The following is a 144,179-nucleotide window of genomic DNA, read 5'->3' as shown; positions in this document are numbered from 1 at the left end:
GATCAATAGCAGAATAACTGAGGCAGAAGAACGGATAAGTGAGGTGGAAGATAAAATAGTGGAAATAACTGCTGCACAGCAAAATAAAGAAAAAAGAATGAAAAGAACAGAGGACAGTCTCAGAGACCTCTGGGACAACATTAAACGCACCAACATTCGAATTATAGGGGTTCCAGAAGAAGAAGAAAAAAAGAAAGGGACTGAGAAAATATTTGAAGAGATTATAGTTGAAAACTTCCCTAATATGGGAAAGGAAATAGTTAATCAAGTCCAGGAGGCACAGAGAGTCCCATACAGAATAAATCCAAGGAGAAATACACCAAGACACATATTAATCAAACTGTCAAAAATTAAACACAAAGAAATCATATTAAAAGCAGCAAGGCAAAAACAACAAATAACACACAAGGGAATCCCCATCAGGATAACAGCTGATCTCTCAGCAGAAACTCTACAAGCCAGAAGGGAGTGGCAGGACATAATTAAAGTGATGAAGGAGAAAAACCTGCAACCAAGATTACTCTACCCAGCAAGGATCTCATTCAGATTTGATGGAGAAATTAAAACCTTTACAGACAAGCAAAAGCTGAGAGAGTTCAGCACCACCAAACCAGCTTTACAACAAATGCTAAAGGAACTTCTCTAGGCAAGAAACACAACAGAAGGAAAAGAACTACAATAATGAACCCAAAACAATTAAGAAAATGGGAATAGGAACATACATATCAATAATTACCTTAAATGTAAATGGACTAAATGCTCCCACCAAAAGACACAGACTGGCTGAATGGATACAAAAACAAGACCCATATATATGCTGTCTACAAGAGACCCACTTCAGACCTAGAGACACATACAGACTGAAAGTAAGGGGATGGAAAAAGATATTCCATGCAAATGGAAACCAAAAGAAAGCTGGAGTAGCAATTCTCATATCAGACAAAATAGACTTTAAAATAAAGACTACTAGAAGAGACAAAGAAGGACACTACATAATGATCAAGGGATCGATCCAAGAAGAAGGTATAACAAATGTAAATATTTATGCACCAAACATAGGAGCACCCCAATACATAAGGGAAATATTAACAGCCATAAAAGGAGAAATCGACAGTAACACAATCATAGTAGGGGACTTTAACACCCCACTTTCACCAATGGACAGGTCATCCAAAATGAAAATAAATAAGGAAACACAAGCTTTAAATGATACATTAAACAAGATGGACTTAATTGATATTTATAGGACATTCCATCCAAAAACAACAGAATACACATTTTTCTCAAGTGCTCATGGAACATTCTCCAGGATAGATCATATCTTGGGTCACAAATCAAGCCTTGGTAAATTTAAGAAAATTGAAATTGTATCAAGTATCTTTTCCGACCACAATGCTATGAGACTAGACATCAATTACAGGAAAAGATCTGTAAAAAATACAAACACATGGAGGCTAAACAATACACTACTCAATAACGAAGTGATCACTGAAGAAATCAGAGAGGAAATTAAAAAATACCTAGAAACAAATGACAATGGAGACACGACAACCCAAAACCTATGGGATGCAGCAAAAGCAGTTCTAAGGGGGAAGTTTATAGCAATACAATCCCACCTTAAGAAACAGGAAACATTTCGAGTAAACAACCTGACCCTGCACCTAAAGCAATTAGAGAAAGAAGAACAAAAACATCCCAAAGTTAGCAGAAGGAAAGAAATCATAAAAATCAGATCAGAAATAAATGAAAAAGAAATGAAGGAAACGATAGCAAAGATCAATAAAACTGAAAGCTGGTTCTTTGAGAAGATAAACAAAATTGATAAACCATTAGCCAGACTCATCAAGAAAAAAAGGGAGAAGACTCAAATCAATAGAATTAGAAATGAAAAAGGAGAAGTAACAACTGACACTGCAGAAATACAAAAGATCATGAGAGATTACTATAAGCAACTCTATGCCAATAAAATGGACAACCTGGAAGAAATGGACAAATTCTTAGAAATGCACAACCTGCCAAGACTGAATCAGGAAGAAATAGAAAATATGAACAGACCAATCACAAGCACTGAAATTGAAACTGTGATAAAAAATCTTCCAACAAACAAAAGCCCAGGACCAGATGGCTTCACAGGGGAATTCTATCAAGCATTTAGAGAAGAGCTAACACCTATCCTTCTGAAACTCTTCCAAAATATAGCAGAGGGAGGAACACTCCCAAACTCATTCTATGAGGCCACCATCACCTTGATACCAAAACCAGACAAGGATGTCACAAAGAAAGAAAACTACAGGCCAATATCACTGATGAACATAGATGCAAAAATCCTCAACAAAATACTAGCAAACAGAATCCAACAGCACATTAAAAGAATCATACACCATGATCAAGTGGGGTTTATTCCAGGAATGCAAGGATTCTTCAATATACGCAAATCAATCAACGTGATACACCATATTAACAAACTGAAGGAGAAAAACCATATGATCATCTCAATAGATGCAGAGAAAGCTTTTGACAAAATTCAACACCCATTTATGATTAAAACCCTGCAGAAAGTAGGCATAGAGGGAACTTTCCTCAACATAATAAAGGCCATATATGACAAACCCACAGCCAGCATCGTCCTCAATGGTGAAAAACTGAAACCATTTCCACTAAGATCAGGAACAAGACAAGGTTGCCCACTCTCACCACTCTTATTCAACATAGTTTTGGAAGTTTTAGCCACAGCAATCAGAGAAGAAAAGGAAATAAAAGGAATCCAAATGGGAAAAGAAGAAGTAAAGCTGTCACTGTTTGCAGATGACATGATACTATACATAGAGAATCCTAAAGATGCTACCACAAAACTACTAGAGCTAATCAATGAATTTGGTAAAGTTGCAGGATACAAAATTAATGCACAGAAATCTCTGGCATTCCTATATACTAATGATGAAAAATCTGAAAGTGAAATCAAGGAAACACTCCCATTTACCACTGCAACAAAAAGAATAAAATATCTAGGAATAAACCTACCTAAGGAGACAAAAGACCTGTATGCAGAAAATTATAAGACACTGATGAAAGAAATTAAAGATGATACAAATAGATGGAGAGATGTACCATGTTCTTGGATTGGAAGAATCAACATTGTGAAAATGACTCTACTACCCAAAGCAATCTACAGATTCAATGCAATACCTATCAAACTACCAATGGCATTTTTCACAGAACTAGAACAAAAAATTTCACAATTTGTATGGAAACACAAAAGACCCCGAATAGCCAAAGCAATCTTGAGAACGAAAAACGGAGCTGGAGGAATCAGGCTCCCTGACTTCAGACTATACTACAAAGCTACAGTAATCAAGACAGTATGGTACTGGCACAAAAACAGAAAGATAGATCAATGGAACAGGATAGAAAGCCCAGAGATAAACCCACGGACATATGGTCACCTTATCTTTGATAAAGGAGGCAGGAATGTACAGTGGAGAAAGGACAGTCTCTTCAATAAGTGGTGCTGGGAAAACTGGACAGGGACATGTAAAAGTATGAGATTAGATCACTCCCTAACACCATACACAAAAATTAGCTCAAAATGGATTAAAGACCTAAATGTAAGGCCAGACACTATCAAACTCCTAGAGGAAAACATAGGCAGAACACTCTATGACATAAATCACAGCAAGATCCTTTTTGACCCACCTCCTAGAGAAATGGAAATAAAGACAAAAATAAACACATGGGATCTAATGAAACTTCAAAGCTTTTGCACAGCAAAGGAAACCATAAACAAGACGAAAAGACAACCCTCAGAATGGGAGAAAATATTTGCAAATGAAGCAACTGACAAAGGATTAATCTCCAAAATTTATAAGCAGCTCATGCAGCTCAATATCAAAAAAACAAACAACCCAATCCAAAAATGGGCAGAAGACCTAAATAGACATTTCTCCACAGAAGATATACAGACAGCCAACAAACACATGAAAGGATGCTCAACATCTTTACTCATTAGAGAAATGCAAATCAAAACTACAATGAGATATCATCTCACACCAGTCAGAATGGCCATCATCAAAAAATCTAGAAACAATAAATGCTGGAGAGGGTGTGGAAAAAAGGGAACACTCTTGCACTGCTGGTGGGAATGTGAATTGGTACAGCCACTATGGAGAACGGTATGGAGGTTCCTTAAAAAACTACAAATAGAACTACCATATGACCCAGCAATCCCACTACTGGGCATATACCCTGAGAAAACCATAATTCAAAAAGAGGCATGTACCAAAATGTTCATAGCAGCCCTATTTACAATAGCCCGGAGATGGAAACAACCTAAGTGTCCATCATCGGATGAATGGATAAAGAAGATGTGGCACATATATACAATGGAATATTACTCAGCCATAAAAAGAAATGAAATTGAGCTATTTGTAATGAGGTGGATGGACCTAGAGTCTGTCATACAGAGTGAAGTAAGTCAGAAAGAGAAAGACAAATACTGTATGCTGACACATATATATGGAATTTAAGAAAAAAATGTCATCAAGAACATAGGGGTAAGACAGGAATAAAGACACAGACCTACTAGAGCATGGACTTGAGGATATGGGGAGGGGGAAGGGTAAGCTGTGACAAAGTGAAAGAGCGGCATGGACATATATACACTACCAAACGTAAGGTAGATAGCTAGTGGGAAGCAGCCGCATAGCACAGGGAGATCAGCTCGGTTCTTTTTGACCGCCTGGAGTGGTGGGATAGGGAGGGTGGGAGGGAGACGCAAAAGGGAGGGGATATGGGAACATATGTATATGTATAACTGATTAAATTTGTAAAATTAAAAAAAATTAAAAAAAATTAAAAAAAAAATTACAAAATCAACCATGAGGAGATCCTATAGAATAAAATCAAGGATGGCACCATAGAAATTGTGAAGAGAACAATTTTAATGTCATAATAGGTTGTTAAACTTTACTGAAAGGAAAAAGAAAAAGAAAACTATATAATTCAATAGCAAATTGAAAGATTGTTCAGGATTCAGCACACTTTTTATCCACGTACGGGGGGGATGCCCAAGCTGCTTTAGCTTCTATAAAGCGCTAAAGTGTCTCTGATATTTTAAGTAAGATTTTATTGCCTGGTATGTATCTATACTCTTATTTCTTTGTTCGTTTACTCTCTCAAGACTGCAGGCTTCACAGAAGGAGTCTAGGATAAAAATATATCTTAAGGCAAGTTGTCGATATTAAGTGAAATCTAACATTTCCTTTTATTGTGATGCATGATTTCTCCTAGTATAATGAGTGTCCTCAAATTTGTGCCAAGTGAAGCATTCCTTTTAGCATATCTATCTGGAGATGAGGATAAGCTACACACTGCTATGATATTTGCTGAGTTTCCAAGGAAAAAATATCCACTGCTGGAAGACACACTCACCACCCACCTACTGGAACATCTGGAATGGGAATTTAGAAGCTGCCAAGAGGTCATTAAAACTGGATTGCAGCACTTCTTGTGTTGCCAAATTCTCTTACAAATGCATCTTCCCACAAAAAGCCTATGCCACTGCAGACTTAGGTTCCATAGTAAGGGAATTATTTATTTTATTGTTGTTGTACCATACAGATAGTGAAATGTGACACTGTTTCTTTTCCTAGGAACTGACAACAGGGACCAGACCTTAAATCATTTCACTTTGAAGGTAACTTGACTTCCACTTCTCATGGGACACAGTGATAAGAGGCAGCCAGAGTGTGAAGCTTAAGCTGATTAAATGGACAACAGTGAAAGATCTTTGTGTCCTGGAGTCAAGGAGGTTTCAGCCATTCCAAAGGTATTCATGTGGAAATGATTTTTGTCTTTACTTCTTTGGTCTGGGTCATAATTCTGTTGGTTTCTGTCAGTTCAATAAACATTGAATATTTATTTTGCTCCAAACATGGCAACAGATACTGGGAGTATAAAGATTAATATTAACTCAGGGCCCTGCCATTGCAGTGTTAACAAGGACCTCAGATTCACTCATTATTAAATTCATTACAACATGGTAAAAGGTAGGAAAAGTTGAGAAAAGGGGTGCTTAGGTTAGGATGGAGTTGTGAAGCAGGAGGTTGTCTGCTTATTTTTAAGAAGCACTGTAGGAAAGGCTGAAGCTGGGTGTTAAGATCTGTGATTTTTCTTCAGAGAACACATTCACTCGTACCCTTGATATTTACTGAATGACTAGTCTGTGTTCAAATTATCTTGAAGTCTATTTGTGAAGAAAAACAAGTAAACTACTATTACACAATAAGAGAAGTATTGTGATAGAAATGTAAGTAGTTGTTATGGGTTGAACAGGCTCCTCAAAATTCATGTGTTAAAGTCCTAACCTAGTACATCAGAATGTGACCTTCTGTGGAGATAAAGTCTTTACAGAGATAATTAAATTAAAATTAGATTATTAGCGGTTGACGAAGATGGTGGAAGACTAAGACGCGGAGATCACCTTCCTCCCCACAGATACATCAGAAATACATCTACATGTGGAACAACTCCTACAGAACACCTACTGAACACTGGCAGAAGACCTCAGACTTCCCAAAAGGCAAGAAACTCCCCACGTACCTGGGTAGGGCAAAAGAAAAAAGAATAAACAGAGACAAAAGGATAGGGATGGAACCTGCACCAGTGGGAGGGAGCCGTGAAGGAGGAAAGGTTTCCACTCACTAGAAGCCCCTTCGCAGGTGGAGACTGCGGGTAGCGGAGAGGGGAAGCTTCGGAGCCATGGAGGAGAGCACAGCAACAGGGGTGCGGAGGGCAAAGCGGAGAGATTCCCGCACAGAGGATCAGTGCCGATCGGCACTCACCAGCCCGAGAGGCTTGTCTGCTCACCCGCCAGGGCGGGCGGTCCTGGGAGCTGAGGCTTGGGCTTCGGTCGGAGGGCAGGGAGCGGACTGGGGTTGGTGGCATGAACACAGCCTGAAGGGGTTAATGCACCACGGATAGCCGGGAGGGAGTCCGGGAAAAGGCTTGGACCTGCCGAAGAGGCAAGAGACTTTCTTGCCTCTTTGTTTCCTGGTGCGTGAGGAGAGGGGATTAAGAGCATCCCTTAAAGGAGCTCCAGAGACGGGCGTGAGCCGCCTCTAACAGCGCGGACCCCAGAGACGGGCATGAGACGCTAAGGTTGCTGCTGCCGCCACCAAGTAGCCTGTGTGCGAGCAAAGGTCACTGTCCACGCCCCTCTTCCGGGGAGCCAGTGCAGCCCGCCACTGCCAGGGTCCCTTGATCCAGGGACCACTTCGCGGGAGAACGCATGGCGTGCCTCAGGCTGGTGCAACATCACACTGGCCTCTGCCGACGTAGGCTCGCCCCGCACTCCGTACCCCTCCCTCCCCCAGGCCTGAGGGAACCAGAGCCCCCGAATCAGCTGCTTGTTTAACCCCGTCCTGTCTGAGCGAAGAACAGACGCCCTCCGGCGACATACAGGCAGAGGCGGGGCCAAATCCAAAGCTGAGACCCGGGAGCTGTGAGAACAAAGAAGAGAAAGGGAAATCTCTCCCAGAAGCCTCAGGAGCAGTGGATTAAATCTCCACAAGCAACTTGATGTACCCTGCATGTGTGGAATACCTGAAGAGAAAACGAATCATCCCAAAATTGAGGAGATGGACTTTGCGAGCAAGATTTATTATTTTTTCCCCTTTTCCTTTTTTGTGAGTGTGTATGTGTATGCTTCTGTGTGAAATTTTGTCTGTATAGCTTTGCTTTCACCATTTGTCCTAGGGTTCTGTCCGCCCATTTTTTTTTTTTTTTTTACTTAAAAAATGTTTTTTTCTTAATAATTTTTTTAATTTTAATTATTTTATTTTATCTTACTTTATTTTATTTTATCCTCTTTCTTTCTTTGTTTCTATTTCTTCTCCCATTTACTTGGAGCCGTGTGGATGAAAGGCTCTTGGTGCTCCAGGCAGGAGTCAGTGTTGTGCCTCTGAGGTGGGAGAGCCAACTTCAGGACACTGGTCCACAAGAGACTTCCCAGTTCCATGTAATATCAAATGATGAAAATGTCCCAGAGATCTCCATCTCAACACCAAGACCCAGCTTCATTCAATGACCAGCAAGTTATAGTACTGGACACGCTATGCCAAACAACTAGCAAGAGAGAAACACAACCCCACCCATTAGCAGAGAGGCTGCCTAAAATCATAATAAGGCCACAGACACCCCAAAACACACCACCAGGCGTGGACTTGCCCACCAGAAAGACAAGATCCAGCCTCATCCACCAGAACACAGGCACTAGTCCCCTCCACCAGGAAGCCTACACAATGCACTGAACCAACTTTAGCCACTGGAGACAGACACCAAAAAACAATGGGAACTACAAACCTTCAGCCTGCAAAAAGGAGACCCCAAACACAGTAAGGTATGCAAAATGAGAAGACACAAAAACACAAAGCAGATGAAGGAGCAAGGTAAAAACCCAACAGACCTAACAACTGAAGAGAAAATAGGCAGTCTACCTGAAAAAGAGTTCAGAATAATGATAGTAAAGATGATCCAAAATCTTGGAAATAGAATAGAGAAAATGAAAGAAACATTTAACAAGGACCTAGAAGAACTAAAGAGGAAACAAGCAATGATGAAATACACAATAAATGAAATTAAAAATACTCTAGATGGGATCAATAGCAGAATAACTGAGGCAGAAGAACGGATAAGTGACCTGGAAGATAAAGTAGTGGAAATAACTGCTGCAGAGCAGAATAAAGAAAAAAGAATGAAAAGAACTGAGGACAGTCTCAGAGACCTCTGGGACAACATTAAATGCACCAACATTCGAATTATAGGGGTCCCAGAAGAAGAAGAGAAAACGAAAGGGACTGAGAATATATTTGAAGAGATTATAGTTGAACACTTCCCTAATATGGGAAAGGAAATAGTTAATCAAGTCCAGAAAGCACAGAGAGTCCCATACAGGATAAATCTAAGGAGAAACACACCAAGACACATAATAATCAAACTATCAAAATTTAAATACAAAGAAAACATATTAAAAGAAGCAAAGGAAATAAAACAAATAACACACAAGAGAATCCCCATAAGGTTAACAGCTGATCTTTCAGCAGAAACTCTGCAAGCTAGAAGGGAGTGGCAGGACATATTTAAAGTGATGAAGGAGAAAAACCTACAACCAACATTACTCTACCCAGAAAGGATCTCATTCACATTTGATGGAGAAATTAAAACCTTTACATACAAGCAAAAGCTGAGAGAGTTCAGCTCCACCAAACCAGCTTTACAACAAATGCTAAAGGAACTTCTCTAGGCAAGAAACACAACAGAAGGAAAAGACCTACAATAACAAACCCAAAACAATTAAGAAAATGGGAATAGGAACATACATATCGATAATTACCTTAAATGTAAACGGACTAAATGCTCCCACCAAAAGACACAGACTGGCTGATGGATACAAAAACAAGACCCATATATATGCTGTATACAAGAGACCCACTTCAGACCTAGGGACTCATACAGACTGAAAGTGAGGGGATGGAAAAAGATATTCCATGCAAATGGAAATCAAAAGAAAACTGGAGTAGCAATTCTCATATCAGACAAAATAGACTTTAAAATAAAGACTATTAGAAGAGACAAAGAAGGACACTACATAATGATCAAGGGATTGATCCAAGAAGAAGATAAAACAATTGTAAATATTTATGCACGCAACATAGAAGCACCTCAATACATAAGGCAATTACTAACAGCCAAAAAGGGGAAATCGACAGTAACACATTCATAGTAGGGGACTTTAACACGCCACTTTCACCAATGGACAGATCATCAAAAATGAAAATAAATAAGGAAACACAAGCTTTAAATGATACATTAAACAAGATGGACTTAGTTGATATTTATAGGACATTCCATCCAAAAACAACAGAATACACATTTTTCTCAAGTGCTCATGGAATATTCTCCAGGATAGATCATATCTTGGGTCACAAATCAAGTCTTGGTAAATTTAAGAAAATTGAAATTGAATCAAGCATCTTTTCCGACCACAACGCTATGAGACTAGGTACTAGATACAACTACCACTGGCTTTTTTCACAGAACTAGATAAAAAAATTTCACAGTTTGCATGGAAACACAAAAGACACTGGATAGCCAAAGCAATCTTGAGAAAGAAAGTTGGAGCTGGAGGAATCAGGTTCCCTGACTTCAGACTATACTACAAAGGTACAGTAATCAAGACAGTATGGCACTGGCACAAAAACAGAAATATAGATCAATGGAACAGGATAGAAAGCCCAGAGATAAACCCACGCATGTACGGTCACCTTATCTTTGATAAAGGAGGCAAGAATATACAGTGGAGAAAAGACAACCTCTTCAATAAGTGGTGCTGGGAAAACTGGACAGCTACACATAAAGTATGAGATTAGAACACTCCCTAACACCATACACAAAAATAAGCTCAAAATGGATTAAAGACCTAAATGTAAGGCCAGAAACTATCAAACTCTTAGAGGAAAACATAGGCAGGACACTCTATGACATACATCACAGCAAGCTCCTTTTTGACCCACCTCCTAGAGAAATGGAAATAAAAACAAAGGTAAACAAATGGGACCTAATGAAAGTTAAAAGCTTTTGCACAGCAAAGGAAACCATAAACAAGACCAAAAGACAACCCTCAGAATGGGAGAAAATATTTGCAAATGAAGCAACTGACAAAGGATTAATCTCCAAAATTTACAAGCAGTTCATGCAGTTCAATATCAAAAAAACAAACAACCCAATCCAAAAATGGGCAGGAGATATAAATAGGCATTTCTCCAAAGAAGATATACAGATTGCCAACAAACACATGAAAGAATGCTCAACATCATTAATCATTAGAGAAATGCAAATCAAAACGGCAATGAGATATCATCTCACACTAGTCAGAATGGCCATCATCAAAAAATCTAGAAACGATAAATGCTGGAGAGGGTGTGGAGAAAAGGGAACGCTCTTGCACTGCTGGTGGGAATGTGAATTGGTACAGCCACTATGGAGAACAGTATGGATGTTCCTTAAAAAACTACAAATAGAACTATTATACGACCCAGCAATCCCACTACTGGGCATATGCCCAGAGAAAACCATAATTCAAAAAGAATCATGTACCAAAGTGTTCATTGCAGCTGTATTTACAGTAGCCAGGACATGGAAGCAACCTAAGTGTCCATGATGAGATGAATGGATAAAGAAGATGTGGCACACATATACAATGGAATATTACTCAGCCATAAAAAGAAGTGAAATTGATTTATTTGTAGTGATGTGGATGGACCTCGAGCCTGTCATACAGAGTGAAGTAAGTCAGAAAGAGAAAAACAAGTATCATATGCTAACACATATATATGGAATTTAAGAAAAAAAAAAAGGTCATGAAGAACCTAGAGGTAAGATGGAAATGAAGACTCAGACTTACTAGAGAATGGAATTGAGGAAATGGGGAGAGGGAAGGGTAAGCTGCGACAAAGTGAGAGAGTGGCATGGACATATATACACTACCAAACGTAAAATGGATGGCTAGTGGGAAGCAGCCATATAGCACAGGGAGATCAGCTCGGTGTTTTGTGACCACCTAGAGGGGTGGGATAGGGAGGGTGGGAGGGAGGGAGAGGCAAGAGGGAAGAGATATGGGAACATATGTATATGTATAACTGATTCACTTTGTTATAAAGCAGAAACTAACACACCATTGTAAAGCAATTATACTCCAATAAAAATATATAAAACTAAAAATAATTAATTAATTAATTAATTAAAATAAAATTAGATTATTGGAGTGGACACTAATCCAATATGACTGGTTTATAAAAAGGAAAAATTTGGAAACAGAGACATGCATAGAAAGAGAAATGTTATGTGAACATGAAGATGACCATCTTTGTAGCCAGAGAAAGGCCTAGAGTAGATTCTTTCTTCACAAATTGCCCTCAGAAACTAACAACTTTGTAAAGCAATTTTACTACAATTCAAAAAAAAGAAAAGAAAAGGAAAGAACCAATACTACCAACACCTTCATTTTGGACATCTAGCCTCCAGAACAATTAGACAATAAATTTCTGTTGTTGAAGCCACTCAGTTTGTGGTACTTGTAACTACAGCTCCAACAAGCTAATACAGGGATTTATTGTGAACACCAAGAAAAGTATAAGGAAGTTCCAACAGTGACCTTTTATATGTCTTGTTTGAAATCCAGTAACTCAATAAGGTCATTTAATTCCCAAATAAGAGTTGTTCATCTATTTAAAAAATATTCATTAAGTATCTACTATGTAAGATATATTTGCTAGGCATTGTGAGTAAAACACAGAGTGATAAGGACCCTCAGGGAGTTTACAACCTGATGGAGAGAGACAAGCAATAAACAAAATTTAAAATTAAGATTATTTCTGATTGAGATAAAGCAATGAAAGAATAAAAAGGATAATATTATAAAACATAGCCAAGGAGACATGCCTAGATAAGCTTGTCAGGAAAAGATCATACAAAGAGATAAAAAAAAGTTTATTTGGTATTTACTTTTCAAATCAACAAAGTAAAGTTTAAAGGAGTTTCTTCCAGATGGTTACTGGTTTTATTTCAAATTCATGTGCTGAACAATTTATTTGAATGCATCATTGGGAATTGCCCTTGTAATACCAGGGAATGCCCTTCTTCATAATACTTCTGGGGATTGTAATGTTTATAAAAATATTTGACGCACATGATGGTGAACTACAAAGGATTCTGGTCCTTTTAGATTTTGGGACATGTCTCACAAGAAACAGAGGGGCAGGTAGACATTAGAATCAATTTTAGCAAGTAACATAAAAAAGTAAAAAACCTTTAGGAAAGCTAAAGATTTGGGGCCCCAGAGTGTATGTTCGGTGTTAGGGAACCTATAGCGAGGTCACATAATTAGTTGGGTGAAAGCTTTCTCTTTACACCCTTGTCTGTTATCCACATAACCTGGGTAGACCATCACTGCACCTGCACCATCACTCCCAAGGGTCAGGAAAACTACTGATCCAGACCAGGGCTAACAATTGTATAAACGTATATCAGTGCAGCCCAAGAATTGGGTGAACCAATTATTACAGTGATCTCAGACTGTTCAGCACAGCCTGGAGCTTCCTCTGCCTCCAAAGTCACCGAGCCAGATAATAATGTAAAAAAGGCATTATGGCTTCTCAGAAAAAAGCAGTGCCTAATGTAAAGTATGTCACATTTTTTGGGTAAGTTAGGGGATGGAAGAGGTGGAAAAATAACGCAGTAGGTAACTTGGAATACAGCACTAGAATGCAACATTTTGCCTTGATACCACTTCCTCCCAAAACTCACCTAGAGGAGGACAAGCTAAAATCTAGACTTTTGTCTACTTCAGAAGCATTAAGAGTTATGCCATTTGATAATTACATAGCCCTCAAAGAGATGTGTTAGTATGAATAAGAACTAATTGGAAATATTGAGTATGAAGATATAATTTTAACATAAAAAAACTCAAAAGATCTCCTTTGCCTCTGTTCATTTTGTAGTTTAGGCTGAGGGGAAGCAGTAATCAGGGGAAGATCTTTTTATGATAATGGCCGGGTGGCAAAAGGGAAAGTAGAAACCCAGGAGGTCTCTTAAGTCTTATTTTCAGAACTGGCACTCTATCATTTCAATTACATTATATTGACTAGAATCAGTCATGTGGCCAAATCCAAATTTAAGGAGATGGAGAGTACTCTAGGCCTGTTTTTGAGGAACTGTGATATTACATGCAAAGGACATGGATAGAGAGATAAGTAAAAAATTGGAGCCAGTATTTCAATATACCTGAGATTGTCACTAAATTTCTCAATGGAGTCACTAGATTTGAGAAGACAGTGGAAAATTATGTTTGAAGTGGTGAAGGAGAGAATATTAGACTAGAATTTTATACCACATTGAATTAATATTGACATACATGTATAAACTAAAGATACTTCTGAGAATAAAGAGTTCATAAGATTGAATATACAAAATTCTTCTTGGAAAATACTCTCTGAAGAAGTATACAGAAAGAGAAGAAATTAACTAAGGAAAACAATGAGGGACCTAGGGGAAATACATTTACTAATACATTAGTAAATTATATTATTGTCTAAGTAAGTAAGGATCAAGTATAAAACTTGTGTCTATAATCATCTAGAATTAAAGTTTAGTCCAGTGGTTTAGTTGGTCCAATCAACCTGTCTACAATGATGGAAATATACTATCCAATTTGCAGGCCACTAGTAACATGGAACAATTGATCACTTGAAATGTGACCAGTGGAACAAAGAAACTAAATTTTAAATTTTCCTTTATTAAAGAATTTAAATATTTATATGTGGTTAGTGGTTACTGCTTTGGACAGCACAACAATTATAGGGTAGTTAGAAGTGGAGGTTACACCAAGAGAATACACTGAGGTGAGAACATGGTAAGTTACTTGTCTTAATCCAGGAAGTGATATAAGTATTGATAGGTTTAATATATTGAGACATGAATAGAAATATATGCATAGGATTTAATAAGCAACCAAAAAAAATGGAAGAGAATGTGTTAAATATAAATCCATAGAGGAAAAATCTCCAATGAAAGGAAAAAGAAGTAGCCAAATAATTTTGACAAATAGAAAACAATAACTAAGATGCAGAAATAAGTATAATTATAATAGTTAATACAATAGCTCTAAGAGGTCAAATGAACTAAAACACTCAGATTGGAAATTAATCAGCATATGCTGTCCTCAAAATAAAGGAAACATAACTATTGACAAAAAGAGAGTAGAAAAAAAATTAACAGTACCGTAGTCCTTTCATTCAAATAAATATTTTTATCATCAAAAAAAAGATTTCAGGAACAATTTTAACTTCAGCCCTAATAAAGAAATACTCCTGATATTCTGGAATTTCAATGAATATTTGTCATCCTTCTGGATTCCCAGCCTCTGGGTTCTCTCCCTATGTTTGACTAATCACCTATTGTATGGCACAGAGCCACCCTAATATAAAGGCATAAAATGCCAGACACATATTCTTCAATCTTCCTTGGAGTTCTGCTTAGGCATGCACTTTCATTAGCCTTTGACAGAGAAGGTAATGATAACAAAGAAGCAGGCCTGGGGGATGCATTCTGGAGATGGGTAGCAGAGGTCCTATCAGGTCATAAGAGGCAATCCTGGCAGCAGTCCCTGTGGCAGATTCTACTCTGTCCAGCATTGACTGCATGGTCAAGATCTGTTTCAAGATGCAATGGTGTTTTGGGGAATTTTTCTTAATTCTGTATCCCCAAACCTGGTTCTCTGCCTTCCCTTTTCCCTTTCCTTTCATCCACTCCCATCACTCCCACATTAAGATTCTGTGAACTATTTAATATTCTCTAAATAAAATATTTTTATGCTTAAATTAGTCATGGTTGGCTTCTGTTTCTTGCAACCAAAAACTCCATCTGATATAACAGTGATTAACAGTAACCAGATCAAATTCACTTTGCTATTTCAAGTGGCAGATATGGACTCAGTGAGAGAAGTATCTGTGTTTTATGTCTTGCGTCTGAGTGAGAGGCAATGGAAGATTTCATGACCATCACATCTATTGTTCTAAATTGGGCCTCTTCTCCAGCTGCTAAATGCTCATTTCTTTCAGAGAAGTGGATATTCACATAAGCCCCATTATTGCAGATAGCAAAGAAAGTTCAGTTTGAGAGGAAACCTCTTTATAACTTAGAAAAGTCTGCTTATTCAACAAGGATATTTTGATGAGCATTTTGTAACCCCTTCCAAATCAATGGAAAATTGTTACATTTATACCACATTCTTTGATTACATAATAAAGCTCAGTGATGGTAACTGTCCTCAGTCAAGTAGTTACTTGACTATTTACCTGTGGTACTTTAAAATACCATAATAGATATTGCCTACTATTACATATCATTATCTACCTACTTACCTAAAGATTATCTATGTTTAAACCTGCTGTTTCATTCATTTATTTTCTAAATGGTAAAAGTATCATTTGGAGAGGCTGTTCATAGGACATCAATGAAAATTAAATAACAGCATTTTAATCACACTGGCTTCTTCCTATACCTGTTTAGTAAAGAAAGGAATTGCATAAATCACTTCACTTTACCAGGCCTCCTCAAATGAAAAAAAAAAACAAACCACAAAACCAAAAATGGAATAAGATTGAATTGAATAATGGCTCAATTTATTGTTAATCTAACCATTGTATACTTATCATATTGACACTAACAAAAGCTACTGATATTGTCCAATGTTGGTGAAAGTGTGGGGAAATAGTGCCTCCTGTCTGGCACAGGTGAAAGGGCTGTTTTTCTATTGTTTGGATAGTGAATGTTATTAAAAATTAATTTGAGATATTTAGAATTTCTGGCCAGTAATCCCTTCTCTGGGATTTTATCTTACAGAAACTTTGCCATAGGTACGTAAACTTAAATGTATGAACATGTTCATTACAGCATAAAATATTGATAAAACAAAATGTGCAAAATAGTTGACCAATTAAATACATTCTAGTAGAGCTCTACAACATAATATTATAGAGCTTTTATAAAGAATAAAGTAACCAAACGTAAGGTAGATAGATAGTGGGAAGCAGCCGCATAGCACAGGGAGATCAGCTCAGTGCTTTGTGACCTCCTGGAGGGGTGGGATAGGGAGGGTGGGAGGGAGGGAGATGCAAGAGGGAAGGGATGTGGGAACAGATGTATATGTATGACTGATTCACTTTGTTATAAAGCAGAAACTAATTTAAAAAAAGAATAAAGTAGATCCATAGGGACTGAATAATAAAGATATTCATGATACAGTGTTTAAACAAGAATGCAGGTGCAAAAGCCTATATGTGGTGATCTAATTTTTTATGATATTTAATAAATTAGGTTTCTGCCTGTTTTTCATCAGGTAAAAATGACTTGAATGGAGTTTTGCTAAATTCTGGGGACATGGTCAATATGATATCTTAAAAATCTGTTCAGGGCTATGATATTATCTTTAAGGAGATTGTTGGTGGCAGAGAACACTTCAGAGAGAGAAGCATGCAGCAGAACAGATGCCAGTGTTGACTGACACAGTGTGATTGATTGCATAACGTTATTCATAATAACCAGAAATTTTAAACAACTCAAATGTCCATCTACTGACAAATGGATAAACAAAATATCCATACAGTGAAATATTATTTGGGAATAAAACTAATTAACTACTGAATATATGCTTCAACATGAATGAACTTTGAAAAAACATTATGCTATGTGAAAGAAGCCAGTTACATAAGATCACATATTGTATGATTCCATTTATGTGAAATTCCCAGAATAAGTAAGAAACGGAGATAGTCAAGCTGATGGATCAGCGACAAGGGAGGAACATGATAATGGGGTCTAGGAAGAGGTATATGGATGGAATTATGGGAGGAGTACAAAATACATGAATCATTGTCTCTCTCATGATGGGGGAGACGTCCAGTACAATTTCACAGGATAACCTATCCTCTGGAAATCTGCTAGCTTGTGTCTTTGGCCATTTCAGTGTTTTCCCAATTGGCCAAAATGACCATAGTGGCCATTAAAATAAGGAAGTGGGCTGTGCCTGTATCTAGAAATGAGTTCCTTTTCAATGAGGCTACATCTGCTGAGTACCTAACCTGTCAGCAAGAGAGAGCAACACTAAACTTCTAGTGCTGACAAACCAGCTACCTAATGAATCAGTTTGAAAGGGGAAACAATTTGGCCTTCATAGAGCAATACACGTTTTAGATTTAGGCTTGCTTTCTCTGCCAGTGATGGATTTCAAAATTCCTTACTCATTTTCACATTATTCTGTGCAACGTTGTCTTGATCAAGCAACCAACTGTATAGCAAAGAAGTATGACAATACTATCATGACCATGAGATTCAATGGTTTATCACATACTGCAATGTTCAGAAACAGCCAGTCTAATAGAACAGTGGAATGGCCCATGAAGTCTCAGATATGGCACAAGCTCTCAAACAATATCCCATGGAATTGTGGATCTCTCCTCCAATATGTTGTATATGCATTTGATGAACAGCTGCTCTATGGTATATACTTGGTATTATGGTATTCTAGAGAGTTAGACTGCATTTTTTTCTTTTCCATTGTTACTTATTGAGTACTTTGAGATGTATAACATAGTATTTAGGCACTGTGGAGTAAGCACTCAAAGAACTCTCTTCCAAATGAGCATGGGAGAGGGCATTTACCTGTCTTCATTTTCCATTGAACTTCATCTCTACTTTAGCTATTAAATAACAATGCCTTGGCCTTGTCATTAATAAGAGCTGCACAACCTCCAAAACATTGAATTTAAAAGTGTTTTCTCTTTGACCAGTTTTCTTACCTTCAGCCTTTTCTACCACTGTATTTCTTTCCAACTTTTCTTCTCTCAATTTTTCCGAGCTCTATTTCTTCATTTTTTCCGATTATTTAGTGCCTTTCTAATTTGCTTATCTCATTCCCCAGTGTATACTTTATGGTCTGCTTCTTCCACATTGATTTTGCTATCACCTATAGGATTTATCACTGGATGTTTTGTGCTATATACCATTCTGGTCTCTATACCCCAGGGCTCACTTTATTTGATTTATCTGCTTCTAGTACTGTTAGAAGAAAAAAAAATAAGTAAAGATGCTGTATCTATAGCAGCTTAAATTTTGTTTCATTGGATATCTATAAGTATTTAACAGTCTTCTTATTGACTTCTTGTTGATTTCCAATTGAACCTCCACAGTGGAATCTTTTTCATTAGTATTTAGTATCTAATTATGGCTTGCTCCCTTCTTCATAGAAAAAGGTCTCGCTTCTTCAACAGTTTTAGTGACTTCACCTACACAGACATACCTCAGAGATATTGCAGGTCCAGTTCCAGACCACTGCAAAAAAGTGAATATCACAATAAAAGAAGCCACATGATTTTTTGGTTTCCCAGTGCATATAAAATTAATGTTTACACTATACTGTAGTCTATTAAGGGTGCAACAGCATTATGTCTAAAAAAGGAGTGTACATACCTTAATTAGAAAATACTTTATTGCTAAAAAATGCTAACCATCATCTGAGTCTTCAGAGTGGGTCATAGTAGTAACAAGAACAATAAAAAAGTTTTAAATATTATAGGAATTACCAAAATGCCACACAGAGACAGCAAGCAAATGCTGTTAGAGAAACGGCACCGATAGACTTGCTCACGCATGGTTGCCACAAACCTTCAATTTGTAAAAAAATCACAGTGTCTGCAAAACACAATACAATGAAGTGCAATAAAATGAAGCATGCCTGTACTTTCTTTCTCTGCTTTGCATATTTTGAAGAAAAAATATATTCTCACTCTTTCATGAAGTTAACAGTACACCTGTATACTTGACTACATGATGTTTCCTTTGAGTGTGTGACCTTACCTTCAAGTTCCAGCAGCCTCCACCATCTTCATGGATTCAGCTAAAACTTCTCTGTAGATGACGCTTCCTCCTTCCCCCAATCTTTATCTCTTTTTATATTTAGCTTTAGTCCTACATTCTTTCCTTTTGGATTTTGGCAGTTGGATATCTCCCTGGAACTCAACGTCAACATGGGTAAGACTGAGCTTATAATCTTGCATCACCCCCAAACCCATCTCTTGAGTTTTTCTTTCTGTTAATGACAGCATTATTCTCTGAGCCATTGAGTTTTGAAAATTGAGAGCCCTTTTAGGTGATAACTTATAATCTGCCAAACCTGGGGACTCTTTTTTCTTTTTTATATAGAATCACTAACTTATATCTCTCCCCTCACTTTATCTTATTATTTCCCCAGCTTTAGTGAGATATAATTGATATATAACTTTGTGTCCATTTCAGGTGTATATTGTGATGAGTTGATATACATATGCATTGGGAAATGATTACCACGATAATGTTAGTTAACACATCTATCACCTCACATAGTTAAAATTTCTTTTTGGGGGAGGTGAAAACTTTTAGGATCTACTCTTCTGGCAACCTTCAAATATACAATAGAGTATTATTCACTACAGTACCCATACATTACAGTATAGCCCCAGAACTTATTAATCTTGTAACTGGAAGTTTGTACTTTTGTCTACCTTCTTCCAGTTTCCCCACCCCACCCCTTCCTCCTGTCCCTGGCAACCATGAATCTACTCTTTGTTTTTGTGAGGTTTTTTGGGTTTTTTTAGATTCCACGTGTAATGGAAATCATACAGCATTTTTCTTTCTCTGTCTGACTTATTTCACTTAGCATAATTCCCTCAAGGTCCATCCATGTTCTTGTAAATAGTGGGATTTTCTTCTTTTTATACTTGCATAATCCATTGAATATTTGAACATTGAATATTCCATTGAACATTTTCTTAATTCATTCATCTATTGATGGACACATATGTTGTTTCCATGTCTTGGCTATTGTAAATAAAGCTGCAGTGAACATGGGAGTGTAGACATCTTTTTGAGATAGATATTTCATTTCCTTTGGTTATATATCCAAAAGTGGAATTACTGGATTGTATGGTAGTTTTATGTTAAATTTTTGGAGGATCATCCATAATGTTTTACATAGTGGTTGCACCAATTTACATCACTGTCACTTGTTATCTCTTGTCTTTTTGACTATAGCCACTCTAATAGGTGTGAAGTGATATCTCATTGTGGTTTTGATTTGCATTTCCCTGATGATTAGTGATGTTGAGCACATTTTCATGTACCTGTTAACCAGGTGAATATCTTCTTTGGGAAAAAGGTCTATTCAGGTTCTTTGCCTATTTTTAAATTAGGTTATTTGGGGTTTTTTGCTATTGAAGTTGTATGAGTTTCTTATATATTTTGAATATTAACCCCTTATTAGATATGTAGTTTGCAAAAATAATTTCTCTCTTACTGTGGGTTGCTTTTCCTTTTTTTTTTTTTTGATGGTTTCCTTTGCTGTGCAGAAGCTTTTTAGCTTGATGTAGTCCCACTTGTTTATTTTTGCTTTTGTTTTCTGAACTTTTGGTGTCATACCAGAAAGAAAAGAAAAAGAAAAAAAAATCACTGCCAAGGCCAATGTCAAGGAGGTTTTTCTCTATGTTTTCTTCCAGAAGTTTATGGTTTCAGGTTTTAGATTTAGGTCTTTAATCTATTTTGAGTTAATTTTTGTGAGTAGTGTAATGTAGGGTCCAATTTTATTCTTTTACATTTGAATATCCAGTTTTCCTATCACCATTTATTGAAGAGACTGTCTTCTCCTACTGAGTATTCTTGGCTCTATTATAAAATATTAATTGTACATATACACATGGGTTTACTTCTAGGCTTTCAATTCTGTTCTATTGGTTTATGTATCTCTTTTTATGCCAATACCATATAATTTTGATTACTATAACTTTGTAATATAGCTTGAAATCAAAGAGTGTGATGCTTCCACTTTGTTCTTCTTTCTGAGGATTGCTTTGTTTATTCAGGACCTTTTGTTGTTGTATAGGAATTTTAGGATTGCTTTCTCTATTTCTGTAAAAAGTGCCATTGGCCTCCAGCTGTATCCAGAAGTTGAGTGAGGCTGGAGACTATGCTATGCAATTGGCCGGGGTCACTGACCAGGCTCCCTGCTTGGAGTAAGCCACAGGCTGTGTTGGGCAGGGTGGTAGGCTGGATTCCTCTTCTGGGCAGGGTTGAAGTCTGAGCTCTGCAGCTTTGTGGTCCAGTAGGTTGGGCCACGAGGCTGCCCAGGGTCAATATTAAGTCTCCCTAGTTATGTGGGTCCAGAACCTATGCTCAAGAGTTGGGCAAGGCTGCTGGCTTGGCTCCCTGAACAGGGCTGTAGGATGAACTTCATTGCTGTCAGGTTCCCTGGCCAGGTTTCCTAGTTGGGTGGGACTCAGCAATTGGGCAGAGCTGTGGATTTGCTTCCCTGCCTGAGCAAGCCAGTAGGATAGGCTCCATGACCAAAATGGCCCTTTGACTGGGGACTTTGTAATAATTTGAATACAAGTTAAAAATCTTTCAAGTGTAAGAAGTATAAAAAGTGAAAATTAAAAGTTTTAAAGAAATGGAAGTGTTCTCTAATAGAAAATTAATTCCATCATACTTTAGCTTTTAATTTTCTCTTCCCTCATTGTGAAATAGAATAAAAAAACCCAAAAGTGTACAAAACATGTTATCGTACTTTCTAGATAAGCTTTTAGCCTTCTTCCGGGTCATAAAAATTTAATCATCATTTGCTGCTTTTTAGCTTTTGTTCTTTTCTCCATAGATTCATTTGTAAATGTTAAACATTGATTTATAAAATATTCTTATACTGGTCTAATGATCATTTTCTGATCATAAGTTTTACCTGTTGCCAAGAATAGTGATGGAAATGAAAATTAACTTATAAGGCTCTTTCTCACCTCTGCAATACCATTAACAAATTTGCAACAGAAAGCATATAGGAATCAAGAAAACATACACTGACCAGCTGAACAATCACTCTTTTCTCCTGAATTTGAAATTGACTGTGGTGTTGAGCAGAGCTGGAGTGATCAGTGTCACATGCAAACGTGGGCACCCAAGTCATTTAGGTGGTAGTAGAAGGTGATTATTTCAATCCAAGGCCCAGAGTCAGCAGGTCAGAAAGTCATTTGTTCTGTAACTAAGGAGAACAGACAGGTGACTGAAAGGGCAAGGACATCCCATAAATGTTTCACATGAAGTTGTACCTGTAAGGGCTGAGAAAGAGCCCAGTATTGGCCTTTGGCCACCTCCAGAATATACTGCATATAAGTGAGGCCAGAGTGGAAATTGTTTATGGGAGGGAGTAACCAGGATTTCAACACTGAAACTTCTCTAAGAAAACTAAACTCAACAGATATTCATTTTCTTTTTTTATTCACTAATTTTACTTCAGATTATTTACTATTTTTATTTTACAATGAAATCCCCTCACTTTTTAGTTTCTCCTCATGTGTGTTCAGATGTGTCTTCCAAGCAGACCAGGCAGGAGCTACTTATGTGGCCAAGTGACTGAGTTTCTTCTCATGAGGCAGGGACTATTTATACCTCTGAGTGGTGTAGAATTTATTTTGACATTCTGAATAATTAAGGGCAAGATGGAGACCCTTGAATGCCAAATGTCTTTTTCATAGAGTAATTTCTTTTATGTGGAACATACTGGGTACCATGGACATGGTGATCATCTGTCTTAATTTGCCTGGCCTGCTCTCCAGTTATAATTATAAATGGCCTTCCTTTCACTCATAAAAGTATTCTTGTTTGGAAACTAAGTTATGTGGCCTCTCTAGCCATGGTGAATAGAAAGCAGAGGTGTTTGAAAGCAGAGGTTCCACCCTCAAGAAGCAAACAAGTCAGTTGAGGATAATACAACTTGTATAATTACAGTGGCTTTTCAGGCTCATCTTCACAGACACTGAGCAGGATCTACTTCTGAGGTAGTGTTTTGGAGAATAAGGTGGAAATACAGGTGTTCCCCTGAACTTGAAAAAAACAAACAACAAAAAAACACTTGTTTGGAGTCAGGGCTCCATGTCTTCCATAAAATTCCTATATGGAGCTGGGCTTGAAAAAAATCACCTAATTTATCTGTGCTTGAATATTTTCACTTCTAAAACAGGGGACAGGGCTAAGTTAACAGTATTTACCCTGTTTTCTGAGAGACCTGGGTAACAGAGGGGGCCTTAAGTGTGGGGATCAGAGGTCTCTAGTCAACAAGCTTTACTTCAAAAAGAACATCAGGGTTTCTCTGTTTACATATTGAGTTTGTGCCTGAAGTTTCATCTGAACACAAGTTTCTGGTTATATAGATAAATAAACATAATTCTTGATGTTTGAAATTCTCTAACAAATGATCCAGTGACTCTAACTGAGTAACAGGAACATTACTGCAGGGTGACTGCTTGTTAGTCCAGGGTGCTATAAGCCCTAAGCAACTAGAACATGATTCCAGTATATAGAAAGCCTGCTTACCTTACTTCCATATCTAGTAAAGATAGTAGGTGATAATGTTGCTTGTGCCTTTATAGGCTGCATGTAGAAAATTGAACCTATAAATTTCCTTTTCAGAAGTTCTCAGTTAACAGTCCAGAGGCTGCTTTCCAGTCCCAGGCCTATGTCTAACTATCTCTGCAGCAAAACAAGCCTTTTTGACTCTCTGGATCTCAATCCCATTGTGTCTGTGTATAAAATTGGGATAACATTTTCTGACCTTCTAGTCTCACTTGTTTATTATCATTATCAAAGAAAGCAAGAGATAAAAACAACACTCTGAAATGCTCTAAACATGTGCATTCCATTATTATTTATTAGAATTATTTCTTGGGATCATTTTTATATAAGTTTTGTGGTTGTTTTAGGTTACTCTTGAATGTGAATCAACTTAACTTGCTGATTATAAAATTTTCTAAAAATATTATTTCTCAAGAGACAGCATATTGTAGTATAGGTCAAAGATACTTGTTGCAAGCAAAGAAAACAAATCCTGCCTCAGGCAGAATGGAATTGAATGCCCACAGGACATGTAGAAATCTAGATGATAAGATATATATGACAAGGCTTAAGAAGTAGATCTAGGGGACTTCTAGAGACAAAGAGACAGGAAAAACTCAGTACACATTTGGAGTAGTCTGACAGCAGGCATTACTATTTCTGTAAAGGATTCGCTTTAACTAGGGGTGGGTGGATTTCAAAATACACATCTCTTTGTACAGCGAGGGTACCAATCCATCAAGTTGGTGTTTAGCTAAAAAACCCAGTAGGGCCATACTGGTGCACATCTGTTGTAAATCAGATCTTGCCTCAAATTATTCCTCATGTCTGGCATCTCTAACTGAAGATAAAAACTCCATCTACTACCATTTCTGTAGATGAGCGTGGGCCACTCTTAGTTGCATGATGGTAAGGGGTTCAGAGAGTGTGTAGCCAGGAGCTTCTGTAGCACCAGAATGACACTAACTTGACCAAAATTTAGACAGCATACAAAAGGAATTTGGGTGCCAATAATGAAGGGATTGCATTCTGCACAGCCAAAAGGACAGCGTTCACAAAAAAAATGTGGTATTTAATTGCTGTCTTGTTTTTCTCATGCATATTTTGGTAATTTAATTATCTGTTATTTCTCTAAAGCACAGAAAAGTAAGGCTGAGGTAACAGATAATATATGCAAGTCATGGAATTTTAGATGCTGATATTTATTTGTGCTGATTTATTCAATATTATTTCACTGAGCAATCAAACATTAAAATTTAATGACAAGGTACAGAAATATATGTGACAGTTAATATTTAGCATGTCTATTTCAGAGATAGGGACATCCTTTAATTTGAGTAAAGAAATGAGATTTCACAGGGAGGCCTACACATTTGTAAGTGTAGATTCTTACGTGGAATTTTTATATAGAAAGATAAAATTTCTTCCTTTCTAAGATAAAGTTATTTCCTTTCTCTTGTTTCCATGGTGATAATGGATTGGTTTTAACTTGTCTGACCCTCCAGCTATAGTTGAAATCTGAGCTATTTTGCCACATGCCAGCTTAGTCTCCAAGGTTAAGAACAGGCTCACAAGTGGCCACAACTGACCCTCACTACCCAAGCCATCAGGGAAGTTAGCAACAATAGAGATGGATCAAGCAATCTGAGATCAAAACGTTTTGTGCTGGTCTCAGCCTATCAATAACCAATGCTGTGGCTGACATGGCCTGTGTGATTTTTATTAGGATTGCAAGATGCCCTCAAGTAATAACCATCAGGAAATTCTGAAGAAAAAAAATTATTGCTTTCAAGTCCTGGAAATTACATGGCACACCTGAGGGCACACAGTAAGGTTACAGGTAGAAAGAGAGGAAATGCAGGCCTGGGGTTCTACTTTTATTGAGGTTGAAGGTGCAGGCCTAGGGTTTTGTGGGTTCGCTGTATTATAGATGAATTTAAAACATAAGAGGGAGAATTTAAAACATGGGAAAAGAAAAAACAAGCCACCCAATGGTCAGTTATTGAAATCAAACAATAAAACAAAGGAAGCTGATAGGGAAGGGGGGCATGGCCTTGCTCCTTGTCTAGCCCTGTGGCTGGCACTGTGCTTATTCAAGACAGCCAACTTGAAGTGAAGTGGATACCTCTTGGGAGTAGAGGCCTCAGTAATCAAAGGTCAAGTCAGGCACTTGTATTACAAAAAAGAAAAAAAAAACAACATTCAGGTCTACATATAAAAAGCTGAAGACCAAACAGTGGAGAGTGCTCAAAGTTCATTTACAAGCCAGAGGTGGGGAATTAAGATGGGGTATAGAGAACCAAGAGTTAACAACAAAATAGAGGTGGAATTTGAATGAAACAATGGGGAAACAAAACAAGAGAAATCCTGGAAATGTATCTGTTATACCAACAGGTACATTTCCAGGCCTGGAAATCAGCATGTTTAGGTCTGCTGGCTAATTTTAAAGGTCAGCATCAGGGAAAATGGATCTGTTCACATTCTTTTACACTTCCAGTCCTCTGGCCTGTTTCTAATATTTGAAAGGCCCAGGGCCTGAAAACAAAGAGAGACCCACATGTAAGATGTTTAAACGTTTGAAAGCTGTATATCCAAACCACCAATGTGTTAAATAAAATACATTCTATCTGCTCATTGAACAGTATACTTTCATGGTAAAACATGAAAAAAATATGTAAAGCTATGGTTTTATAAGATTAAAAGTAGGCAAGATATAAATTTTAATTGAATTTAATTTTTATTGTGCCAATCTAACTATTCTGTTAATGGAACTACAATGTTTAAATGAATAATAAACAGTGACACCCATGACTTATAAATTACTTTGTATTTATTTTGCTTTTTCTTGTCTGATCATGGTTTCATAATAGATACTTTTAGAAACATATTCTTTTGACAGTGATGATATAAAAGAATTTAACTTTGTTCAAAGTATGTAAACTTTGAATATAATATATAAAAATATAAATTGAAGTGAATGTAAAGAATACAATGCTATTCTTGTATTTTTAAGTTCATTTCTTCTCAAATATCCAAACTTTTCTGTTGAATGTAGAAGTAAATACAATTTATAATTAACAAGTATAAATTTTAAAATTCATTTATATAAATACAAATTTAGAGTTTTTTGGAAAATTTTATTAAATCTTATCACATACTTTTACCAAAATAGTGCTCACAATTCTAGTTTCCAATATCCAATATCATTGCCAATGTAAAGAATCAATGTCAGGCTTTCTTTATGTTATGTGATATATATAAATGTCATAAATATAAATACAACCAGCCCTCCAATCTGCAAGTTTTATATCCATGGATACAACCAAACTCGGATCAAAATACTTTTAAAAAAAATTCCAGAAAGTTTCACAAAGCAAAACTTGAATTTGCTGCACATTGGCAACTCTTTACATAGCATTTACTTGTTTTAGGTATTATAAGTAATATAGAGATAATTTAAAGTATACACGAGGATGTGCATAGGTTATATGCAAATACCACATCATTTTATATAAAGGACTTGAGCATCTATGGATTTTGGTATCCATGGGGGTCCTGGAACTAACCCCTGTGGATACTGAGGGATGACTACCTATATATAAATTTGAGAGAAATATACATTGATATTGCCAATGTTTCTGTTGTCAAACCTAAGTTTGTGTGCCCAATACACACAGTGAGGCCAAACAAACTGATACGTTGGAGTTTGGAGCAGGGAAAGGTTTATTGCAAGGTCCAAGAAAGGATAATGGGCAGCTCATGCTAAAAAAAACCCCTGAACTCCCTGATGGGTTTGAGGGAAGAGTTTTCAAAGGCAAATTTGGTGGTGGTAGTGGTGGGGACTGCAGGGTGTGGGACTTTCTTCTGATTGGTTGATGGTGAGGTAACAAGATGGTGTTCCAGGAATCTGTTATCAGCCTCTGTTTCCACCATCCAGAGTCCATGTGCTATGCTCAGCCTGAAGTTACCATTCTCCACCTGAGTGGGGCCCTAGGTCCTATAGAAAAAAATTGGAGATACGTATCAGTTTACTATGCACATCCCCTGGGGAGTAACCAGGATCTTGTGCTATTATTTCTTGACCTCTTTTCCTTCTTTCTGCATTCCCTCACTTCCCTCATTAGTAACTGTTTGAGTCTGCCCTTTGGAACTCAGAGAAGGTCTAGGAGACTGAAGCCTTTTTCCTACAAACAAGAAAAAGGAGATACAGAATGGCTTTTGTACCTCGGAGTGCCCAGTCGGGTTCTGTTTGGTTTCATTTCTAGGCCATCTTGTATAACTGTTGCAAAGACTTTGCTAATTCCCAGATATATTTGGAATCATGAATTGGAATACAAATGAAGGGAAGAAAATGAATGCTCTGCATACTGAGATTCATGCCCTGTAAGAGGAAGAATTTGTCAAGGTTTCCCCTCTTATCTAAGACTTTCTAATATTCAAATCCTCTCTGCATTTTGTTCAGGGACATAGGGCAAGAGATGAACCAATAATTTTCTGGGCCTGGCTGGTGTGAGTCAAGGCAGTGATTTTAGGTGTCAGGGTTGCACTATGTCAACTTTGAGCCCCAGATCCTAATGACATGACTATGTACTTTGTAATCATTTAATTTGATTCTTTGTGATAAATATCCTCTAAAGCATGGGGTCCTGGGTAGGGACCTTTTTTGTGGATCTAAGGGTCCTAATATCAGTTAAGAATATTACATCTATTTCAGATCACTAACAAAAGGGCTAGGATAGAGGTGCAGGCATAAAAAGAGAAAATAAATTATCCAAAGTTGATAAAACTTCCACTTTGTAGGTGGGGGAAAAAGAACACTTAATATGTTGATAAAGGTTAATGTATTGAGGTTTTAATTCATAGTGGTACTTTCTTATTCTTCCTTGATTGTCATGACCAAGCATGACCAAGCATATTAGTAGACCTTTTGTATTTCTGTGTTTTAAGTGCTTTTGCAAAGACAAAAACTCACATGCACTGATGAAGTTATGCTGGGCTCTTGAGACAGCAAGGGAAATGGGTAGAGAGGGAGTATCTTTGAGAACTGCAAAGGTTAAGGAGATATCTCCTATAGACTGGCAGGATTATAGAGGTTGGCAGTTTCTACATATGGTATTCATTCATGCCCTGCTTTATTGCAGCACACACAGATGATAACAAGACTTTGGAGAATATAGCTTCCAAGTGTATATATGGCCCTGAGACAAGTCCATAGCTTTAGAAAAAGGCCCAAATATGGCATAGAAAAAGACTCATCAAACTTCAAGAATTCAGTAGACAGGGGTGACAATATTTCAGTAGTAATCAGCAGACTAACCACAACAGAGGCTTTTCTGAATATTCTGCTCTGCATAAGGGGAAAGCAGTAGAGGAATTCAAGAGAGTAATAATGCCTGATATTACCAAGTCCAAGCTCATACTGCTCAGCACACAACAGGCCAATAAATAGAGAGACGAGGTGTTGGGGGCAAGAATAGCAGTTTTATTCAGAAAGCCAGCATACCAGGAAAGTGGTGGACTAGTGCCCCAAAGAACCATCTTCCCTTAGTTAGAATTCAGACTTCTTTTAGACTAAAAGGGGAGGGAATGTGGCTGGTTTTTGCAGACTTCTTGGTGATAATCCTTTGTTCTTGCAGCTGTCCATGTAGATCTGGTCATGATGTTCCTATAAATCTTCAACAAGAAAAATGTTATTTTCTGTTCTGCAACTTTTAATCTCTATATGAATGAAAAGTGTTACGGCATTAAAGGTCAAGCCTGGGAGGCAGAGCCTTGAGAAAGTGCTATTATGTATATTTCAGGCTTTAGGAACATTCTTTTACTTACTGAGAAGACAAAAGTGCAGAGTCAGCATGACTAAGCATAGGCAATCGAGCACCACATGGAGTCAGGTTTGTCCTTCTCTGTTACAATATTGACTTTTCTGATTTAAAGGCAGATTTAATTTTATTTATTAAAAATGAAAAAAATGTGACTTTGCATGCATACTTGAGTTGGAGCTACAAATTTATTGTCATTGCATGTCATCATTTTTGTTCAGCTATGCATATTTTATATTTAAATATTCGTCACAATCATGTAGATACTTGGCATCAAGAAATACTTCAACAGTATTTAACACTCTGGTCACCAATATTGAATCCTAATTTTACCATATTTTAGCAACTAAATTATTTCATGAATGGACATTAATTTTATCTGTATTTGATTGGTTGTATAGTTTGGAAAAATAAGATTCCTACACACGCACACACACACACACACACACACACACACACACACACATATATATATATATATATATATATGTATATATCTTCATCTGGGGGTTGTATGATCTGAAGATTCACTTTTAAGGATATATTCACTGTCCTTTTAAAGCTATATTTTAAAAGTAGAAATTAACCTTTAAAAGGTAACATAAGCCATTACCATATGAACAGGAAGCTTTAGATTTTAGAAAGAATCTGCTGTGCCATGAAGATAGTGGGCTTTCTGGGAACAGAAGAGAAATAGGATACATAAAGTTGCAAAAGGCTATTATTACACAATGGGCTGATGATTTTATCTGAGTCCAGGCTTGCATCTATAGCTCCAGTTTAACAAGGTTTTCAGTAACTTTAACAAACCCAAAGATACAATAAAACTGAGAACAATGGCAGAGCTCTACAATCTTTTAAAAGCTTCCCACTGGTACACCCAACCAGAAAAATGTTAGCCCAGTTTGAGGAAACAGTCTTTGGGATAAATGAAAGTTTCTTCCTCTCCCCTCTCTGCTCACTAATCATTGTCTCCATCTCTCCTCCTGTCCCTCTGCTCAGAGAGGCTACGTACTGATACAGATATTACACATAGTACTTGATACAGATGTTATTTGTCTCATGCATCAAAAAAAAAGCAACATGAGAGTTGTGAATTTAATTCAAGGTCTTGCTGAAGGCTATAGCCTGGGAGACAACCACTCAGTAGCTCTGAGTTAACTAACTCCTAGGAGGTAGGGGAGAAGCCAGTATACCTATGATTTGGGGTGGCGGGGTTGCTGGGAAATACATGTAGTCAAGCATACATCTTGGTTAAAGATTACTGCTAATCACAAGGAACAGATATCTCAAGTTAATCATTTTTGTGCTGTTCTATGGATGGGAAGATGCAAGAATATGGGGTCACTGAAATTCTTCCTGAGGTATGCATCTTAAGTTTCTAGGGGCCATTTATTCAAAACACAGAATGCTTCATCCTGTGTTTTTCATCCTGAATTCCCCTCAGGGTGTACTGTCAGTGGGTGACTGTAGTGGGTTGTGATTTAACCCTTGTATAACTGGATAATGAGGGACACTCTTTGTTCTTTGTTATCCTCACATGGTTGACTTTTTTGACTTAGCCAGATCCATGCCTGTTCGGAAATGTATATAAGGTCAAACAAGTGGGGTGTATATGAGAAGAAATGATTTGCACAAGAATGTAATGTTTGCAAATAAAAGCTCTTTTGACATATACCATGTTGAGCTACTTTTTCAAACAGAAGAGAAGATCAGTCATGATTTTCTTAGGCACTGTTTGTAAATATAAATTATTCACCTTCTTTGGATTACTGTGAGATCAGTATTGGTTTCTTGAAAATGTCAAAAGGCTAACCTCAAAATATTACTGATTGAATACTGTTGCAGATTGGTAGCCATGCTTTTTTTTTCTTTCATGTTCCCATCCTTAAGATCATCTTCAAAATGACAGATTATGAGACTGTAGTTAAAGTCGCAGTCGGATGTTTGCCATTTGGGTAAGCTTGTAATGACCAATATAATGTCAATCAAGCCTTATACCTTATACCAATCAAACCTTATATATGGTTTTCTATGTTTTCAAACACATTTTCTCATTCTATCTTTACTCTGCCCTATGAAGTCAATTTGGAAGGTGTTGGGGAGGAAAAAATTTTCCTCTACCCTTCCAGATTTTTCTGGCTCATATAAGAATTAAATTGACATGAGACAGATTAACAGGAGAACATCAAACAAAAGTTTGATAACACATTTAGATGAGAGAGACCCAGGAAAACTGAATAACTTGTCAAAATGGCCAAAATCCTCACCTTAAATACCATCTTCAAGACAAAAGAGGATGTTGGGGGGTAGTAGTTTGGGGCTTCAAAAGGGAAGAAGGCAATTTACATGGAGGTGGAAAAACAAATATTTGTTAAACAAATGTTTGCTGGGCCATCAGAGACCATAAGACATAAAGAAGAATTTTAACAAACAGACTTGCTAGGTTCCTCCTTGTCTACACATCTAGTTCATACTACAGTGATCTATGGATAGCTCCCTTCCTGGAACAGGTCCTCTATATACATTATTTTAGGTGGTTAGGGGAAAGGTAAAAGTTCCTTCCTGACCTTTGGGCCTTGATTGTTGTCAGTTTGAAATAATCCTCGTGCCAAAGAAACATTTTGAGATGGCAAATTTTGTTCCCCTACAAAGGTATGGTTATTACTACTTAAGGGTAGGAAAACAGCCTCAGAGTGGAGTGGTTTGTCTAAGGGTGTACAGTTAGTAAAGAACAGTACCTGAATAGCAATCCAGAGACTTTAAGTTTTATACCTTTCCATAACAATAACTGATATTGCAAGTACATCTTACAAAAGTATTTTTCCCTGATATGGTATTTGTACTTTTTATTTGCTAAACGTTCTTTAAAAAATGAACATTCTTTTGTTGAATCAAATTCAGTTCAGATGTACAGAATTCAGAGTTACATCATCTTTTCTCCTAAGATTTGATACCTGGGATGTGATGGGTGGGCCCAGGCAAGTTCCACTGGTTTTACTGTTTTAATCTAAATTGCTAAGCATTTTCTCATTGAAGTAAAAATTTTGGCTAACTTATTTTGTCTCTAAATATTAAATATCAAGAAGATTCAAAATCAATGTTATTAATTTGCTTCATTTTTCCATTAGTTTGTAATCCCCTCCCTCCCTTTGCTCATAGAGTTTTCTTCTCTTTATCCTAGAAGGTTCTCAATAAAAAAAATGACAGGGAGGCTAAAAGCTGAAACTGGGACAGTGCTGGATCCATATGAAGTACGTCAATTATGAAGTGCTTCAATCACTTAGTTTCATACAGCCTCTTGGATAGAACATTGCAATCGCATTTTGATGTTCTAAAGGCTTCAAAGTAAGTCAGTTTGTACTACACCAAGGGAAAAAAAATTAAGATACTAAAATTGCCTCTGATTGTAACTTTTAAGGCTCTTCTTCATTTCTATTCAATCTTTTTTACAACACAAAAATACCTGGATGGAGAAAAAATTAATTCAATTAAAAATTTTAATCTACTTATCTATCTATTTGTGAGGAATAAATAGTCCTTGTAAGCACTACAGGGCACAGCTAATTTGCTGTCTGTATAGTTATAGAAGGAGGCTGGGCTATTATGGATAACTAACATTATTTTAACAATAATGCTATATTTTATGTCTTAATTTTAAAGCAAAGCATTAAAAAGCAAGTGAGTATCTTCACCTTCCACGAACTTATGTTAAGTTCCATCTGGGTGCAAAACCCTTTCCTGAATCTATGTGGACATACATGTGTCAATCAAAAGTTATGATAAAGCCCTGGGTCCATCAGAGTTAATCATATATCCAGATAAAAACAGCAGAGTTTTTATTCTGAGAGGGACTGCATCTAGGCCTTTGAAAGTCATAAAAATTGGGAATTGTACAAAAAATCTGGAAGGCAAGATATTCCCATCAAATCTAAATAGAAGATAAAAAAGTCTGAATATTTCACTTTGGCACTATGTTATCCACTCTGATGGCTGATGACACTTCAGCTAAGAGTAGGGGAATCAGTCTGTCCAAGCTGATGAGAAGGTTGAGATAACCAGAAGGTTTGTAAGGGAAATTATATTTTCTTTAAAGCCTGAAGAACAGTTTGTAGACCTAAATCTAGCTAAGCATATGCTTTGTCTTTATTAACCATTTTAGAGAAGAAACTTCTCTCATTAAATCATTCAAGATATTTATGGAGGAAGGCATGTCTCAATTTATATTTCCCTCACAACCGCCTACTAATTGTTATAGCCATGTTAAAATGTAACGTTCTTGATTTTTGTGTGTGTGTGTGGTACACGGGCCTCTCACTGTTGTGTCCTCTCCCGTTGAGGAGCACAGGCTCCGGACGCCCAGGCTCAGTAGTTGTGGCTCACGGGCCCAGCCACTCCGCGGCATGTGGGATCTTCCCGGACTGGGGCACGAACCCATGTCTCCTGAATTGGCAAGCGGACTCTCAACCACTGCGCCACCAGGGAAGCCCACGTTCTTGAATTTTTGTTCCATAATGTCTCCAAAATATTGTCACCAATTAATTCTTTTCTCCTAATACACAGCCGGTGCCACTGTTCTCCCATCTCCCTTTGTTTCTCCTTCATGCTTTCTCTTAATGTCATCCATAATACAAACTCATATATCCATACTAACCACTTTCATAAGGTTGCTGTTTAGTAATTGAACTAGCAACTTCTTCTACTAATTAATCATACTATAATAGAATTTTCTGTTTGTCATCGTTCTGTTTCTGGGTCTATAACATTTGCAACATTTGTCAAGGTGTATTATAAAAGGATGCACTTAGGTTTCTCTATTGTATATGTCATCTATCGAATCAGGCACTGTGGAAAATTCTAAGATTCCTGGTAAACATGGATGCATGCATAAGAATTGATTTTCTTTGTGTCTGAAGGTGCTGCTGCTAATTATGTTGCTCCGTATCTCTGAGTGTGGTTCAAGAAATAAATCAATGTGGGACTATTGGACTTTCTTATATTCTCTATGTGAGTAAATCATAGTTTGCTGTAGACAATGTTTGTGAGGCCTGAATATTAATATAAAATTTGTTTTCCATTGTAATAAACTATTCCCACATCTCTATTGAAATTCTTCTGGTATTATATTGGATATACAACTCAGAAATAAGAATCTGTTCCCACTCTTTAGAAAACTGAATTGAGATTGATTTTTACCCACACGTACACACACACACACACACACAGATTTTCATTTAGATTATAGGTCAGGCATATCAAATGTTTTTCAACTTGCTCCTTAATCCAACTGATTGATAATTACTGGTTTGCCCTTCTGAAGCCACCTTCAAGGTCAGCAAGAAAGGGTGCTGAGATCAATTAGCAATGCCTCCTACACATGCAGCCGTGTAAGGTAGCCTGCTCTGTACGTGTCATCTCGACCATTGTTCTTTCAGGAATTGTTAACTTCACGTTTTGCACAATGCCTGAAAAGTGTTTGGCATCAAGTGTTGAATGAATAAATCTAAGATCTCTCAGTCAAACTAAGGAAAACACATTTAATCCACAGGAAACAGAGAACAATTAAATACTAGCCTATATGCTACTAACACTTGCTGCAGAAAAGAGAGACAATGGTGTGGGCTGAAATTAGAGAAAGACTTCATAAGGGAATTTGGTATTAAAGAAATAGAAGAATGAGAATAATGGTTAAACAGAAAACTTAGAGGAGAAGATAGAGGAAACAAAGTGAAAAAATATATGGAGATATGAATATACAAATAAATATTGTGCATTGAAATAAAGAAGAGATCTAAGATGAAAAATAACATAGTATAGGGGAATACTGGTAAAGAAGAGGTGTATGTTTGTGTATGGTGTGTGTGTGTGTGTGTGTGTTGTAACAAAGTAGGGACAGATTATGGTGGGCTTCCAAACTAAGCAAAGGAATTTGAAATTGATGGAGAAGAAAATCATTTCTGTGTTTTAATAGAAAAGTGAAAGATTGAATGTGATAGTGTAGAAGATTTCATTTAGTAGCAGTCCATAAACAGGTGAAATGGATGCAGGAAAAACTTGATGAAAGAAGACCAAGTGGGATCGCTGGTAACACAGACTTGGGCTGTTGAGTTTTGCCCAGTTTGGAACTGAGAGGAAATGTAAAGAGTGTAAGGTATTTTGAAGGTTTAAGAATTATATTTTTGTTAACTTTGACATAAAGACAGAGAAGGAAGAAAGAAACATTATTCAAAGTTTTTAACCTAATGTTATCAAGTTTCTTGAAATCTCCAGAACATACTATTGGAGACACTAGAAATTCTGGCATGGTTGGAGACCATGACTTGATTTTATGTGAGGTAGGCTTTGGATGTCAGAGGCAACTGATAAATATGAAAAGCAAAGACCAAAAATTTTCTTTCCTCTTGCATATATGGATATGGGGTTTTTGTTTTGTTTGTTTGTTTTGTTTTGTTTTTCTGTTTTGGCGATTGAAGGATAGCGAAGCAGAAAGATCAGAGAAGACACTGTAATATGTAGCCTACAAATCTTTGTGAAGATATGTGTCTTGAGTCATATTTGGAAAGACATATATAGTCCATTGTCAAGAGATCCTGTTGGGTATAACGAGATTATAAATCTTCTAAGATTCCATGATCTAGATAAGTGACCATATTCTTGCCATGACTCTTGAACCATAAAGGGCTGCAGTAAATGCATGGGTTAATGTTAGGATTTGAAATCAACAGCGTCAGGAAGGGGGAAATTTTCCCCCAACCCTCTTAAGTTCTTTTTGCTGCTCTAGTAACTGGTCTAGTTAAAATTAAATTAAGTTGACAGAAGACACATTAACAAGAGGAAAAAAAAAACAATTTAATGCATATGAACAAAGGTCTCATAGGAATGGAACCCCCAAAGTGACCAAAGCAATTTGTTTGTATATCATTTTTAGACAAAGAAACAATTATTTGTGAAAGTTTAACAAAACAAAAGGGCTTGTGCTTGGAGTAGCAGACTAATAAATAAGTAACAAAATTTGTTTACACAGCTTTCTTTAACCTTGAATTCCCTAACCCTCGTAATAAGGATGCTTTCTATCCTCCTGGCATAGGGAGGATATCTTCACATGGGAGATTTATTTCCCACTTTCAGGAAGAAAGAGGGAGGTCAGAGTATGTTTATTTTGTTGTTTTTTTGTTTGTTTGTTTTTAATATATCACCCCCCACCCCAAACTGGCTGTTTCTCAAGTAACTTTAATTCAAAACAATCAATAGGTCATTGAGGCTTATTCTGGAGCAGCTCGATCTGGGTCCCAACCACAGGATATTCAATAATAAGAGGGTTTGAAATTGAATAAGAAGAAAGAATTTCCCTAGGAGAATGAGGTTGAGAAGAATGAGTGTCATAGAAGGTTATTTATATAAGAATGTCTCCAGCATGTATCTTTTCACCCAATGTATGAACTCCCTAAATTCTGTGATGTGGCTGTTTCTTTGGCAGGTCTTATTTTTCCCCTGTTTTATGTTTCTTTTTCAAGATAATTGTCAAAAAAAAGGGACTAAAACAATTAAAAAACAAAACAAAACATTATGCAACGTTCCTCTCTGAAAGCAAATTTCCTAAGATGGCCACAAGGGCACAGGAGACCAAGGGGTCTGTCGTAAGATATTGTAACCATCTGAATCTTCTCCTGAGCTTGATTCATATGGCACCTGAGAGTTTAAAGGTGAATGTAAAACTTCTCTTTGATAAACGAAAGGCAAAAAAAGGTATATTCAGTGTAATGAGGTTATAGTCCCAGTGTTACTAAGATTAAAAGCAGATTATTTGCATATCTTAAGGAATCTGCTTTTATTCTTGGGGCCACTGGGGTATGCTATGAAGGCAGCTGCATCAGTTTCACAGTGAGTTCAAACTTGGTAAAACAAAGTTTCCCAGTGAAACGGAAGTTGCTACTGTGAAAAACACTTATTGACCCTCTGCAGGTTCTATGCCAATCTCAAGGTAGGTGCTCAGTAAATATATTTTGAATACATGAATGAACCTAGTGTATGGGATTTGGTAGCCATCCCTGCCGGAATCCAGCAAGTACAGTCTGTGTAGTGAGCAACTTTGGCACAAGTGTACAATTTTTTTGAGCAATAAACCAAATACTTTTTAACAACAAAATAATGGTAAAGTAGAGCTACAAGCAAATTACAGGAATGAGAGAAATTGAGGAAGTAACAAGATTCAATCAGAGATATTTTTACAGTTTTAAGTGTTTGATAGAGGGTAAGTTGGCAGCAGCTGGTAGGAAGGAATCTCCTCTAGAGAAGAATAGAACTTCTAAAGAAGAGGAGTCATTGTGGAAATGAGTTACCACAGAATGTAAGGAAAGATGCCAAGCCTGAGTCATCCTGTTTTTGTTTACTAAATCTTGGTTTATCCCATGTGCAACAACAGACATGTTACAGGGACAAGTAGTGGTGTGTCTGTGGAAAGGGAACTTGAAGAGTACCAATCTTTCTTTCCCATTCTTATGTTTCCCACATAGAAGAGAAAAGATGTTTTTGGGTAAAATAGTAAAGTATAGTACCTTCTTGACCATGAAAGCATTTTTTTCTTGCCACCAAAGTATGGTAAGAATGAAGGGAAATTGTAGGTAACTATTTTCAGAAATGAAAGTATTATGCATGATTATCTTTGATATAGTACCATGGTTCTTTATCTTACCTTATGGAGAAGCCAGTGTACTTTGGTATTTTTTGACCCTGAAGTAGGGAATTTCTGATTATGGCTATGACTTGATTAGACTTCTTCTCTACCATAACTGCTTCTCCTCAATCAGAGTTTTTAATGGGAGCACGTTTATCACTCCCTCATGTCCTGTCAGAGACAACTGCTCTTTCCCAGACTGCAACCAAATGGAACTGAGAGCCAGAGAAGTAAGCTATCCCCAGTAATGCTAGCTCACCTGGTTTCTCTAAAAGATACAGTCAATTTGGCCTCCAGAAATTTCTGTTCCAGTTAAAATATTTGTCACACTTGAAATAATTTTTGAATTTTAACAAACTGTGCTCCGGTAAAGTACTAGTATAGAAAATTAGATGTATTCCTGGTCATTTGAATATAGCTTATCCTAGTAGCGTTTTCTCACAGGGAAAAAAAATCTGGATATTCTCACAAAATTCCAAAAAAATTAAAATGTTCAGTTACATTAGACTCACCTCCTTTTTTCACCTGTTTTAGCATAATGTATCAACAAAGATGGGAAATCAGATAATGAAAATGGAATGCACAAAATAATCACAGGCTGGTTGGAAATATTTACTTGTCTATTAATTACTACTTAACACAGATTTCTTCAAATTACTTAGCAAAATCAGTCATTTTAAATACACACGAATGCTTGAACACCATGGAATGGTGTTTTTTTTTTTGAATGAATATGATTTTCTGTCAAGATAACAATAAAACATTCTGTCAGTGTTCCACATACGTAAAAAAAGCATACTTGAGCAGTTCTCTTATTATCCTGCTAATTTATGATGAATACAATAACCACTTGGCTTAATTATCATTTTCAACCATCCACATCTATTTAGAGATAAACTAACCATAAAAGAGGAAGTTAATACTTGATTTAGGAAGTTAATACTTGATTTTAATGCATGACTCTTCAACTCCAAATGCAAGGCAACGAACACACCCAAAGCACATATGGCATTCCTGATAGTTTATATTTTACTGACCTAAATCATCAAGCTGACTCAATTTTTTTTTCTTCTCATAAAGTAAAGTTGGCTGCAGCTTCAGCAAAATCCTTCCTATTCTGTAAGACAAATCAGTATATTTCCCATGCTTTATTGTATTGTCAAGGAAAGAAAAAGCCCATGGCACCTGGAAGCTGTAGCAAAATGTTAATCATTTGTACTGCTCTTATATCAGCATAAACCTCCCATTAAGATACTGGGGAGGGGGCTGGGAGGCACAAGAAAAGAAGTCTACAGAATTGACTTTTGGCTCCATTAGTCTTATTACAGATTTTATTTTACCCACTGGTAACTGTTCTTGTTTACCTCTCTGCTATCTGTAAACTGTACAATTTTGATAAGAGGATTTCAATTTACCACTGATGTAAGGCATCACTGCAGATGGAGGACAATAGCAGCAAATGGCAGTTAGTGGCTTGTTTAAAAGCCATTTGCTGTGAAAATGGAATTAAGGGTCACTTAGGCTGGTTGGACTCTTGCTAGTTTTTTCTTCTCATGCACTGCAAATTGGAAATTGCTTAAATGTCACCCTATTTTTAGGGCTATGGGAGAGTATATATGATGATATTTTATTAGTATTGCAGATTTATTGACAGGTGGTAGTATCAGTCATCCAATGTTCAAATTAGCAATTAGTGGAAAGCTGCATGTTGTGATACATTAACAAATACCTATTTAAAATAATGACTTACTTGGTTCTTGTTATGCATCAAGTAATCTAAGTTCTTTACTTAACTCGTTAAATTTTTGCAACAATCTTATAAAGTAGGAATTCTTCACTATCTCCATTTTATAGATGAGACAACTGAAGCATAGGCAGATAAATGACTTATTCAAGGTTGTACGTTTAGTTAGCTGTAGAGCCAAGGATGGGATCTTGACACTGGTTCCAGAGACTGCACTTGTCAAAAATAACCTGTGGCTGTCAGTTATGTCTAATAAGGCCCCAGGAAGGTCACTGCCTTCATGTGTTTTAGGCTTCTTTAGGGAGGCTTTAATAATAAGGAAGCAAGTTAGACCTGCTCATCCCTTAGGACAAGTTTGTATTCTGCCACTTGGTCCTGCTCCTCTGAGGAGAGTTATAAAAGATTTTTACCCTTTCCAAAATAGGGTAGGTTTTATCATAGATATGTATCTATATATGTACATGTGTACTATATACATATGTTAAAGTATATATGAAAACATATAAATATGGATATATCAGAGAACACAGGAACACACAGAAAAAACAACTTACGTCTGTTTAGCACTTGTTCTGTGCCAGACAACATTCTGGGACCTTTACATGCATTAACTTATTTAACCTTCACCACAACCCTACTAAATAGGTACTAAGATTTTCATCCTTAGATTTTAGCCAGGGAAACCGAGGCTCAGAGTAGTTTCATGACATGCCCAGGGTCCTATAATAGTCAAGCTGAGTTTTAAACACAAGCAGTCTAGCTCCAAGGTCCAATCATCTACCCACTAGCTATAATACAGATTTCCATTTCCTTTATTTCTAATTAATGATTGACTAGGAAGCATATGAAATACCTATAAGTGAACTCCTCAAATTTAATTTTTCTAATCTGAATAATCCATTTTTTTTCAGTCTTGAAATTTAATATTCACTATAACCACTATGGTAGTATTTATAAATGAAAACACTAACACAATAATAAAGCTTATTGTATCAGAAAACTATTCCTACCTTTAGAAATTCCTGTCTTGCTGAGAACTGAAGATACATTTAAAGTAAGATTGGACTGGCTTTAGTGTCTGCTCTAGCAGATCAATATAAAGATCAATATAAAAGAGAATGCCTTAGCCAATAACTAGAATGGTTGCTGTGCATTTTTTTTTAACCAAAGAGAAGGTTACCTCTGCTATTGCATCTGACATTTTAATTTAGTTTCTTTCCGTAACTGTATCTGAAAGCAAGCATTTTTTTCTCCATTAGCTACACTTTACTCCAGCTTCAGTAACATGATTTTAAGTATTCCTTCTGACTACTTCTACAAGCTCAAGTGATGATTTCAGCTCATCTGTCATTGCTCACAGGAATCCTGCACTTTGAGTCAATACAGGAGGGATTTCATCACATCCGGAAATGCATTGGCCTGTGGGTTCTACAGACAGCCAAGATTTATTACTTGGTGAATATAATTCTCTTGTCTATGAGTAAGTACAATGGTCATATTTTCTGAATCAAAAAAATTGAGGATACATCATCCAGTACATGTTCTGACAGTAAGATAGAATACATAATATCAGTCCTGACAATAAAATTTATGGTGCATTATCAGCCTTTGTGTGAAGGCAGTGTGGGCAGTTGGAAAATCCAAAGGGCAAGTCTTGATTTCCTTGATTGCCTTCTATGATAAGAAAGGAGAATAAAAAAGAATAAATGACTTTTCTAAAATTTTGACTTTATGTCAATCCCATTCTCTTTTCTCTCACCTCCTTCCCTTATCCTTCTTTTCTTTTTCCCACACTTATTGAGTTTATTTTATGAGACAGAAAATTGATTAAGCATTGATGGAATAGAGACAAATATAATACTCTGCCTAATAGGAATGCGTAATCTATTGGAAAAAGAGATAAAGAGTATCACTTAAATATGGTGTTCCATGAGGAATATGTAAGAGGGAATACAAGATAGAATAGCATTTGAGAAACCTAGATTAAATTGCCTTAAATATTAATGGAGGGAAAAGACACATATAAGCTGTAGAGGTAGATTAGCAAATTAAAGCAAGGCTGAATCCAAGCCCCTTAAATGATGTCTTCCAAACACGGCAGCTCTTTACATCTCTTGGCTATTCCTTCCTCTCTACTGGCTTCATTCTCAGATAGGATTCCTCTTTATAAAGAGATAGCTTTAGGTGTGTACCTTACCTATTTAATAAGCCTAGCAGAGATGAGGATTTTCTGGCTTATAATTCCAGAAAAAAATTCCATGTTTATGTTTATTGTCCTCATTGGGTTACATGCCCAGTCCTCCATCAGTTAACACAGAGAAGGTTGGTGTGAAAAGCTCTGATTGATCACATCTGCTTCTTGTGAAACACCTGGGTCTAGGAGGAAGGATTGGCCCTGATAGAACCATTTTCATTGTGAGTGAGAATGAATAGCTAACCCAAAGGAAAATCAGATACAATGACTGGTAGAAGACAGAATGGATATTGATGGGCAAAAATACAAAGCTGTCATTCTTGTAGTCTTTAGAGAAGGGAGAATATGTTAAGATGAAGAGATTTGCTAAAAGACAATGGTGGAAGGATACACACAGAAGCAACCCAGGAAAGAAACACTAAGGAAGTATATCCAGGAGATGATTGGGATCCTGTTAAGTACATAACATGACTTTCTCTAAAGCCATATGGCTTCTAGACTCTTCCGGTCAGAATGTCCCTTATGTATAATGAACCATCAACAACTTTGTTACAGTGAAGATGATAAGTTCAGGTAAATTTAGTTTTAATTGCAGTAATCTGTAATGATCCTAAAAAAGGAAATGAGAGAGAAAGAATGTGTTGCTTCCTTCAGTTGGGACAGTATGACATTTTCATGCTTTGATCCTAAAGGAGAATTTCATACCAAAAGCATGCCAAAGAGAAGCAAACCAAGGAAAGAGAATGACTTTAATGACTTTCTTCATTCTATCATATTCTAAAATAAGAAAGGCAATGGTAAATGTAGTATAATGGAAAGACTCCAGGAGTTGGAATTAGAAAACTTAATTGAAATACTGGTTATGCTTTTGATTAGGTAGGTGTATAATGTTGAGAGATTTATTTAATTTCTCTGAGACTCAGTTTTCTCATCTTTGAAATATAAATTATTGTGTTTTACTAAAATTATTTGAAAATTAAATACAATATCTATGTAAAGTTCTTTGAAAACCCTAAAGTGGTATTACTGTGACCTAGTATTAATGAGTTTGCAGATTATATTTAATTACATAATTCCTTCTATTAACAGTGAACATGATATAAAATTTTAGCTGTCCATGATCTTCTCTAAAATTGGAGTTGAAAGTAGTGACATATCTTAAGTAAAATATTATCAAATACATGTTCATATGTGTTCAGTTCTGTACCTTTGATTGAAATACTTAGGATTCAGTTAAAAACCACAGTTTCAACTTGACAAAAATATAATGTGCAAAACAGATAATATGAGCAACCCACAGGAGCTGCAGTAATCTAATGTGAAACAAACAAAAAATCCTGTGATTAATATGTTTAAGAAATTAATTATAAGATAAAGAATTGGGGGAAAGAATTATATTCTATAAACAAAATAAATAAATGGACATTCTAAAATTAAAAGCAAAAAGTCAATAAAATTAACCACTCAGTGGATGAGTTTAATATGAGATAAGCAGAGACAAATAGAGAATTAGTAACTGATGAAAAATACAGAAAAGAGCTTAAGAGACATGTTGGATATATAAACAGATCTAACATAGATCCACTTGGAGGTCCAAAAAGAGGAGAGAGAGAGAAAACAGAGAATCAGTATTTAAAGGGCTAACATCTGAGAAAAACTAGGAAGGAAAAACTCACCAGTAGACTAAAACTGAATTAAATAATAAAGAGTGTTTTAAAGAAAAGTATTACAAATGAAAGCAGAAAAAAATGAAGAGCTATAGAAAAATTACTCTTTGCATTTATAAAATTAATCAGAACAGTATATGCCTGAAGGGAGTGGAAGTAAGGATTGATTGTTGGGAAGTCATGAGAACAATTTCTGGGGTGACGGTAATGGTTTATACTTTGAAAGAGGTTTGGGTTACAGAATAAATGTAATTATCAAAACCCATTGAATGATACACTAAGATTTGTGCATTTTAGTGTATATAAAGAAAGAAAATATAAACAAAAATTGAACTGTAGTAATTGATATACATGCTGAAGTGTTTATGGATAAGGTATACTGATGTCTTTAATTTACTTCAAAATAAATAAAAATATGCATTTCATAGGATGGTAGATTGATGAATTGAAAGGTATGAATATATGCTAGATTCATGATAGATGAAATAGACTTATGATAAAACAAATATATAAACTGTACAAAGTATTATAAAAAATGTTAATTGTAGAACATAAAGGGTTGGTATATGGGTGTTAATAGAGCAATCATTCAACTTTATTTTGGAAATTTTTATAATAAAATATTGGAAAATGTATATGAATTGAAATACATAATGATAATAATTCATAAACCAAGAAAGAGTAAATAGTCCTAAGACATTTGAATTATTTAGGGAATTTTTAATGTACTAAAAGAAAAGCATATTAAAGGAATGTATAACTAGCAAACAGATTAAAAACAGATTGAAATAATAGATTTTAAAAGTAATAATAACAATACTTAATTCAAGAGAAGACAAGAATACAGAGAAAAGTGAACAAAGAAAAAGTGAGATAATAGAAAGATGGTAGATCTAAATCCATATGTAATATTAATTTCATCATATATAAATGGATTAGGTATATAGGCTAATCATAACACCTAGAAACATTTACTTTTTTTTTTTTTACAGACTTAAGATGTCATTGATGACATTATGTATATACATATACATTTCCAGACTTTATGGAAACCTTGTGTAATTAAGATTTAAAAATCACTAAACTAGTAAAAATAACTATATGCTGATTATAAGTGATACATCTTAACCATAATGATAATGTAAAGTTTGAATATAAAGTACAGAAGATATACCTTCTAAACACTAACCAAAAGAAAGTTGGTATAAGTATGTATTACAATGTTCATCAAAATAGAGTTGAGGTAAAAAAAAATTGCTAGAGATAAAGAAGAATACCTATGATAAAGATAAACTCACCAGAAAGAATTACAAGTTCTAAATATCTGTACACAAATTGTATAACCTCAGAGATTCCGAGGCAAAAATTCACAGAACTAAAATGAGAGGTAGTTACATCCATAATCACAGTGGGAAAATTTAATATCACTGTTTCAGTAAGTGATAGAATAAATAGATAGCATTAGTAAAGATATGGAGGATTTGAATAATATGATTAAAAATTTAATAAACTATATCCAACAACTATATGATACATATCTCTTTGTACTGTTCATGTATTTTACTAAAATTGACCATTAACTTTATGCTTAATCATGAAGCATGCTTCAAAAAATTTCAAAGGAATGATATTCTAACAAACATAAAATATAACTAGAATATGCTCAAATAATGGAAATTAAGCAATGCATATTTAATAACTCATCAGATAATTCAGAATTACGATGGAAAGTAAAAATATTTTGAACTAAATAATAATATATAGATGCATATATATAATATATATCAGAACTTCAGATATATAACAAAAGCAATGTTTAGAAGGAACTGTGTATCTTTAATGCACATATTAGGAATCTGAAAATATATGATCTAAATATCTATCTCACAGTTTAGATAAAATGTTAAATCCAAAGAAAGAAGAATAAAAGAAAAAAAAAGACAACAGAAACGAATGTAATAGAAAAAAAGTAGAATGACAAAACCAAAAATTTATTGTCTAAAAAGACTAATAAAGCTGATTACCCTTAGTGAGACATATATTATTTATAATATTTAAAATAACCATTTTGGGTAAGTCTTGTGGAAGAGATGAGGTAACCTGCCCAAGGTCACACAGCTCCGAATAGAGTCAGAATTTTAATCCAGGCTTTCTGGCACTAGATTTTACTCTTAACTATTACACGCCACATAAAATCTCAAGTTATTTAATCTCCTAGTTTCTTCAGCTATAGAGAGGAATATTGTTTATGCTAAATTTTTTAAACTAACACACTCCTCCAACATCTCTTTTAAGTTATCTCTAGAGGTAACCTAAATACTTTCCTCCATGTGTCTCTCTTTCTTTGTCTTTATTTCTTTAATACATAACTTTTCACACTCAAAAATAATACTTCCATAGCATTCCTGAAATAGAACATGAGTCATTAAAAAATAAAGTGGAAGTCTTCCCCAGAAGGATGTTCACAATCCCTCTCTCCCTATCAGAGGAAAGATTTCAGCTGATCCAGGAAACATTCTAGGTTAGGTCTAGGCTTATATAGGCTGTAAGGAAATATTAAATTTACCAAATCTTTCATACACACACACACACACAAACACTCACATGTATATATTTAATTCACATTTTTTCACATGTGGATATTAAAGTTTAATCTAAAAGAGTATTCAATTTTAATTAATATAGTATAATGCCTTTAAAATATTAATCTTTTAAGAATTCTTAATTATTCCTCAGAATGTGCTTGTTAATTTACATAAGAATTTTCTTACAATAAATATTTGGATATAATATCTTCTATATCATTAATGGCATCTAGATTATTGATTTATGAAACCCTCAAGGTCAAGTCCTTTTTTTTCCCCAACAATAACCATTCAACTTAGCCTTTATAAAAGTCAAAACATACTAGTCAGTTGAGAAAGTAGACAGTAAATCCATCTCTATTGCTACTTGCTATTATGTTTGAAATCAACACTTTGAGAAACAATAATTTCAGTTTCTATTTCCTTTCATATTGCTTTAAGTATGGAATTGAACAAAATATACTACTTTGGTAATACTATTTATTACTAAGTTGGCAGTATATTAATAAGTAGAAAGCATAGAACTAGAAAGTTTTATAAGCATGATCAATCCTCTATACTCCCATATAAAATAGAAAAAAATTTTTAAAAAGAGAAAAAATATAATATAGGTCAGAAACTCATATCTACATAAAGAAAGGAAGAACAATAAAAAAGCAATAAGTGAAGGAAAAACAAAAACTTTTATGTTTCTTATTCTTGATCTATCAGATAACATTTTGTTAAGAATAATATAGCAGCAATATGTTCAATGATTATAGCTTATGCATAAGTAAAATAAATGATAGCAATGATACCAGGGGGAAAAAAAGAAAATTTCATTTGATACAAAAGCTCAAGAGCCCCATTTCCATTTGCAGCAATATTATGGTACAAATAAGATTTTATCCTGCTCTAACAAACATTCATTCCAAGATAAGTGAGAGGTTTCAAAAGTGCTGTAAGCCTGTGGTGGTTGAAATTCTGCTTTGCCATTTATTTCTATGTGGCCCTGGGAAAGTAATTTGACTCTGCTGAGGCTCTTTTCCTTTGAAAAACAGAATTAAAAGAAAAAACAACTAAGATATTTGTGAATGTGCACTTACCTTATGACAAAGCTAACATTCTACTTTTGGCTTACTACTTGTCAGCCACTGTTCTAAGTATTTGAATATATTAACTTATTCAATGCTTACAACCAATTTTGTGGTAGAAAATTAATAACAAAAGTTTAAATGACTTGTTCAAGGGTTAACAGGTAACATGTGGCAGAATGGATGCTGGAGCTAAACACATGAAGTTTAGCTCCAGCATCCATGTGATTAGCTCTATACCAGAGTACACATCCTGCTACAGAGCTAGATGATGACAGGGATAATGATGACTGTGAATTGAGCAAGAATATCACGAAAATAATAATAATAACAATGGAAATATATTCTTCCATTCAAAAACTTTGGAGGACCATCTTGAGAAATTATATTAAATTAATTAATTAATATCCAATTATATTAAAATAAATGATGACTGAAATTGCTATAGAAAAATAATAGCAAATCTACAATCTGTGTAAAATAGATAATTGTACTTAGAGAACAATAAAGCGATATTTTCTGCTTAAGGCATCACATTTACTGGTGAGAAGAGAGACCAGAAATAATCATGGAATGGGATAATATACAAAGTAACAGCAGGGTAATATTCTCCTGAGTGGTTGGACACTTAATGTTGAACCAGTAGGTTGCTATCAATACAGAATCTCCCAAAGTTAAGAGACATTTTTCTCTTTCCAGTTTTGTTTTTAGAGTAACCACAGCTAAAATTTTAATGTGTGGATATTATGGATATCTAAGATCCATGAAAAAAGAGGACTCTACACTCCCAATCGGTAAGCAAAGTCCATCATATTATAGCATCATCTTTATTAGATGTGCTAAAATAGGGGTTATCAAACTTGAATGATAAGTAGAATTACATGGGGAACTTTAAAAAGACTATTGATTCTTTTGCTCCCTGTGAAGTGATTTTCTTTTAGTATATCTGGGCGGGATCTAGAGATATGTAGTTTAAAAAATCTCCCCAGGTAATTGTGAAAATGTCCCAGGTTAGGTACTTATTGTTCACAAAGCTAGTGAGTTACACGTGTGCATATTAAGTGGAATCAGTGCCTAAAACAGTGAGATCAGCTGACAGAGCCCCCATTCCCCCACTAAAAATGATTTTTTAGCAAAGAGATAATGAGCATCAATGCATTCATTCCATCACCTCAGCAATGGCTGACCATTGGGATCGCTTGTGCAGCTTCCAAAAATAGTGATGCCTAAGTCTGCTTTTAATGATTCTGATATATGGTCTGGGGTGCAGCCTAGACATCAGGAGTTTTGAGATCTCCTGATGTGGCTCTGAACTGCAGCCAAGGTTGAAAATCACTGTTCTGGAGTGAGTTATTCTTTCCCATACAAAGCATACACATACAGAGAAAAAAAGTAAAGTCCTTAGGAAAATACCATTCTATATCTATGGAAATCTGAAAACACAAGAACTAGTTTTAAGTCCATCTACTGGATAAATACTACACACTTCAGTGAACACTGAAAGCCTGAAAGTCAACCATTCAATGACAGCCTCGTGATTCGAAATTCAGCCATTTGGAGGTGGTGGACTCACCTGAGTGAACACGTTTTCAAGGCTGGTGCCAGCCCATTCCTGCCTCTGTTACCTTTCAACTCCTCCCTCAAACTCTGTATAAGATCAGCAAATTGCTTTGCTCAGCATAGCTCGCCCTTCAGTAAGCAAAATATTCAGATTTATGGTTTCACATCTTGAGTAGTGGTTTTATCCTTAGATGGTCCTTCCACAGAATAAAAAGTAAGGAAAATGAGCATTTATTTTCTAAGAAATGTTTTTAAGCTTATATATGTAAATTTGGATTAATAATGGTCTTATTGGCTTACATATGATCACTTTAATTAACTTGCTAAATAGCAAGTATCTGTGTATTCACAAGATGATCTGAAAAATACAATATTAGAAGAAATTTTCATCTGTCACAACTTTCCTAACCTGAATTAGAAGTTTATCATCCTTTTTCTTCTAAACAATTTTTCATTAATAAAAATATGTATGTATAAACAATATATAGTATATTTTTAGCTGTTTTTGAAATTTATAAAAAAATATCAAATGTATGTTATCTTCTGGAAACCTTTTTTTTCAGACTTGTTATATTACTAAAATATATTAATGTTGTTGCTTGTAACTGTACTTCATTTATTTTCTCTTCAGTATAATATTTAATTGCTTTGAACATACTATATTTATCCATCTCCTGGATAGACCTACTTTATTCACAAGTGTGTTTATGTATTTATATATACATGTATGTATATATGTGTATATGCATGTGTGTATACATTTGTAGGTTAATGTAGTGCTATTCTTACACTCTATCCTGAAGTATATGTGAAAGAATTCTGCTTGAGCATATTCTGAGGAGTGGAAATGCAGCATCCTAAGGTATCTGACTACTTAATTTTATAAGATCATGGCTGGATGTTTTCCAATGAACATTTCCATAAGCAATATATGTGTTCCTGTTAATCTTCTCCAACACTTGATTTTGTCGGGTTTCTTAGGATTTTGTCAATTGAATATATAAAATGTCACTCATTGTGACCTCTATTTGCATTTCTGTGATTAATAATAAAGTTGATCATCTCTTTATAATTTTATTGGACATATTTGTTCTTTTCTGTAAAATGCCTGCACGTGTCTTCAGCCATTTTCTTTTGGAGAGTTTGTCTTTTTCTTTTTCAAAAATTAAGTCAATAAATCTCTTAAAATTCAACAACAAGAAAAGAAATAACCCTATTTAAAAATAGGCAAAAGATCTAAAGAGACATTTCACCAAAGAAGATATGCAGACAAAAAAAAAAAGCATATGAGATGTTAAACATCATATGTCACTAGGGAAATGCAAATTAAAACAACAATGAGGGCTTCCCTGGTGGCACAGGGGTTGAGAGTCCACCTGCTGATGCAGGGGACACGGGTTTGTGCCCCGGTCCGGGAAGATCCCACATGCCGTGGAGTGGCTGGGCCCATGAGCCATGGCCGCTGAGCCTGCGCGTCCGGAGCCTGTGCTCCACAACGAGAGAGGCCACAACAGTGAGAGACCCGCGTACCACAAAAACCAAACAAACAAAATCCAATAATGAGACACCACTACACATGTATAAAATGGACAAATCCAAAATACTAACGACATCAAATGCTGATGAGGATGTGGAGCAAGAGTGGGAATGCAAATTAACACTTTGAAAGACAGTTTGGCCATTTCTTACAAAGCTAAACATACTCTTACCATGTTATCCAGCATTTGTGCTCCTTAGTATTTACCCAAATGAACTGAAAAATAATGTCCACACAAAAATCTGCATATGGATTTTATAGTAGCTTTATTTATATTTGCCAAAAATTGGAAACAACCAATATGTTCCTCAGTAGGTAAATAGCAAATACACTGACACTTCCAGGAAATGGAATATTATTTGGCAACCAAAAGAAATGAGCTATCAAGGCTTTAGAAAACATAGAACCTTAAATGCATATTACTAAGTGAAAGAAGGCAATCTGAAAAGGCTACATACTGTATGATTCCAATTATATGACATTCTAGAAAAAGCAAAACTACGGAGACAGTAAAAAGATCAATGATTGTCAGGCTTGGGGGTGAGGTAGGGTTGAATAGGTGGAGCACAGATAATTTTTAGGGCAGTGAAACTATTCTCTATGATACCATATGGTGAAAACATGCCATCATACGTTTATTAAAATTCAATAGAATGTACAACACCAAGAGTGAACCCTAATGTAAACTATGGACTTTGGGTGATAACAATGTATTAGTACAGATTTATCAGTTGTAACAAATGTACCGCTCTGGTGCAGGATGTCAATTGTGGTAGAGGTTCTGTGCATGTTAAGGTAGCGGATATATGGGAACTTTGTACTTCCTGCTTAGTTTTGCCATGAACCTAAAACTGCTCGTAAAAAATAAAGTTTATTAAAATTATATGAACTGTGTATATTTCACTAATACTTGTCAGTTCTATGAATCATAGATATCCTATTCCAATGTTTAACTCATATTTCTACTTTCTTTGTCTTTTGATATTTTTTTCTTAATAATATATAGTCAAATTTACCAATCATTTTATTTATGGTTAGTTTTTTGAGTGCATATCTTATTTGGGAAATCTTTCCAAACCACAAGGTCAGAAGACTACTTACCTGCATTTCCTATTAAAATTTAAAATTTTGACTTTAAAATTTTAGATCTTAATTCATCTGTAGCTTATTTTCATATAGTGGTAAAATAAGGGCCTGATTTTATTTTCTTTTTCGTGTGAGAAAAGTTTTTCCAGATGCATTAATTGTACAGTTTCCCCTCCTTTCTTTACTGATCTGCTGTGCTCTTTGTCATATAACATAATTGTCTATATATGAGGGTCTTATTCTGGGTTCTCTAATGTCATATAATATAGTTGTCTATATACATGGGTCTTATTCTAGGCTCGCTAACCTATGAAATGAGCAGTTTTCTATTGCTGTGCCACCTCTATTTTTTCATAAATACTATAACTTCATAATAAGTCCTGATATCTGGTAGGGCAAGTATTTCCTCTGCTTTCAGTTATGTTTTGCCTATTTTGGCTCTTCAACCTCCTATACAAACTTTGCTATCAGTTTCTCAGATTCTTGTTCTTGTTTATTATTTTTCCCAGATGTCTTTTATTTGGACCTGTGATCTTATAATTCCCTTGGGATCAACGTTGTCATACCTAATGATGCATATTAGGAATGCATAATTTGTGTATGTCAATCATGATGGATTCAAAGAGAGGGGAAGGGAAAAGACCACAAAACGGTCTTGAATCATACCTCATTGCAAGACTGCTCCATATGCTTTCTCAGGTTACATACTGTACAAGAGTGCCACAGTAAAAGGCACTATGAACATTATAGTTGTCTTCATTATTTTGACTTTCAAATTACCTTTAAAACTATTCAATCTCCCAAACAAATCATATATGTTTTACAAAAATTTTCTAGTCGGTGATGGTAAAATATCTTGTTTTAACAAGGATGTTTAAGATGTTCTATTTCAAATAATGGAAAAGATCCGAGTTTGATATTAGAAAGACATTGCTGATTTGACAAGTAAAATGAAAGGAATCTTCACAGAAGAAGATGGAATTGTAATTGATATACTGATTGACCAGTATCTTTAAAAATGCTTCTTGGTAAAGTGCACTTGTTAAAGTACAGTTCCATACTTGACAAATTCTTTTGATGGTGGAACATAACTCAATGACACATGGAGAGATGAATGGCAAAACTCTGTTACTTATAGCTCCAAGCAAGAAAAGTTTGCCAGTGGGTTACACACCAAGACAGAGTAAATAAGGTGGTTTTGTAGGTTCCCTGTGAATTCATTAATTTGAATAATTTCCTGGGTTCCTAGGGAAAAGCAGCTGTCCTTGGTTTTCTGGTCCTTGGCCCTGAGGTGATTTGGGTAGATGAATGGCTGAGAGCCCAATAAGTGAGGTGGTTAGGAGTGTGGACTTAATCAAAATGAAGAGCTGACCAGCTTCTAGCCAGGACCTCAAGGGTCAAGACAACATTTTCCCCTGCTGGCGCAGTGGTTGAGAGTCCGCCTGCCGATGCAGGGGACATGGGTTCGTGACCCGATCCAGGAGGATCCCACGTGCTGCGGAGCGGCTGGGGCCTGTGCTCCGCAGCGGGAGAGGCCACAGCAGTGAGAGGCTTGCGTACCGCAAGAAAAACAAAACAAAACAAAACAAAAACTGTATTTCAGTACTACAGAGAATGTCATCTGCCCCCTTTTCACTATCTTGTTGTTGATTTTTCCAATTTAAATGAATTTTTGATTTCCCACTTTAAATCAATAAATACTTTCATTATAACATGAATAACTATCTAATAACTAATATCCATTATTAATAATTATTTTATATTCTTCAATGGGAAATTATCACATCATGACCCATAAATTATATTATAAATGCTGTTTATTGCTTGTTACACTTACTTCATGAACACAACATTTACTTGTAGCTATTTCTTCTTAAATATCAGAAAGAAAAAAATGATTTGATTCAGAAAGTAGGACACCGAAAATTATTAGGAAGTGAAATCAGTGAATATTTGGAGAAAATAGTTAGAATGCAAGGAGAAGAAAAATAAGAGCTACAAATTGTAATTGAATATAATGAAGATAGGTCACTGTTGGAAGAAAATGTGACTTTGCTTTTACTTCCTTGATAAATACTAACAAACACATTTGTTTTAATGTGGATGTTCATTGCATCTTTATTCACAATAGCCAAAAACTGGAAACAATCCAAATGTCCATTAATTGGGGAACAGAAAAACAAAATGTGGTCTATCTAGAGGACTCTTACTCAGTAATAAAAAGAAATGAGCTACTGACAAGCATAGCAAGGTAGATGAATCTCAAAATTCTTATGCTGAGTCAAAAAAGCCAGATTCAAAAATGTTTATAAGGTATGATCCCATTTAAATAAAATTCCAGAAAATGCAAAGTGTGTTCTAGTGACAAAAATCACACCAGTAGTTGTGTCCAGTAGTTGCCCAGGGCCAGGGGTGGAGGGAGGGATCATTTGCAAACGGCCACAAGGAAACACTTGAGGTCGATGGAAGTTAACAAACACTTTTTGATTACAAAAACTAGCATAAGACACAATAGAATAATTGACTAAATTGAATATGCTTTCTGCTGCTCCAAGTATATGGCTGTGTGATTCGATTATGCAATGTTACAGTTTTATTGGAAATTTAAGTATATGTCAAGAACAAAATTTACATTTCTGAAAAACATTACAGAAAGAAAGATTTTTGGAATTCTTTTTACATGAATTATTCCAAATAGTCAAATTAATCACTATATTCAAGTTATCTTATTTGATTACAAGCTGTTCTGTAGGTTACCTATATTACAAACTTTGGAGGAATACAAAAAGTCCACTGAAGAATGAGAATTAGTACAAAACTTGGGAACGTTTATCAGATATACTTAGTAAATACAAAGAAAATGAAATGTACATCAACAATAATACTATGTATTCACATTGAAATTCAATTTGGAAAACATACAAATAGAAATGTTGAAGAATAGACTATATGAATATAACAAAATATTGCATGCCATTATTGAATGTGTGTGATTCAGTTTTGGCATGGTAATGTCTGGCATTCTGATGATTACTGATGAAATTTTATGAATAAGATAATGATAACTGCCTTCATTTGTCAAAACTTAGAGTAGAAAATTGATAACATGTTGTTGATCATTTCTGCAGAAATCAAACATTAACACAAAAAGATTATCACATTGCTTAAAAAATAAAACTTTAAAAAAATCATTTGAATTGTAGTAGATGTAACAACTGAAATAATTTTGGAAAAAGTGGAAATGCTGGTACTCAATTTTTTAAAGATAAAACCTTGATATAGATCATGTAGAACAGACAATTATTGTTAGATTTGTTGGCTTTCAAATACAGATATTTCTTTATACGAAAACATTTTGAAAATTTTAAGTAGATATCATTTGAGAAGAACTATAGATATTTTTAGTTTACTACTAAAAATTTTGAACTTAAACACAAATTATTTGAGGGGCCAAAGATAGAACAAGGCTGCAAATATGCATGGTAAGATCAGTTACCAGTGAGAAACTTCAAAACAACTTCTTATTACTTCTGTTCATTCTTTAAATTGTAGTAAAAAATGTAGAAAAAAATCAATTTCTTATTTTTTATATAGCATCCATTAGTATTTATAAAATTCATTGTTTAGCTTTAAAAACATTGTCAAATACGTAACGGGAAAATTGAGTTGATCTTTAACGTCATAGAATTCAGAGGCAGTGTAGAATCTGTTAGAAACTGTTGATTATGTTAATAAAGATAAGCATTGTAGAAGCTAAACCAAAAGCCTATATTTGAAAAAAGCATTTTTCAAATGATTTGCTTAGCACTCATTTGGCATGATTCTTTTAATATTAATGTTTTAAGCAAAATATTGCAGAAACTAAAGTTCAATTTTATGTCCTTAAAAGTATCAAAAAGATTAAGAAATTATTTGAAGAATAAAATAAAGCAATGAATAAGAAAATATATATTATTGATGCTAAAGAAGTTGCAGTCTGTTGCTATTGTTGTCAATTTTTTCGTGTTTAGAAACTTTTAGAATAGGGAGGAAAATACCCACTTTTGACTAAAATCTCACGATCAGGGCGCCTAAGACACCAAACTAAATTTCAAAATCTATTATTTCCTACATTTTATACTGAGATATCACTCTTAAAAATGTGTAATATTAAATGTAGAACTTGATCTTTTAGCATTCTAGATGTTCACCACAATTCTTTAAATTACAAATGCTGTATACGATGGCAATCCTAACTGAAATTGACTGATAAAATTAGTAAGGAGTGTTAGGTTGATAAAGCGTCAGTGGATGAGTAAGTAAAGCTTTAGATAGTTTTCTCAAATCCATCATGACTTCTTTGGAATATGACATTTCGTTTTCAGGAAAAGAATTACCATGCCTATTTCTGAATGCTCTGGTAGTTCTAAGGGTATATTTATTTTTGTCAGTATGAGTTGACAGTTGTTTTAATATTACCATGGATGAGGTATGGTAAAGCCAGACAGAGTTCAAGGGAGAGAGAGTGGAAAGAGTTTTACAGTTTAGAAATACAGTACCACTCAATGACAAAGGAGGCAAGAATATACAGTGGAGAAAAGACAGCCTCTTCAATAAGTGGTGCTGGGAAAACTAGACAGCTACATGTAAAAGAATGAAATTAGAACAGTCCCTAACACCATACACAAAAATAAACTCAAAATTGATTAAAGACCTAAATGTAAGGCCAGACACTATAAAACTCTTAGAGGAAAACATAGGCAGAACACACTTTGCAATAAACTACAGCAAGATCTTTTTTGACCCACCTCCTAGAATAATGGAAATAAAAACAAAAATAAACAAATGGGACCTAACTAAACTTCAAAGCTTTTGCACAGCAAAGGAAACCATAAACAAGATGAAAAGACAACCCTCAGAATGGGAGAAAATATTTTCAAATGAATCAATGGACAAAGGATTAATCTCCAAAATATACAAAGAGCTCAGGCAGCTCAATATCAAAAAAACAAACAACCCAATCAAAAAATGAGCAGAAGACCTAAATAGACATTTCTCCAAAGAAGACATACAGGTGACCAAGAGCAAATGAAAAGATTCTCAACATTACTAATTATTAGAGAAATGCAAATCAAAACTACAATGAGGTATCACCTCACACTGGTCAGAATGCCCATCATCAAAAAATCTACAAATAATAAATGCTGGAGAGGGTGTGGTGAAAGGGAACCCTCTTGCACTGTTGGTGGGCATGTAAATTGATACAGCCACTATGGAGAACAGTATAGAGTTTCCTTAAAAAACTAAAAATAGAATGGCCATATGACCCAGAAATCCCACTACTGGTCATGTACCCAGAGAAAATCTTAATTCAAAAAGACACATGCACCCCAATGTTCATCGCAGCACTATTAGCCAGGTCATGGTAGCAACCTAAATGCCCATGGACAGATGAATGGATAAAGAAGATGTGGTGCATAAATACAATGTAATATTACTCAGCCATAAAAAGGAATGAAATTGGGTCATTTGTAGAGACTTGGATGTACATAGAGACTGTTATACAGAGTGAAGTAAGTCAGAGAAAGGAAAAACAAATATCATATATTAATGCATAAATGTGGAATCTAGAAAAATGGTACAGATGAACCGGTTTGCAAGGCAGATATAGAGACACAGATGTAGAGAACAAACGTATGGAAACCAAGGGGGGAAAGGGAGGGTGGGATGTATTGGGAGATTGGGATTAACATATATACACTAGTATGTTAAAATAGGTAACTAATGAGAAACTGCTGTATAGCACAGGGGACTCTACTTCACTTTGTTGTACAGTAGAAGCTAACACAACATTTTAAAACAACTATACCTCAATTTAAAAAAAAAAGAGGGAATTAACTGACCTCTACCCAGAGCCTCAAAACTGGGTCAAGACAGCATTAAAAACAAAACAAAACAAAGCTATAATGGTGGAGAATATAGCTTCTCAGAATAATAATTCATCAAAAATCACTTCTACAATGCCAAAAGGAAGTCTGTTAAGTCCGATGACCACTTCTCTCAAAAGCAAGGTATTGGAGCAAGTAAGTATTTAAAGTACAGTAATGAATTTTATTTCCATGAAAGCAAGACATGTAATTATTTCACAGCAAATTATAGCCTAGTGACTTTGCCTAATTATTCTGATCAAAACTTTGAATTATCTACAATGGGTTCAATAATTTGGTTTGTATAATGTATATACAATGATTTCATGTTATAATTTTTATTCTTGAAAAATAAATTATCTACTGCTTACAACATGCTTTTACTGAAGGAGGGAATACCTTTTCCAAGTTTGTCCAAAAAGATAATATGGGCTGTTGAAGGAGATGTTAGTTTGATATTAGTTTGATATCACCCTACAAGTGTCTGTCCAGGTTAATTTTTAACTTTAGATAATAAACTAAATTTCCCCTCCCCCGGTATGGAAGCTGCACTCCAGGATGGGAATTCAACCAGAGCAGAACTAAAACAGCTTTTGTCTCATTTATTCTGCCATAGCTTTACTGTTGTTCCCCTCTGTGTTCAAGACATTGGCACTTTGTCCTCCACATCATACCTACAGAAACAGTTCTAGTTTCCCCAGCAGTATCTTACAATATTTGTTATTGTTAATAAGTTAGTAAGTTTTCTTATTTTATTATTTCTTGGCTCTTTTTTTCACCAAATTTTTTACAATCATTAAACTTGTGGGAGGGAGCCAAGAGCCCACACTGATGTGCCATCTTGGCAGAACTCCTTCATTGAAATTGGAAGGAATATCATGCCATTGAATTTACAATTTTAAAGCAAAGTCATGAAATCTGTCCTGAAATCATAAATAACCTGGGAATTTTGTGTGATGAGGGAATGTAGTTGTAAAAAAATTATATTTCTAATTTTATTGCTTACTTGCTCACTTTGAAATTTTTCTGGAGGAGAAATATTCTACTTTAGTGCCTTTTTATCACCCTCACCCTTTTGTTGCTTAGAAGCTCCTTGTAAAGATTTTAAACTTCATAAGAACAGGATGGGAGATGGGAGCATGTATAATTGTACAAATTTAATTGCTGTAAAACAAATGTAGAAAGAAGGACCTATAAAGTAATCAAGTCACATCCATGGACGATTTGGAACAATAAATCCCAGCATATGTAATGCATTCATGATGCAGAGGCATAGATAAGACTCTTCAATACAGTATAAGAGATTTATAAATCAGATACCACTTACCAACAATAAGAAATTCAAGTCAGTTGTAAATGAAATTAAATGAACACATGGACCTCTCATTTTACATATAGAAATATACAGGAATGTACCAAGTTCATATTTTTTGAAATCATTTGCTTTAAGGACCTAAAGAATGTCCATACCATCTGCTATATATTGAAGGCAGAAAATAGGACACAGAGGTAATGTTTTCAAGGAGTCTGACAGCCTTCCAGTGTCTAGGACTTTGAAATAATTCAGTCAAACCAGAAGACAATTCTCTCTAAAATGTAATATATATTTATATAAGGGGATGGATGTTACTCATTGTTTCATTATCAGTAGCTAAGTGAGCATTAGAAAGCTTGATGAAGATAACATTAATGCAATCTTAGACTTTAAAGGCTCAGATAGATTTCCTAGATTAAGAAATGAATATGATTTTATTGGATTTATGATTTTACTCTGACTTGGTAATTAGAGGGAAAAATGTCACTTCAGTCTTACTTCCTATGGTTGGATTTCAGTCTTGGTTTTAAATTAGAACAGGAGCACATTTTACCTTCTTATGTAAGGAATAAAGACACATCTGTTTTTATATTTCTATGAGTTTCTAGCTAAAAAATGTAAATGGTAAAAACACTAAATTCTGCTCCCTCAACAAGACAATCTTTAAAATTACACTAAACACAAGTGAACTCTCAAGTATTACAGGTCCAGCTATAGGCCATGTTTACCTAATAATAATAATCAGATTTGAAAACAGCTTATGAGATGCTTTTTACTTTCTCTCTGCATTAGTCAAAGTTGCCTTTGTTTGCATGTCAAGAAAAATGGTAAATAAGACAAACGTAACAAAGAGCCTAAAAACAGACAGCCCAACACTGCAGCAGCAGGCACGGGATATCCTTCATGTCTCAGGCTCCCATTGTCTTTCCATACCACCTTCCTTAGTATCTGACTTTTATCTTCCTGATTACAAAGATGATGCCTGCACCTGCTATCCAGGCTCAAAGAAAGATAAAGGGGAAAAGATTGAAGAACATGCCTCTTAAAAGGCTCTTCTGGAAATCTAACCCAGCACTGCTGCTTACCTTGCTTTGTACCAAACTGGATCACGTGGACCTTGCAAAAATGCACAGGAGTCTGGGGAGGTGGGTTGTTTTACATGAGCCTGATCTTTTTGTAAATGGATATGATAAAGTTATCATAGTGAGGAAGAAAGAAATAATGGATTTTGAGTAGGCAGCTAAAGGTATGTACCACACTGCAATTGGTTGTAAGTGACAAAATTCAAAGGACAGTATCTTAGGGATGAGCTAATGAATCTGGATTGCCTAAAATGGCAAGAACTCATGATGAATATGTATATCTTAGGCAGGTAGAACAATTGAGAAAACAGAGGCTGCAACAGTAGCAAAATAGACGGGTATTTGGACAAATTCCTTGGACAAAATCCCATGAATAGGTTATGCAGAACAAGGATAGGAGCAGAAACTTAGCAAAGAACAAATTTCTCACTAGGGAATGCAATTTGGTTTAGAAAAATTCAGAGCTCAAGGTCAGAACAAAAAGAAAAGGAAGGTCTCCAAGGCTAGAACACTGAATTGGACATGACTCTATGTGGTTAATGATATCCTGGCAAGAGGAATAACAAAGTGGAAAATGTCTGTTCTTAATATTTTTCTAGAAGTAATATTTTTCTATTACTACCTCAATGACTGTCATTTGTCTGTTTGGCCTTGACTATTTGCTTTCAGTCTTTGATTGTTTTTGTCACTGCCCATAAGGTTTTGTTTTCCAATATTCACTTTAAACCCTCTTCACTTTCTTACACGTTCTAGGTTTTTGCATCCCTCCCTTGCCATGGACTTTGGCTGCCTGAAACTTTCCCATAGGAGTCCTCTCCTTTACCATTAGTGATATAAACAAGAGTAAACCTAGCTCAAGAACAGCCTTTGAAATTTCTTCTTGGCGGGTAAGCAATGTTACCTTTAAAAACATTAAAATAACTTTTTATTATCTCAAAAGTCATATGTGCATTGTAGAAATTTAGAAAATAGATATAAACAACAACAAAAAAGATACCATACTCCCACAAACCTGAAATAACCCCTAGTAGCACTTTATTTACCTTTCAACATTAATAAATTTTCATCTTATCTAATACCTGGTCCATACTCAAATTTCCCTGGATATTTCCAAAATGTTTTTTTAAGCTGCTCAAACCAGATGCAGTCTGCTTCTTATATATCCCTTGAGGTTTTATAATCTAGTGCAGTGTTTCTTTTTTCCCAAGACACTGGTTTGTTGAATAGATCTAATCATGGAAAATCTTAACTTCTGGATTTGTCTTTTTCAGGACTGTCCAACAGAATTTTCTGCCTTGATGGAAATATTCCATATTCATGCTAAACAGTAAGATAAATACTTACCACTTGTGGCTCTAGAGCCAAATGTGGCTAAAATGACTGAGCAATTGAATTTGTAATTTATTTTTAAATATAAATTTAATTTAAGTTAGAATTTAAATAGCTACCATGTGTGGCTAGAAGCTACTGTACAGCAGTCCAGGTTTAGTTGCTCTCTAGTATTCATGTTTAGCTTATTCTTCTATCCCTATATTTCTTATGGATTGAAAAATGTAGACTTAAGCCTGAAGAGTTGATGGATACAAACTCAACAACTTCAGCTAGAACACCTCCTGGTAATGTTGTACATCACTTATTATACCATACCAGGAGACACTTTACTATCTGGTTGACCCAGGATGAGGATGATGACAGTCTGATCCCTTCATTTCATAGTTACAGTTTTTGCCTTGAGTCTAGAAAGTAATCCATGTGGTAGCTATAGTGAAACTGAAAAAATATCTGGCTTCTCTTCAACCATACCCCTTGATTTTTTAAAATACCAGTTGATAATTCTTGCATCAGTTTATTTCTTTAGGTGTTAGAGAATGATGGTCTTCAGTTCTACCATTCTTTCTCTTATTAGATTGACGTTTTTCCCCTTTCTTCCTCTTTCTTCCTTCTCTTTCTTCCCTTCCTTCTCACTCACTCTCTCTCTTTCCTTCCTTCCTCCCTCCTTCCTTCCCTCCTTCCTTCCTTCCTCGCTTCCTCCCTTTCTTTCTTTCTTTCTTTCCCTCTTTCCTTCTTTCCTCCCTCCATCCCTCTCTTCCTTCCTTCTTTCTTTCTTTTGAAGACCTTTTGGATTAACTGGAGCTATTTGGTTACCTCAGAGTTCCTACATGAATGGAAGGTAAATGCTTACATTTTTCTCTGGTTATCAATTTTTAAACAAAGGTGTTTTAATAGCCACTTCACCTGCTAAAATATGAGATTTTATGGCTTTCTCTTTTGTGAATATCATTAAGAAATTATGTTTTTAAATGATTATAGCATTTTCAACCCAGTGCAATCACTTTTTTAAAAAAATCAAACTGTTGTAACTTGGGCCCATGAATTTTCCTTCTTGCTGGTTTCTGATGCTACCTTTTAAAATGGGGCTCTGGTTTTATTATACAAACTTCCTAGGGAGGTACCTCATATGTTTATAGAAACCATGGCTTCAGAGCAGATTAGATTCATATCATGACCCCTTTAACTTATTTCTTTTGTGGAGATCCAGTATTACCTTTCACCCCCAATATATCTCTCTTTCTAGGCATCTGGACTAGACATAATGCATAGTTGAAAGCCAGCTTGACTTGAGACTAGTAGACTGTTACATAAATCTGGAATTCTTGAATGAATATGGGAAGTGGGCACTCAGGTTTAATTTTCAAGATTATAGCTTTTTCAATGCATCACATACTTACATGATTTAAAGTAAAGAACACAAGATGGTCCACACTGCATACTCTTCTGTTTCCAATAGCACTTCCTGTGGATAGTGTATGGCATCCAGATTTACAGGGCAGAGAAGACAAGCTAAATGTATGGTAGATCTTGAGGTATAAGGTAAGGAGCTGTAATTTATAAGGTTACTCTAGAGTTAGGGAAAGGTCCCCAAATGCGATGGGTTTCATGGAAGATTGAACAACCTGGCAGTATAAGATGTACACACTTACTTATTCTCCAGTATGCACACATACAACCAGAAAGATTATAATTTGTCATCTTATGGTTCATGCTGGAATTTTCTGGATTTCAGAACATGTTTAGCTTGTTGGGATAGATTTCCTCTTCCAGGCTGAAAGTATTGGGAGGTGAAGCCCGAGAAGTATTTTGGGAGTTTACAAGGTGCAAGGATAGACATATCATAATTGAGTTTAACAGTGGGGAAAGATTACATGCTTTGATCCTTCAGAACACACTATGTGATAATAATGTTTCTGATATTTCTGAATTACTTTATAGTTAACATATGGATATAGTTATCCATATGTACTACACGACTTGGTTTTCACACAAATTCAACAAATTAGATTTTATTATATCCTGATTTTTCATGAGGAAACTGAGGTTTACAGGAGTAACTTGCTCATATTTACCCATCTGGAAAGTACTTGAGTTGGGATTTAAAACACATTCCATCTAATAAATTAATCAATAATTCATTTAATAACAATTTTTTAGACACTATTTGTCAAGCCTTCTATTAGGCCCTAGTGACACAGTGTTATACAAGATGGGTATGTATTGTCTTTTTTAAAATGCAGACTTTTTTTAGAGCAGTTTTAGGTTCACTGCAAAATTGAGGGGAAGATTCAGAGATTTCCTACATATTTCCTGTCCTGACCCATGTATAGACTCCCCCATTATCAACATCTCTCACAAGAGTGGAACATTTGTCACAACTGATAAACCTACACAGATACATCATTATCACCCAAAGTCTATAGTTTACATTAGGGTTCACTCTTGATGTTTTACATTCTATGGGTTTGGACAAATATATAATGACATGTATCTATCATTATGGTATCTTACAGAGTATTTTCATTGTCTTAAAATTCCTCTGTGCTCCACCTATTCATCCTTTCTCCCACAGCCTCTGACAACCACTGATCTTTTTACTGTCTTCATAGTTTTGCCTTTAGAATATCATATATTTGGAGTCATACAGTATGTAGCCTTTTCAGACTGTCTTCTTTCACTTAGTAATGTTCATTTAAGGTTCTATGTCTTCTAAAGCCTTGATAGCTCATTTATTTTTGGTGTTGAGTAATACTCCATTGTCTGGATGTATCACAATGTATTCATCCATTTACCTACTGAGAGACATCTTGGTTGCTTCCAAGTTTAGGCTATTATGAATAAAGCTGCTATAAACATCCATGTGCAGGTTTTGGTGTGGACATAAATTTTTAATTTATTTGCGCAAATATCAAGAAGCATGATTGCTGGGTCATATAGTAGAAATACATTTACTTTTTTATGCTGACAATCTGTCTTCCAAGGTGGTTGTACCATTTGTATTCCCTCAACAATGAATGAGTTCCTATTGCCCCACATCCTTGCCAGCCTTTGGTATTGTCAGTGTTTTTGGTTTTGGCCATTCTGACAGGTATGTAGTGGTATCTCATTGTTTAAATTTGCATTTTCCTGGTGACATATGATGTGGAGAATACTTCATATACTTATTTGCCATGCGTATATCTTCTTTAGTGAGGTGTCTGTTAAGGTCTTTGGTCAAGTTGTTAATCAGGTTGCTCATCTTCCTATTTTACAGTTTTAAGAGATTTTTTTGCATATTTTGGATACCAGTTCTTTACATGTCTTTCGAAAATATTTTCTCCCAGTCTGTGGCTAGTCTTCTCATTCTCTTGATGTTGTCTTTTACAGAGCAGAAGTTTTTAAATTTTAATTAAGTCCAGCTTATTAATTATTTCTTTCATGGATGTGCCTTTGGTGCTGTATCTAAAAAGTCATTGACGTACTAAAGATCATTTAAATTTTCTCCTATGTTATTTGCTGGGAGTTTTATTGTTTTGTATTTTAGATTTAGGTCTGTGATCCTTTTTTTTTTTAAGAAGATGTTGGGGGTAGGAGTTTATTAATTAATTTATTTACTTTTGCTGTGTTGGTTCTTTGTTTCTGTGTGAGGGCTTTCTCTAGTTGTGGCAAGCGGGGGCCACTCTTCATCGCGGTGAGCGGGCCTCTCACTATCACAGCCTCTCATTGTGGAACACAGGCTCCAGACACGCAGGCTCAGTAGTTGTGGCTCATGGGTCTAGTTGCTCCACAGCATGTGGCATCCTCCCAGACCAGGGCTCAAACCCGTGTCCCCTGCATTAGCAGGCAGATTCTCAACCACTGTGCCACCAGGGAAGTCCTGTGATCCATTTTGAATTAATTTTTGTAAAGCATGTCATGTCCATGTCTAGATTCACTTTTTTTTTTGCATGTGGATGTCCATTTGTTCCAGCATCATTTGTTGAAAAGACTATCTTTGTTCCATTGTACCACCTTTGCTCCTTTGTCAAAGATAAGTTGATTATGTTTATATGGGTCTATTTTAGAGCTCTCTATTCTGTTCCACTGACCTATTTGTCTATTCTTTCACTAATCACATTTTCTTGATTACTGTAGCTTTATAAAATGTCTTGAGATCAAGTGGTGTCAGTCCTCCAATGTTGTTCTTCTCTTTCAATATCGTATTGGCTATTCTGAGCATCTTGTCTTTTCCTACAGGGAAATTATAATCTAGTTCAAAGTCCATCATTTTAAGCAATGTTCTATAAGGCCACTTAAAAAAAAGCATATATACCCCATACACATCTCATTATCTTCTCCCATCTCCCCACCACTGCCCTCTCACCCCAAAGTAATAAATACAACTTATCTTCTTCCTGTGTCCCTGCCACAGTTAATGTTTACCCGGTGGCTTACCAAGGTACCAGGGAGATATGATTACTCTTCCTAATCACTTGCCTCATCTTATCCAATCAGTCACCAAGTCCTATAGAATATGTATTTCATATTTTTCAACCTCATTTTCTATTTCCCATTACACTTCCATAGATTAAAGACTTATTTCTTGATTGAACTATTGAAACAGTCTGTGAGTGGATGTGCATGTCTTTAATCTGTTGTTCGTGCTCTGTATTGCTGTCACAGTGTTTTTTTAATAAAATATAAATCTGGTCTTTGAAGCTTTTGCTTTCAAAACTTTCATTACATTCAATATATTTTTTTAAAAAGGTCAAATGTCTTAGCAAGACGTATAATAGTCTTCATCATCTGGCTTCTGCATAACTCTATTGTTTCTTGTCTCAGAGGACCCTTTGACCCAAATTGCATTTCAACACTCCACTACACTAAGATATTTGCAGTTCTCAACTGTGAATGACCCAGGGAAGCTTTCCTTGTTTCGAATCCTACCTGTACCCCAACAAACTGACTTTCTCCAGTGTATTTTAGGTGTGTGATCTTGTAATTTATTATCCAAACTGGGACACTGTTAAGAGAGAAAGAAGAGTTATTAATAATTATGTCAAAGAAGAAAGGCTTGTTGGGTTTGTATCAGGCAGTTAAGATATATGTTTACTCTGATTTAAAGGATTCCTCTTTATGTGCTCAAAATACCCTGAACTCATCTCTATAATATAACATTTACTTCATTCCATGAAAAGTTTTGTCTCTCTCTGTCTATTCAGACTGCTATAACAAAATACAATAGACTGGGTGGTTTATGAACAACAAAGTTATTTCTCATGGTTCTGGAGACTGAAAGTCCAATGTCAAGGTGCTGGTAGATCCAGCATCTAGTGAGAATCTCTTTCCTGGTTCATAGACAGCTGTCTTCTAGCTGTGTCCTCAAGCGGCAGAAGGGGTGGGAGAGCCTCTCTGGGGCCTCTTTTATAAGGGCACTAATTCCATTCATGAGGACTCTGCTCTCATGGTCTAATCATCCAAAGTCCCCACCTCCAAGTACCTAACCATACTGGCTATTAAGTTTCAACATAGAATATGGGGGGACAGAAACATTCAGTCTGTATTAGTCTCCCATTTAAGTTTCTTGAATTTTAGATACAAGGCTACTTTGTTCATCTTTGTCTCCAGAAAGTTTTGCATAGTTTTTGAAACTTAGTGTATGTTCAATATTTTAAAAATAAGTGCTGTTAAACTAATACTCTCAGGTAGAAACCTCACAGGGCATTTGGAAGCAAATTGAATTTTTGCATCTATTGTGTGTACAAACAACACTAAATACTTAACCTTTTCCAAATTAGAAAAGGGAACTGGTGGAAGATATTTGTATATCTGAAATTGCTTTTAAGGTACTGCTCTTTGTCATGTGAAATTCATCAGCTGCATTTCAATAGTTTATGATTAATATCTTTGGAGAGTTTTTGAATTAATTGAAGGATATTTCCCCTGATGCTACATTTATTTACTTTTAGGAGATGGCCCAATATGATTATACATGGCTGCATGTTTCAAGCTGATTTACTGTAGAGAAAAAATAAATTTTACTTCAAGCTAGAGAAGAAAATATTGTACCTAAGTAAGGCTAAAATTCTACGACATATCACCCATGTAACATCACACGTATTATGACAAATTCAACCCTGTTATTAGGAAACTGCTTCGAAATATGTAGTAGATCTGGAGGTAAAACAAGTTTGTTCCTCATTCCTTAATACTTATGTCCACCCTTTACAAACCATTATAAGAATACAGGGCCTCTCAGGGATTACATATGAAGAACTGAAGCAACACTTCTCTCACTTAGATCCATTTGGATCTGCAGCAGCCTTTACAGTGAAGGGTAGAGCAATTTCTTCTGGCATACCTCAAAGGAACCCAGTTGTTTTTCTGCCTCCTCACTTACCATAGGGCTCTCTAGGACTAAGATTGAGTCTTCAGCTATCTACTAACACATGTTCAATAAATGTTTTATTGAATCAACCAAAGATAAATAAATATGTATCAATAACTTAGGGGAAAATCCAATAAAATATTCATTTATCTATACTTTATTTTTGCTATCAACCTCCTTCTACCCTCTTTCTAATGATCTTTTATTTGATTGAAACAACAATAACAATAAAACTTCACCTGATACTGCAACAATACATAATGGCAAAATAGGCTAAATAATATTTTGGGAGAAAAATAGAACAACGGACACTTCTTGATATGGGACCATTAATATTTATGAACGTAAAATAGATAGCTAGTGGGAAGCAGCCGCATAGCACAAGGAGATCAGCTCGGTGGTTTGTGACCACCTAGAGGGGTGGGATATGGAGGGTGGGAGGGAGGGAGACGCAAGAGGGAAGAGATATGAGAATATATGTATATATGTTTCTTGTCTGATTCACTTTGTTATAAAGCAGAAACTAATACACCATTGTAAAGCAATTATATTCCAATAAAGATGTTAAAAAATATCTTTGTATGTGACTTTTATATTTTTCTTTTGTGGGTAACAGTAAAAACAGAGTGATCTATGACCAGGCTAGTACTATTCCTCAAATAATGAAATGAACAAAATGTTTTAAATTCCTTTTGGGCAAAAGCAGAAGATTTTTGTCATTTCAATAAAGAACATTACTAGGACTTCCCTGGTGGTGCAATGGTTGAGAATCCGCCTGCCAGTGCAGCGGACAAGGGTTCAATCCCAGGTCTAGGAAGATCCCGCATGCCGTGGAGCAAATAAGACTGTGCCATAACTACTGAGCCTGCTCTCTAGAGCCTGTGAGCAACAACTACTGAGCCTGCATGCCCTAGAACCTGCGTGCCACAACTACTGAAGCCCGTGCACCCTGTAGGGCCCGTGTGCCACAACTACTGAGACTACGTGCTGCAACTACTGAAGCCTGCACGCCTAGAGCCTGTGCTCCACAACAAGAGAAGCCACCACAATGAGAAGTCCGTGAACCACAAGGAAGAGTAGTCCCCGCTCGCCACAACTAGGGAAAGCCCATGCACAGTGACGAAGACCCAACGCAGCCAAAAATAAAAATAAATAAATTAAATTAAATTAAAACAAAGAACGTTACCATTTTTTTTTACTCAATCCCTAGTCACAATATGACAGAGATGGAATGAACTTTGCAACGTTTTAATAGCCATGGCTTCTAGTAGCATTATAATTATATTGTCCCAGAGAGATGAATATCTACTTATCCCTACTTCAACATACCCTAAAGAAGGAGATTCCACAACTTGGTGTCATAAACCAGTCTGTGTACAACAATTTTCATTACTAGTGCCTTCCTTGTAATTCCTGCTATAGTTCGTATGGATTTTATTCCAAGCAGAAATGGAAGCTGATTTTTTATGATGTCAAAACTATCAACTAAAAGAAAAAGGCTCATTCAAACCATGCATGTGGTATAAAATAAAAATGAAATGTGTAAAATATAAGAAGGTGGTAAGTATATAGAGAAAAAATGTAACCGGACATGGGAATATGGGGTTTCTAGAATGCTTGAGAGGCAGTAATCATTTTCTATGCTGTGTAACATATTATCACAAACTTGGTGCTTAAAATACTTCTTATCTTATTGTTTTGATGAGTCAGGATTTCAGGCATGGCTTAATTAATGTCTCTGCTTCAGTATCGCAGGACTGCAATTCAGGTGTCCACCAAGGCTACATTCTCATCTGGAGGCTCAAATGAGGAAGAATCTGCTTTCAAGCTCACTCATGCTACTGGCAAGATTAATTGTATTGTGTGTGGTAGAATTCATGGCAGTTTTTGCCTTCAAGTCAATAATGGAAAGAGTGATTCTAAAATGAGTCAGCTAGCAAGACAGAGTCTTATATCATGTAACATAATAACAGTGATATCCTGTTATATTTTCTATAGTCTATTGGTTAAAAGCAAGTCACCGGTCTCTCCAACACTCAAGGAGAAGGGATTATACAAGATTGTGAATACGGGGAGGCGGAGATCAGGGGAAACACCTAGATAGTCTACCTGTCACAGAGGCATTAAATTTTTAAATAGAATGGTTAGAGAAAGCCTCATTATGAAGGTGACATCAGATCAAATACTTGAAAGAATCATGTGGGAGATAACGCTAAGACTTTTTAAGAGAACAACATCCCAGATAAATAGGACAACAAATGCAAGCACTCTGAAGTGGGAGTGTGTTTGGCAAATTTGAGAAACAACAGGAGGAAGAGTGGCTGGAGCAGGATAGTGAGAAAAGGAGATAGTAGAAAAGGATATAGTCAGACGATCAGATAGATACCAGGAATGAAATCAGGAAGGGGAAAGGTAGTGGCTATAGTAGGGGAGTATTTTCTTGAACTTTGTAGGAAATTGTAAGAATTTGACTTTTATTCAGAGTGAGATGGGAAGACAATGGAGGGTTTAGAGAAGAAAGTAATTTGACCTAACCCGTTAATCACTGGCTAAGAACAGACATAGAATGGCACTTGTGAAAGTGTAGAGACTGGCTTGGGGGTTATTGCTGTAACTCTAATAGAGATAGCAGTAGAAGTGGTAAGAATTGGTCAGAATCTGGATAAAATCTGAAGGTATAGCCAACCCTTTTCCTTAAATTTTCCTTCTCCATTCCGTAGACAAAGTAGCAATTTCAGTTTGCTACTAAATCTACTCTAGTCCATCTAGCCCTTTCCTTGAGAATTTGGATACATATCTAAGACAAGGTAAATACAATATCCATTAATAACTATATAACCTGTAAAATTCAGGACACAGTGGTTGCCATTGTCTACCATGATGCCTAGAATAAAGAAAAAATTTCAAAAAGAAGGGTGAAGCAGATGCATAGAAAAAGGAAGTGGAATACTGATTGAAAGTATTCGGTGAATATCAGCTGTTTTTATTTGACACAGCCATGCAAATTAGCATAAACTTACTCATCCAAAGGAGATAGAAAATTTTATTTTTGGACAAGCCAAATCTCAAGGAAATTTAAAAAAAATCTTTTCATTTTTTACTATCAGAAATACATTGTTTCTGAAATATTGTTAAGCCTCAGAAATGGTTACAAAATATTTGTGGGCCAGTAAACATTCTGGCCAAATAGAAGATTTATAATAGCATTTTTATAGTTCTCTGAACATTCTTTGAGCCTTACCAGAAGTCTTCACAATTGTGGTAACCTACAGAAGACAAAATTCTTACAAAGATATTTTGTATATATATATATATATATATATATATATATATATATATATATATATATATATAGTTTATTGTTTTTATATATATATATATATAGTTTATTGTTTATATATATATATATATATATATATATAAAATCATTTTCTTCCTCAAATCACATAGTGACCTGTAAAAAGACTAAGCTTTGTTTTCTTTCTTTTTTGAAATCTTGAGATGACAAAGAAACTAAATGAAGTTCAAATGCAGATTGATTTTATTCCATCTGAATTTTTATCTGTCCTCTAAACCTCTATAACCTAGAATCTATTATTTCCAAAGCCTGCTCTACTTATAAGGAAATGTGATGGTGGTAATTCATTAAGATGGTTTTATTTTAGGTACTGGTCTCATTGTGAAGCCATTTTCTTAATAACTAATTTGATGTCACGGAAAGTATTAATAAAGGAAGGATTTCATTTCCGCAAGGCTGTTGGCATATCAGTTGCTCCCTCCATTGAATCATCATGGTGCAAATTAAATGTGAAACTGGCTTAAAGAGTGCAATGACTCTTGCCTTGTTATAGTGTGACCATATGTGGCCAATTATATTTCCTCTGTTTTTAATAATGTGGTTGTTGATTTACTAGTTGACATTCTTCTCAGAGCGTTAATTTTTATAGGGTTTCATCTTTTGAATTATCCTCATGTGGTGTGTTACAGCAGTGCTTTCTTGCCACCACATATTTTAAGCTTCTAAACAGAACACAGGATCGTGTTGTTCCCATGGAAACCTTCAAACATTGCAGAACCTCAGTTTTGAATCTGCAAATCCTACTGTATGTAGGTTCATGCCCTGAAAAGGTATACTCTAACTTCCAATGCCCCTAACATGAAGATATAGTTAACCTGGCTGCCATTAGAGCTAATTGTTTGTTATTTGTATTGGTTCTGTTGTGGTAGAAAAGAGCTAGACTAACCCGTCACATTTAACCAAAACACAGATCCTTTTTGAACATGAGCATCTATTATGGAGAGGGTTGTAACAGCTACTGGGGCAGTTTTTATAATATTTACACATTCATTCATTCAGCGATTATTTATTAGTAACTGTAATCAGAGACACATTATTTAGGCCTGGGAGCTACAGTCCTGAACAAGGCAAAAATCCCTGACTTCATGACACGTACATTTTAATGAAATATGGAGTATGAAGGTTAAAGAAAACAAGCAATGGGATAGCAAGTAATGGAGATGATGTGTATGGAGTAGGGGTTGTTAATAGGGGATTAGTTAAAGTCACCAGATGACACTTCTCTGTAGTAGGTGCATCTGAGCAGAGACCTGATTGAAGTAAGTGAATGAGTGAGGCAAATATCTGAGTGAAGTTTTTTCTGGGAAGAGGAAACTGCAAACATAAATGCCCTGAAACGGGAACGAGTTTGGTAGGCATACACTAGACATATAGCAAGAGTGCCAGCATCCCAGCTTCTAATAACCAAGTGGGCAGTTAGGTAAGTGATGTGAAAGTAGAGATAAGAAGGTGGATGGAAATTGAGGGAAGAGATCCTGTAGTCTCTCATAGGCCACATGAAGAACATTGAATTTTATTTTGAGTATGAAGGCCTTTGAGCTGTAAAATAGTGTGATCTAATCTACAACTTAAATAAAATTGATCTACTTGTGGTGAGGATAATTGACTGTATCAAGACAAGAGTAGAGGCTGGGAGACCTGTTTGGATGCTATTGTAATTATTTAGGTGCGAGAAGATAACATAGAAGAGGGTTGTGTATCTGAAAGATGGAACCAACAGGAGTTACTAAAGTTTTAATTACAGATTGTGTACAAAAGGATTTGAAAATGACTAGTAGAGTCATTTTCATAGTAGAGCACTGTTCTGAGTAATGGGTCGATGATGGTGCCATTTACTGAAAAGTAAAAAAATTCAGGAAAGATTGACTTTGAATGGTAGGGGGACAAGAATTCTGATTTGAACATGTTAGGTTAGAGCTGTCCAGTTAGGCATCCAATTGGACAGCTCAGATGTTTCTATATCCAAGTCTGGACTTCAGAGAGGTTTGTGCAGAGAATATAGCTATGATTCTGGGAGACACACCTTTAAGGAAATCACATGTATGAGTAACTCAAGCTAGAAATGATGCTGTGGATGACTGCTAAGGACATAGCCTTCTTTCTACACAAATTGACTTAGATGTTCTAGTTATTGATTGTCACAAAAATGCTGCATTATTTAATGCTATGTTAGTAACAACCACAAAACCTCAGTGACACACAACATTGAACTTATTGTTCACATACCTTTGGTCTGTTGGTTGTCAGCTAGGCAGCTTTGCTGATCTTGATAGGGTTCACTCACATATCTGGATGTTGACTCACTGTCAGCTGGAGCAACGGTGGTGACTCAGCTCCGTTCCATGTGTCTTTCACTCTCCAGCAGACTAGCTGGGCCTATTCTCATGATGAAAGAAAAAGCACAAGAGTCAGCAAGCCTAAAGAGCAAGCTGTTATATGTCTCAGCCTGCATCAGACTTATGATTGAGTGTCAAAGAGCAGGGTATGTTACCTGGCCCACAGTGAGAGAGAACTGCAAAACAAAAACAAAACAAAACAAAACAAACCATGAAAAAAGGCATGGATATGAGGGAGTGTATAATTCTGGCCATTTCTACAATCTATTACACAGGCATTCTAATGAGCACATGTAGAATGTGGCCTTACAGAGCATGAAAACATTGTATGAAATTTGTGCTTCCATTTTAACAATATCTTCTTCACTTAGACTCAGTCTTTTTTTGAAGGGACAAAAAGCACAATTTTGAAAGTTAGGTAGTTCTGTATGTGAATTCCAGCCACATTGCATCTGTCTCTGTGATTACTTCAACTAAAAAACAGTGATTATAATGTCTAATTTGTTAAGGTTTTCATAAGGATTAAAACTAATATCTAAAGTTCCTAATATATGGTGAGCACTTGACAAATGATAACTGCTAGGACATTATTAGTAGAAGAGGTACTACTAGTATTATGACATATAACAGTCAGCCACAAGTATACAATTATATACAATTATGCAATTGAGACAAGATTGAATATCCAAATTTATTAATGTTTAATATGAAAACACCAGGACTTTCCTGGTGGACCAGTGGTTAAGAATCCATCTTCCAATGCAGGGGACGTGGGTTCGATCCCTGGTCAGGGAACTAAGATCCCACATGCTGCAAGGCAGCTAAGCCCGTGCACCACAACAACTGAGCACGCAAGTCACAACTAGAAAGAAGTCTGTACGCCACAACGAGGAGCTTGCATGCCACAACTAAGACCAGACACAGCCAAAAATAAAATTGAAAAGACAAAACAAAACACCTTTTACTTCCATATATGAAGTTACTATGGTAGTCACTAAAGCTAGAGTATCCTTAGCTTTTCCTTTTTTAAAAAATTTACATTTCATATTTATATCCTCAAGGTTTTGTCACCGTTTCAATATAAACAGGAATTATACTCTTAGAGACTATTTGTCTTTTTTGCTATAGCATAAATAAAACTGGCTCAAAATTCAGATCACACTGGGGAGAAAGCATGAAGTGATGTCTCTCCTTCAACCCCCAATACCTGCACAAAGGTAGGACAGGGCTGCTTAGGATGGAGCTATATCTAACAATATTTGCATCAAGTTTCAAGATGAATTTGATGTGTTGTATCATTTCTCTGATCAGTGTGCTAACACAAAGTAGCCTAACCGTTTATAACCACTCCCCCCCCCAAATGGTTGACAAATGCCTGAATCCAAGGGCAATGTGGTCAAACTTATCTGTTTTATAAACAAGTGAAATTAAATAAGTATGGATACTGTATCCAGGCTACCTATGCTCTCCAGACGTGTTTGTCCAGCTTCTCAGTTAGCTTTCATCATGCATTCTTGTCATTAAGAGTTCATGAGTTCATAAGAATTTTTCCCTTTTTTCTTCTATACTGTGAGCTCCAGGAAAGCAGTAGCTCTGTTGATTTTACTCACCCTTTTATCTTGAGTGTCTGTGCTTTTTATGAACCCAGCATCATTGGGAAGTGCTAAATCTATATTTGTTAATATATTTGTTCAATAAATGTTTAAATGAAGGACTTTTTCCACATGCTTTGTCTAATTTCTCTTGAGTTAGCCTGGATTAAAGTAGTTGAGAAATAAACAATACAATTCAAAATCGGAAAAATTTTTAAAGACATTTATTGCTTAATATTTTTAGAAATAATTTTATGCACTCTGTCTTTTCTGTCCATAATAATCTACTTGTGCTGCTTTAAGGCTTCAAGGCTTAAAGGCTTCCCATTATTATTAGGATAAATACCTGAACTCACACCATGACCATAAAGCCCTGCCTGATCTGGTGCCTGCCAACCTCTGTCTCTTTATCTTATATTCTTCTCCCTACCTCTCTCTGTACCCCAGCCTCACTGGCTTTCTTTCTGTTTCTCAGAAGAACATGGTCCCTACCAACTCACAGCTTTTCCCCTCTGGCTGGAATATTACTGGGACCTACCTAGTCACCTTCAGATCCTAACTGAACCTCCCTGGACTAAATCAATTCTCTAGATACATACATTAATAGTGTTCAGCATTGTAATTCCTAGCAGTTATCAGAGTTTAAGTAATTATATATTTGGTTTTGTATTGTTGATGGAAACCATCAACAAGCCAATCTATAATAGGGACAGAAGAGAGTTTCACTTGAGCCAAACTGAGGATGACAGCCTGTGAGACACAGATTCAAGAAGCAATTGAATTGTGTTCCATTGGACTACAAAATAATGAAGTTTATGAAGGCAAAACCTGCAAAATTGTATGTCATTTGTCAAGAATTATAATTGGAGCTGGCAAGAAGTAAGGGTGATTATTAAGCAAGTACTGGTTGGTATCCAAAATGGCTGCACAGTTACATGGGGAGACCCTGAGACTATAAGGTTGCAGCTGGCAGCTGTTAGCAGATACTGCTTTGAAAGTAGCTGGTGGTGTCCCTGAGTCTGACGCGGTTCAAAAATTCAAGTTCTCAGTAATGCAGGAACTTGTCTGAGACCACATCCACAATGGCCACCTGTCCCCATTTTGGATGCCTGAACCACAGTTATTCCACTTTGATTTTTAAATACATTTTTTCTTCAGTGGTTAAAACAGATATACCATGCATGTTTGGCCATAAGACAGGCTGCTCTAGTTAGCATAAAGTTTAAGTTAAATCATTTATAAGCCAGAATGACTTCCCCACACCTCAATATGTGAAAATTCCTTCCATCAGTATGATTATTTGATTTATGTCTGTCCTCCATATTGTACTGTAAGTTCCATGAGAATATGGACTAGATCTGTTTAATTTTACCTCTGCATTACCCAGGCTTAGCACAGTGCCTGGTACAAAACACAAACTCAGTAAAAATGCTCTGGTCCTATACAACAGCTTGCCATCAATGTGATTTCTTTAATTTGAAAAAAATCAGGTGATTAAAAAGCATTCTAGAAGGTTTTTTAGAAAGAAATATATTAGAAGATACTTATTTGATTTAGAATGTGTTCTTTCTACTTCTAATATATCTCTTATTTCTTTCCTTTCAGTTTTATTGAGATATAATTGACATACAGCACTGTATAAGTTTAAGGTGTACAACATAATGATTTGGCTTACATACACCATGAAATGCTTAGCACAAGTTTAGTAAACATCCATTATTTCATACAGATATAAAATTTAAAGAAAGAATAAATATCTTTTCTTTGTGATGAGAACTCAAGATTAACTCTCTTAACAGCTTTCATATATAACACACAGCAGTGTTAATTATATTTACCATGCTGTACATTACATCCCTAGTACTTACTGATAAATAAGTACCTGGAAGCTTTTACTTCTTCACCACTATTATCCAGTTTGGTGGATCCAACTGACTACCTTCATCCAATTACATCCAAGTACGTTTGTTATTAACGTGTCAAAATTGTTTTCTCCTTTTAAGATCTTTCCAAAATCATCATTTTATCATTTAAAAAAACAAGACAATTAGAAAAATTTGACTTGAAGAATCATTAAGACTGATGTTACATTTCTCTTCTTCTGTCTACTTTTCAAATGAAAACTCCTGGATACCTAGACTTGATTTATGTTTCTGGGACTATTAAGAATAGGGGACTTGTTACAAAATATAACCATTTTCCATCTCCATTTTTTTAATGTGAAAAAGTCCTTAGTCTTAGAACCAGCTGAAAGGTTTTTCCTTATATCTTTAAAGATATCAGCCTTTTTAATGTAAAAACACAAAATTGTAGAAGACCTGGATTTTTACATGTATTAGGCTCACTGAGGCTGCATCTGATCACTTTTAGCAAATAAAGTCTTCCTTAATGACTTATGTACACATCTGGTCTCTTAATGAACATTAGATTGATAATTTTGCATTAAAAAATCTTACCTCAAAATAGTTTTATCAATTGACAAAAAGCTTAATAATACCATTGACTTATTGGGCATCAAATATTGTCAGGCTACACACCCTTCATTCACACAATTTTATTTAGTCCTAATTCTTGCTATATATTTTTCCCATTCAGTGACCCTGCCTTTCAAGGATGTTAATTCTCTCATTACAATGATAAACATATAATTTTCCTGTGCAACTGGCAGGCTTCTTCTCTAGCACTTCTTAAGCAATCAGAAAGGCTCCTATATGTTAGCCCAAAAGTGATAGTACATTTCTACTCAAAGCACGATGTATTAATTGCCCAAAGCAAGCTCACTAATCAATGGATAGGAGGCTTTCAGACTAAAATAACATTAATAATCTGTCCCTGAGGAAGCCTCTTCCTTTTCCCTTAAAATTATGCACAAAAAATCATAGAAGAAGATAAAGTAAAGTATCAAAAATTAATTCTGAGAAAACTGATTGCCCGATTTGGAGAATTTTTTCTAATTATAATGTAAAGCTGGGAAGGCTGATTTGATGTATACAGCGGCTGGTCTTGATTCATAGCATCAGAAACCCTCTATGGTCCAAAGAAGATGGAAAAAAATTTTCCCTCTAACTTGTCACTCAGTCTTTCAACAACAACAAACAACAACAACACCTTGAGCTTCTACTATGGGCCAGACACTATAAGCACTGAGGAGAGAACACTAAATAAGATACTCACAATTCATACTCATTGAGATTTTAGTCCATTAGGGAAGACTGTGGCTTAAAAAAATATTAGAATAATGACACAGAAATTCAGAAGCGTTATAGAAATATATCATGGGAGTATCTAATCTACTGTAAATAGCTTATAGAATGAAGTAACATCTAACCTGAGATATAAAGAAGGAGCAGTTATTGGACAGAGTGAGAGGTATGTTTATTTAAATGAGATGAGTATTCATTTCATATTGATATTTTCTCTTCATATAGGTTGGACTAAAAATCCAGTAAATTTTTTTCTACATGTTATTAGAACTGTACGTCTACATACCACCCCAGACAAGATGTATCAATTTAATCAATGGGTTTGAAGGTCTGGGAAGGAGACTGAGCATGGTGCTTTCATATACCATTTAAAGGTTCAGTGTGACTGGGTTACAAAGGCTGAGGTAGAGAGCAGTAGAATTCTAAATTGAAGAAGTCTGTGGGGGGCAAGATTAGAAGGAATTTTTAAGTCTTGCTAAAAAGTTTGGCCTTTTTTGTAAGGCAGAGGACATTTATTCTACTAGTTTTTTTTTTTTTAAGTTGAGCACATACATCTTTATCAAACATTTTAGGTCAAAATTGTTATTCCATTTTATATTGTACAGGAATATAAAGTATCACATTTATTTAGTAAATATTTGTTGAATTGGTATTACATCTCCTTTTATCAGGTTATTACCCTTCATATAGTTCAACAATCTTCTAATGAGTTCATTCATTCAAATGACAAATATTTACTGCAAGACTCTATGTACAAAACACTGGATTCTGTGAAATAAAACAGACATAAATTCTTGTCTTTGAGAAGTTTACATTCTGGTATGAGGAAATATACATTAAATAATAAATATAAAATATAAGTAAATTATGTACTAGGTTAGAAGGTGACAAGTGCTATTGGGGACAGTAGGAGTACAGTAAGGGTAATTAAGACTGCCAAGGACAAGACACAGGTTGAATGTCATTCACGTGTCAGGTGTGTTCCTGGACTAGGTATTTGCTAGATGCTACTGATTCAGGAATTTTTCACACTCAACAGTATAGGGACAAAGATACATAAGCACACAGATCATTGTAATTTTCTGTGACATCTACACTGTATTATAGAAGCACAAAATAGAAGTGCCTTATCCCAGCTAGAGACAAATTCTGATTAAGGAAAACTTCCTGAGAAAGATGGCACCTCACTTCAGTCTTAAAGATGGCACCTCACCTCAGTCTTAAAGATGAGCAAAATTCATCCAGATGTAGAGGAGCATAAAGTGCATCTTAGAATTCCAGGGGAAATAAAAGTTTATCTTGATTTCCAGGACCTCTTCATTCCATAGTACGTGAAAATAACATAACACTTATGATGAGTTCTAGTAGTTCTTTTGTGGTGTCTTTAGAATTCTCTGTGTATAGTATCATGCCATCTGGAAACAGTGACAGTTTTACTTCTTCTTTATAATTTGAATTCTTCTTATTTTTTTTTAATTTTCTCATTGCTATGGCTATGACTTCCAATGTTATGTTGAATAAAAGTGGTGAGAGTGGGCATCCTTGTCTTGTTTCCTATCTTAGAGTAAATGCTTTCAGCTTTTCACCGTTGAGTATGATGCTTTCCTTCTACTAACTTTAGTTTTTTTAATTCTTTTTTTTAAACTACTTCCTTTAGGTTGTTTATACAAGATTATTTTTCTTTTCTGAAGTAGGCCTGTATCACTATAAACTTCCCTCTTAGAACAGCTTTTTCTACATCTCTTAGATTTTGGATTGTCATGTTTTCATTTTCATTTGTCTCCAGATATTTTAAAATTTCTTCAGTGATCCATTGGTTGTTTAGTAGCATATTATTTAGCTTCCAAGTGTTTATGTTTTTTGCAATTTTTTCTTATAGGTGATTTCCTCAAAGATATTCATTAAGTGAAACTTGCATTTTGTTTAATTGTGAGTATTTTGTGGTGAAGACTACAAAGACTACTAACACACTTTGGTGTCACTAACTTGATTTAACATAAGGCACCAGTAATTTTATTCTTCATTGCTTTTGTATCATCAGTGTAAATGTCAATACAGTTTAAAAGGCAAATAAAACCTTAGCATTATAATGGAAATAATTTTTTCTTTGTGGATCTTCTGAAAGAATTTCAGAGACCCTCAGGGTTTAATAAAACCATGAAAACAAGTTATCTTTTATATAATTGTTGGAGTGACTCATATCTAATTTCAATGGATGCTACCTTGTGCAGAAGTTGCTGAAAAAGTTGACTTTTCTAATCTCAAAGCTAAATCTGTGATCTTCCTGGATTTTCACTTTAGCCAAGTAAAAATGCTGTTAATACCCTGTTTTTCCAGTTAAGCTCAAATCTTTAAGCAATCAGCAAGTTCTATTTATTCTACTTCAAAAATAGATCTGATACATCCATATACTGTCACTTCATCTCCTCTTTAGTCACTTAGACAAAGCCACAGGATCTATCTCCTGAACAATTATGTTTGCTTTCTTGATATTTTTTTTCTGTTCCCACATTTGTTTATATAAAATGTAGTCTCCCTAGTTGGTAGAGTGATTACTTAAAAATATAAATCATATCTAAGAATCCCCTTTCTGAAAACCTTCCAATGGCTTTCTGCTGCCAAGGGAATAAAATCCAAGTTTCTCCACATATCCTACATAATTTGACTTTTGCCCTACTCTCTGACCTCATCATGTACCAATCCTGTCCTTGCTCACTATTTGCCAGCCAGCCCTACTGGCCTTTCTGTTCCTCAAATTGATTCCCTATAATCTAGAAGAATGTTTAATACATATAAGATGCCCAATAATTATTGGTTAAAATAATAAATGTTATTGTGTAGAATTTTGAAAAGATAGAGTTTTAATGTAGTAAAACCTCACACTGGCGACCTTGTGGTCTGGAAGCAAGGACAGTGCCAAATAGGCTTGAATTTAAAAAAAATATTCTGTGCATCCTCATGATGTCATTTATAGACAGTACTACCAGAATTAAACTGTTATGTTTGGGTTCTTTAGATACCTAAAATCTAAACGTCTGTGCCAATACACACCAATGAAAATCTGATGAAATCTGTAAATCCTCCCCTCCAAAATAAAGCACATATGTAAAACATTTGAAATACAATTTTAGAGAAATATAGAAATCTTACAGCCCATCCAGGGACTACCGAGAAAGTCTTTGGATTCAGGATGTCCTAAAGCTACATAGTAATTGGAAGGCAAATTGTACAACAGGTAAACTATTGTTGAATTAAGAACTAGAGAGAAATTCAAGATCTAATCAGAGTATAAAGTGTTAAAATTTAGAGAATAATGTTCAAGTTCTTATCTCCCATTCTGACATCACAAATATGGAAAAGATTATATTTTATAAGTGATTTACTGCCAGACACACAGCATGTTAGTGGCAGAGCTGTGACAAAGTTCTAGGTCCTTTAGCACCCACAATTTTTGCTTTATCACTGCATGAGGCTTGTTTGCATCAGGGAGTTTTGATTGAAAATGAAGTAAAACTGGGAACTGGAGTAACTGGTACATTTGTAATATAATCTACAGGAGACTTGACCTTAGTTGGACCTCAGTTGCACATTTTCTCTAGACCTTGGTCCCAAATCTGTCAGGAGTTACAAAATAGTTTTATATTTACAACTTTTATACATATATGTAGAGTCTAGAGAAATACTACACAGGTCCAGAAAAATTATATGTCTTTATACTACTATGTCTCAAATATATGTCCTAAAGGTTACATGTGTGTGCATGTACACACACACACACACACATATCCCAGATTACAAAGAAAAGTAATGAGTATAACATGTTACTTCATCTTTTCATCCATGATATTGCAAAATTACATAACTTCTCATTGGGATTCATAAAAAGAAGACCAAGAAAAGGAAAATATTTCTTTCAGTTACATATTATGTGGAGAAGAATTTCAGGCATTCTGCCATTGGCTGTAAATATACAGCAGCCAAGGACGTTTGTGACAAAGAAAGAATTTATTTAGTGTTTATTTCAGTAGAGGTAATTTGCTTTGGAACATAGTGTCCAAAGTACGTTTTTCTTCTGCCTTTCAGATGATTGCATTTTAGAGGATAACTGGACTTTTTCAGAAAATAATCAAAATAAATATAAAAACCCACTAGACAAGCAGTGCTTATATTGGTTGCTTGACTATTATTCCAAAGCATCTTTAAAAAATCAGCATTTGATAAAATATAGAGTAATAATATTTTCCTAACTGGGTCATTTTCAAAACTTCTTTGTCTTCATATTTTCATTTGACCCTCACAACCATACTATATGATAGGTGGTAATTATTTGTTCTTAATTTAAAGATGAGTAAAAAGCTGTCATTGACTGATTACACATCAGGGGAATGTTACAAAAAGATACAATGGCTATTGCTGAGATGGTGAGACTAATAAAAAAATGTCGGGGTAAGAGAAATGCATAAGTATAAATCTTTTTACTCATGGGGAGATTAACTGAAATGTATTAAGTGCCTAGGACTCTGCCACTTCTGAATCTGATTTTATTCTCTTTCTTCGCATGACCTACTCATGGGAATTTTGTTTCTTTAGGTTTGAATGGGTACATGAAAGAGGCAGATGGGAAAAGAAAAAAAAAACTAGCCATGAGACTATAATTATACTTCTTCCATTCATTCCTCCAAATGATTACTTCCCATCTTTGAAGTAAAAAAAAAAAAAAACTGTTCCACTTTTTACTATAACTCTAGCTTTGACAAAGAAATAAAGAAAATTAAGACACTAATCTCTCAACCTCTGACCTTTAAAAGTCAGACTAGATAATTTCCAAGGAATTGTTTTGGGAAATATCAATTCAATTAATTGCCTTTAGTGGAAGTCACATGGTTGAAATTTAAGCCAATACTTGAAATGTCATGCTCGAATTTGAGACTATTTTAACAACAACAATAATAACAAATGATGGGTTATAATTTACTTTTGGGATTTAGTAATTTCCACTCCAGGAATTCACTATCTTCCATATGAAGAACTTCTTTATATTAAAAATAAATACTTTCTTGGATGACTTTAGAAATTTTTCCAATGACCCTGTTAATATATTCTAGGTTATATAATTTAAAATAAAACAAAAAGTCCCTTTACTGTACCAATAAAAACAGATTGCTAAATTTGTTTAAAATGTACTAAACAAAAAATAACATTATGTGACCATTATATGAGATCCTTCATTATTTGCATTTGAATTTAGAATAACTAATCTAAATTAGGTTTACAAAGTACCATTTACCAAAAAATGAATAACATTCACATGATTATATTTATTGATTGAATATTCTTGGTTCTAAAAATCAGGTGGAGCCAGTTAGTTCAGATTTTATTCTAAGGACGATGTGAAACCACTTGGGACATTTAAACAGAAGAATGATATAATTCGATTTTGACTGCGAAAGATCATTCAAATTGATGCTGATATGGGAAGGATAGATTATGGGAAAAATGTGGCAGCAAAGGAAAAACAGATGAGTGCAACAGCCTTGATTTGGATAACTTAAAATTGACACTTGTCCTAAGTAATTGAGAGACAACAGTGAGTATCTGGGAATGTGGCAAAATGCTAAATTTAAAGACATGGCATTTAATCAGCTCCTGTCAGCTGTCTTACAGGAATATAGATCTTTTCTCCAGTGTTGTCAGGTTTTGCGTGTGTGTGTGTGTGTGTGTGTATGTGTGTGTGTAATTTAAAGGAAATGATGTAAAATCTTTTGACTGTTAAATATTGGCAAATTAAAAATTATTAAAAAGAAACACATTGAGAGCTAAACAGAACATGCCTCTATGTTGGATTTAGCCAAAGGGTCTTGGTTTGCAACCTCAGAGGTGAATTGACATTTTGGGGTATCTGCCTCTTTCTTTAATGAAGATTGAAACCTATTTTCTGGAAATTTTTCTATGACACAGTTTTGTTCTGCAGCTGGGGGTTACATTGTTTCAGATTACTCTTGTTCTCTATTACCTGCCTCTCCATGCTATATATTGTATTAAAACAAGATCATCCTCCTACCCAGTGCTGAATGGACATTTGTCATAGAAAGAGATAGAACAGAGTATAGATAACTTTCTCTTTTCATTATTTCCATTCCTTTTTACCAGGTTGAGGATTACATACTAGAGTATACAAACCAATAATTTATATCAACAAACTACAAAGAAAACAGTTTATAAATATGTTTATGTTGGATTTTTATTCAAAGCCAAATAACTCTCTGTGCACTTGCTGTTATTGGAAGAGAAGTTCAGAAAATAAGAGGTCTGTTAAGACTTAGGAAAGTTATGTTAGAAGACTGAAGCAACATTGATTTTACTTCTGGCTTTTATGTAAACAAAAATCTTCTAAAAATATGACAGTTTGGGACTAACTTATGAATTTTATATGAATTGAGGTAAGCTATGTTTCATTTGTCTCTGTCTATGAGTGCCTAGCATAGTATTTGATCTGATAATTTAGATGCTTAAAAATGTGTTCTGACTAAATTATATTTCCCCAGCAACTAGACTACTGGCTGATGCTGACAATGGTTTTTTTCCCTCTCAATGGTAAATTTCTACTTTTGAGATAAATATTTTATCTTTTTTATTACGATCTTCTTTTCATCAATTTTATCAGGCTAAATGCCTGAAGTTACACTTGGTTCTCTCATTCTATCTCGTACCAGTTAATAAGAAAATCCAGTTAATTAAATTGTATTAATGTTAATTTCCACATATTTACCTTGGATCTGCTTCTCATCACCCCTGATCCAGTTACCAGGCTAATCTAAGACATTTCACCTTGCCCAGTGTACTGCAATCAATTACCATTTGGTCTCCTTGATTTTAATTTCCCTGCAATGTATTATCCATACAGAAGTTAGGATGATCTATTTTAAATATAAACCAGATCAAGCCATTCCCCTGCTCAAAACACAAGCAATGGTTTCATATCACAAACTAAACAAATCCAAAATTCCTTAATATTACTCTCAAGGCTCTATGTGATTAGGTCCTTACCTAACTTTCTTACCTCATCCTCTTCTATTATATCTCCTGATCACAGTGGTTTGGCAGTTTGTTTCTCAAATATGAGAATGCCATTCCTTGGCATTTGTTATTCCCTGTAGATCACTTTTCCCCAAGATATTTTCATTTTATGCCATTCAAATGTCTGCTCAGATAGTACTTCTTCCAAGGAGACTTTCTTTTTAAAATTTTTTTTAAATTAATTTTTTATTGGAGTATAGCTGATTTACAAGGTTGTGTTAGTTTCTGCTGTACAGAAAAGTGAATCAGCCATACATATACACATGTCCACTCTTCTAGACTCCATTCCCATAGAGGTCAGTACAAAGCACCGAATAGAGTTCCCTGTGTTATACAGTAGGTTCTTATTAGTTATTTTTTATGTATAGTGTTGTGTATATATCACACACAATCTCCCAATTTATTCCCCCCCTTTCCCCCTTGGTAACCATAAGTTTGTTTTCTACATCTGTGACTCAATTTCTGTTTTGTAAATAGGTTCATTTGTACCATATTTTTAGACTCCACATATAAGCAATATTATATGATATTTGTCTTTCTCTGACTTATTTCACTCAGTATGACAATCTCTAGGTCTATCCATGTTGCTGAAAATGGCATTATTTCATTCTTTCTTGTGGCTGAGTACTATCCCATGGTGTATATGTACCACATCTTCTTTATCCATTTCTCTGTTGATGGACATTTACATTGTTTTTTCCATATCCTGGCTATTGTAAATAGTGCTACAATGAACATTGGGGTGTATGTATCTTTTTGAGTTGTGGTTTTCTCAGGATATATGTCCAAGAGTGGGATTGTTGGATCATATGGAAACTCTATTTTTAGTTTTTTAAGGAATCACAAGGAGTTTTTCATGCTCACTCCATCTGGCGACCTATAGTGGTTATTACCATCACTCTGTTTCTTTCCTGATACACATCACAATAGGAAAAAATATTTTTTGTTTGTTTATTTATTAATTAATCTTTCTCCCAACTAGTATGTAAGCACCTTGAAAATACAAGGACATCATTTATCTTGATCCCTGATGTGCCTGGTATGGAGAAGGTTCTGGTAAATATATGTTGAATTGAATTGATTTAATTGCAATTGTTTTGGATAAGATCTGCAACTAATAAAACTCAAACTGTTTTAGCAGTCAACAGTGTTTATTAAGCATCTGTCATATGTGGAGAATTATAATGACAATTTTGAAAGATAAAAGAGAAATACAAAACCCAGTACAACCCTCTGTCCTTAAAATTCTATCACAATTTCTACATCAAACGTGTCATGGAACACTCAGTCTTATAAAGTAGGCAAAAATAGAATAGGCAAGGGCAAATAGGTAAATTATTCATAAGACAAAAGAAAAAGAAAAATAGCTAGTTTTATTAAAATTTATTTAGCACTAGGGGCAGAATATTTCCTTATGCCATAAAGGAGACTAATTCTCAGTTCCACAATTTGGAAATCTTCAAAAAAAATATTTTCAATTATGAGATCTATTCTTTTCATTTGTCTTTCAGATGAATGATATAAAATTTTAAAATTTTCTTTTGTTTGCCCTCCTCAAAAATCAATCCTGATATTTTTTTCTATTGTAAGTAACTGTGCTCTCAATATTCAGCTGTCAACCCATGAGGCAGCTATAATTAGGATCAAGAAACTGACCATGGGTAATGACTTCTTGATGGTTCTCTAGTTGCCTATCAGAAATGCTTACTTTGATTCAAAGCTATTTTCATTATAAATCTTCTGCTTTCTGCCCCTGATGCTAGAAAATTTTAGGTTATTAGTCTAAAAAGATCACATGCTGTATTTCATTCAAACATATTTTCTTAACTCCCACTCTTTTTCTCTGCATGTTGTCCACATTTTTTTCAAGTCAAGTTGGGTAGATATAGGCCAAAGCTATCAAAAAGCACTAAATAATATTTCCAGAATGTATTTTCTATTAAAGACTATTTATCAATAATTTTAATTATTAAAAAAACAGCTTTAATGTAAATACTTCTGTATCAGTATGTTTCTCCAGCTTAGAAATACCATATTCATAGAATTGCCAAAGAGAGAAATATTACCAAGTAGACTTTTTTTAAAGGAAAAAACTTCTCTTGATTTTTCAAAGTATTTAGAAATTAGTTATTAGGCTGAATGTTAGAAGAATAGGAGGCAGAGGTAGCAAAACAAGAGAAGGAGTAGAAGAGACTACTGATGCCTCAAATTATGTTTTATTTTGATGTGGACGTCTCAGATTTTATTTTTTTAATAAAAACTAAGATTTTAATCATATAGCAGAAAAGATCCTATACTGAAACATTCTTGGAACACCATGTATTTTATTGAAGCAATGATTCTTCTTAGTATTTATGATGGAACCTAGTTAGTCTGCTGAGTCTGCTCAAGAGATTGATTGATACAAAAATAATCTTGGAGGATTTTATATAGACTTTGCTCTCACATTGCCAACATATACGTATTTGTCTATAATTTCACTTGACATTTCACTACAAACTGTAGGAGTGGAGAGTAGCACAGCAGGTCCATACGTTCAACAAAACCCTGAGGACCACAACCTGAACCGTTATCCTATGGTCAACTAAGAATGAATAGCATCATATTTATCTCTTTCATTGAGTTCCAAAGTCCAGCTCCAATCACTGATCATTACCCAAATCATAATCCCAAACTATTTAATGCTTCATTCTCTAACTTCTCAAACCTTTCTTTTCTTTCTCTGGAATGAAGATATACCATTAGCAAATTTCTGGGAAAACCTCTGGCCCTAGAAAGGAAAGGAGAGTTTCTTTTGCTTCCTATTGCTATTTCTAGACAATTTCTCCTCCCTGCACTTCCAAAAGATGCAGATTCTTTGCAGAACTTGTCATCAGATTATGTCATTTGCTCTCTTTTCTTATTGCTGCCATCTGTCAACCTTCAGGTCGCTCTCCCTTTATTATCTGAGGATTTTAAAAGCTCACTTACTTTCTTCTCCTATCACTCCCGCATTAAGTTTTGTGACTTCAGTTTCTATACAGATGATTCATCCAACACCTTGACCTCTCACATTCTTGACTTCCAACCCTGGTCAGCTTTTTTTGCTTGACGTCCGTCACATACCTTCATGGTGATGCACTAGACTTACCACCTCTAATACCTCAAATATCTTCTGTAAAAATGTTACTCTGAATATACCATGTAATACATCCCACCTCATTTTATCAGATACTTTCATGTTGAAAATTCTTTATTTTCACACTGAGATTTCTGTTGACTCTATAATTCTTTCATTATTGTGCATCTCATGCCTTCTTTTCCCTACTTACCTGCCATGGGTACAAAACTGTCAACACAAAATATTATATGTTTACCTGCTCTTTGTTTCCTCCATTGTGAGAACATGTGAAAAAAAGATGTCAAATATATTATACCTCATAGAAGCCTATAGTATGTTAAAAGAATGATGAATAGGCCATTAAGAACTGGGTTCATTCATGTTTTGTTAACATTAAGATATGTGTTCATATAGTTCATTTTGTTAAATAAAAAAAGAACATATTATATTAAAAATATGTTAAACCCTATTATTTGCTTATTTACTACCTACGTACTGTACAGAAGTCAAACATTATTGAAGAAATTTTCACATCTGTACTGACAATTGCAGTTTAAGCCTTGATTCCAAAATTCAATGAAGCACACCACATTTACTAAATTTTCTGTCTCCACAATGAATATTTTATACTTCTTTGCTCTGAAATCCTTTTCCCTCTTTCATCCTTTTAGCTAACCCTCTAGCCTAATATTTAACTATATTAGAAACAGTATAGTTAAACATTATTAGAATATAACTGTCAGAAAATTTCTTACCTTTCCATCAGAAAATCTAACAACCAAGCTTAATCTAAATTGATATTTTTGTCTTCCCTCTTATTCAAGGGGGAGAAGTGCTTGCTTCCACTAAAGGCCAGACCCACCCTTTTTCACTGCTTTTTTTTTTTTTTTTTTTTTTTTTTCTTTTTGCGGTATGTGGGCCTCTCACTGTTGTGGCCTCTCCCATTGCGGAGCACAGGCTCCGGATGCGCAGGCCCAGCGGCCATGGCTCACGGGCCCAGCCGCTCCGCGGCATATGGGATCCTCCCAGACCGGGGCACGAACCCGTATCCCCTGCATCGGCAGGCGGACTCTTAACCACTGCGCCACCAGGGAGGCCCGTTCACTGCTTTTAATATTCAATGCCATCTTAGCCACTCTAATATCTCTCTGATTCTAAATTTATTTTTCTTTATTGACTTATTCACATGTGCATAAAAACATGGTTTAATAACTCACATCATAAAAACAACAACAGCAACAATAACTACATTTTGACTTCCAGCTCTAACTTGACTTCTCTGAACGCTTCAGTAGTAAATACTCTAAATTGTTGCCTAGGGTGATGGGTTTCACTTACTCATCATTTTTTCTTCAATCCAAGTAGACTTTCATACTCAACTCCTTTGTCAAAGTCATGACATCTTCTTTTTGCTGAAAACAATGTCCAATTAGTCATTTTCAGTAATATTCAACACAGTTAAACATTCTGCCTTCATGAAACACTCTTTTTAATATGTGTAATCAATTTATTAAGTTATAATCCATATATCACACAATTTGCTCATTTAAAGTGTACAGTTCAATAGTTTTCAGTATATCCACAGAATGATGTGGAAACATCACCAGAATCAATTTTAGAAGATTTTCAAAACCGCCAAAAGAAATTCCATACCTAATCATTCCCCATTCTCCCCTCCCTGTCCTCTCCCTCCCCCCTTCAGCCCCCTTTTCCTCTCTCCAAAAGTTAAGCAACAACTCACTAATCTACTTTCTGTCCCTGTAGACTTGCTTGTTCTGGGCATTTCATATAAATGGAATCAAACAGTATGTGGTCTTCTGTGTGTTAATTGTGTTTTAAAGGCTCATCCATATTATAGGATGTATTAGTATTTCATTCCTTTTTATTGATGAATAATATTCCATTGAATAGGTATAACACACCTATTGTTCTCTTCATCAGTTGATGGACATTTGGGTTGTTTCCACGTTTGGGCTACTATAAGTAATACCTCAATGAACATTCATGTACAAAATTTGAGAAACTGCCAGACTTTTCCAAAGTGGCTGCACCATTTTACAATTTTCACAAGCAATGTATGAGGGTTTCAATTTCTCAACATCTTCATCAACACTTGTTATTATTTCTCTTTTTTTAATAACCATTCTAGTGGATGTGAAGTGGTATATCAACTGTGGTTTTGATATGCATTTTCCTGATGGCTAATCTACTCTTCTGTTTCTGTGACAGAAAATACCTCCAAATTTCACTCCTATCTTGTCCGCTGCTCCTTCACAGTCTTACTGCTGATTTCTTTTTCCACACAAACTGTAGATGTTAAAATGTCATGGTTTTATCTAATTTTTTATTTTTGACTGAGTGATTATGTCTAGTCCCTGTGTTAAATAATACCATTATACATAATAATGTCAATTAAAGAATGTCATCTGGCTCTCTGTGTGTTGAACCTTTAGCCACTGTAGTCCCTGATTTTCAACACACCCTGAAATGAGTTCAGGGTAGAAATCAGCAATTAGACATTCTGTGCTCTGGGAAAACTGGCAGAACAGGCCTTCATATAGTTAGACATTTTGAATGAAAATTTTATGAACCTATTTTCTTGCATCTTCCCATACTTAGAAAAGCACTGAAATCATTAACTAAGATATCTGTGCCTCATGACTAACAATAACCTTCTACCAAAGTGTGTGTTTGATTGCATGTACCCCTTCTCCAAAATCACATATATGATGACCTGCCCGCTTAAATCTTGGGAACAGTTCCTCAGAGCTATATGAGAGTCTGTCTCCCAGGCTACAGTCCTCAATAAATCCCCAAATAAGACTGAAATTCACAGTTCTCTTGTTGTATATTTTTATTTCAGTCGACACGGATTACTCCTACATATTTATTTTTAACATTGACCTTTTCTACCTAGTTGACTTCTTTTCATTCAATTTGTATTTTAAATTTCTTTTTTTAAATTTTAAATTTAATTTTATTTATTTTTTTATACAGCAGGTTCTTATTAGTCATCAACTTTATACACATCAGTGGATACATGTCAAACCCAATCGCCCAATTCAGCACACCACCATCCCCACCCACCCACAGTTTTCCCCCCTTGGTGGCCATACATTTTTTCTCTACATCTGTGTCTCAACTTCTGCCCTGCAAACTGGTTCATCTGTACCATTTTTCTAGGTTCCAGTTACATGTGTTAATATATCATATTTGTTTTTCTCTTTCTGACTTACTTCACTCTGTATGACAGTCTCTAGATGCATCCACATCTCAACAAATGACTCATTTTCATTCCTTTTTATGGCTGAGTAATATTCCATTGTATATATGTACCACTTCTTCTTTACCCATTCGTCTGTCGATGGGCATTTAGGTTGCTTCCATGATCTGGCTATGGTAAATAGTGCTGCAATGAACATTGGGGTGCATGTGTCTTTTTGAATTATGGTTTTCTCTGGGTATATGTCCAGTAGTGGGATTGCTGGACCATATGGTAATTCTAGTTTTGGTTTTTTAGGGAACCACCATACTGTTCTCCATAGTGACTGTATCAATTTACTTTCCCACCAACAGTGCAAGAGGGTTCCCTTTTCTCCACACCCTCTCCAGCATTTGTTGTTTACAGATTTTCTGATGATGCCCATTCTAACTGGTGTGAGGTAATACCTCATTGTAGTTTTGACTTGTATTTCTCTAATAATTAATGATGTTGAGTAGATTTTCATGTGCTTCTTGGCCATCTGTATGTCTTATTTGGAAAAATTTCTATTTAGGTCTTTTGCCCATTTTTGGATTGGCTTGTTTGTTTCTTTAATATTGAACTGCATGAGCTGTTTATATATTTTGGAGATTAATCCTTTGTCCACTGATTCATTTGCAAATATTTTCTCCCTTTCTGAGGATTGTCTTTTTGTCTTGTTTATGGTTTCCTTTGCTGTGAAAAAGCTTTCAAGTTTCATTAGGTCCCACTTGTTTATTTTTGTTTTTATTTCCATTACTCTAGGAGGTGGATCAAAAGAGATCTTGCTGTGATTTATGTAAAAAAGTGTTCTTCCTATGTTTTCCTCTAAGAGTTTTAGAGTGTCCAGTCTTATATTTAGGTCTCTAATCCATTTTGAGTTGATTTTTGTGTATGGTGTTTGGAGGGTTCTAATTTCATTCTTTTACATGTAGCTGTAGTTTTCCCAGAACCACTTATTGAAGAGACTGACTTTTCTCCATTGTGTATCCTTGCCTCCTTTGTCATAGATTAGTGGACCATAGGGGCGTGGGTTTGTCTCTGGGCTTTCTATCTTGTTCCATTGATCTATGTTTCTGTTTTTGTGTCAGTACCATATTGTCTTGATTACTGTAGCTTTGTAGTATAGTCTGAAGTCAGGGAGTCTGATTACTCCACCTGCGTTTTTGTCCCTCAAGCCTGCTTAGCTATTCGGGGTCTTTTGTGTCTCCATACAAATTTTAAGATTTTTTGTTCTAGTTCTGTAAAAAATGCCATTGGTAATTTGATACGGTTTGCATTGAATCTGTAGATTGCTTTGGGTAGTATAGTCATTTTCACAATATTGATTCTTCAAATCCGAGAACATGGTATATCTCTCCATCTGTTGGTATCATCTTTAATTTCTTTCATCAGTGTCTTATAGTTTTCTGCATACATGTCTTTTGTCTCCCTAGGTAGGTTTATTCCTAGGTATTTTATTATTTTTGCTGTAATGGTAAATGGGAGTGTTTCCTTAATTTCTCTTTCAGATTTTTCATCATTAGTGTATAGGAATGCAAGAGATTTCTATGCATTAATTTTGTATTGTGCAACTTTACCAAATTCATTGATTAGCTCTAGTAGTTTTCTGTTGGCATTTTGAGGATCCTCTATGTACAGGATCATGTCATCTGCAAACAGTGACAGTTTTACTTCTTCTTTTCCAATTTGTATTCCTTTTATTTCTTTTTCTTCTCTGGTTGCCGTGGCTAGGACTTCCAAAACTATGTTGAATAATAGTGGTGAGAGTGGACATCCTTGTCTTATTCCTGATCTTAGAGAAAATGCTTTCAGTTTTTCACCATTGATAATGATGTTTGCTGTGGGTTTGTCATATATGGCCTTTATTATGTTGAGGTAGGTTCCCTCTATGCCCACTTTCTGGAGAGTTTTTAACAGAAATGGGTGTTGCATTTTGTCAAAAGCTTTTTCTGCATCTATTGAGATGATATGTTTTTTCTTCTTCAGTTTGTTAATGTGGTGTATCACATTGTTTGATTTGTGTATATTGAAGAAACCTTGCATCACTGGGATAAATCCCACTTGCTCATGGTGCCTGATCCTTTTAATGTGTTGTTGGATTCTGATTGCTAGTATTTTGCTGAGGATTTTTGCATCTATATTCATCAGTGATATTGGTCTGTAATTTTCTTTTTTTGTAGTATCTTTTTCTGGTTTTGGTATCAGGGTGATAGTGGCCTCATAGAGTGAGTTTGAGAGTATTCCTTCCTCTTCAATTTTTTGGAAGAGTTTGAGAAGGGTGGGTGTTAGCTCTTTTCTAAATGTTTGATAGAATTCACCTGTGAAGCCATCTGGTCCTGGACTTTTGTTTGTTGGAAGATTTTTAATCACAGTTTCCATCTCATTACTTGTGATTGGTCCATTCATATTTTTTATTTCTTCCTGGTTCAGTCTTGGAAGGTTATGCCTTTCTAAGAATTTGTCCATTTCTTCCAGGTTGTCAGTTTTATTGGCATAGAGTTGCTTGTAGTAGTCTCTTAGGATGCTTTGTATTTCTGTGTTGTCTGTTGTAACTTCCCCTTTTTCCTTTCTAATTTTATTAATTTGAGTCCTCTCCCTCTTTTTCTTGATGAGTCTAGCTAATGGTTAATCTATTTTGTTTATCTTCTCAAAGAATGAGCTTTTAGTTTTATTCATCTTTGTTATTGTTTTCTTTGTTTCTATTTCATTTATTTCTACTCTGATCTTTATGATTCTTTTGCAGCAAAAGCAGTTCTTTTGCTGCATCCCATAGGTTTTGGGTCATCGTATTTTCATTGTCATTTGTCTCTAAGTATATTTTGATTTCCTCTTTTATTTCTTTGGTGATCTCTTGGTTTTTCAGGAACGTATTGTTTAGCCTCCATGTGTTTGTGTTCTTTATGTTTTTTTTCCTGTAATTCATTTCTAATCTCATAGCATTGTAGTAAGAAAAGATGTTTGATATGATTTCAATTTTCTTAAATTTACTGAGGCTTGATTTGTGACCCAAGATGTGATCTATCCTGGAGAATGTTCCATGCGTAATTGAGAAGAAAGTGTAATCGGCTGTTTTTGGATGGAATGTCCTATAAGTATCAATCAAATCTCTCTGGTCTATTGTGTCATTTAAAGCTTCTGTTTCCTTATTTATTTTCATTTTGGATAATCTGTCCATTGATGTAAGTGAGGTGTTCAAGTCCCCCACTATTTTTGTGTTACTGTTGATTTCCTCTTTTATAGCTGTTAGCAGTTGCATCATGTATTGAGGTGCTCCTATGTTGAGTGCATATATATTTATAATTGTTGTATCTTCTTGTTGTATTGAGCACTTGATCATTATGTAGTGTCCTTCCTTGTCTCTTATACCATTCTTTATTTTAAAGTCTAATGTTATCTCATATGAGTATAGCTACTCCAGCTTTCTTTTGATTTCCACTTGCATGGAATATCTTTTTCCATCCCCTCACTTTCAATCTGTATGTGTCCCTAGGTCTGAAGTGGGTCTCTTGTAGACAACATATAGATGTGTCTTGCTTTTGTATCCATTCAGCAAGCCTGTGTCTTTTGGTTGGAGCATTTAATCCATTCAAGTTTAAGGTAATCATCAATATGTATGCTCCTATGACCATTTTCTTATTGTTTTGAGTTTGTTTTTGTAGGTCCGTTTCTTCTCTTGTGTTTTCCACTTAGAGAAGTTCCTTTAGAATTTGTTGTAGAGATGGTTTTGTTTTGCTGAATTCCCTTAGTTTTTGCTTGTCTGTAAAGCTTTAGATTTCTCCTTTGAATCTGAATGAGATCCTTGGTTGTAAGTTCTTCCCTTTCATCACTTTAAGTATATCATGCCACTCCCTTCTGGCTTGTAGAATTTCTGCTGAGAAATCAGCTGTTAACCTTATGGAAATTCCCTTGTATGTTGTCACTTTTCCCTTGCTGCTTTCAATAATTTTTCTTTGTCTTTAATTTTTGCCAATTTGATTACTATGTCTCTCGGCATGTTTCCCCTTGGGTTTATCCTGTATGGCACTCGCTGTGCTTCCTGGACTTGGTTGGCTCTTTCCTTTCCCATGTTAGGTAAATTTTCGACTATAATCTCTTCAAATATTTTCTCAGGTCCTTTCTCTCTCTCTTCTCCTTCTGGGACCCCTATAATGAGAATGTTATTGCATTTAATGTTGTCCCAGATGTCTCTTAGGCTGTCTTCATTTCTTTTTATTCTTTTTTTCTTTATTCTATTCTGCAGCAATGAATTCCACCATTCTGTCTTTCAGGTCACTTATCCATTCTTCTGCCTCAGTTATTCTGCTTTTGATTCCTTCTAGTGTAGTTTTCATTCCAGTTATTGTATTGCTCATCTTTGTTTGTTTGTTCTTTAATTCTTCTATGTCTTTGTTAAACATTTCTGGCATCTTCTCGATCTTTGCCTCTATTCTTTATCCAAGGTCCTGGATCATCTTCACTATCATTATTCTGAATTATTCTTCTGGAAGGTTGCCTATCTCCACTTCACTTAGTTGTTTTTCTGGGGTTTTATCTTGTTCCTTCATCTGGTACATAGCCCTCTGCCTTTTCATCTTGTCTATCTTTCTGTGAATGTGGTTTTTGTTCCACAGGCTGCAGGATTGTAGTTCCTCTTGCTTCTGCTGTCAGCCCTGTGGTGGATGAGGCTATCTAAGAGGCTTTTGTAAGTTTCCTGATAGGAGTGTCTGATGGTGGGTAGAGCTGACTATTGCTCTGGTGGGCAGAGCTCAGTAAAACTTTAATCCATTTGACTGTTGATGGGTGGGGCTGGGTTCCCTCCCTGTTGGTTGTTTGGCCAGAGGCAACCGAACACTGGAGCCCAACTGGGCTCTTTGTTGGGGCTAATGACAGACTCTGGGAGGGCTCACACCAAGGAGTACTTTCCAGAACTTCTGCTTCCAGTGTCCTTGTCCTCACAGTGAGCCATCACCACCCCTGCCTCTGTAGGAGACCCTCCAACACTAGCAGGTAGGTCTGGTTCAGTCTCCCCTGGTGTCACTACTCCTCCCCTGGGTCCTGATGCATATAGTACTTTGTGTGTGACCTCAAAGAGTGGAGTCTCTGTTTCCCCCAGTGCTGTCAAAGTCCTGCAATCAATTCCAACTACACTTCAAAGTCTGTTTCTATAGCAATTCCTCATCCCATTGCCAGACCCCCAGGTTGGGAAGCCTGACATGGGGCTCAGATCTTTCACTCCAGTGGGTTGACTTCTGTGGTCTAAGTGTTCTCCAGTTTGTAAGTCACCCACCCAGCAGTATGGGATTTGATTTTATTTTGATTGCACCCCTCCTACCATCTCATTGTGGCTTCTCCTTTGTCTTTGGATGTGGGGTATCTTTTTTGGTGAGTTCCAGTGTCTTCCTGTTGATGATTGTCCAGCAGCTAGTTGTGATTCTGGTGTTCTTGCAAGAGGGAGTGAGAGCACATCCTTGTGCTCCGCCATCTTGGTTCTTCTTCCTGTATCTTAAATTTCTTTTTTGTGAAACAGAATTCCTTATATTGGCATCCTTGAAATCCAATTATTTCCACCCTCCCTGATATTCTCTATTTCATTAAATTATGCCATTATCCATTTCAGCCATCCAGGATCCAAACCTAGAAGCCATCCATAATTTCTCTTTTTCTTATCACTCATGATTGATCTGTCAACATCACATTCAACATACCATCCAGAAATGTTCACTTCTTTGCTATTGGCTTATTCCACTTCACAACACACGAAGGCAGTAAATACCTAACTCATATCCTTATCTTTACTCTTGACAAACCTACAAATTATCATCCACACAGAAACAACTACAAGCTTTTTAAAACTTAAATTAATTCCTATCTTATTTAAGCAGAAAGTAATCTTGTATTGTACTTAGTGTTTGTTGGGTTTTTGAAAAAGGATAGGGTTACAGGTAATGTATGTGGAAACCGACCTTGATTCTTTCAGGAGCCTGACAAAACTAAACTCCTGAATCTATTTTGATAACATTAAAGAAAGTAGAAATTATAATATATTTATAATATCGTATTGTGTATATTGGAAGACAGATTGGGGAGAGTTAATTATTTTCAATCAGTGTCATCATATACCTCTATTCTTGGGGTAGTCAAAGTACAAATATCACTTTTTTTTTTTGGTACACGGTCCTCTCACTGTTGTGGCTTCTCCCATTGTGGAGCACAGGCTCCAGACGCACAGGCTCAGCGGCCATGGCTCATGGGCCCAGCTGCTCCGCAGCATGTGAGATCTTCCCAGACTGGGACACGAACCCATGTCCCCCACATTGGAAGGCGGACTCTCAACCACTGCACCACCAGGGAAGCCCTACAAATATCACATCTTAAAATAAGTTACTCATTATTATCCTCTGAGGTATTAATTTAATAAGTTATTAGATCAGATGCTAAAGAAGTTATAGAATTGCATAAAGAGAAAAATAAATGACTCAGGTTGTCAATTTGGGTAAGTTGTTAGCCACCTGGGCTGCAGTTGACTCACCTGGGAAACCAGGCAGGTGGATCAGGTAATCTCTGGAGCCATTTTCAGCTATAAAATTATGAACTGTCTCCAGTGATGTGTAATTACTCTAAAAATTAAGTTATATAAGACCTTTACTGGAAGCATTTGACTTTTACTGCCAGGAAATCTTTGGCACTTTAAATGTAACTATTTTTTTGGTACTTAAGAAAGCTGCCAGAGAGTGAATAAACATTAAGTACTAAAACTTTCTGTTTATTATCAGAGTAAATACAGTAAAAGCAGAAGTGACTTTTATCATTCATACCAAATAATTAGCTAATTAACAACTTTGTCTCATAGAAAGTGATAATTTTAGACAAAATGATCTATTCAGTTTCTGTACAGCTTTGATTAGTGGTTCAATATAAATGTTCCCACCACTCCAAGTCTGTGCTAATTAAGTGAAACTTCAAATACAAGAAGCTGAGTTGACACCAGATACTCAGATCACATAATAACACACTGGCTTTCAGCACCAATTTTTCAAGTTTAATCTGACTTTTGTGGAGGGAGGAAAACAAAATGAGCATTATGCTAAAGAGCTATAGGAAAATAGGAAAAACAAATTGAAGAAAATCTATTGACACAAGGATAATAGTCCTAAATCCTTTGTCTATTAAAGAAAATGGATATATATTGGTAATTTTGAATATAGTATGTGAAAAAAAGTGGTAATTGTAAACACAAATCCAAATAATTTTCATGGAAGTTATTACTGTGTCAGTGTTGTTAGTCACTTTCACTCCTACAGGCCAGTGTGTTTGCAGGTCTTGACATGTTCATGACTGTAGCATCAAAGAGGAAACTAATGGATTTCTGGGTATAGAATTTTATGGAGTGCTGATAGGCAAAGTGAGGTATAGAAGTACTTTATATCCTTTTGACTACCACCACTTACCAAAGAAAAATGCTTTCTATCGCTTGTAATTGTATAGAGTTACACTTTGTTATGCCAAACTTAGCTTTGCAGATTTCTGGAAGGCAATGGAATAAATGTTGCTGTGTGACAAGTTCATACCACAGGAATAATTTTTCATTCTCCCTTATTTGCTTTTATAATATTTTTGAGATATAAAGTATAATATACTATCCATATTTAAAGTGCACAATTTAAGTTTTGATGTGTGTTTAAGCTATCACCGTTATCAAGATATTGAATACTTCTGCCACCTTCAGAAGCTTCCTAATCTATCTTTGTAATCCATTCTTTTCTCTATCCCCGTTCTCAGGCAACCGCTAATCTGCTTTCTGTCACTCTAGTTAGTTTTCTTTTCTAGAATTTTTTATTGAATATAAATGGGATCATACATTACATATCCTTCTTTTTGCCTGGCTTCTTTCACTTATAAAAATGATTTTGAGATTTATCCATATTGTGTGTATTGATAGTTTCTAGTTTCCTTTTCATTGCTAAGTAGTACTCCATTGTATGAATATACCACAATTTGTTTCTACATTCACCTGCTAATGGATACCTGGTTTGATTCTATTTTTGGGCTATTATAAATAAAGGTGCTATGAACATTTTTATACAGGTCTTTGTTGATAGCTGTATTTCATTTCTTTTAGGTAAATACCTAGGAGTGGGATGACAGAGTCATATGGTGTATGTATGTTTAATTTTATATGAAATTTTTAAACTGTTATCCGGAATAGCTATACAATTTTTCCTTCCCACCAGTAATTTACATCTTACATACTTGCTAATGGTCAGTAGTGTCAGATATTATCATTATTATTATTTTAACAATTCTAATAGTTATGTAGTCATATCTCATTGTAGTTTTAATTTGCTCAACTTCTGTTGAGCATCTTTTCATATTCTTATTAGTCTTTAATCCTTATTATTTTGTAAAATGTTTATTCAAATCTTCTTCCCATTTTTTAAGTGGGCTATTTTTTTTTATTTGAGTTCTAAGAGTTCTTTATATTTCTGGATAAAAGTTCTTTGTCTCATATAGGCTTTACAGATACTTTCTTCAAGTTCATGATGTTCATCCTAGAGCAAAAGTATTTCCTGAAGACCAATTATGCAGATTTTTTCTTTCATGTTGAGTATTTTTAAAAATTTCTAGTTAAGAAAAATTTGCTGATCCTCAAACTGTAAATATTTACTTCTGTTTTCCTACAGCTTTTTATTATAATTCTGTATCTTAGTTTTAGATATGTGATCCACTTTAACTTAATATTTGTATATGGTGTGACGTAAGGATTTGTGTTCATTATTTTTTCTTGTACAGGAATCCTTTATGCTATACCTCCATATATTGAAAGATTTTCCTGTTTTCATTGAGTTGTCTTTGTTGAAAATCAATTGAACAGACATGTGTGGGTCTATTTCTACACTGTCTATTCTGTTCCATTGATTTATATATCTATCTTTTTGCTCCCACCAAACTCTCTTGAATGCTATAGCCTTATAACACATTTAATATTGTTTTTATTTTTTAAATTGTTTTATTTATTCTGGTTTGTCTACATTTCCATATGCATTTTAGAACCAGCTTGACAAATTGATACAAAAATGGAACTGCATTGAATCTGTAGGTCAGTTTGGGAAGAATTATAATCTTAACAATATTGAGTTTTCCAGTTCATTAACATAGTATCTCTATTTGTTTGAGTCTTCTTTAGTTTCAAACAACAACGTTTCTAATTTCAGTATAGAAGTCTTGAATGTTTTTGTTATATTTATTCATAAGTATTTGAAGTTTTTGATGCTATGGTAAATGGATATTTTGAAATTTTGTTTTTCAATTTTTATGGCTATCATATGGATCCATTGATGTTTTCATATTTTTATTATGTCCTACAACCTTGTCAAACTAATTAATTAGTTCTGATAGTAGTTTTGTAGATATCAAGAGTATTCTAATTAAACAATTATATCATCTGTAAATAGGATAGTTTTATTTCTATATGATATTTCTGGCTTTTAGGTTTTTTTTTTTTTTCTGGCCTGATTTGCAATGGCTTGAACCTTCATGGCAATGTTGAATAGAAGGGGAAAGAATGGACATCTTTGAGTCATTCATTATTTCAGGAAGAAAAAACAAATCAGTATTTCACTACTATATAGGATATTAGGTTTGAGATAACAAATTCAATTTTTAATAGACATAGGGGTATTCAGATTTTCCATTTCTTCTTGCATGAAATTTCAAGACATCTGTCCATTTCATAAAAAAATTAATGCTTCCTAGATGGAAGGTGAAAATACACCACATTTTATTTTCTTCCCAGAAACATATTTTTGTGTGCAGACTATTTGGAGAGACAGAAGGAGACTTTGTTTCTCTTTTGGCCTTAGGAAAAGGTTTTATTCTAATCAGAAAATATAATTTTATCATACATGTAAGATGATTCTGATGGCCAGTTATGACTTTCTGACCATGCATTTGCATGAAGAATAAGCAGTTCTTTTTCTTTCGGTTACTCCTAATTTAAATGGAAATTATTAGCATGTATATTATCCTTTTCATAACCTAGATATGCAATAAGGTAATTTCTTCAGGAAAATGTATGGAGGATAATATTGATTTCACTTAGTAATTAAGTTAAGCAATTTTTGTATATTGAGGATTTTATGACTGTAAAACAAAGACCAAAGGAAAGAAAGAGAAGTCAGCATATTAAAGCATGAACATTCTCTGACAGAACATCTATCATGAACCAATTGTCCAGAAATAATATTTCCAAATGTGTGTCCAGGGCATAGGATACATACCTTTGTCTTTAAGTACCTTGGTACTCCAGGGAGCATCTGTTTTATTTATTTATTTTTTTCTGTGTAGAAAATGAGACCTGGAAAGCTATTACTGAGAGAAGGAAATTGTGGTAGACCTTTCTTGTGTTTCTTACTTGGCATTTGTGCACACAGTCCCTAGATTGGATCTTGGCTTAAGGTAAATACCTCTCCCCACTTATTCAGCCTAAATGTTTCAGATGAATTTGACTCTTTGTTTCAGAGACTGGCATAGGCTCTGATTGGTCTTGTAAATAAGAGGCTCACAAGCCTCTGGTTACATAGTTGGTTCAAGAATGAACATGTTGCTCAGTTAGTTCCAAAGAGATTAAGTGAGACTTTTGCTGAAATTTTTCAGAAACAGAGTCACATTCTTTCCTACTGGATATAAAACCTAAAAGAATATAAGTACAGTTGGCCCTCAGTATCCATGAGTTCTACATCCATGGATTCAACTAAGTGAGGGTCAAAAATATTTGAAAAAATTTCCAGAAAGTTCCAAAAAGCAAAACTTGAATTTGCCACATACCAGCAAATATTGACATAGTGTTTACATTGTATTTGCAACTATTTACAAAGCATTTACATTGATCTGGTATTATAAGTAATCTAGAGATGATTTAAAGTATACAGGAGGATGTGCATAGGTTATATGCAAATGCTACACCATTTTATATGAGACTGAGCATCCTCAGATTTGGGTGTCTATGGGGGTCCTGGAACCAATCTTCCTCTAACACTGAGGGACGACTGTATTAAAGCCACCACTGCCATTTGCTACCACACATAGCCCAACATTGATGATGGCAAAATATAGATAGGAACATTGTTTGGGGTTCTGAACTGGACTTTGCATGCCTCACCACTCGACTTTTCTGATGAGCTGATCTGCATGTAACCTTGCTACTTAAGCTCACTTCGGCTGGGAGGTCTGTTACTTGCAACCCTGTTACTTCAAAGAAGGGACAGTGTAGGAAAGTCACACTTCCCCAGATTATTTTGTCACAAACAAAGGCTTCCTGGGATATGCTTCTGCCTATGACAGGGCCATTCTTGGGCACAATATTTATATAAGGGTTACAGAGGCTCACTTCCATAGTCAGTGTTTTTCAGTGTAGAATTAACCTAATTTACTTAAAGGTTCAGCAGAATTTCTCTAGGAGGTCTTGGCATTTCAAGTCCACTAAGCTTTTTTTTTTTTTTTTTTTTTTTTTACTAATAGAAGGAAAACATGTTTTCTCATTTTGCCTCTAGTCCTCTTGTCTCTATTCCTTTCTTCCTAAGTAGCTTCCTTCTCTCTCTCTTTCTCTCCCAAGAGCAAATAATAATCCTCTGAGGTAGCATAGTCTTTGTCCATATTAAGAATTAAATACATTTTTCTAAAAACATCATCATGCACAAAGAGTTCTTTTGCCAAAACGAAAGGCCCTTCTATTAGCAGGCAAAGCAATTTAGCTTTTCTTTGTCTCCAGCTTTCAATTTAGCTTTTCTTTGTCTCCAGCTTTCCTTTTTAGACTGGTTATGTGCCCATTAAATAACCCCAAAGGACCCATTAAAATGTTTCCCAACAAAATTTTCTTGAAAAATGAGTTCTTCTGTCCCACATGAATGAGAAAACAGTTGCAGCTTTTTAAAAAAATCAGCAATTCTTCTTTTTGTTTAGATTAGTAACTGGCACGGTCATTTGAGAAGGAAATCTGTCAGTGTTTTGTGAAATAATTATGTGTATTACCTCTGACCCAGCAATCACACTCCTGGGTTAACATCCCAGAGAAACTAGTTCAAGACTCTAAGTGAACATGCACAAAGCTGTTCATGGGGGTGTTTTGGGGGTGAGGAAAGAGACGAAGGTAACCTAGGTGTCCATCAATAAGGGAATGAAGAAGTAAAATGTGGTTACCAGGCATTATGGTATATGACGCAGCAATCAAAGAATATGGATATGTCTCAGAAACAGAGTCCTCACTAAAAAATGTAAGAAAGAGAACAAGATCTACAGTGTATCATTTCTATAAATTAAAAAGCCTAATCACACAAAAGATACCACGTAGTTTAAGGAGGTAAACACATACTTGGGGATACAGATGTAACATTCAAATTGGGTGGTTAATAGAAGGGGAGAGAAGTAGCATTTGGGTTTGGGAAAAAAATTAAAAATAGATTATGATCATCCACTATCAGGTGAGAAGTGTGATTAAACCAACTATCTGTTGCAGAAATCATAGCAACAACATAAAAATGACCTTCAGTGAACTTTTGGACTATTCACTTTGTTTTTGTAGTTTGTCTTTGAGGGACTTTATAAAAATTTATTGTACTAAAGGTGAAATGCTCATGTAATAAGAATATGAGCTGCCTATGTTTGAGAGTTCCCTCAGTTAGGGTTAAATGAGGAGACATGAACAAAATGCAGAGCAGGAAGTACTAATAGGTTTTTTGACATGTACTTTTAGAAATAATTTACTGTGATGAATTATTTTTGGGATATAAAGACTTGCCCATCCTGCTGCAATTTAATATTTCATTAGGAACCACACATGTATGTTTATATAAATATAAATTGCTCTTTTTACTTTTTAATCCCAGGTTTTCTTATTTCAAAGATAATATATACGCATGATGAAAGATTTAAGAAATATTGACTGGTTCTGAGAAGAATATTAAATAGCGCATATGTGTCCATCAAAAAATAAGCAGTGTAAAACATTTTAGAGTATATACATTTCAAGATTTTATGTGTGTGTGTACGTGTGTGTGTGTTGTACATGCACACACATAACTATAGTTTCATATCCAACAAAAAGGGTAAATAATATAATGCTATTTTGTAATGTTTTAACTTTGCAGTATATTATATAAATTTGCACATTTAATTAAGGATTCATTACAAGGTATTTGCAATGGCTGCCCAGTAGTCTATAGCATGACTATAACTAAAGTTATTTAGGCAATTTCTTACAGTTGTATTGAGAATATAATATGAAATTATGAAATAAATATATAATTCATATTAGATATATGAATTATATCTAATAAATATAATTAGATTGTTACAATTATTTGATATTGCAAATAATGCTTTGAATAGAATCACAAAGAGATAGAGTATTTTTTCTCAGGATATATTCCTAGAAATAGGATTGCTGAGTCAAAGGGCACATACTTGGTGGTTTCAAGAGTGGGTCATGACTTAAGAGAACCTGAAGCTGCCACATGAAAGGCTTAAATGTTTCTAAGAAAGTATCAGCTTAAATGATCTCATGTTTAATGGCAAAGCTAATGGCACTTTTTCCTTGACAATATTCACAGAAGCATTTTCCTAAGGACATAAGAAAAATTGTCATAGAACAATTTTAAACTAAAGATGAATAGGAAGGACACTCTAGCCAGAGTACCTGATATGAATCCTGACTCTGACAGTCACCAGCTGTGTAAACTAAGACAAGTCTCTTAACTCATTGGTGTCTCAGCTACCTCATCTATAAAGTGGAGAAGGCGACAGTACCTGCCTCGTATATTTGTTTTGAGATAAACATGAATGTGTGTGCGTGTGCTTGTATGCATTTGTGAATGCACCCATGCTTGGGTTAATGCTTAGAATATAGTTATGGCTGTAAAAGTAATAACTGTCATGGTTGTCATGGTTGTTGTTATTACTATAGTTATTATTAAGATAATTATTAGACTGAATCCTAAAAACAGAATCACCCTCCTATAACTTTGACACTTTCTATTTCTCCATTGCATTGTCTGGTATCTATACAGAGGAGGAATATTTGGGAGAATGTCATCTCATCTTTAACACATAAACACAAAATGTATGCTCACACACATGCACATCATGGAAAATTTGATTAAGTTGATCCACTCTACACAATTGTACTCTGTTCTCATTATATGCAGCTCATTTCTCAAAACTTCCTTTTGTAAGAACAGTTAATGTCAAAGAGCAATTATGTGATCACAGGTTGTAAGCTGTTGCTTTTCCATATCCTCTAACTCTGGACCCTTCCCATCACCTAATGAAAACTAATTGTAATTGCAAAGATAAAATTTAGTGTCTGGAACTGTGTTCTGAATTGTACTCATTTTAAATGAGCTCTGCCTTTTAATTAAACATCACACCTCAGAGGATTTAGCTTCCAATATTTGCTTCCAATTTTCTAGTTAAAGATTTGAAAATCCAGAGATTTTTAAAAATGATTTAGGATGTTTATTGTCCATTGTCTTCACCTCTTTGGGGGGGGGTTCTCAATTCTTTCATGTCTTCTTAAATGTGTACCAAATATTAAAGGTTATTTCATTAAAATGAATAATTTGATTTTATGGGGAATGGGAAAAAGTTTGACTTAGTTTAATAGCTGCACACCTACTATATTCAATATACTGTATTATACATTGTGAGAAATTCATATAAGTCTAAATTAGGGCCCCTGGCTTTGGATAGCTCACAATGCAAAGTAGATTTTACACAGAGTGAGAGTTGTAAAGTGTGTTTGAAATCAGGGGGAGAAACAGCCCATGAACTTGGGGTTTGAGAAGTTCAATTATATGCCTTTTCCTACCGATTTTGAGACCAGTTGAGTAAGAAACACAGTATGGAAAAATGCAGATTAAAACACCATCTTTACTACTGAGGAAGTAACCTAGAGGGTGTAGCTTTAGAACTGCCAGCAAATGAAGTTCTGAATGGTCCATGCCTGTTATACACTCCTGGTCACAAAGAAAGTCCCAAAGCAATGCTGGTGTAGCCTGTCTTTGATAGAAAGCTGTCTGAGGCAAAGTTTCTAGCTAAGGTTTTACTGGTGGATTCAATTCCAAGAGAGCAAAAGTGAGGGGAAAAGGGGAAGTGATGGGTCGAGGGAGAAGGAAACCACGTGAAAGTGGTGGGTGCACCTACTAACTTGCCCCAAGCTTTACATGAAACCCTAACTGATGTTTGCACACAGGACACCTTCTTGAAAGACTTCCTTGAACCTCTGATACTTGGAAATGTGAGCTGGGTGCACAGGGAAGAGAATGTATTTGCTGACTTCTTCCTCACACCTGTTTGTCACTGGCCAAGTTTTCACATGGGGAATGAATTCCCTTCCACTTCTGAAGTGTTGTCTGGCTTTCTGGGCAGCTTCAGAACCTTCCCAGCTCTGCCCCTGGAGTATTCTCCAGAACATCTAAGCTCTGGCCTCCCCTTGCTTTAGCTGGGCAGTCTCTTAGGAAATATCACTTTTGAACAACCTGAACCTAGTAGTTTCACTGGGTTCCTCACCTTTGGTTGGCTGTCAGAGATGTGAGAGATCACTTCCAAGACAAAATCTCAACCCTGTTTGCTCTGTTTTCTCTGTGTGCACCAGGCACCCAGTCCCTGAATAAAGGGAATACACACCCATCTTTCACGTGGCTCCACTGAAGCTCTACTCACTAGGTTTGGGGTTAAGAGGCAGTACTCCCTACCACACATCTTTAGGATTAAGGATTAGATTTTCACTAAAGAAATCCACTTTAACAGGTGTGAAGTGATATCTCACTGTGGTTTTGATTTGCATTTCCCTATGATTAGTGATGTTGAGCACCTTTTCATATACCTGTTGGCCATTTGTATGTCTTCTTTGGAAAATATTTATTCAAGTCTTTTGCTCATTTTTTAAAAAAATTTGGTTGCTTTCTTGCTATTGAATTGTATCTGATCCTTATATATGTTGGATATTAACCCCTTATCAGATATGTCTGGTTTGCAAATATTTTCTCCCAGTCTGTAGGTTGCCTTTTCATTTTGTTGATTATTTCCTTTGTTGTTCAGAGCTTTTTAATTTGATGTAGTCCCACCTGTTTATTTATACTTTTGTTTCCTGAGCTTTTGGTGTCATATCCGAAAAAATGAATTAACAATGATGCTGTCAATGTCCTATGTTTTCTGTAGGAGATTTATGGTTTCAGGTCTTATGTTTATTGGTTATTGTCAAAAAGATAACAAGTGTTGGTGAGGATGTGGAGAAAGGGGACATATACACTGTTGGTAGGAATATAAATTGGTACAGCATTGTGGACAACAGTATGGAAATTCCTCAGAAAAAAAATAGAACTACCATATGATGCAGCGATCCCTCTTTTGCATATATATCCCAAAGAAATGAAGTCATTACCTCCAAGAGATTATCTGCATTCTTGTGTTCATTGAAGCATTACTCACAACAACCAAGATATGGAAGCAACATAAGTGTCCATTGATGTATGAATGGATGAAGTAATTGTGATATATATATATTCTACTCCTAAAAAAGAAGGCAATTCTGCCATCTGCAACAATGTGGGTGAACCTGGAAGAAATTATGCTAAGTGAAATAAGCCAGACACAAAAAGAAAAAAAATATGCATAATTTCACTTATATGTGGAATCTAAAAACTAGTCAAATACATAAAAGCAGAGAATAGAATGGTGGTTACCAGGGGTGGAGAAGTTGGGGAAATGGGAAGACGTTGGTCAAACTGTAGAAAGTTGCAGTTATGTAGGATGAATAAGTCTATAGATCTAATGTACAGCATGATGACTATAGTTAATAATAGTGTATTGGATATTGGAACTTTGCTAAGAGGGTAGACTTCAGGTGTTCACATCATAAAATAAATGAAAACTAATGAGGAGATAATATGTTAATTAGCTTGACTGTAGTAATTATTTCACTGTTTATATGTATATTAAATCAGGTTGCACATCTTAAACATATACAATTATTAAAACCTTTCAAATGAAAATTTAAAAAAATCTACTCTAGAAAACTCCTTTCTCTTTTGCAATTCTTTTGACTCTTTTATATACTCATTGTGTAAATCTTTTTAGGATAATGAATCCAGTTCTCTGATATTTCCTTTGAAAATCTGCATCTTGGTCTGCCAGGGATCTCACCTGGGAATTTCATATCTTTTGTATCTTTCTGCCCAGTTAAATGTTCATATTTGACCTTCTGTTTAGTCAGAGTACAATACTTCAGAGAATGAATCCTGGAGCCAGCTGGCTGCATCTTCTAGCCATGTGACTTGAGGCAAATAGCTTATCATCTCTATGCCTCTATTTATCATTTGTAAAATACAAATAACATCGTAGTCCCTGACACTATTATGCAAGAATCGACTAAAAGTTTGATTTAAAAAATATCCCTACTAGTTGATTAATGTTCTCTGAAATTTTTGCTTCCATAATAAATATTCCAGTAAGAAATTATATTCCAGAAATGAAATCCTCCCTTGTCTTATAAAATAAAAGTCAAATAAAAATATGTTGATAGTTGTTTTCTTCCCATTTTTAATGCCTCAGTCACAGACAAGTGAATTTCTCTAAAATGTCTGGTGGACTTTTGAATAGCTGCAGCCAGGCAATACTTCACTGGAAGGTGTGTAGCTCCTTTACCATCTTGAAAGTTGAGACAACTCAAAGTCACTCATGTGTCAAAGTTCAAAATATTACAAAACTTGTTAAATATCTCTATAACAGTGGCTTTTCCTAAAGAGAATCAGTATTCCCACATTCCTACTGTTTTAGTGAAGGTCACAAATGACCTACCAGTGTTGACAACTCAGTGGCCAACCCCCAGTGCTCTCCTCAATTTAATTATCAGGACCACCTGACACTTCATCACTTCTTCCTGAAGCACTTTCATTGGTCTTGGTTTTCCTCCTTCCTCACTGGTCACTCCTTCACAATTTCCTGTGCTGCTTCCTCCTTTTCTTTTCAGCCTCTTAATTTTGAGTGTCCAGTGATCAATCCTTGGTTATGGTCTCTTCTCTACCTATGCTCACTCCCCTGAATGAGAAATATCTCATTCAGTCTTTTGACTTTATTTACAACCTTTTTACTAACAACTTACAAAGGTATATTTCTGGCTCAGACCTCTTTCCTGAGATCCAGGTTTATATCCCCAACTACCTACTCAGCAGCACCATTGTGATGTCTGATCCACATCTGAAATCAAACTTGTTCAAATCACTACACCACTCCTTCCCTTCACCCCTCAGCCCCTGCCTCACCCCACCAAAAGCCCAGCTCCTTCTCCATCTTTTTTTTTTTTTTTTTTTTTTTTGTGGTACGCGGGCCTCTCACTGTTGTGGCCTCTCCCGTTGCGGAGCACAGGCTCCGGACGTGCAGGCTCAGCGGCCATGGCTCACGGGCCCATCTGCTCCACGGCATGTGGGATCTTCCCAGACCAGGGCACGAACCCGTGTCCTCTGCATCGGCAGGCGGACTCTCAACCACTGCACCACCAGGGAAGCCCCTTTCTCCATCTTTTGATCTCAGTTGATAGCAACTACATTCTTCCAACTGCTTAGGCAAAATCCTTGGAGTCATCAATCAGTTCCTTTTTCTCTCATAACCCACATTCATTTTATTCAAAAGTCCTATTGCCTATTGTTTCTCCATTCAAAGTACGTCCAGAATCTGACACCTACTCACAGCTACCATCATCATCACCTCCTGGATTCCTGCAGTCACCTCCTAACCAGTCTCCCTGTTTCCACCCTCACCTCCCTTACATTCTATTTTTAATTCAACAACTAGAGTGACCATTTAAAAATGTCAGATTATGTCACTCTTCTGTTTAAAGTTTCCCATAATATTACACATTCACCTACCCTATGCCCCAACAATTCCACTCCTAAGCACATCTCAAGAGACGTGAATACACGTGACAATAAAAAGACTTATACAAGAATATTCAAAGTAGCTTTATTCCTGATAACCCCAAACTTGAAACATAAACTGGAGAATGGATTTTTTTTAAATCATGGTATATTCGTGCAATAAAATAATGTACAGCAAAATAATAATAATAATAAGGATTAGCTGCTGATACATGTAATAACAGAAATGCAAGTCAAAAAGTCAAAAATATTGTGCTGAGCCCCCAAAAGAAGCCAGACAAAATACTATGTACCATACGGTCCCATGTATATGAATTACAAAGCACACAGAACTAATCTAAGTTGACAGAAATCAGAATAGTGATTGTCTCTTTGGAGGTGTTGGTGTAGACTAGGAGGAACAGAGGGAAACTATCTGGGGCCACAGTAACGTTCTATGTCTTGATCTGGGTGTGTTTATACAAGTATACATATATGGGCAAAATTCAATGAGTTAAGATATCTGCATTTTACTATATATAATTTGTGTTTCAGTCATTTTTAAATGAATTTAATTTTGCTGCCAAGTGACTCTAAGAACCTTACAGTACCCTAAGGCTTTCTTTGATGCTTTATGGATGCTAACATCCTCCAAGCCTGTGCCCTCAAAGACCCTCAGAGTGATACTCTCCAGGCGCACTTTAAACTATTTTACAGGTGCATTTGGTTATTTTACCCTACTGCAACAGTAGCAAAAAGCTGTTTTTTCTTTGTAGAAAGACTTACCCTAGCTATGAGTCCCTTAGCCTATGTAGTAAAAAGATAAAGGGAAATAAGAGGCAGAAATTCATTAGATTATTCTCCTACCGTCACTTATGAATTTATCTACCATACTTGAGGTCTATGAGAGTGTGCGGAGCACAGGCTCCGGACGCACAGGCTCAGCGGCCAAGGCTCATGGGCACAGCCGCTCCGCGGCATGTGGGATCTTCCCGGACCAGGGCACGAACCCGTGTCCCCTGCATCGGCAGGCGGACTCTCAACCACTGCACCACCAGGGAAGCCCTATGAGAGTGTGCTTTATTTCTTGGCCAGTGGTTGTGCTTGCGAGATAACCTGTACTTAGTAGAGCTTGTTTGGAAATGCTTTGTCCTCTGTGGAAAGCTGCACATGTGAAGTGATAGATTTTCTGCAGAGTAAGATTGAAAAGAAAGCCTCTTGTCCCAACCTAACACCAGATTTCTGTTTTAGGTTCTGCTTGAGTATGTCATGACCCCCCCCATAGATTGCTTCTTGCTAAACTCAGCTGCAATGATCTACTATTTCTAATACCATCAGGTACAAACATACCTGCTAACCAGTAAGAGATTTTGCACATGGCACTTTAATACTTATTTGACCCTCCCTGGGCCCCTATAGGATGAAGGCTTAGAAAGGGGGTGGAGAAAGAAGCCCCCTTCTCTCTGGGGTTTCCGGTATACAAGGAAAAATAAACAACCAAACAGAAAAGTACCACATTATTAATGGCTTGGTAGTACATAATAGCACGTTACCTAACAAGGTAATTATTTTTCATGGTTATGAATTGTTGATACTATTTATATTATTGAGCACTTGCTAAGTATCATGCAAATTTTTTTTCTCATGAAGTACTAACCACTTATGATTCAAATGTATTTTTCCCTGTTTATGTCTTCCCAAATCATTATTTTAATTATTTAATGTTCATCTTCTGATCTTTTTAAAAAAATTTATTGTTATAGTTGATTTACAATTTTGTGTTTCAGGAGTACAGCAAAGTGAATCAGTTATACATATACATATACCCACTCTTTTTTAGATTCTTTTTCCATGTAGGTCATTACATAGTATTGAGCAGAGTTCCTTGTGCTATAAAGTGGTCCTTATTAGAAAATACAAATGAGCTTATTTACAAAACAGAAAGAGAGTCACAGATGTAGAAAACAAACCTATAGTTACCAGGGGAGAAATGTGGGGAGGGATAAATTGTGAGATTGGGATTGACATATACACACTACTATATATAAAATGTGGGTATTCTTAATGTAGATACTTGCCACATTCCTACGAGTTGCGTTTTATCATTATTCCTATTTTGCAAAAGAGAAAAGTGAAACTTTGAGCCATTAAGGAGCTTGTTCCAAAATCATTTGGCCAGTTCACATGCCAGCATGTGCTTTCAACTATAGCCATGGGTTTGAAATCCAGCCCTTCTGGTAGTTCCTAGCTATTTGTGGTCTGACAATTTTTAGATCTTTTTAACTTTGTTTCCTAATATGTAAAATCTTCTAGCCAGGTAATTGCAAGGCTTAAATGACTCAATATGGGTGAAGTACCAAGAATTCCTCTGAAACTGACACACAGTAGGTGCTCAAGTATTGGTTACCTTCTTAGTTTCCCTCCTATTATTATTTTTTTTTTTTTGCGGTACGTGGGCCTCACACTGTTGTGGCCTCTCCCATTGCGGAGCACAGGCTCCGGATGCGCAGGCTCAGCGGCCATGGCTCACGGGCCCAGCCGCTCCGCGGCATGTGGAATCTTCCCGGACTGGGGCATGAACCCGTGTCCCCTGCATCGGCAGGCGGGCTCTCAACCACTGTGCCACCAGGGAAGCCCTCCCTCCTATTTTTGAATGTCAGTACACATTCATATTTTAAAACTTCAAATACATCTCTAGTTGTTCTTGATTTCAAAACAATGGTTCCATTATGAGACGTATTAATTGAGAACCATATGAATATACCAGCACTGGTTTTGTTGCTGGCTATACAGTGAACCCACAATCCATTGTGAATGATAAACTGCTTCCCCCAAATGGAATAAAATGTGACAAATATTATAATAGATGTATCTGTAGAACACTACGTTCTTTCCGTAGCCTTGGATGTAATGCCTTTTGAGCCATTGATTATTCCAAAGAAAATAGGTTTACATTACCTTCTTGTACATTTAATTTCATTTTACTTATAATTTTTTATTCATTTCAGTTTGAAGACCATTTTTCCTGGGTAGTGAAAATGAGCATAAAAGAGGTGTCGATAATTTGCTTTTTTCTGTTATTTTTGGAGTCAGGAAAATCTGATACCAATAAGTCCTTTACTGGTTATATAACCTCTGAAAATTGCCTACCTTTTCTCATCTTCAGTTTCCTCTGTGTAAAATGGGACTGATAATAATGTCCTTGCAGTTTTTCTTTTCTTTTTTTTTTACTATCACAATTACACATGGGTTTTTTAGCTGAGTATTGATTATGTAAGAGATATACCTTCAATATCACTTCCCTCTCCCATCTGCAACTATCCAAACAGCGTTTTATCCCTTACTGGTGTGTTTTCTTGCTGAAACCTAGCTAAAATAGCATTTTTTCATTTTTTCTTTATAGTTTTTCTTAAACCTGAGCTTTAGCCTTCTTGACCTGTTCTTTAGGGTTTGTAATATACTTTTATGTTGCTTTTATCCTTGTTTATATGGCCATTCTATATAGTCTTAAAATAAAAGTTCATAAAACAACTCTCTGGGTAGGTGTGTTGGTCTATTAATTTATCCCTTTAATATTTCTGTTGTAATTTCACTTTTGAGTTTATTATTCTTTTGGAATAGGATGCTTTTTTGACTCACTTGCCAGAGATTATAGGTCTCATTCCTCTTAACTTTTAGATTACATGCCCAGAACTAATGTGTAAGACATGTCTGAATGTGCCTATTTTCATTCTTAACTATTTAGAAACTAACATGACCTTTTACTTTTCCCCAAGGTTTTTTTTTAATTTTTTTTATCAAATCCACATAATCCTTCTGCCCTTTAGTGAATAAAAGCCTATCAGTAAGAAAGAATAATACTTTATTGTGCACCTTGCACCAAATCTAGATTTCCAAGAGACATTCACCTGGTTGAAGTCCAACAACACTACTGGGTCTTGCCCCTGAAATACTTTTAAAACTCGCTTCTGGGAAGTCTCATATGAATCTTTCATCTGACAGGCCCTTAACCAAATTACTTCTATTGGGAAATGGGCTTTCTAGGACACCAAAAGGCTGAAGGCAGACTTACTATTCAGTGACAACTGGCAGTGAGGAATTCCGCTTTCTCTCCTGGAAGAGGCTATAGCTAAGGCTGAGTCTGGCTTAAGAACAGGGTGAATACTTTCTTCTAAAGGCATAAACTACTAGTTTAAATTCTTCCTGAATGGAAATAAAAGCTTTGAATATAAAAGGGTTGAGGCACAGTGAAACTAAAGTTTCTCAAATCTAGTTGGTCTTTTTCTTGTGTAGATACCAATATCTCAGTAGAATCTTTTTTTTTGATGTGATTTTTATTTCTGTCTTAATTTATTAGCAATCTGACTTTTTTAAAAAAAAACCTTGATTAAGATATAATTCATATACCAAATAATCTGCCCATTTAAAGTATACGATTCAATGTTCTTTAGTATATTCACAGGGTTGAGCAACCATCACCACAATGTAATTTTAGGAAATTTCGTCCCCCCTGAAAAAACCTCAGACCCATTAAGAGTCACTCCTCATACCTCCTTACTCCCCCCCAGGCATAGGAACCATTAAGCTACTTTCTGTCTCTATAGATTTGTTAAGTGATTGTGCTCAAAACGTGTGTCTATTTAACAAATCAGTAGACTCCTGACATTAGGAATTCTAAGTGACAAATGTAGGTAAGTTGATATATACAGTATCTGCTCCTATGATGTGTGCATCCTCCACTTCTGATAAGATGTATTAGAAATTGTTATGATTGAATAAAATAGAAATTCTCTTCCATTGCTTTTGTGTGTGTGTGTGTGCACGTGCACACACACACACACACGTGCATGGGCATGTGAGTCTTTTGTTATCAGTAAGCAACTCACCTAAAATGATGTAGTTGGTAACTGAAGTGAAATTGGCAAGAAGATCTCACTATCCTCCATCATCATGGTTACTCCTGAATGATGTTTAAGAAGCTAAAGGAATAAATAGTGAACTTCGGATGCTAGAGTGGAGAGCAGGTAGTCTATGGGATGAAATCATTAGGTTGTTGAGGGAGGTTTTTGTTGTGAAGTTAAATCTGCAAAATGTGTCCACTCCTCCTTATCTCTAAGCAGTCCTGTTCAATGAATGGAGCACTGAATTGAAGGCAAGATAGCCCAAAGCATGGTCCTTGTATTCTCTTAACCATACCAGTCAAGGGAGTTGAAAATCAGTGTGGCTCAAGTGTCTAAAATTGATAACCCTACCTTAATGCCTGGGATGGTGATTTAGAGTATGAAAGCTGTCACAAGGACCCCATCCATGTCAGAAGCCTAATGCAAGATGCATTTCAGGGAAGCTGTATCCCACACTGTTGATTAAAGCCTAGCCACCAAGTAACCCAGACAAGGGTAGACTAACTCATATCTTTGATGATTATGGTAGTTTTGCAGAATTTAAAAGTTCAGATTATGGTGTATTATAACTCACATGAAAATTTAAAAGTTTGTCCTAAAGCTTTCTATGGTTATAAGTGTATGAAATTTCTGTACTTGTCTTTATAAGAAAACCCCTAAAGTATACATTAATTGGGTTGGTGCTGGGAGATAGGTGAAAGTAATATGAATATGACATTGCAGCTGAGCTATGCCATAATCTAATTGTCTGTTTGCCATTCATGAGCTTTTCTTGTGAGTCAACATTTTGAACATTACATGAACATATAGAAAATGTTTTATGTAAATTGCCAGTGTTTGGCTTTTCAAAAATGTAATAATAGGCATACTTTAAAAATAATTCTTGATATTGTTACAATCAAATGAAACAAGTTTGATCTGTAAAAGGTTATAAATATTTAATGATGCTTGACAGGGACCAATTATATAAAATGTGTGAGAGAAAATTTATACACCCTAACAAGAGCCAATTGTTTATCAGATTATTAAAAAGATAGCTGTGCATAATGCATGGTGGTTTGTATGACCACCTTCAAGGGTCAGTGAGTAAACTACAGGAAGTCTTGGTCATGGTCCTTAACAAAGTCTCAGGACCACCCAGATAAAGAGGTATCAAGGCAGATTATTGTCGTTCACTGAAGAGAATTAGGCTTCTTACGTGCTGGATTGCTGAAGTAAAGACATTAGCAGGGCTTTCTGGGCAGAGTCTTCCTTATGTCTACAGAATAAGACATAATGTACTTAATGCTGTCTGGCTCAAGAATACAGACTCTATCAGATTTCTGCAATATTTTCAACTAAGGTATAGATCTTTTAAATTCTTCCTGAATAGGGAAGTATAAAGAGACTGCCGTACAGTGCAAAAATTGAGATTTTCGGATGTGGCAAGATGTCACTTTCCAAAGACAGTCTACCCCAAAGCAAACTCTGCAGCCAAAGCAAGCTGACTGCAACTGGCCACTTTTCATCCTGCTCTGAGGGACTCCATTCTGTCCAATAATTGTCAGCATATTTGACCAAATAAATAGGGATCTTCCTGTTATTTTGGAATGAGTGCTCACATGGTCTTTTCTGAGGAAGAATAGCCTACCTGAAAGGGGATATTTTTTCTCTCTCTCTTATCCTTTCATAAGTAATCTCTTTCATGATATAATAATTTAACCTACTATGTCATCTTTTTTCCATTTCCTGCACCCAAAGTTTCTCATTACATTAATATTAGATTAAATTACAGTTTTTCATTTCTTCATTACTGGAACATTAATTCCGAAACCATTTTTATTTACAGTTAAATGATCTGTCTGTCAACATGATAGTGCCATTTTGAGAGTACTAATTTTTACTGAATTAGCTTTTCAAAAAATTTAATTTTCATTTCAATTAGGTACATTATAGCTTTTCTGCATATTATTTTTTCTCCATTTGTTGGACCATTCTCTCACATTATGGATCTTTTTGATATAGTTTAAAGGATAAGATCTAGGTTTGAGGGTCTGGCTTTTTGACTCTAAAATAAAATTACTCATGCTTCCAAAGATGAAAAAAATAGTAGCTGTAATTATCCAGTAATATAAAGCAATGATATTGCATTAATTTCCAGGTTCAACTATAAATCACTGCTTAAAGAAGTATTTAAAAGGTGAGACAGATTATCCTAATGCTCAATCATGTCATTTTCCAGAAGACAGATCTTTTCATTTTAATTTCTAAGCAGAGCTACCTGTTCCCAAATTAAAGTCCACCTTTGGACAGATGGGTCTTTGCCCTGGAGCACAACCAATCACAAAAAATGCTTAGTAGGGGAGCAGTGTTATAAATCAAAATGTTTATTACATTGATCAGATAACCAGGCATGATACTCAGCTGAATTCATTGTACTCTTCTTTTTTTAAACATCTTTATTGGAGTATAATTGTTTTACAATGGTGTGTTAGTTTCTGCTTTATAACAGAGTGAATCAGTTATACATATACATGTGTCCCCATATCTCTTCCCTCTTGCATCTCCCTCCCTACCACCCTCCCTATCCCACCCATCTATGTGGTCACAAAGCACCGAGCTGATCTCCTTGTGCTATGCGGCTGCTTCCCACTAGCTATCTGTTTTACATTTGGCAGTGTATATATGTCCATGCCACTCTCTCACTTTGTCCCAGCTTACCCTTCCCCCTCCCCGTATCCTCAAGTCCATTCTCGAGTAGGTCTGTGTCTTTCGTCCCGTCTTGCCCCTAGGTTCTTCATGACCATTTTATTATTATTATTATTTTTTGGACTCCATATATCGATATATATGTGTTAGCATACAGTATTTGTTTTTCTCTTTCTGACTTATTTCACTCTGTATCACAGACTCTAGGTCCATCCACCTCACTACAAATAACTCAATTTTGTTCTTTTTTATGGCTGAGTAATATTCCATTGTGTATATGTGCCACATCTTCTTTATCCATTCATCTGTCGATGGACACTTAGGTTGCTTCCATGTCCTGGCTATAGTAAATAGAGCTGCAATGAACATTTTGGTACATTACTCTTTTTGAATTATGGTTTTCTCAGGGTATATGACCAGTAGTGAGATTGCTGGATTGTATGGTAGTTCTATTTTTAGTTCTTTAAGGAACCTCCATACTGTTCCCCATAGTGGTTGTATCAATTTACATTCCCACCAATAGTGCAAGAGGGTTCCCTTTTCTCCACACCCTCTCTAGCAATTATTGTTTGTAGATTTTTTGACGAAGGCCATTCTGACCAGTGTGAGATGATATCTCATTGTAGTTTTGACTTGCATTTCTCTAATGATTAATGATGCTGAGCGTTCTTTCATGTGTTTGTTAGCAAGCTGTATATCTTCTTTGGAGAAATGTCTATTTAGGTCTTCTGCCCGTTTTTGGATTGGGTGTTTTTTGTTTTTTATTTTGATATTGAGCTGCTTGTAAATTTTGGAGATTAATCCTTTGTCAGTTGCTTCATTTGCAAATATTTTCTCCCATTCTGAGGGTTGTCTTTTTGTCTTGTTTATGGTTTCCTTCGATGTGCAAAAGCTAGTAAGTTTCATTAGGTCCCATTTGTTTATTTTGTTTTTAATTCCATTTCTCTAGGAGGTGGGCCAGAAAGGGTCTTGCTGTGATTTATGTCATAAAGTGTTCTGCCTATGTTTTCCTCTAAGAGCTTGATAGTGTCTTGCCTTACATTTAGGTCTTTAATCCATTTTGACTTTATTTTTGTGTATGGTTTTAGGGAGTGTCCTAATTTCATTCTTTTACATGTAGTTGTCCAGTTTTCCCAGCATCACTTATTGAAGAGGCTGTGTTTTCTCCATTGTATATTCTTGCCTCCTTTATCAAAGATAAGGTGAACATATGTGTGTAGGTTTATCTCAGGGCTTTCTAACCTTTTCCATTGAACTATACTTCTGTTTTTGTACCAGTACCATACTGTCTTGATTAGTGTAGCTTTGTAGTATTGTCTGAAGTCAGGGAGTCTGATTCCTCCAGCTCCATTTTTCTTTCTCAAGATTGCTTAGGCTATTCAGGGTCTTTTGTGTTTCCATACAAATTGTGAAAATTTTTGTTCTAGTTCTCTGAAAAATGCCATTGGTAGTTTGATAGGGATTGCATTGAATCTGTAGATTGCTTTGGGTAGTAGAGTCATTTTCACAATGTTGATTCTTCCAATCCAAGAACATAGTATATCTCTCCATGTATTTGTATCATCTTTAATTTCTTTCATCAGTGTCTTATAATTTTCTGCATACAGCTCTTTTGTCTCCTTAGGTAGGTTTATTCCTTGATATTTTATTCTTTTTGTTGCAGTGGTAAATAGGAGTGTTTTCTTAATTTCACTTTCAGATTTTTTATCATTAGTGTATAGGAAGGCCAGAGATTTATGTGCATTAATTTTGTATCCTTACACTTTACCAAATCCATTGATTAGCTCTAATAGTTTTCTCATGGCATCTTTAGAATTGTCTATGTAGAGTATCATGTCATCTGCACACAGTGACAGTTTTACTTCTTCTTTTCCAATTAGGATTCCTTTTATTTCTTTTTCTTTGCTGATTGCTGTGGCTAAAACTTTCTAAATCTATGTTGAATAATAGTGGGGAGAATTGGCAACCTTGTCTTGTTCCTGATCTTAGTGGAAATAGTTTCAGTTTTTCACCACTGAGGATGATTTTGGCTGTGGGTTTGTCATATATGGCCTTTATTTTGTTGAGGAGAGTCCTCTCTATGCCTACTTTCTGGAAGGTTTTTATCATAAATGGGTTTTGAATTTTGTTGAAAGCTTTCTCTGCATTTATTGAGATAATCATATGGCTTTTCTTCTTCAATTTGTTAATGTGGTGTATCACATTGATTCATTTGCATATATAGAAGAATCCTTGCATTCCTGGGATAAACTCCACTTGATCATGGTGTATGATCCTACTAATGTGCTGTTGGATGCCGTTTGCTAGTATTTTGTTGAGGAGTTTTGCATCTATGTTTATCAGTGATATAGGCCTGTAGTTTTCTTTCTTTGTGACATCTTTGTCTGGTTGTGTTATCAGGGTGATGGTGGCTTCATTGAATAAGTTTGGGAGTGTTCCTCCCTCTGCTATATTTTGGAAGAAGTTGAGAAGGATAGGTGTTAGCTCTTCTCTAAATGTTTGATAGAATTTGCCTGTGAAGACATCTTTTTCTGGGCTTTTGTTTGTTGAAAGATTTCTAATCACAGTTTAAATTTCAGTGCTTGTGATTGGTCTGTTCATATTTTCTATTTCTTCCTGGTTCAGTCTTGGAAGGTTGTGCTTTTCTAAGAATTTGTCCATTTCTTCCAGGATGTCCATTTTACTGGCATATAGTTGTTTATAGTAATCTCTCATGGTCCTTTGTATTTCTGCAGTGTCAGTTGTTACTTCTCCTTTTTCGTTTCTAATTCTATTGATTTGAGTCTTCTCCCTTTTTTTTCTTGATGAGTCTGGCTAATGGTTTATCAGTTTTGTTTTTCTTCTTAAAGAACCAGCTTTTATTTCTATTGATCTTTGTTTGCTATTGTTTGCTTCATTTCTTTTCATTTATTTCTGCTTGATCTTTATGGTTTCTTTCCTTCTGCTAACTTTGGGGTTTTTTTTTTTGTTGTTTTTTCTCTAATTTCTTAGGGTGTATGATTAGTTTGTTTATTTGAGATGTTTCTTGTTTCCTAAGGCAGGATTGTATTCCTATAAACTTCCCTCTTAGAACTGCTTTTGCTGCATCCCATAGGTTTTGGGTCATCCTGTTTTCATTGTCATTTGTTTCTAGGTATTTTTTGATTTCATCTTTGATTTCTTCAGTGATCTCTTGGTTATTAAGTAGTGTATTGTTTAGCCTCCATGTTTTTGTACTTTTTCCTGTAATTGATATCTAGTCTCACAGCATTGTGATCAGAAAAGATACTTGATATGATTTCAATTTTCTTAAGTTTATGAAAGCTTGATTTGTGAGCCAAGATATGATCTGTCCTGGAGAACATTCCATGAGTACTTGAGAAGAAAGTGTATTCTGTTGTCTTTGAATGGAATGTCCTATAAATATCAATTAAGTCCATCTTGTTTAATGTATCATTTAAAGCTTGTTTTTCCTTATTTATTTTTATTTTGGATGATCTGTCCATTGGTGAAAGTGGGGTGTTAAAGTTCTCTACTATGAATGTGTTACTGTCGATTTCCTCTTTTATGGCTGTTAGTATTTGCCTTATGTATTGACGTGCCCCTATGTTGGGTGCATGAACATTTACAACTGTTATTTCTTCTTCTTGGATTAATCCCTTGATCATTAAGTAGTGTCCTTCTTTGTCTCTTGTAATAGTCTTTGTTTTAAAGTCTATTTTTTCTGATATGAGAATTGCTACTCCAGATTTGTTGTGATTTCCATTTGCATGGAATATATTTTTCCATCCTCTCACTTTCAGTCTGTATGTGTCCCTGGGGCTGAAGTGAATCTCTTGTTGACAGCATATATACAGGTCTTGTTTTGGTATCCATTCAGCCCGTCTATGTCTTTTAGTTGGAGCTTTTAATCCATTTACATTTAAGGTAATTATCAATATGTATGCTCCTATTACCATTTTCTTAATTGTTTTGGGTTTGTTATTGTAGGTGTTTTCCTTCTCTTGTGTTCCCTGCCTAGAGAAGTTCTTTTAGCATTTGTTTTAAAGCTGGTTTGGTGGTGGTGAATTCTCTTAGCTTTTGGTTGCGTGTAAAGGTTTTAATTTCTCCATCAAATCTGAATGAGATCCTTGCTGGGTAGAGTAATCTTGGTTGTAGGTTTTTCTCCTTCCTCACTTTAAATATGTCCTGCCACTCCGTTCTGGCTTGCAGAGTTTCTGCTGAAAGAACAGCTGTTAACCATATGGGGATTCACTTGTGTGTTAATGTTGTTTTTCCATTGCTGCTTTTAATATTTTTTCTTTGTATTTAATTTTTGATAGTTTGATTAATATGTGTCTTGTCTTGTTTCTGCTTGGGTTTATCCTGTATGGTACTCTCTGTGCTTCCTGGACTTGATTAACTATTTCCTTTCCCATATTAAGGAAGTTTTCAACTAATCTCTTCAAATATTTTCTCAGTCCCTTTCTTTTCCTCTTCTTCTTCTGGAACCCTATAATTTGAATGTTGGTGCGTTTAATGTTGTCCCAGAGGTCTCTGAGACTGTCCTCAATTCTTTTCATTCTTTTTTCTTTATTCTGGTCTGCAGTAGTTATTTCCACTATTTTATCTTCCAGGTCACTTATCCGTTCTTCTGCCTCAGTTATTCTGCTACCAATTCCTTCTAAAAATTTTTAAATTTCTTTTATTGTGTTGTTCATCATTGTTTGTGTGCTCTTTATTTCTTCTAGGTCCTTGTTAAACGTTTCTTGTATTTTCTCATTCTATTTCCAAGGTTTGGATCATATTTACTACCATTATTCTGAATTCTTTTTCAGGTAGACTGCTTATTTCCTCTTCATTTGTTAGGTTTGGTGGGTTTTTACCTTGCTCCTTCATCTGCTGTGTGTTTCTCTGTCTTCTCATTTTGCTTAACCTACTGTGTTTGGGGTCTCTTTTTCACAGGCTGCAGGTTCATAGGTCCCTTTGTTTTTGGTGTCTGTCCCCTGTGGCTAAGGTTGGTTCAGTGGGTTGTGTAGGCTTCCTGGTGGCAGGGACTAGTGCCTGTGTTCTGGTGGATGAGGCTGGATCTTGTCTTTCTCGTGGGCATATAATGTCTCAATTTCTAATCCATTGTTTTATCAGGCAGTAATTGAGAAAAGAAAGACTGTAAGCTATATTTGCTTTGTTATTACTTTGTTTACTGAAAAAATACCAATATAGAAAGAAATATAATATCACATTTTTGGATCATCAAAATAGAAAAAACATACAGTATAGAAACAGAGGCTTTGAAAGTCCAGAGGTGTCCCTCCTACACTGAGTTATGAAGTACAAAAAAGAAAACAGGTGAGAATCATACTTGCTCAGAATGTAGTCATGGGATGCCTCTCTAGGCCACTGTCTCAGTCAAGATAAAGTTCAATAACTGCCTTTGAAGATAACTATTTATATCTCAAGGTATCTGGTTCACTTTAGAATGATTACATTTTGTGCTTTTAAAGACGTGTATTCCAACCCTTCTCCTGGTACGGAATGCCTGGTACAGATAAAAACAATAACATTTATATGAAACAGTAGAGGGACATGGAGAAGCATGAGACTTCGCAAATCATTTCTTACAGGTTCTTTATGCATTATAATTATGAGATAAATGAAATCTCAGTTTAAAGGAATATATAAAATATTCAATTTGTATGATTCCATATATTATTTTCACAAATTTTAATAAGAAACTTGAACTTTCATTCACAAACAACAGCACTTGATGAACATTTAATGAAGATTGTTTTAAATGCTAATAGTCACCACCAGCACCAAACATTGTCTTCATAAATAGTTTTTAAAAATTCTAAATCATTTTTACAACACTTTAAAACTTTACTATAGTTACAATCATATTTAAGAAATTTAATATTCTTTCCTTTAATACAAAATAGATAAATATTATGATATTTCCTATGAACCTATGAATACATTTTCAGTCAACTGAATTTTTTTATATGAAGTAGTTCAAAACAAAGAAGAAGCTATAAATTTCACAAAGTGCATGCCATTTTAGAGCAGTCACTGTACAACTAGCATGGACACCTCTAAAAAGGCACATAAGCCACAATGGAAGTATCATATATCTGAAAAGATGGGGAGCACAGTGCCTGCCAGGAACTCCTGCCCTTCCTTTTCACCCTGTCCAGCCCTCCCCTCCCCTGAATGGCCACATCTGTGTGCTCCTTTCAGGGCTCCACAGGCTCCCTGTCTCCACAGGCAGTGACATTCCCTGCACTGCCTACCAAGCAGCTGACCAGGCTGTGAAGTACCTCCTGGATAGGCACAGCCCATCAGTGTGGAGCAGCAAGGGCTGGTGGTCCTGCAGCAGCTACAGGTGCAGTCTCCTTGGGATATCCCTTCAGACCCTGCTCCAGTCAGACAGGCTTCATGAGCTACAGGTAAGGCTGCTGGGGCTCCAGGAAGCCAGCCTTGGGTCTCTGGAAGCCAGGACACCAATATTCTGGAAACCATTGAGTGAAGAATCTTTAAAATGACTCATTGTTATCCTTTGTAAAAATAGTTACTGTGCAAATATTCATAATGTAGTGAAAAGCCAATTATGCATCTTGTTCCTAGAAGCATCTGACAATTAATGTAATTATTTAATTGGTATGTGTGTAAGCCTTTCTCTGCCTAAAATGTATGCCAAATGCAAAAGAAGTGAAAAATGTGAAATACACTAAGTTCACTCAGAATGCACATTTTAAATTAATATCCCTTCTAAAATCGAAAGTAGTTTTCCCCCATCCCCCAAGTTTGCTCCACTTAACTAGCTAATATTTATAAAATACTACACTGAACACAATGAAGAGCATTGAAAAGAAAAGATAAATATATGGTTCTTCCTTTCTACACTCAACCAATTACTGAAGGAAAACAAATGTACATACGTAAAGTACAGGATGGAATGGTGGACAAGCTTGTGTGGTGCCATCACTAACCGGCTTGCCCCACCTCTGCCCTATTCCTCTTTCTCCATCTCCATCTCCATGTGCAGGAGGGTGCCAGCAACAGGACAAACCCCACCCACCTGGAAGGAATTGTGGAGAATTTGAATGAGCTTTACAAAATCATTACTCTCGGAGCACCTGAACTCCCCCTGAGTGTGAAATTCATAGCATTATATTAAGATAAAAAATTTGGAAAAGCACAATGTTTTTCAACCCATAACGTGTTCAGAATGAAGCAGGTATTCGGTGATATCTACAGAGATGAATCAATTTTTCTAACAGAAGAAAATTCAAAGTCAGAGCATGAAAACATAAAGTACACAACATAAGTGTCTCCAATATTGCTAATGCTTGCACTGGGAAGGAAAAAAAAACCAATAAATATTGTAGAAGGGAAGGGAGTTTATGTGTATATCATAAGATTATATTCTATTTTCAATCCACAAATTGCCTATTTTATGCAAAATAGAGGCCAGGGTCAGATAATTTAATGAATAAGCATCTAATGTAGCATAGGAAACTACTGCTTTCAACGTAACAGGTGGTTCTGATCAAGTATGAAGTAATGTTTTATTCTTCTTTTACTTCTCTCTCCATTGAGAGTCTTCTCCATGTACCCAGTTGTTTGTTCTGTCTCCTATACTGTCTCTCTCTGTATTTCTATGCCTCGCTGTCTCTATCTCTGTCTCTCTCTGGCTGTCTCTCTAATGTAATATAGTGTCATACAGACAGAGAGAGAGAGAGAGAGAAACTGAAAGAGACAGAGAGAGAGAGAGACCATGAAAGAGAGAGCTGCGATCGCTTCCAGCTTCTCAAATTAATACATTCTTCTCAAGTTTCCTAAAACAAGGCGGCTAAAACTGTGGGGAAAACTCGACAGGAATCCCTAAAGGAGTGAGACCTGATCGAGTTGTTGGGTGGATGATATTTTTAGTGTTGCCTTCCAATTATCTTTTGAATTATTTTTCTACCAGGAAGTGTAATATAGATTTATAAATCAGTGTATACCTTGCTTAGGAAATTTTGGTGTCATCATAACTATTTGATAGGGAATACATTGTTTTAAGAAGGAAACTGTCCACTCACATTAAACCAACCATCCATAATTATATATTTGACGTGTTTTATATGAATGTTTCTGCAAATTTAAAAAAAATCAATCAAATGAGTACTGAAGCTCAGATCAGAATGGTATTTCAAAAATGCGATTTCCACAGCTTTAGCAATTTTTCCTCCTCAAAGCAAAAGTTAAGGTACAAGTGCCGGTTTCATATTTAAAATTCTTTCTTTCTTTTCATCTTTTTTTCTGGAAATTATTTTATCCTGAGTATTGTTTTCTTTTGATTGATTTCATTAGGGTGTATCTTCTTCAGTGTTAAGCATCTTTTGAGAATATGAATAACAAGATTTTTTTCTTGAAGCATGACACTTTTATATTTAAAATTAGTGTTTGACTTTAAGGGTTTTTTAATATCAGAGAGAATTATTCAATACTGTGGGAAAAGTTGGTTTCTTTATCTGCACACAAAATTCACAGGGGCCAGTGTGCTCTACTGGTCACTGTGTTTTTGTCTGTAGATTAAAAAAAATAAGCAATAGACTTCATTTTTTTTGAGTAGTTTTAGATTTGTGGAAAAATTGAGCAGAAAGTACAGAATGTTCCCATATAACTGCTCACTACCCTTCCACCTTCTAGTTTCTCATATCAATATCTTCCATTGGTGTGGTACACTTGCTACCATTCATAAGCCAATATTGATATGTTATTATTAACTAAAGTTCATAGTTTATATTAGAGTTTAATCTTTGTGTTTTATGTTCTACGGGTTTTGACAAATTTGTAAGAACATGTATACACCACTGTAGTAACAACAGAATAGTTTCACTGCCTTGTGTTCCATTTATTCATCCTTCCATCTTCCCCACCCCTAACCACCAAGTGCTGTCAACCGTTGATCTCTTTAATTTCTCTATAATTTTGCCATTTCCAGAATGTCATATAGTCAAAATCATATAGTACATAGCCTTTTCAGATTGGCTTCTTTCACTTAGTAATATGCATTTAAGGTTCTTTCATGCTTTTTCATAGCTTGATCGCTTATTTCTTTTTAAGGCTGAATAGTATCCCATTGTCTGGATGTAGTACAGTTTGTTTATCCATTCATCTACTGAAAGACATATTGATTGCTTCCATGTTTTGGCAATGATGAATAAAGTTGCTATGAACTTCCATGTGCAGGTTTCTATGTGGACACAAACTTCGACTCCTTTGCATAAATACTAATGAATATGATTGTTGGATCATACAGTAAGAGTACCCTTAAATTTGTAAGAAATTGCCAAGCTATCTATCAAAGTGGTTTTACCATTTTGAATTCCCACCAGCAATGATGGAGAGTTCCTGTTGCTCCATATTCTGACCAGCATTTTGTGTGGTCAGTGTTTTAGATTTTGTCGATTCTAATAAATGTATATCTCATTGTTGTTTTAATTAGCAGTTTCCTAATGACATATCACATTGAGCATCTTTTCATATGCTTAATTGCCATCTGTATATCTTCCCTTGTGAGATGTCTATTCAGATATTTATTTTACATTTTTAATTTGGCTATTTTCTTATTGTTGAGACTTAAGAGTTCTTTGTATATTTTAGATAACCGTCCTTTACTAAATACATGTTTTGCAAATTTTTCTCCCAGTCTGTAACTTGTCTTTTCATTCGCTTAAGAGTGCCTTTTGCAGAACAGACATTTTTGATTAAAAAAAAGTTTTATTGAAGTATAATGAAGTCCAACTTCTTAATTTTTATTTTATGGATCATGCTTTCAGTGTTGAATCTAAAAATTCACTTCCAAAGCAAGGTCACCTATTTTTTCACCTATGTTATGATCCAGGACTTTTATAGTTTTTCATTTTAGATTTAGATGCATGAGTAATTTTACATTTAGGTGCATTGGAGTTAATTTTTCTGAAAGATGTGTGGTCTGTGTCTACATTTATTTATTTATTTTTGCATGTGCATGTCCAATTATTCCAGAATAATTTGCTTAAAAGACTATCTTTTTTTTCCATGGGATTGTTTTTGTTTCTTTGTCAAAGATAACTTGAATATATTTTTGTCTGTTCCTGAGCTCTCTATTCTGTTCCATTAATCTATTTGTCTATTTCTGTCTTGATTATATAGCTTTGTAGTCAGTCTTGAAATCAGATAGTGTCAGTACCCTGACTTTGTTCTTTTCTTTCAATATTACATTGGCTATTTTTGTTCTTTTGCCTTTTCATATAAATGTTAGAATCAATTTGTCAATATCTAAAAAATAACCTGCTGGGATTTTGATTGGGATTACATTGAATTTATAGATCAAGTTGGGAAGAACTGATGTCTTATTAATATTGAGTCTTCCTACTCATGCACATGGAATATAACTCCTTCTATTTAGATCTTTCTTTATTGGTTTTGTAATTTCCCTCATATAGATCTTCTACATATTTTGTTAGATTTATACCTAAGTATTTCATTTTTTTGCTGATAATGTAAAAGGCATTGTGTTTTTAATATCAAATTCCAATTTTTAGTACTGGCATATAAGAAAACAATCTCCTTAGCTAAGGCTTCCACTACCAGTTTGAACAGGATGATTGAGAGTGGACATCCTTGTCTTGATACTGATCTTAGCAGGAAAACACCTAGTTTCTTGTCCTTATGTTTTCAACTGTCCAAGTGAAGTCCTTGAGCCATTCAGCTTCACAAGGCCATGCTCTCTTATCATCTAAACAAACACTTAAAAATCTTGGCAATTTGTGAGCTATGTTTTTGGGTTACTCAATATTTCTTATGTGTGTTTTGTAGGATTTTGATAACTCTTGATGGAAAAGAAGGTCTGTAGCCAAATAAGTTTCAGAATCATTGTGTAACGGAAAAGTAAGACAGTTGTGTTCTCTAGTACCCACTATTGGAAACATTGCCATTCCATGAGCTACAGATGCTGTTGATCTTTATCATCATAAAGAAATGTTTATTAATAGTCCATTGTGTACAAAGTTCTGGAACCAATGCTGCTTCCTTGCATCCTTCTCTCAGAAAATTCCCCACGCAGCCACCAAAAAGAGTCTGGCTACAAAGATGTGTGGGGGTAGTGCATTATGTCAGTGCTGGCACCAGGCAGCGTAGAAGAACAAATGCCTGCTACTGGATGCAGCTATACACCTGTATCTGCAAGGCTGACCAACTGTGTATATACACCCTTCTGCAAGAACAATTCTAAAGAAAAATAATTACTGAAATCTCTACTACTCCAGGTTTGTATGTTTCCTTTCATAGAGTTATCAAGTGGAGACATGGCAGCTGTTTTCTGAGGCTTTGGAGTGCCTTTGAAATTTAACCGTCAGCTATCCTCAGTTCACTTAGTAGTTATTCAACCACAGGAAAACATTTTCCGACCCATACATCTTAAATGCCACAAAGTGCCTTTGCTGCAGCATGGCTGAGGATGACAGCTATTTGATGGCAGACTATAAGATGATGTCTGAGTCAGCTTAGGCTGCTATAACAAATCACAACATTCTGGTAGCTGAAACAACAAACATTTATTTCCTCATGTTTCTGGAGGCTGGAAGTCCAAGATCAAGGTGCCAGTATATGGTATATGCAGTGTCTGGTTGGAGCCCTCTTCCTGGTTTGCAGATGGCTGTCTTCTCCTTGTATCCTCACATGGCAAAGAGCAGAGAGAGAGAAAGAGGGAGAGAACTCTCTTGTAAGGACACTAATCAAGAGGGTTCCACTCATGATCTAATTGTCTCCCAAAAGGCCCCACATCCTCAAACCATCTCATTGGACATTCATATTTCACCATATGAATTTTGAGGCCACACAAATTTATAATCCATTATAATGTCTTATAGATACAAAGCTAGAGAGAGTTATGAGCCAGTTTGGGCAGTTAAATCACTAAGAAAGCCTTTCATTCTGGCTATATCTGATCTTTATTTTTCTTTTTCCTGGATAACTGAAAAATCTGTGTCTTCAATTTATATCTATTTCAACCTAGAGTCTAAGATGAGGGATTTTTTTGACATAAGATAATGGTATAAAATGTATTAACTAACATTTATTTAGTATTTACCATAGACAAGGCACTGGACTAACTCTGATCTGAAGCTCAGTCTTGAACCCATTATGTATTCCCTTATAATACAATGCTAACCATTGTAATAGGGCACTTTTACTCAGAAAGTTGCTTTAGGTATTGTATGTGTGAACTGCAATATTGTAGATCAGAGACCCATAAACTACCTGTTTGTGTTTTTTCCTTTCTTTTTTTCTTAAACTGACTGTGAACTAAGAATGGTTTACATTTTTAAATGGTCATATTTTAAATAATAAAGAGACTGAATCAAGATGGCAGAGTAGAAGGATGTACTCTCACTCCATCTTGTGAGAACACCAGAATCACAACTAGCTGTGAGACAGTAATTGACAGGAAGACAATGGAACTCACCAAAAAAGGTACATCACATCCAGAGACAAAGGAGAAGCCACAATGAGGGGTGCAATCACAGTAAAATCAAATCCCATACCTGCTGGGTGTGTGACTCACAGACTGGAGAACACTTAGACCACAGAAGTCCACACATTGGAGTGAAGGTTCTGAGCCCCATGTCAAGCTCCCCAACCTGGGGGTCCTGCAACAGGAGGAGGAATTCCTAGAGAATCAGACTTTGAAAGCTACTGGGATTTGATTGCAGGACATCAACAGGACTGGGGGAAGCAGAGATTCCACTCTTGGAGGGCACACACAAAGTACTGTGAGCATTGGGACCCAGGGGAAGGAGCAGTGACCCCAGGGGAGACTGAACCAGACCTACCTGTTAGTGTTGGAGGGTCTCCTGCAGAGTCGGGGGGTGGCTATGGCTCACTGTGAGGACAAGGACACCGACAGAGAAGTTCTGGGAAGTACTCCTTGGCGTGAGCCCTCCCAGAGTCTGCCATTAGTCCCATCAAAGAGCTCAGGTAGGCTCCAGTGTTGGATTGCATCAGGGGAAACAACCAACAGGGAGGGAACCCAGCCCCACCCATTAGCAGTCAAGTGGATTAAAGTTTTACTGAGCTCTGTCCACTAGAGCAACAGTCAGGTCTACCCATCACCAGACCCTCCCATCAGGAAACTAGCACAAGCCTCTTAGATAGCCTCATCCACCAGAGGGCAGACAGCAGAAGCAAGAAAAACTACAGTCCTGCAGCCTGTGGAACAAAAGCCACAATCACAGAAAGATAGACAAGATGAAAGGTCAGAGAGCTAGGTACCAGATGAATGAAAAAGATGAAACTCCAGAAAAACAACTAAATGAAGTGGATATAGGCAACCTTCCAGAAAAAGAATTTAGAATAATGATAGTGAAGATGATCCAGACCTCGGAAAAAGAATGGAGGCAAACATCAAGAAGATGCAAGAAATGTTTAACAAAGACATAGAAGAATTAAAGAACAAAGAGAGATGAACAATACAATAACTGAAATGAACAATACACTAGAAGGAAACAATAGCAGAATAACTGAGGCAGAAGAACGGATAAGTGACCTGGAAGACAGAATGGTGGAATTCACTGCTGCAGAACAGAATAAAGAAAAAGAATGAAAAGAAATGAAGACAGCCTACGAGACCTCTGGGACAACATTAAATGCAATAATATTCCCATTATAGGGGTCCCTGAAGGAGAAGAGAGAGAGAAAGGACCCGAGAAAATATTTGAAGAGTTTATAGTCGAAAACTTCCATAACATGGGAAAGGAAATAGTCACCCAAGTCCAGGAAGTGCAACCAGTGCCATACAGGATAAACCCAAGGAGAAACACTCTGAGACACATATTAATCAAACTGGCAAAAATTAAAGACAAAGGAAAAGTATTGAAAGCAGCAAGGGAAAAATGACAAATAACATACAAGGGAACTCCCATAAGGTTAACAGCTGATTTCTCAGCAGAAACTCTACAAGTCAGAAGGGAGTGGCATGATATACTTAAAGTGATGAAAGGGAAGAACCTACAACCAAGATTACTCTACCTGGCAAGGATCTCATTCAGATTCGATGGAGAACTCAAAAGCTTTACACACAAGCAAAAGCTAAGAGAATTCAGCACCAACAAACCAGCTCTACAACAAGTGCTAAAGGAACTTCTCTAAGTGGGAAACAAAAGAGAAGAAAAGGACCTACAAAAACAAACCCAAAACAATTAAGAATATGGTCATAGGATCATATATATTGAAAATTACTTTAAACGTGAATGGATTAAATGCTCCAACCAAAAGACACAGGCTTGCTGAATGGATACAAAAACAAGACCCATATACATGCTGCCTACAAGAGATCCACTTCAGACCTAGGGACACATACAGACTGAAAGTGAGGGGATGGAAAAAAAAATTCCATGCAAATAGAAATCAAAAGATAACTGGAGTAGCAATACTCATATAATACTCATATAAAAATACTCATATAAAATAGACTTTAAAATAAAGAATGTTACAAGAGACAAGGAAGGACACTACATAATGATCAATGGATCAATCCAAGAAGAAGGTATAACAATTATAAATATATATGCACCCAACATAGAACACAGGAGCACCTCAAAACTTAAGGCATCTGGTAACAGCTATAAAACAGGAAATCAGGGCTTCCCTGGTGGTGCAGTGGTTGGGAGTCTGCCTGCCAGTGCAGGGGACGCGGGTTTGTGCCCCGGTCTGGGAGGATCCCACATGCCATGGAGTGGCTAGGCCCGTGAGCCATGACCGCTGAGCCTGCGCATCCAGAGCCTGTGCTCTGCAATGGGAGAGGCCACAACAGTGAGAGGCCCGTGTACCGTTAAAAAAAAAAAAAAAAGGAAACCCCAGGAAATCGACAGTAACACAATAATAGTAGGGGACTTTAACACCTCACTTACACCAATGGACAGATTATCCAACATGAAAATATATAAGGAAACAGAAGCTTTAAATGACACAATAGACCATATATATTTAATTGATATTTATAGGACATTCCATCCAAAAACAGCTGATTACACTTTCTTCTCAAGTGTGCATGGAACATTCTCCAGGATAAATCACAACTTGGCTCACAAATCAAGCCTCAGTAAATTTAAGAAAATTGAAATCATATCAAGTTTCTTTTCTGACCACAATGCTATGAGATTAGAAATGAATTATAGGGCAAAAAAGGTAAAAAACACAAACACATGGAGGCTAAACAATACATTACTAAATAACCAAGAGATCACTGAAGAAATCAAAGAGGAAATCAAAAAATACCTAGAGACAAATGACAATGAAAACACGATGACCCAAAACCTATGGGATGCGGCAAAAGCAGTTCTAAGAGGGAAGCTTATAGCTCTAAAAGCCTCACTCAAGAAACAAGAAAAATCTCAAATTAACAATCTAACCTTACACCTAAAGATACTAGAGAAAGAAGAACAAACAAAACCCAAAGTTAGCAGAAGGAAAGAAATCATGAAGATCAGAGCAGAAAAAGTGAAATAGAAATAAAGAAAACAATAGCAAAGATAAATAAAACTAAAAGCTGGTTCTTTGAGAAGATAAACAAAATTGATAAACTATTAGCCATGCTCATCAGGTAAAAGAGAGAGAGGACTCAAATCAATAAAATTAGAAATAAAAAAGAGGAGTTACAACAGACACCACAGAAATAAAAAGCATCCTAAGATACTACTACAAGCAACTCTATGCCAATATAATGGACAACCTGGAAGGTGTGGACAAATTCTTAAAAAGGTATAACTTTACAAGACTGAATGAGGAAGTAATAGAAAATATGAACAGACAATAGACAAATCACAAGTAATGAAATTAAAACTGTGATTAAAATTCTTCCAACAAACAAACGTCCAGTAGCAGATGGTTTCACAGGTGAATTCTATCAAACATTTAGAGAAGAGCTAACATCAATGCTTCTCAAACTCTTCCCAAAAGTTGCAGAGGAAGGAACACTCCCAAACACATTCTAAGAGGCCACCATCATCCTGATTCCAAAACCAGACAAAGATAGTACAAAAAAATAAAATTACAGACCAATAACACTGATGAATATAGATGCAAAAATCCTCAACAAAATACTAGCAAACAGAATCCAACAACACTTTAAAAGGATCATGTGCCATGGTCAAGCAGGATTTATCCCAGGGATGCAAGGATTCTTCAATATATGCAAATCAATCAATGTGATACACCATATTAACAAACTGAAAAAGGAAAACCATATGATCATCTCAATAGATGCAGAAAAAGCTTTTTACAAAATTCCACACCCATTTATGGTAAAGTCTCTCCAGAAAGTGAGTATAGAGGGAACCTAACTCAGCATAATAAAAGCCATATATGACAAACCAACAGCAAATATTATTCTCAATGGTGAAAAACTGAAACCATTTCCTGTAAGATCAGGTACATGACAAGGATGTCCACTCTCACCACTATTATTCAACATAGTTTTGGAAGTCCTAGACGTGGCAATCTGAGAAGAAAAAGAAATAAAAAGAATACAAACTGGAAAAGAAGAAATAAAACTGTCACTGTTGGCAGATGACATGATATTATACATACAGAATTCTAAAGATGACAGCAGCAGACTACTCGAGCTAATCAATGAATTTGGTAAAGTTGCACAATACAAAATTAATGCACAGGAATCTCTTGCATTCCTATACACTAATGATGAAAAACCTGAAAGAGAAATTAAGGTAACACTCCCATTTCTCATTGAAACAAAAAGAATAAAATACCTAGCAATAAACCTACCTAGGGAGACAAAAAACCTGTATGCAGAAAACTATAAGACACTGATGAAAGAAATTAAAGATGATACCAACAGATGGAGAGATATACCATGTTCTTCGATGGAGGAATCAATATGGTGAAAATGACTGTACTACCCAAAGCAATCTACAGATTCAATGCAATCCCTATCAAATTACCAATGGCATTTTTCATGGAACTAGAACAAAAAATCTTAAAATTTATATGGAGAAAAAAGACCCTGAAAAGCCAAAGCAGACTTGAGGGAAAAAAAATTGAGCTGGAGGGATCAGACTCCTTGACTTCAGACTATACTACAAAGCTACAGTAATCAAGACAATATGGTTCTGGCACAAAAATAGAAGCCTAGATCAATGGAACAAGATAGAAAGCCCAGAGATAAACCCATGCACCTATGGCCCACTAATCTTTGACAAAGTAGTCAAGGATATACAATGGAGAAAAGACAGTCTCTTCAATAAGTAGTGCTAGGAAAACTGGACAGCTACATGTAAAAGAATGAAATTAGAATGGTCCCTAACACCATACACAAAAATAAACTCAAAATGGATTAGAGACCTAAAAGTAAGACTGAACACTATAAAACTCTTAGAGGAAAACTTAGGAAGAACACTCCTTGACATAAATCACAGCAACATCTTTTTTGATCCACCTCTTAGAGTAATAGAAATAAAAACAAAAATAAACCAATGGAACCTAATGAAACTTAAAAACTTTTTCACAGCAAAGGAAACCATAAAAAAGGTCAAAAGACAACCCTCAGAATGGGGGAAAAATATGTGCAAACGAATCAACAGACAAAGGATTAATCTCCAAAATATATAAACAGCTCATGCAGCTCAGTGTTAAAAAAAACAAACAACCCAATCCAAGAATGGGCAGAAGACCTAAATAGACATTTCTCCAAAGAAGACATACAGATGGCCAAGAAGCACATGAAAAGCTGCTCAACATCAGTAATTATGAGGGAAATGCAAATCAAAACTACAATGAGGTATCACTTCACACCAGTTAGAATGGGCGTCATCAGAAAATCTGCAAACAACAAATGCTGGAGAGGGTGTGGAGAAAGGGTATCCTCTTTCACTGTTGGTCAGCATGTAAATTGATACAGCCACTATGGAGAACAGTATGGAGGTTCCTTAAAAAACCAAAAATAGAATTACCATATGGTCCAGCAATCACACTACTGGGCATATACCCAGAGAAAACCATAATTCAAAAAGACACATGTACCCCAATGTTCATTGCAGCACTATTTACAATAGCCAGGTCATGGAGGCAACCTAAATGTCCATCGACAAATGAATAGATAAAGAAGATGTGGTACATATATAAAATGGAATATTACTCAGTCATAAAAGGAACGAAATTGGGTCTTTTGTTGAGACATGGATGGATCTAGAGACTATTATACAGAGTGAAGTAAGTCCGAAAGAGAAAAACAAATATCATATATTAATGCATGTAAGTGGAACCTAGAAAAATGGTACAGATGAAAGGGTTTGCAGGGCAGAAGTTGAGACACAGTTGTAGAGAACAAACGTATGGACACGAAGGTGGGAAAGCTGTGCGGGGCAGTGGATGGTGGTGTGATGAATTGGGCGATTGGACTTGACATGTATACACTGATGTGTATAAAATTGATAACTAATGAGAACCTGCTGTATAAAAATAAAATTAAATTAAATTAAAAAATAAAAAAATGAATAAAATAAAATGTGTTCCTATTATTGGCACAGCAAGTGCTTTAATATGTCAGAAAAAAAGAAGAAAATATACATTACTGGAGGATCTGAAAATTCTTTATGAATAGAAAACTGAAATAAATTTGTATAATGTTTCATTAGGGGAAAACCTAATGAAATGGAGAAAGGTATTCTAGGCAGTAGAAAAGCATGAGTAAAAGTGCAGAGGTAGGGACAGATTAGACATGTTCTGGGAAGAGCGCCTTTGAGTGTCTTAGTCACAGAGTTGAGAATAATGATTAATAAGAAAAAATGGGAAGCTTGTATGTGGAACACTAAGGGATCATCAATAGCAAAGTAGTCAATTTGGCCTTAATTCAATAGGTTGGGGAGTAACTAACTACTTTTGATCAAGATTGTGACACCATTAAAATTTTTGTAAAGTAAAACAATTAAGTGCAGAATGGAATGAAGGAGAAAAAAACTAGCGGCAAGTAGGAGGCTGGGACCGAATCCAGATAGGAGGTGTTGGAGAATTAAAATAGGCTGTGTAGTGAAAACAAGGGGATGCATAATAGAAGTTCTAAGGCATCCCCCCACACACAAAAAAAGAAAAAAATATGATAAAGCTGTCTTACAAATCAGTTATAAAAAAACATTAAACCAATAGAAAAATTGACAAAGAACTTAGAGGCAGTTCATGAATAAGAAACACAAATGGTTTATGACATATGAAAAGATAGTCAACCTCAACCATAAAGAAATGAAAAATAAAATGTCAACATAATATGATTTTTCATTTATTGGAAGGCAGTTATTAAAATATATGCCATTAAGACATATTTAAGTGAAAAAAATCAAGATCTAGAACCATCCATATAGTATGCCTCTACCTGTGTAAAAATAACTACGTGTCTATATACGTATATCTATATATACACATATATGCATATATGCTTAAATATGCATAGAACATTCTAGAATGACATCGTATAAACTGGTTACAGTAGTTGCTTCTATGGTAGGAGCCTGGAAGTCTCAAGTGAGGAGTAAACATAACTTTCCATCCTGTGTTCTTTTATGCTGTTTAAATTTCTTTTTTAAAAAAAAATAAATTTATTTATTTGATTTATTTAAAATAAATAAATAAATAGTAAGTACTTGTGTAATAACCTTGACTGTACCTTTTGGCCTTCAAACCCTAAAATATATATTTACTGTATGACCCTTCAAGAAGAAGTTTGCTGACCTCTGTTATAGATTGTAGAAAAGATAATGTCTGTGTTACCACATCAAAAAAGTATCCAGTCACATTCCTAAGTACCATGTAGTTCCCTATTCTACAGCTCACCCAAATATTACAAGGATTAAAAATTGTTGATTTATAGAAGTGGAATATAAACTAGTTTGGAACAAGATGTAAACATTCTTCTTTTTTTTTTTTTGGCTGAGGCTTTTCATTGTGTTTTTTAAATTGCCCTAGACAGAAGCATACTCACAAAAATCATATGCCCTATTCCTATTCCTTTTCATTTCTTTTTCCTCCTTTTCTTCTTTTTCTGCTTTCTTTCTTCTTTCTTTTTCTTCTAAGAAGTGGAATGTTCTAGTAGAAGTGGTATGGGCTTCGGAATTAGGGTCCTAATTTGCAAATGCTTTAGTCTTTGTTGCTGGAAGTGTGCAAACCAGTCATGAGTTTTACTGGAGAACTGTTCAAAATACAGACTCCCAGACTCTGACCTATGCCTCCTGAATGGGCTCTGTGTTTTAACAAGATGCTCAACTGACTCATTATCATAGTAAAGTTTGAGAAGAATTTACTTATGTCACTTAAATTTCTGAACACAGTGTTAATTCTGAGGGTTAAATGAGTTAATAAATGTGGTATACATAGCTCTGGGATAAAATGCAACCTGTGTGCTCTGTGTTGAACTCTGTTGGGAAAGGCAGTCTTATGTGTGGAGTCTTTTGACGCACCCCTCTCAATCACAGAAGAGTGTACCATGAGCTGGACACATCCTTACCTAGACCAAGGGCACACACACTCTGTGCTGGGTTTATCACCTTGTGGGGAACTATCTTTCCCTGTTTCAGACTCTGTACATCTTTGTTCTGCTCAAGCACATGTGTCATGTGGCACCTGGTCAACACCTATACTATTTCTGTCCCTGCAAGGAGAAGATGGGGTCCTTCAGTGGCAACATGCAGTTGCTCTGTGCCAGCTGCTGGGAGGGACCTGCTGGCCTCACGGGACCAACACCCACTCTTGAAGCTGATCTTGCTTTGTCTCTTCTCTGTGAAGGGCAAAGTCTTGTTCCAGCCAGTGCTTGACTGTGTTATGTTTTCCTTGGCCACTCTGATACCAATATGCAGAGGGCAGAAGTGTTCAGACTTCTAGGTGATGGGCAACAAATACTATTCGCTTGACAAATTTAGATGTTGAAGTCCTAGCCTCCAGTACCTTAGAATGTGACCTGCCTTGAAAAAAACATCATTGCAGATGTAGTTAGTTAAGAGGAGGTCATACTGGAGTAGCATGGGTCCTTGATCCAAAATGACTGGTGTCCTTGTAAAAAGGGAGAAATTTAGGGACACACACACACACATGGCATCATGTGAACGTAAGGTAGAGATCAGAGTGATAAGTCTATAAGCCAAGGAACCCCAAAGATTGCCAGCAAACCACTGGAAGCTACAAGAGAGATTTGGAACAGATTCTTTGTCACAGCCCTCAGAAGGAACCAATATTGCTAACCCCTTGATCTTGAACTTCCCAGCCTCCCAAACTGTGAAACAATAAATTCCTGTTGTTTGGGGCATCCTTCAGTGGGCGTTGGTACCCTGAGGCCAGCAGGTCCCTCTCAGTTAAGAATCTGCCTGCCCATGCAGGGGACACTGGTTTGAGCTCTGGTCTGGGAAGATCCCACATGCTGCAGAGCAACTAAGCCCATGCACCACAACTACTGAGCTTGCACTCTAGAGCCCATGAGCCACAACTACTGAAGGCCACGTGCCTATAGCCTGTGCTCCATAACAAGAGAAGCCACCACAATGAGAAGCCCACGCACCGCAATGAAGAGTAGCCCCCGCTCTCCACAACTAGAGAAAGACTGCACGCAGCAATGAAGACCCAACGCAGCCAAATAAATAAATAAATAAATATCTGTTGTTTAAGCCACCCAGTTTGTGGTGCTTTGTTCCAGAAGCTCTAGCCAACTAATACACTGTGGACTAGAAAATGACTTCTCTTTTGGAGAATATTTCTGGTTCCTTTTCTTTCCATAGTCAAGCTTTATTCAAAAGTCTTTATGGATCTTGAGCACAATAGAGAAGGTGGCATTCATCATGCATATTATGCTTTTTATAAAACCACTATGAGGTCTAATGCAATTAAACTCCTTAGGTAAAGGATTTTGGTTCTGATTCTAATATTTCCTCAAGGTTGGTATTAGATTAGAATTTCAATCTACATATTTTCAATGTTAATGTTACATGATATTGGATTACAGAATAATAATTACCATTTTAATAATTTACATTATTGGCTTTTTAAACCTTGTTCCAGCAGTAAAATGAATGCTGGGTTGGGTCAAGCTAAGCTTCCTGTGTTGTATAGACCCCTCCTGACACCGGTTTCAGTATCATTGAGAACTGATGTTAATAGCCTTTCAGCTCTATCAAGCTGGAAACTTCACCTTCTTAAAATGCAGTTGCCATGGGAACAGCAGAGTTCTGGGATTTTTGTTTTCAGAAGGTATCCAAAGACTCAATGCCAATATAAGAGCACACAGCGTGACATATTAACATGTGCAATTCTGTGCTGTTTTTAAATTGAAGGGATGAGAATAAAATGGCACCTAAATGTTTTCACTAAACCTGCCAGGAACTCTTGTTTAATCCTCATGGCATATTTGATCCATTTATCTATACCTACCCTTTGTTCCAAAAAGTGATTTAGACAGCTTGAGTCCTTGAAGCTGTTACCAGACAATTGGATGAATATATACAACACATTCCCACCACTTCTCATCACATCCTCTAAAAAGGTAGCTTTTGTTGAACCTGAGGTTAAATGGATTTTTCTTTGTCAGGGTCATAGCTGTAGTGCTTCTTTATTCTTATCCTAGTGCCATGTCCTATGGTAAAACCTGCCTTAAAAAACATCTTTGTAATATTTTAATTAAGTTTTTCAGCTTGCTACTTCTTTTTCCCCTGATAAAAGAGGACTGAAACCTCTCTACTGTTTTATTTAGACCTCTCCCCGCTGTTATGTATCTAAGCACCTAGGAGCAAGGCCACAAGGCACTGTATACAAAGCTGTGGAGGGTTGTCATGATTTCGAGGTGAAATCCCAGGGAATTGAATTTCTAGCTCAGCCTTAAACTGACTTTCAGTTAGTTAAAACAAAAGAGATAATATATTATAATAAGAATGGCTGCTTTGAACTGATATTGATAATGAAAAAACTTGTCTCAGTCCTTCAGTCAAAATAAGTCTCTTTTTAAAATTCTATTGACCTAAAGGTGTGTTTGAAAAAGATGTTATCAGAAAGTTATCAGTCATGGGCATCCTGTGAATGACTCTTCTCAAAGCCCTTCCAGATGGCAGATTGCAATAAATAACCCACAGTGTAGTGGAATCAAACTTGTTAGGGTTCAAATCATGGCTCTGCCACTTGCTGTAATGTTTCCATAACAACTGCATTTTAATGTGGAATAGAATGGTTAATTACATCCATTCTAAAAGATACAAAAACCAGGATGTGAGGAAGTGTCATGTGAAAAATGAACTAAACATAACAATTGAAGTAAGTTATTTAATTACTCTGTTCACCTCTGATGCGCAGAACCGTATCTAGCACATAGTATGTACTCAATAAGTAGCTGCCAATGATGGATTCACTGGAAGACTCAATGTATTCCTCCGTGACGTTTCTTCTCTCACCATTGCTCTCAGGGATTCAGCTGGGGAATTTGTGCTTTCTATTCCTACAACTTTATCCTTTGTGGGAATAGAAGCTCTGAAACACTGGAAGTAGGTGGGAGGTAGGAAAGGTGGCTGATGCTTCCATTATGGATACAGTAAGTGTTCTTCTAACTTAAAGCTATGACTTCCACTTGGTCATTTTAGCTCCTCAAGCTGTCAAAGAAAGGAGCTACTAAACTAATGGGAGTAATTGGCTCCAATTTTCAAAAAGAACTGAAATTTGCTAAATAATAGTAGTAGAGAGTACTATATCTGGAACTCTAAGGCATACTGGACTCCTCTTGGTGTTCCCACATTCATTGATAATAGGAAAGGAACCATTGTGTCACCTGTGACCTGACAAAAGCAAATTAACCAGAGGGTCAGAACTCTAAATGATGAAGGCAATGTATACAAATGAAGTGCTGGCAGAAGTGAAAGTCATATAGAATAGATGGGAGAGAAGGAAGATGATTAATGTTAATTTTGCCCTTGGGACAAACTTCAGCCCATGTAGACAGCAGCTTATTCCACTAATCCTCTCATTTTTCAAAAGTACAGCTAGATTTTCACATGGAGTTTGCTGAGTCCTGGGTCACACAGCACAAAAAATATCACAACATATACAGAAATCAGTTCCAGATGGATTATGGATATAGATGAAGAAAGAAAATACCTGAAGTATTTAGCATAAAAGTAATTTGAACATCTTTATGACCTTGGAGTAGACAAAGATGGGACACAAAAATCACTATTATGAATTTATTGATAAATCGGACTATATTAAAATTAAAATGTATGTTCATCAAAAGACATTGTTAAGAGAATAAAAAGGTAACCTTCACAGTAGGATTAGATATCAATCTAATAAACAACTAATTTCTAAAATATGTAAGGGGCACTATGAATCAAAAAGAAAAGGAAAGATAACTTCAAAAAACTGGGCAAATGGTTTGAATAGACTGTTCACAAAAAAGATATCCAAACAGCCAATATAAATTATGAAAAAGTGGTATGTTTTCCTCTGTTAGTCATCAAAGAAGCACAAATTTAAATCACAGTGTGATACCAATACACATCCACAAGAATAGCTAAAAGGAAAGAAAACAAAATAGAAAAAAACAAATGTTGACAGGATGTCAAAACCAAAACTCTCATATGCTGCTAGTGCAGGTGTAAATTGGTATACTACTTTGGGAAATATTTGGCAGTATATTAATGTGTGCATATATTCACTAAAAGATTTACACTGAAATTTTCATAAAAACATGTAAAATAGCCCAAATCTGCAAATACCCAGATCTCCATTAACAATAGAATAGATAAATAACTATTGTATATTCACACAACTGAATGTAGCAATGAGAATGAACAGTTTATAATTACTTGCAAAATAAAAATAAACCAAACAAACATAATGCTGAGTAAAAGTTGTCAGGCACAGAAAGACATACTGTGTGTTTCCACGTGCCTAAACTATAATAGGCAAAAACAATCTAGGCTGTAGAACTTACAATAGTGTCTCTCCTTGCAGGGAAAAGGGGTGCAGGTACTACAAATAAAAGGGGCTTCTGGGGTTTTGTTAATATCCTGTTTTTTTGATAGGGGTGCTTGTTAAGATTGTGTTCAATTTGTGAAAATTCATTGACCTGGACACTTGGTTTCATTTTTACTTTATATATTTCAATGAAAAGTTTAAAGAAAGAGAAAAGTTGTAAACTCATTTGTGGTTACAAACTCAAGGACATCTGCATTATATGTTTAAAAGATTAGAACTATTTATAGATAAAACATTAAATTATTAACAATGGCTGTGTTTAACTATGGTGCTAGGAATGATTTTTCTCCTTTCCATTTGTGTGCATTTAATGGTCAAATATAGCTTCAAAGTGAAAAATATTTTAAGTTGAAGCTGCTTTTTTCATAACGTTAAATTAAATCTATCCATCATATTTTAGTGGTGAGAACATGATAAAAGAGATTTGGGTACACTAGCATTATAATAGTTTTTAGTACCTCTATATTCCTCTAATATTCAGAGCAATGCTGCTGGTATTGCTAGTACCAATCAAATAATAAAGGAAAAAGGAGAAAAGAAATATGGCCTGGCCGTTACCTCTTTCCCATTAGTTATGATAGAGTAAAGTTGACCCTTGAATAACATGAGTTTGAACTGTGCAGGTTCATTTATAGATGGATTTTTTTTCAGCAAATATATACTACAGTACCACATGATCCATGGATGGTTGAATCTGTGAAACCTATGATAGGGAGGGCCAACTGTGGTGCTATACACAGACCTTCCACTGTGCTCAGGGCCCCTAATCCCGGCTTTGTTCGAAGGTCCATTGTAAATATTTGTGGTAGCTGAAGATGCCTTGACTACATGTTCTTAGCATCCCTCTTCCTACTGCCAACAG

This window comes from Mesoplodon densirostris, chromosome 13 (genome assembly GCF_025265405.1).
Source record: "Mesoplodon densirostris isolate mMesDen1 chromosome 13, mMesDen1 primary haplotype, whole genome shotgun sequence".
NCBI lineage: Eukaryota > Metazoa > Chordata > Mammalia > Artiodactyla > Ziphiidae > Mesoplodon > Mesoplodon densirostris.
This window is presented reverse-complemented; position numbering follows the sequence as displayed.